The sequence below is a fragment of the Sminthopsis crassicaudata genome, chromosome 4, assembly GCF_048593235.1.
Source record: "Sminthopsis crassicaudata isolate SCR6 chromosome 4, ASM4859323v1, whole genome shotgun sequence".
Classification (NCBI taxonomy): Eukaryota; Metazoa; Chordata; class Mammalia; order Dasyuromorphia; family Dasyuridae; genus Sminthopsis; species Sminthopsis crassicaudata.
In genome coordinates this window covers 199,014,907-199,159,085 of record NC_133620.1, presented here as the reverse complement: position 1 = coordinate 199,159,085, position 144,179 = coordinate 199,014,907, and the positions used below count along the sequence as shown (strand labels likewise).

Here is a 144,179-nt window from a genome sequence, read left to right as displayed (position 1 = left end):
ATGAAAGCATCTGGCTTAAATATTGGCATAACAGAAGACAAATATTTTGTTTCTTTTTGACTGCGGATTGCTTTAAACTTTGATAACCATGGTGAGTGAACCTCAGTGTTTTTGCAAAAAGATGATCATATCTGGCATACCACATGACAAGTGAAAGCCAATGTTTTAAAATTTCTTTCTGGCTTAGCCAAATACTGTCATTCATTCCAGTGAGATTAAACTAGTAGCTAGAGCTCTGAATCAGGAATCTGGAAGACCAGAGTTCAGATTTGGCTTTTCACACTTTGTATCTATATGATTCTAGACAAATCACTTAACTTCTTTTTTCCTCAGTTATTTAGTCTATAAAATGGGGGTTGTTATTTTACATAGTATTTATCTTCCAAGAAATTTCGTGAGGATAAAATGAGACTATTTATAGAGCATTTTGCCAATATTAAAATACCATTTAAATATTAGCTATTATTATTGAAGAATGTAAAATTTTATTAGGTTCTATTTGTATTCACAATAGAAAATATACTCAAAGTGGGAGGGAGTAGAATTATGAAGTTGGTTTTAAGCATTTTCATTACAAATCTAATTTTCCCGTGGTTGTGGTTTTGCAACAAGTTTTTTCTAAAGTAGACTTAACATTGCTACCACTTGCAGCATTTCCCACTTTCTATCTTTTTATAGTAAATTTAATTAAGCATTGTAGACAAGTAGTTAAATGACTGTGAATTTTCTCCTCAAGCTAACTATTATTGACCCAGTTATGGGCAAGAAAAAGTGGGAAAAGTGGGAATAGTGCAAAGATCACTCTTTGGTCTTGGCCATCAGAAAAGCTTCACTATGGCTCAAGCAAAGTCCTGGTTCTGTTATTAGAAGGATCTACAGTCTAATGACACTTAAACTCATGTGACTTTGGACATCATTTCCCTTCTTCATCTGTTAAAAAAAAAAAAAATTAAATGGGATTGAATTGGATCAATTCCAAATCTTCTTTCAATTCCGAGCCTATGTCTAACATATATTTTATGTTTCTAGCGTGTAATGCTTTATTTTTTCCTCTTTGATTTGTACTGGAATTTAAAATGTGCCAAAAAGATTTCTCCTTAGAGATTTTAGAAAATACTCTCTAAAGTGCTATTTTATAGCACCGAGGAATAAATTTGTAGTTACATAAAGAACAATTATTTTGCTTCCTTGAGATTTATAGAACTGCATAAGCTTGCATGCAAAAAGTGTCTGATAGTGATGTGGAATTTAAAGCTTCAGAGATTGAGAGATTACATTGTTATCTTCTTAGTCCATCTTTCTCCATTCAATACTCTTAGTCATGTTTCTTCCATCCCAAAGTGGAATTATCTTCTGGTGATCTAGACATCATTTCTACCTGTGAAAATCCTAACTATCCTTTAAGGTTCAATTTATCCCTTAGCTATTCCATGAAATCCTTCTCCCTGATAACCTCAGCCTTCTAGAAGTGATTTTGCACTTTGAGAAATATTTCCCACTCTTAAGGGATTTTACTCTTACCATTCAAACGGAGTGCAGAATGTGATATGAATGAACAAATATCATCTACATAAATTGCAAGAAGCAGCTGGTGGTGCAGTGGATAGAACACTGATCCTGAAGTCAGCCATATCTGCATTTAAATCCATCCTCAGTTACTTCCTAGCTATGTGATCCTGGGCAAGTCACTGATAACCATAGTGAGGGAGCTTCAGTCTGTATCACTCCTTTGTTTGCCTCAGTGTCCTCATCTGTAAAATCAGCTGGAGAAGGAGATGGGGTCAAGAAGGGTCCATGCAGCTGAACAACAGCAATCAGCTGCCTTGCTAAATTGTAACCTTCTAGGAGGTAGGGACTCATCATTTTATCCTTCTTGGTGATTCACTAATTCTAATACTTTGAATTTGTTGAAAAATTAATGATTCAATACTTTATCTACAACTAAGATGCTATTTCCATATGTATAACTGAGATTTTCATAGATCCAAAGAAAATTCTTTTTCAAATAACAAACTTTTGGTGGATTTTTTTGCTTTCATATATTAAAATTTGACTGGATTGAAGAAATGCATAATAAGAAATTAAACAATGCTTGTGGTGGGTGGAGTGGGGGGAAAGGAACAAAATTACTAGTGAACTCAATGAAAGGCTTAGTAGTTTGTGGATAATGGAGACCCCTGGTTTGCATATGACCTCAGGCTAGTATTTTAGCTTGGTCTTTCTGCCCAGTTTTGGTGGATGAGATAGTCTTTAAGGTCCATTCCATTTTCAAAAGTTCCATGATTTATTTGAAGAAAAAAGGATTAATAAAAATTTCTTGAAGTCAAAAACCACTAAGTTATTTAAAATCCAGTATTGGTAGACATGTTATCTTTGATTCAGTTTGATCTTAAAGGGCACATTATTTGACTTTCATTCACTTTTCTACTAATTTACTTTTTCTATTTTGAGAAAAAAATAGAAAATAGTTTTTTGTATGAATTAAATTGGCTTGCCATTTTATTCAAGTTAACTGTACATGTGGATCCAAAATACATTCAGCAGATGGCTTTTATTTTTATTTTTTCTGTAAGTTTATTGTAGTAATCCAAACTTTTGATTAGCTCTGTATCAATTCAAATCTTTAGATTTTCCTTTCCCAGAACTGGAGGATTGCTCTGCAAAGTTAACTGAAAAAAAGGATTGGGGCAGCAAATTAGATAGGTAGAGACTTTAAAAAAAAAAAAAAAAGTAGCATTTGAATTAAGTTATGGAGGTAAAGCCAGGTAATCGCTTTCCTTTCTCTCTTTGTCTTTGAGAGAGACTGTAACAATAGGGCTATTTGGTCTTCTGATTTGCCCTTCTAACCTTTGCTGCTCTTAAAATGCCTCAGGGTCTTCAGGATGTTCTTAGTGCCTTTTTTCCCTTCATATTTCTTACATTTAACTGTTAACTACAGGAAGATGGGAGGAGTTTGGCACTTAACCTTCTGGGGAACTGGTTAGAAACTAGGGACTCTAGGAAACCCATTCTGAGAGCTTCTTTTCCTAGATTAGTGGGTTTATTATTATTATTTTTAATGGTACTTTTTAAAAAATAAACCTCAAAAGCCTATCTTGTAAAGAGGAAATTTTATTATTTGCAGCGTTAAGGAATCTGGAATACTTGGCAAAAGTAGGAGTGATTCAAAAAACTCAGACTTGAGAAGGGTTTTTTGCCTTTTTAATTTTTTTTCCACTCCAGGACCTTTTTTTTTTTGGGGGGGGGGTCATGAGAACCCTGACTAAACATTGATTTAGACTATGAAGACATGATGAAATTTGAGTTTCAATTCTTTCTTTCTTTCTTTGGGGGGGTGGTATTTGTGGAAAAGAGGGAGATGCAATCAAATAATTCATTTAACCCTTTGGATATTTTGATAGAAAAAAAAAAAAGTTGTGATACCACACATTCTCCTCTCCATTTTTTTCCGCCTTTCTTGAGTGTCCCAGTCCCTTTGCAATTTTGGGCCTAAGATAAGAAAAATTAGTGGCTAGGTTTCCACTGCAGCCTGCAGAAAAGAATTGTTTTTTAAAATGACTTACATATTTAGATTATAATATTTTGGAATGATTTTAGGCCATTTCTTTTTTTTTAAATCATCTTAAATTTTTATTTTTGTTATTTGTTTTTACCATCACCTCCACTTCTGTGTATATTACTCTCTCTCATACCCAGAAGTGTTTTAACATAGGACAAAATAGGAAAGGGAAAGATACTTCACCAAATGAAACCAAAACAACACCAAATATGACTATACAATGAAATTAAACAGTGCTTGAGGTGGGTGAGATGGGGGAAAGGGAGCAAAATTAGTGAATCCATTGCAAATCCTAGTAGTTAGTGGATGATAGGGACATATTTACATATACACAGGTATATGTGAATATATATGCATATTGCATATATATGTATATATATATATGCATATATATATATGTATACACACACATACAGGATAGAAAGATAAGGAAGGAAGTGGCACCTTGCTTGATTTCTTCAGGCTTTTTTTGTACAAAAATTTGGGATGAAACACTAGCAAACATAAATGTACTGCTGAACCCACTCCATCCTATAAACACTTATTAAACATCTACTGGGTGCAGAGAATTGTTCCATGCTGGGGGAATCACAAAGTTTAGATAAAATACCATCAAACTTTGCCTTCCTAGAGCTTAATGTCTAGTAGAGTTATAAGACTCAAATAGATACACTATAGCACAAGAGATTACTTGATAAATGTATTAGAGAGGTGTAAAACCCATGCACTGTGAGGGTTGAGCAGGTCTCATTGTAGTGCTAGGTTCCTTTAATTGCCATGATAATCGAGCTATGTTTCTACTATAGCTTTAGATTCCTTTTACTTCTTTATTGCCTACTGGACAGTGATCATTTTCTCCAGAAGCTATTCTTTTCTTTTGAGTTGAGCCCAGATTGATTATCCCAGAGATCTTTTAGGCTTTTTCTTATTTTGTGATACAGACTAAACAGTTCTTCCCATCTCAGTTCTTGCATCTCAAGTCACCCAGAAGTGAAATTGTTTGGCAAAATTTTTTTAAGCCCAAGCCCATTTTCTTTTGATCACTTGAAAATGAAGCCTTTCTCACCACTTTTCCAAACATCTTGCTTTTTGCCACATTCCAAATATCATTTTGGAAGGCCTGAAAGACTTGATTGACACATGATTGCCATGCAATTTCAGTACTAAATAATCAAGTCTTCTCTAACCACTAATACTTATCTAAGTTATCATTAAATTAAACTAAGTTGGAGGAAATGTGATAAACTCAAATAAGTTTTTACTTTTTACATCAAAGCCCCCTCCCTTCCCATTTTTTAACTGAAGCTTCACATCTTAGGGAAAAGTACTGTGCTGTTGTAGATTTGTTGTTGGTTGTTTTGGTTTTTTCCTACAACACACAATCGAGTGAAATGTAAGAAAGGTTTGTTTGGTTTGAGGTTTTTTTGAAGGGGGAAGGGAAGAGTTTAGGTTTGGTATAGGCTGTTTTCTCTTTTTCTTTTTTTTTTTCTTTTTTATGTCTTTGGAATGTGCACCTGTGAATACAAAATAGAGGTGTCTGTGTTTAGATTATACCCATTGCTGATGATCAAGTGTTTCTCAGTTGCTTCCTTTCCTTGAAAAGGGAAAGGGGCCATGCTGATTTTCTGTCTGAGGACCATTCTGTCAATTTTGTCATCAATGCAAGTTTTCACCAACAAACTTGTTGGTAGAACTTTCTCCCAAGTACCTTTTGAGGGGGAAGCAAGTGCTTAAGTGTATTGATGAGGATAGGTTAAATTAAGATAAAGTTAAGTCATAGGGGAGAGAAAAATGTAGCAACAAACAAACACTAACACAAATATTTCAACAAGCAGTTGATCTTTCATCAAAACCCCCATTGGATTATCTTTAGGCTTTAGAATCCTTTTGTTCAGTAGTGATGAATGTTGCCAAAAGGCTAAAGTTATTTAAAAGGATGAAATTGGTAGCAGCAAAGGTGAGGGTAACCCATACTAGATATTTACAAGTTGGAACAGAAATGTTTAGCAAAAAGAGTAACTCTGGAATTGCTAATAGTTGACTTCCTAGTTTTCTTGAGGTAACCTATCCAAAAAAATAAAAGGGGAAATTTTAGCATTATGGTATATTAATAATAATAACAATCACAAATTTCTTATTTTAACATATTTTGTAGAGAAAGGAAGGGATTAAGCATATGGGAAGATCATGTCCAATCAGTACTTTTTGTGTGTATGTACTTGTTATACCTTGAATACAAGGATTAGAAAAATTTTATTAAATGCTCGATTCATGTAAATTTAGAACTATTTATATCACCTTGAATTAGAAAATGACAGTGAATATGTCACATATAGATACATACAACACATAGATAATTAAAGTAAATAAAAATAAATCATCCTCAGAAAGTTTGAATAGATGTTGGAAATTTTTAATATACTTTTTAAAACTATACTTATAGTGTATTTTATACTATACTTTTATTATAGTAAAAAAGAGACCTCATGTTAAAAGGGGACATTTGGATTACTGTAAAGAATTGTTAATTAGACTTACATCTACTGTATTTCTTTTTAAATAGCTGGCAAACAGTATAATAGTGATTGTTTTGAGCACCTGTAATGTTGCCATCTTCCTACTTGCCAGTAAGAGATAAGAGGAATTCTTTGCTTAAATCTATAAGAAATGGCTTAGGAGAATACTTGGGCTTCTTATCAAAACTTAATTTCCATGAATGATGGATTTTGACACTTGAGGGGAGACTGTGGAGTGATCTATTACCCCTGTTTCTTATGCTAATGAAGTTGAAAGTGACTTCAGGAATTTCTTTTCACTGAAGGTGCCCATTTGATTTTGTTCCTCCTCATGCAATGTTTGTACTAAATAGTTGTTTTATGAAGTAATTGTATCTAATCTTTCTGCTGGACTACAGACCTTGGCCTTCCTTTTCTGGACTGGTCTGTAATTAATAAAACTGTCAAAACAGGTGTTCTATACTAAGAGATTTTTTTTTAACAAATCTTTTTGGTAAACCGGAAAATCAATAGTTTATATTTGTTAGTTTAGTTACTCATTAGCTATATTGAAGGATTCGATTTTGGAGAAAATCAATTTGCTGTACTATTTGAATAACTAAAAACAATTTTAAAGGTAATCAAATTTAACTTAATTTAAAATGTTTTAAAATTTTGAATGGTACTATTAGAAGGGGGAGGAGGAAGCATTTAGCTGGCACAATGGGTAGAGTGCCAGGACCTGAAGTCAAGAAGACTCATATTCATGAATTCAAATATGACTTCAGACTCTTAATAATTGTATAACCTGGGCAAAACTCCGTTTGCCTTATCTCATCTGTAAACTGAACTAGAGAAGGAAATGACAAACTACTCTGGTACCAAGAAAACCCCAAATAGACTCACTAAAAATCAGACACCACTGAAATGACTGAGCAACTGTCAGAAAGCATTATATTTCAATTCAAAATCAATTAATAAGTATTTATTAGCCATTTGCTGGACATTGTGCTAGCCTGTGGGGATACAAAGACAACAATAAATTAGTTTCTGCCCTCAAGAAGTTTATAGTGTAGCAATAAATTGCTTTCTATAAGCATGGTTGAACCATTTCACAGCTCCCCAAAGGTAGAATATTAGTGTGCCACCTCTCATAATCCTTCCAACAATTGCTATTTTCCTTTTTTATCATTGTGATGACAAATTGTGATGAGGTAGAGCTTGAGTTGTTTTAATTTACATTTCTCATTGATGTGTAAGTTTTTGCATATTGATATTGATAGCTTTGGTTTCTTTCCTCAGAGAACTGCACATATTTTGACCATATATCTATAAAAGAATAGCTTTTATCCTTACATATTTAAATTAGAATCCTTGAATATTCCTTGTATTTCAGACCCTTATCAGAGAAATTTACTACAAAGATTTTTCCCAATTAACTTTTTTCTTTTAATTTTACCTCTTCTCCCCCCCCCCCCCCCAGGCTGGGGTTAAGTGACTTGCCAGTGACTTGCCCAGGGTCACACAGCTAGGAAGTGTTTAGTGTGGGAGATCTGATTTGAACTCAGGTCCTCCTGACTTCAGGGTTGGTGCTCTATCTACTGCGCCACCTAGCTGCCCCAATTTTACCTTTTTTTAATTTTGCCTATACAAAAGCTTTTCAGTTCTATGTAATAAAAATTGTCTATTTTATCTTTTGTAATTCTTTCTCTCCCTTGTTTGTAGGTATCTTCTTTCTCTTCTAGTTTGCGATGTGACCATAGATGATAAATCTAAATTGTGTGCATTTGGAGTTTACTGTGATATATATATTAGAGTTTATTGTGGTTTATATTGTCAAATGTTGGACTAAACTAAATTTCTGCCAGGCTATCAATAACTATTTTAAGCAGGTCATATTATACTTGTTTGAAATGCACATCCTCTTTAGCTTTATTAGTCTTTGCTGTAACAAGTCAATGGATTGATTATACACAGCCATACATCAACAATTTCTTGTTTTCTATCTTTTAAAGTATGATCAATTTCATTTTTCTGAATGAAATGTTTTTTTTCTATCAAGTATTAAGCAATTAACATGTTTTATGTAAATAATTTTCCATTTGGTATTGATAGGTCTTTTTCTATTAATCCCATTCCCATTTCCCTAATTCTTTAACTAAGTCACTTGCTATATACTTATGGTTACTGTGAAATAAGAGCAGAAGAAATATCAAAAGAAGAAAGTGCAGAGTGAGGGAATATTGTGCAAGTTATTTAGGGTAGAATTATACACAGGTTGCAGAAGACACCAGGAAGAGACCCTAAGTGAGAGAAAGCAGATAAGAATCTTAAGGCATAATATGAAAAGCAACCAATTCTTAATTTTAATTCTTTAATTTTTAAGTGTCTACTCTGAGTCAGGCACTATGCTGCAGAGAAAGAATAAAAGAGTCCCAGATTTTAAATGATTTACATCCTATTGATGGAGATAACACAGAGTTATGTAAGGATAAATAAAATAAATATAAAATATATTGGAAAGAAGGTACTAGCAGCTTGTGGGGCAAGATAACATATATATATATTTTTTTTTTACAAGATAATATATTAAGAAAGGCCCCCTCATCTACATAATGTTTGAGCTGACCTTCAAAAGAAAGATAGTCTGTTTTAGTGTTGTGATTCCAAAATTCTTTAGCAATCTAAGATATTCCAAAAACTATGTGACCATTAAAAGTACTTCTCTGAACCTTTTATTCTTTGTTTTCTGATTATCTGGTTTTCTTTGTTCATATTTTAAAACCCTAATGTTTATTGTATAACAAAACTCATCTGAGACTTTGGCTAACCTTCATTCTTAAGGGGGTTTACTTTTTCCCCCCCTAATTCATATGCACCTCATAACAATCTATTGAAAATTTTAATGAAAATCCTCTTTGCAAGGTAAGAGACACTTCCAAGGTCACAAGGATAACATGTAGCAGATCTGGGACTCAACAAATCTGACACAAATATTTTTCTATGTTGTTGTAGTTACTTTTAAAGTTGCTTAAGTTCCCTGTGAAGTCTCTAAATCCAAGAAATTGGCTTAATTTTTAGTCTAGTATGATGGGAAGGATTCAAATCTGTACTTTATTTAAGGAGAGCCACTAAAGTTACAATTACTATTCATTTGACAGACTTATATTATGTACATTGTATTAAGTACTGAAGCATGTAAAAAGTTTAGATTAGATTTTACTCCTTCTTCTTCACACCAATAAACTAGTAGGGGATAAGCTGAACACAGATGCAAAATGCAAAACATTATATGGCAAATTATTGAAGAAGGGCACAATAAAATGTTATATGAGAAAACAATCATGGCCAACTGGAAGGATCACTTCATTCAGAAGGTAGCATTTGAATGAAATTTTAACTGATGGGAAAGCATTTAGCCAGTGAATGGGGAGGGGGTGTTAGGGGAGAAGGCTGAAGGGGGGGTGGAGGGCTTTGGAGAGACTAGGAGAGAGATTCCATACTTGAAGATGAATGAAAAATGAGCAAAGGCACTGGAGGGAAAGTGAGGACATGTTTGAAGGGCAAAAAGTAGTCCAGTTTGACTCTATCATAGAGAAGAACAATATAAAATAAACTAGAATGTTAGTAAACATTTATTAAGCACTTACAATGTTCCAAGTATGGCAGTAAGTAGCAAAGTGCTGGGGCTGGAGTTTAGAAAACTCATTTTCCTTTTTTTTATTGTTATAATTTTTTATTAATTTTATAATTATACATTTTTGACAGTATATATGCATGAGTAAGTTTTTTTTCATAACATCCCTTGTATTCATTTTTCCAGATTTTCCCCTCCCTCTCTCCACTCCCTCCCCTAGATGACAGGCAATCTCATAATTTTTACATGTGTTACAGTATAATCTAGATATAATATATGTGTGTAAATCCAATTTTCTTGTTGTACATTAAATATTGGATTCCAAAGGTATAAGTAACCTGGGTAGATAGACAGCAGTGCTAACAATTTACATTCGCTTCCCAGTGTTCCTTCTCTGGGTATAGTTATTTCTGTCCATCATTAATCAGCTGGAAGTGAGTTGGATCTTCTCTATGTTGAAGATATCCACTTCCATCAGCATACATCCTCGTACAGTATCATTGTTGAAATGTACAATGATCTTCTGGTTCTATTCATTTCACTCAGCATCAGTTGATGTAAGTCTCTCCAAGCCTCTCTGTATTCCTCCTGCTAGTCATTTCTTACAGAGCAATAATATTCCATAACCTTCATATACCATAATTTGCCCAACCATTCTCCAACTGATGGACATTCATTCATCTTCCAGCTTCTAGCCACTATGAAAAAAGCTGCCACAAACATTTTGGCACATACAGGTCCCTTTCTGCTCTTTAGTATTTCTTTGGGATATAAGCCCAATAACAGCAATGCTGGGTCAAAGGGTATGCACAGTTTGATAACTTTTTGGGCATAGTTCCAAATTGCTCTCCAGAATGGCCAGATTCTTTCACAGCTCCACCAACAATGTATCAGTGTCCCAGTTTTCCCACATCCCCTCCAACATTCATCGTTATTTGTTCCTGTCATCTTAGCCAATCTGACAGGTGTGTAGTGGTATCTCAGAGTTGTCTTAATTTGCATTTCTCTGATCAGTAGTGATTTGGAACACTCATATGAGTGGATATAATTTCAATTTCATCATCTGAGAATTGTCTGTTCATATCCTTTGATCATTTATCAATTGGAGAATGGTTTGATTTCTTATAAATTAGGATCAATTCTCTGTATATTTTGGAAATGAGACCTTTATCAGAACTTTTAACTGTAAAAATATTTTCCCAATTTGTTACTTCCCTTCTAATCTTGGAAAACTCACTTTCCTGAATTCAAATCTAGCTTCAGACACTAACTATATGACCCTGAACAAGTCACTTAATCCTATTTGCCTCAATTTCCTTATCTGTAAAATGAGCTGAGGAAGGAAATAATGAACTACTACAGTATCTTTGCAAAGAAAACTCCAAATGGGATAAAAAATGAATTGGACATGATTGAAACAACTGAAAAACAAAGTGCCAGATATAGGCCTAAGTGTTGGACATACAAATAAGAAAGAGAGACAACCCTCACCTTCAAGGAGTCTATGATCTAATAGGAGTAGACATCCACAAAAGGAAGCTGAAATAAGGGAGGGAAAGAAATGAGGGAGAAACCCAAAGGAGGGTAGTCAGTAGGAAATGAAAAGATGGCTGACCTTATATGGATATTTCCGGAGGAGTTCTCCATTTCCTTCTCAAATCATATGGTTGCCCTTCCAGGGTAGAGGGTGTGAGTTTCAGGACTGATGATCTTGCAGGATGAAAAGATTCTAGGACCATGATGAAAAAGTCCAGAGGAGGGGCAGCTAGGTGGCACAGTGGGTAGGGTACCAGCCCTGAAGTCAGGAGGACCTGAGATTAAATCTGGTCTCAGACATGTAACACTTCCTAGCTGTGTGACCCTGGGCAAGTCACTTAACCCTAATTGCTTCAGCAAAAAAAAGTCCAGAGGAGTGCATCAAGCTGGAAAATTAAGAATGTTGTCACACTGATGAATTTTGACTACCAGAAAAAAAAAGTTTGCCTTTGACTCTAGAGTCAAGATGATTGAGCACAGAAATGACATAACTAGATGTATGTCTATGGAAGATTAGTCTGCCAGGGTTATGTAAGAAAGATCTGGGAGGGCAGTATGGAGTGAAGGCCAGAAGAACTCTTACAGAAACAAATGCAAAAATCCAGGTAGATGGCAAATGTGTATTAATATTCTAGTCTATTTCACATTGTTTTTCACTATGATGGAATCAAACTGGACTACTCTCTGTCCTTCAAACATGTGCCTCTAGTGCCTTTCTCATCTTTTGCTCATCCTCAAGTATGGAACCTCTCTCTCTCTCTCTCTCTCTTTCCTTGTCTCTCCAAAGCCCCTCCTTCCTCAGCTTCCCTCCTTGATCACCCCCCACACCTCATTCACCTGCTAAATTTTAGCTTTTCCATCTGCTAAGTTTTCTTTTTTTTTTTTTTTTTTTAGAAAAATGGCTGTTGTTGTTTGTCCTTCATTGAAGATGACCGTGACATCAGAAAGGTGATGTCATGACTTGTAAGTCAGGTGGATTTAAGTGAGGGAGAGCTTTGCAAGGTCACCAGTCTCATTTTCTTTTCCAGAGTTGTCTGGACCCAGTGGTACAATATAGAATGGGATGACTAGAGATAGTCTTTGTTGCAGTGGGAGACCTTGGCCTTTTTAAGTTAAGCTCTTTCACAAGTCTCAATTTGATTGAAGGGGGAAATGTCAGTAGAAGAAGAAAGGATTTATTTGAAGGGAGAGATGCTGCAAAGTTTTGATCAATAAGAATTGGTGACAATTTGGATGTGATGGAGAGGTAAGAGTGAAAATAAGCCTAAGATTTCCAAAATGGGAGACTGAGTAGATGATGGTGCAACTGACAGAGATAGTAAAGTCAAAAGGAGAAGCAGGTTTAAGTGGAATAAAAATAAATTTGAATTTTAGACATTGAATTTACACATTCAGACGATAGATCATTTCATATTGCTAAGTTACAACAAGGTAGGAGACTAGAATTTAGAAAAGTGGTTAGATTGAGAGTTGGGAGTCATTGTAAAAAGATAAGAATTAAAGCCATAGGAAGGATACATCACCATATATTCCAGATTTTGTGAGATGGTCATGATTTTTAAAAATATTTTGATGTATTTTCCTTTCTTTTTTTAATCATAATTTCATCAGAGAGTATTCTTATCCTTCTCTTTCTCAGGGAATTATCCCATGCACAAATTGTGTAAAAAAAAAAAAAAAAAAAGTGGAGGGGAAATCATCATAACTGACCAACACATCAAATAAATATAAATGCACAAAATAGAATACTAGTAGACCTCCTATTTCTGCAGTGGGGTAGATTAAAGGTATTTTCTTATAATCTTTTTTCAAGACATACTTGTTTTCTTTTTAATTTTGCAACAGTCAACTTTTTTTGATCATTCTCATTTACAATGTTGTCATTGCATATTGCTTTCTTGATTCTTCTTCATTCTGTTATCAGTTCATATAGATCTTTCCATGCGTTTGTCTACTGTCTACTTGTAATATTTATTGTTTCTTATGGCATAGTAATATTTCTTTATGTTCATATGTAATGCTGGAGAAACTGAGGCAAAATAGAGATTAGAGATTTAAATATTTTATTTGAAAGGGAGAGATTTACTGGGACCAAATGGATCCATGGTTTGGTCCCAAGGCTGAATGAGACTATTGGCTCCAAGAATCCAGCAAACAATGTGAATTCTCAAAGATATATATATGTGTGTGTGTGTGTGTGTGTGTATACATACACAGGTGGTGGCTCAACTACAGGGGTAAACCGAGGCAGGGGCAGAGTCAAAGGGCTGAGAGCAGGAATGGGGACTATCAATATGGTTCTGACAGGGTCAGGGGAGGCATGGGGGACATCTAATAATTAGGATTACAGAATGGGAAGAGGCAACCAACATTCTGACGATGGCTGTAATAGAAGGTCTTTCTCCTTATCTCCTTATCTCCTATCATGATTAGGAGGGAGGGGTAGTATTGCAGGATTGAACCGAACAATTAGGAATTGAGGCAGAACTGAGGCTGGACAATTTAGGGAAACTGAGTCAGGACAATTAGGGAAACTGAGTTGGGACAATAAAAGAAAACTGTGGCACAACTTTTGCACCATAATTTGCATGACTATTTCTCAATGACGGGCATACAATTTGGTTTTGATTTTTTTTTAATCACAAAAAGTACCATATAAATATTTTAATATATTTGGAGATTTGTTTTTATTCATGGTCTCTTTGAGGCAACCTTGTAATGGAATCTTTGGGTCAAAGGATATGGACGTTTTCATCAATAATTCCAAGTTACATTCCAGAATGGTGGTACTGATTCTAAGCTCTGCAAATAATGTTCCAGTGTGCCTCTTCCCACAATCCCTCCAACATTTAATTTTACCATCTTTTGTTATCTTTGCCAATTTGCAGGGTATGAGATTAAACCTTGCAGTTGTTCTAATTTACATTTCTCTTACTATTTGTGTTCTGGCACATTCTTTCATATGATCAATTAGTTAATCAGTTAATAAACTTGTACTATGTTCCAGATACTATTCTGACTGCTGGGGATCCAAGGATCTGACTGCTTTCAAGGATTTCACAGTATACTGGGGGAGGGGAGAGGAGGGGTGAGGTGAAACATAGAAACAATTATATGAAAAAAAGCATATATACAAAATAAATGAAAGATAAATAGGACACTAGCATTAAAGGGAATAGGAATCTTCTTGGGTTGTTTTTTTTCCTTAAATAGCTTTTCATTCTTTGGAGAATTGTTATTCTTGGTCACTTATCTATTGAGAAATGTCTGACAATCGTGATTTTTAAATTTTTAAATCTTGTCTCCATGTATCATTGAAATGTTCTAGAAAGTATGACATTTATTCAAATAATGATTGTATTAATCAAGTCAGCATTAAAAAAATACATCCCAATAATTTAGGAGTCACAAAAATAATAAAAAATTACAGACTTAAGAAATACCATATCTATGTAAAAAAAAAATCTAGCTGCTAGCCTACATCATGTAGGTATATATATATATATACACTGTGTATAGCATGTATATGTGTACATGCGTATGGGTACATAGGACTTGTTAGTGACCAAGATACATTTCTAATTGTGAACCTTGTATATACACTGGGGAGGGGGCAGTAGAGAATTAAGGGTCCCTGATCAGTTGAATCCCATACACTTTTGGTGAAATGATAGGATATGACATTTTCAGATACACATTAAATATACAATTTGCATATTTGTTACTAGGGCTTAGTTGTTTGTTTGTTGTTTTTGTTTTTGTTTTTTTTTTTTCCCATTGAAGGATTAGAAAAGGCCTGAAGGAAAGGAAGAAGGGAGGGAAGGAGAGAGGGGGGAAAAGAGAAAATAGAGAAGGAAGGAGTTTATCGAGAGATCTTTGAAAAAAAAAATTGAGAGAAGGGAAAATAAGGAAGTCCAGAAAGAAGCACAGACAAGCAGGGCATCTTTACAAGTTCCAGGTTTAATTTATTATGTACCTAAAAGAAAAGCAAACTATACAAAATAAAGAGCTACAATTTCTTTTACAATCTTGTTCAGTTCTACTATGATATGGAAATGTCCATTATATTTGGTGTTTGATAACTTCAGTATAAAATGAATTTTTAAAAATTATTGGAAGGGGCTGATCACAGAAACAATGAGATATAAAGATGCTCTCAATTTATCATTTGGATGGCCTATGTAATATAAGTGTAAAGATTTTTTTGAAAATATAAAGGAGCCCATTTGCATCTCTCAAAGTATGTATCACTTCCAGACTTTGATTAGATTGTGCCAAGAAGGTATTTTTTAAAAAAGTATTGATGGGATTTTAGTCTGGCTGGAAAAATGACAACTGCATCCTCTATTTTGGAGTGTCTGTCATTCCTGTCAATCAAGAAAAGAGTCAAATAAAAAGGAAAGACTTAGCTCTTGAGAAATAGTTGCTTATCCCCATTTTCTTTCCATGTTTACCAAAGTATAGGATGATGGGAAGGGATTTTTCTCTCCTCTTCCCACACCACTCTATTGGCAATAGCTTCTTGAAGCAAAAACACCTTCCCGCAATGAGCAAGTCTATAAAGATGAGCTATAGAGAGGAACAATCCAGGGAACCCAGCAGAGTGACCTACCCAGAAGAGATTTAGATAAACACATCTGAAGAAAAGACATTAGGAACCTTCACTGTCAGAGTTGTAGTTGCCTTGGCCATGTTGGACTAGTGTTTTCAATATGTGTTCCCATTCTTCTCACTGATCTTCTGGTAATTACAAAAGTGCAAAGTGCACTTCAGGTTCATGCTCTTTCATTTCAATAAATGTCATTAATCTAAATCAATTCTGTCAACTAGCTGACTGTTAAAAGTAAACAGAATGGTATGAAACGTATGAGTTATAGTTTTAGAAGTGTGGAACAACAGAATACATTGAATCTGGGTAGTTGTTCCAGAAACCCAGTCTATAAATGGAAATTGGGTGTTAGAAGTTGGGAGGAGTGGATCCTAAGAGAGATTATGACATTAGTAATGCCATCCTGCCTGGAATAAAGTTCATTGAAATGGTGACAATAAAGCCAAGTATTGACCTCACAGATCTTTCTGAGACCATCCTGTGAGAACTGCTACTGTATAGTAATTCAATCTCTGCTTACTAATATTATCTCCTGAAGCAACCCTTTCTATTTGAGAATATTTCCAATTATTTTTTCAAAAATTTTCTTCTAGAGAGGGTCCATCTCTCAACACTTTCTACCCCATTACTACCAATTCTGTTTTCTAGGGCTAAACAGAGCAAATATAATCTCTCTTCGATCTCATTAAGCCTCTATAAATTCTCCTTATTCTTCTCTCATCTTTACATCTTCATTTTTTTCAACCACTTCTTTTATTTATAACATGTTGCTTTCTAATAATACTAATAAAATCTAATAGTTACATTGTGCTTTTAAGCTTACACAGCATTTTATTATATATGTCAGCTCATTTGATACTTTAACAACTCTTTAGACAGGTAATGTTATTATCCCCACTTTAAAGAAGATAAACTGAGGCTGAAAGAAGTTAAGTAATGTGCCTAGGGTCACACAGATAATAAGTATTTTACAGTAGAATTTGAATTTAGGTCTTTGGCTCCAATTTTAGTTTTCTATTCGTTGTTCTCTCTAGTTGTCCTTTCTAGTTGTCCTTTGATGTGCTCTAGTTTATCAAGAAAAATCTTCCTAAAATGTGCCTAGAACTGAACAGCATACTTTAGAGGTCTGAGTAAAATTGGATGTAAATAGCAGGACTAAATCTAGCTCTCCATTTTGGTCAAAGTTGCATTAAATCTTAGGTTTTTATATTTTTTCTTGCCTTATCACACTGTTGATACATTTGAGTTTTCAGGATCTTAAGCTTGCAGTCACCTTTAACCCATACTTCTCTTTCACTTTATGTATCAAACCTACTGCCAAATTCTGGGTTTTTACTTCTTCAATATCTTGTGCCTCTTATGTATAACCTTGGGCAAATCATTTAAATTTTCTGGACCGTAGTTTAATCTTTTATAAAAGTGAGGTGGAACTAGATGTTTCTAGAGTATGGTCAGCCCAATCTTTTCTAGATATTGTGAATATTTAATTTTCATGGTAATTTTCATTGTGTCTTGTCTTCCCAATTATATTAAAAGCTCCCTGAAGGGAGGAGCTGTCTCTTATACTATTTTCTTTCAGTCGCCCAAATTAGTATCCTGCACATAGTAGGCACATAATAAATATTTCATGCTTAGCGGAGTAATGGTTTCCCATTTGATTCATTGCTGTCCTAGATCAAGCAGGTAGCTCCTTAGAGCTCATTGGGTTTAACAGCTGAACAACTAGTGTCTTCCTACTTTTTGATACTCACAAGATTATAATCTCTTAAGGGGGAAGAACAGATCTAATAAGGTCAGTAGAAACAATAAGCCATATAAAATCATAGTTGGCAGATAAGGTAGCCAGGAACAAACCCTCCTCCTTTCTCTCCCAACAGACTTGCCCAGCTTTTCCTTCATTTGGCTCCAAGGAAGAGAGAGTTATTTACCTAGCAGGAGCCTCTTACAAGCACACCCAGTTCTGGCTGTACATGCTGTTTCCCTCTACGCAGACACTTAGCACAACTTTTCTCTCACTTGCCACCAAGGAAGAGAAAGTTATTTGCTTATCAGGAAGAGCCTCTTACAAGCACACTCAGTTCTGGTTTAGCCTACAATTAAAACTTTATTTTTTTTTTTTTTTTTTTTTTTTTGCCAGAGATATATCTTGGAGTGCTCTGTATGAGGAGAGTCTCTCCATCTCCCATTTTCACCTATTTCTAGAAGCAAATATACCAAGATTCCACAAAGGCTGATACTAGGCAAAGCATTTTGAGTATGCTTTAAGAACAAGTGGTCAGTTCATTGACCAGGTTTCTGTACCCTCCTCCTCAAACCATTCCTTCTAATAATATGCAAAGCCCTCCACAATCTGACTCTAATATGATGGAGAAAGTGATGGATGAATTTCATGTTAACAAAACTGGAGTTCATTTACAGATCTCAACAATTACTATAATTACTATATCACTTTGAGCAAATCACTTCCTGCATCTGTTTCTTCATCCCCAAAATGGAAACAATAGTACTTTTCCTACCTCACATGATGATTGTAAGAACAGTGCTATATAAATGTGATCTATTGTTATCATTATTAGGAATACTTAGCCAGATTTATCTCATACGATCTCATTTGTTTAATCTATGTTCTCCTCAAAATAGACCACATTTGGTTCTGGTGTTCTTGCCATACTTTGTCCCCTATTGATGTGTTGAGGGAACCTTCCTTGCACTCTCCTTCTGGCTAGGGAACTATAGAAGGCATGGAGAAGCATAAGTTCATCTGTTTTTCTCCTACCATCAGTTTTCAGTAAAATTAGATCCTTTTTTTAAAAAATCAAGTTGCACAGATACACATACTCTCTTACTTGTGGAACTATCTAGTTCTCCTTTTCTACTTTAGTAAAAGAGTGAAGAATATAGATCCCAACTCCCCTCCACCCTCACTCTCACCCTCACCCTTACCCGCAGGCTATTGCTTGTTGGCTGGGACTGAAATCTGTTCAAGCATGCCCACTCCCGGAGGTCTGTGGCGTAGATTAAGGAAAAAACAATTGGGAACCTTTTTTTACTTAACCCTGGGAAGACCTCTTTTGCCCCTAATTTTCAAATTGAAATAAAGGTCTCGAAGGTTGTTTCTTTTTTGTTTGTTTTTAATTGTTGACTGTACAGTGCCTTCAAATGAACAAATATGCAATTAGAAATATGCATTTCTGAAAGCCATGGGTAGTTGGAGACCTGCAACCTTAGAGGGAATGTATTCACATTAAGATCCCAAGTGTAAAAGGGGGTCAAAGTATAGAACTTCCTGGATATGGCTAACAAGAAAGAGTTGCATATTTCATACTGCTTATTATTCCGTCAAGTTTTTGCTAATTTGTAAATTAATGTGAAAGTCTCATTTTATTTGGTTTAAAAAAAAGGAAAGAAAGATGGTAATTTCTTTGAACAAGTTTAAAATGCTGGATACTTTGATTTTTGTCTTAGACATCACACAGATATGCTGACAAATTATGTTTTATACTTCAAAGGAAAAAGAAACATGCACATCAGCCATGAATTTTGGTTTTACTATGGTTTAAACAAATATTTAAGTGTTTAGTTGGATTTTTTTTTAAATTGGTGAATACATAATCTTTTGAAAAGGAATGGTTGCTCTTAGCTAGCTCCGAAATTTAAATTTGATTACAAATGCCCCAACAATGTTTTGCTATTTTGCATGGGAGTAGAGTGTAATTATGAAGGTTGCAGTTGGTATTCTGGTGACAGGTGTGCTCCACTTTTGATAGCCGATGTTGTAAATTATGGTCACTAAAATAGTGTGTGAGATGGTGGGTTTTTTGCTGGAGTTTTTTTTCCATTTTGGCGTGGAGAGAGTTGAGGGGAGAGAACAGACACCACCCATGGGGATCTAGGAGTCCCTTAGAGAGTTCAGCAAAGAAAACCTCTTTGATGGTGTTGCAGACTCCTAACCTGCCAGGAACATCCCGTTGCCCTCTGGTCCTGCCCTCAGGACTGAGTGGTCTGCAGGAAAGCTGCTGTTTTCCCAAGCCTTCCCTTTTACTGAATAGATAACTGGAAGGTGGGGAGGCTGCTTTTCTCGGCCTTTGCTTTACAAGGTGGTAATCACTTAGCTGCCTATGGAAATGAGGCTGCTTTGAAAGAAGAGATTTACACATTGTAAACTTTTCCCCTTGGGGCGAACTCAGGCATCCCTTAATGTGGCTTGAAGTTGTGTGTTTTTTTTCATTTGTTTATGAAGTAGAAAGTGATCTACTCTTTCCCCACCCCCTGTTTAAGTGCTCTTCTGTTTTAAAAAAAACAAAAACAAAAAAAAAACACCCGATAAATACCATCTTGAGTTCCTATTCTTCCTGATTTGAACTAGTTTGTAAATAGAAATGTCAAATGTCTTCTTTTTTCCTGCCTCATTTCCTTTATTCTCTGACAAGTGAAAATGGACTGAAAACTGAGCAGTGCTTTTTTTTTTTTTTCCCTTTTTTTTAATCTAATAAAGGATAGGAAACTGCATGGATCTTCAGAAAAGTGTTGGAAAAGTCAGTGGACCTGAATTCCATTCCAATTCTGCTGCTCCTGACTTGTAGTACATTGGATAAGCCACATCCCTAAGCTAGCTTTCAGTTTCCATCTAGGGAGTTTGGAAGAGATGACTTCTAAAGAGCCTTGGAGCTCCACATTTCTGATACTAGACAAATGAGAACCTGGGAGCTCATTTACTCAGCTTTGAATCAATCAATGCCTGTGTTTATTTCAAATTAGCTTAAGGATGAAGTAGACATTAATTTGTAATATGTGTGTATTCAGAGGAACGGAAATAGCCTAGAAGCTCTAGTCTTTCAAAACAAAACTGGGGAACTGGCAGGTCATATTGATGGAAGGAGACTAATGGAAAACATTCTTGAGAGAAGGTGATGAGGAGGGTATCAGAAGCAGGGTCTGAGGCCTCATTGTGCTGGGTCTAAAGTGCCTGCCTGCCTGCCAAGATTTCCCCTTCTATCCTCTCCATCTTCCTCTCCTCCCATCCCCAGTCTAAGATTAAAACTTAAGTTTAGAAGCAAAGTGACCCAAAGGGGCACAAGGGTTTATGGAAGTTCAGGGCAGTAGCTTGGTCGTTCTGACCTTGTGTAAACATCCCCTCATTTCTCCATGATGGATGATGCAACAGCTTTGACCAAGACTGAGCTCTTTGGCTCTGAACACCAGCTGCTTAGCCAGATTCTTTCTCCCTTTTGAAAAAGGACCCTGAAGGGATGTTGATTTAGTGACATCTCCTAAGGATTGACCCTGTCAGTCAGCTAGCTACCATGATTGAATTGTAGCTAGAGCTACACATATCTAACTGAGATAACATTTGGAGAAGAGAAATAAATGGGGTACAAAAAATGGCTCCTGTTGTGGATTGTGGATTGGGTGGGTGAATGGGCAGAGAACTTTTTCATATATATATATATATATATATATATATATATATATATATATATTTGGAATAAGTGACTTTGATTCATTTCTGAAGCAACTGCAACCTTTCTAATATCATGGAGGCAGGCAATGGTTTATGGTAGTAAATAGATAGATATGACTCCGGACCTAAGGTGTGGTCACTTATTAGCTGTGTGACCATGCACAAAGTCATTTAATGTTTCTGAGTTTTCTTTTCCTCTGCTACCTAATAGCACCACCCTATACCCAGAATGATACCAGAATTGTTAAGATGATCAATTGAAATGATATATATATATATATATAATTTTATAATACATATTATATGTATTATTTATTATCATTGCATTATATATAAAGGATATTCTTATTTCATTTTTATTTTTATATTTTCACTATTTTATGTTATTTGATTTAAAAACATATCTTTTGAGATAGTTCTAAGAGAAATGGTTCTGGAACAAGTCACAATTTTGTTATTATTCTATTCTCTATAATATATATAGAATTATTCTAAGAAATTAGCATCTTTCCTTTTATTTTAACCAAATAAAATGAGACCAAGTTAATTTAAAAATTAGCAAAACTCAGAGGGAATAATAATGCTATTTATATTATATATTGTTTATGTATATCATATATAATTTCATTATTAATATAATTAATATTTATTCAAATTGTTGTATAGGTTGATAAAAATAACTGTTTTTGATAACTGAATAAAAATGTTAGGGTGTATGTTCAGTTCCTGTAGGCTCATTAAAGGATCTTTGTAATCATTCCAACATAGATGGGATGATAGGGATTTTATGTACTTTATCTTCCTGATTCCAGACTTGGCACTCTGTCCACTGTGCCACTGAATTGTGCTTCTGCTGACTGTAATAATAGCAGTAATAACCAATTTATCATCTAGGCTTAACTACTCCTAGTTAAGGGAGTAAGAGTGTACGCTTAAAGTAGGGAAACACCTGCCAGGATGGTGAACAGTGAGAGCTTTAGGTGCCCTCAGACTGGCATGATAGCTAAGAAGTGTGTCAGATAAATTAAGCCCTGATAATAGCAGTGATCACTGATAAGAGTCAAAGAAATAAACAAAGCAACAGATGAGATAGCATAAGGTCTCAAGTGGTCATACTCAAAATTGTCAAGATGATCAGTTTTAAACATGAAAGTGGTGCATCTTTGTCTATTAGTACCATTAAAATGTAACTTAGTGCAAAGGATAGATCACTGATTGGGAAGAACTGAGTTCAAACCTGGTCTTAGACATTAAGTAGCTGTGTGCTCTCTGGACAAGTCACTTAATTGCTCAGCCTCAGTTTACTCAACTGTAATAGTAGTACTTACCTCACAAGGTTGTTGTGAGGATCAGGTGAGATAATTATATGTTCAAGTCTTTGTAAATCTTAAAGCTCACTATAAATGCTAACTAGTGTTATTATTGTTGTTGTTGGAACAAATCAGAATCCACAATAATCATATAATAATAGCAATTATATCAAATAAGGTAATATTTGTGAAGTGCTTAGCACAATGCTTGGCACATAGTAGGTGCTTAATAAATGTTTGTTCCTTATTGATGACAAAAAATGATATTCACTCCAGAGAAAGAATTGATTGAAGGAGATTTTGTTCATTTTCTTTTTTTTCCTTTTTGCAGCATGACTGCATATGCTTTACATGATTTTACCAATATAATTGATATCACATTGTTGCCTTCTCAATGGGCAGGGAAGAGGTGGGAGGAAGCGGAGAATTCAGAACTCAAAGTATTTTTAAACAATTATTCCCTTCACTTATATAACTTGAAGATTTCCAAGAGCTTTACAAATGTTATTTCATCTGTTCCTGACACCAACCTATGAGATAAATATTTTTATCCCCATTTTACAGAAGAGGAAACTGAGGCACAGTACAATAATATCCCACTTGCTGGAAATGCTTCAGTGCAGGTGACACTTACCATAAAAGCAGGCAAATCATGTGGGCATGTGCATGAAATAGTCTGGAGAGACATGCTTTTATTATATGCCAACACAATATCATGACCAAATTGGAAACAGATCTCACTAGTTTGGGGCAAGAACTTCATATTGCTTTTTCTCAATGGTACCCTCAGCTGTGAAGTCACACAACAATGAATTGCAGACCAGGGTATGGCAATGGTAGGAAATAATTGCATTCCTAAAGGCAGATTAGAAGAGCTAAAATTTTAGAAGGCAAAAGTTAAAGTATCCAAAGGTGTTAAAAAGTCTTCATTTATCCTACATGATTCTGATGGTGCAGAAGAGAACCTGAATTCAAATCCATCCTCAGATTGTGTGACCATGACCAAGTCACCTAATTTCTGTCTGCCTCAGTTTCCTCAAATATGAAAGGAAATAAATAATGACAGCAACAATCACATCTATCTCTCAAGATTGTTGTGAGGATCAAATAAATTAAAACTTATTTTTTAAAAATAGCACAGCACAGTGCTTGCTACATAGGAGGTACTATATATAGGTTTACTCTCTCTCTTTCTCCTCCCCCCACCCCACTCAGGTTATAGATAACTAAAAACAAATCTGATGTATAAAGTAATTTGGAGAGAAAATAGGCAACTTAAATTGAGATTTTGAAAGTCCTTTTTGAGTGATAGAACAAATCAATCTAGCAGTAATTCCCCAAACCAGGCATTTGCTATAAACATCATGAATATGTGACTGAAAGCATGGAAAGCATTTCAGAACTTGCATATTGCAATATGTGGGGCAGCTCATGTTTTCTATCTCAGATGGTGAGTGTTAGAGTGGAGCAAATAGTGAGTGTTAATAGTGGGTTTGGAGTCAGAGAGCTGAGTTTGTTTTGACCCTATTACTGATGTGATACTGGCCAAGTGACTTAACTTCTCTGGGACTCAGTTTCCTTATCTGTAATTAGAGAGAATGGTCTTTCTAGCTCAGAATCTAGGATTCTAATATTCTTCTTCTTTCCTCTCTCAATAACATGATTGCCCTAATTCAATCCCTTAACCCTTCTCACCTGGACTATTGTAAGAGTTTCTTAATTGGTCTCCTACTTCTAGTTTCTCCTCCTATCTATCCTCCACACAGTCACCAAAATGATCTTTCTAAGGCAATGCCTTTGTGATCTGGTTACAACTTACCTTACCAGATTGATTTCATCTCATATTACTCCCATTCACCCACTCTATCTTTTAGCCAAACTAGCCACTAGCTATTCTAAGAACCCAATATTCATTCTCCTATCTCTACATGTTAAAACAGGCAGTCTGTACCCCAGGCTGGAGTATACACCTACTCTCTTGCCCTAATCTCCAGTTTAAAATCTTGATCTTCCTTCAACACTCAGTTCTAATGCCACCTCCTAAATTTTTCAGGATCCTTCCAGATACTTGTGCTCTCTTCCCCAAATTACCTTGTATTTCGTTGTCTGCATATAGGTTCTATCTTCCCCTTAAATCTCCACTCATTCCCTTTGAGGATAGTTTTGTATTCTCATAGCCTAACATAGAGGTTTACAAGTAGTGGAACTTAAGAAATGTTTCTTGAAATTAATTAAATCGAGAATAAAGATTGCTTGTCTTCTCTTTGAAAATGACTCATAGATTCTAACTAAAACCACTTCCCTCCCCCAATGTCATGACATTTCATATAACTATTTTGATGTAATTTTCTAAATTTCTAAATGATGTAATTACTAAAATAATGTCAGTCAAAGGTTCTGTTGATTTAGACTTGAGGTGCCATGGAAAGTGAATACTACAACAATCAGTGGCTACTTAATAAGCACGTGTCTTATTCAAGATAGTTGTATTTGGTTTCTGATAATAGAAGAAAAACACAAGTGTACACACTAAATCATGTTGGCAAATGTATGTAATCTGATGCCAAGTGTAAGGTGAATGGCCAACAAGTTGGCTGATACCAGATACTTTATGACATTTTTTTCTTTTTTAGGTACTTTTAGGTTTCTATGTTTGGATCCTGCCCTGCCTCATCTCTCTGCTGTTCTTTTTTCCCCTCCCTCTTAATCTGTGTAACTCTCATTGTCATTGAGAGTAGTAAAAAAATAAAAGAGAAAGGTGTATAAAAAAATAACACATCCTCTATACTAGTGACAGGGAAGAAATTGGAGTAATCCTGTCTCAGTTGAGTTTCCTATATTTTGCTTAAGTGATTTTTGTTTTTTAAGCTTCAAGGCAAACCTTAAATTATTCGATTAATAAGTATTTAAGCATCTACATAGTCCTAGTACACTATGTTTAAGTGCCTACAAAAAGAGGCAAAAGATAATTTTTGCCTTCAAGGAGCTTATATTCTGATGAGGGAGGGAGGGAGGAGAGAGAGAAAGGACAACCTGCAAACAAATATATACAAAGAAAACTATAGGCAAGATCAATAAGAAATAATTAGCAGGAGAGAATGATCTGCAATTAAGAGGGAATAGGAAGGTGGGATTTTACTTGGGACTTAATGGAGATCTGTAGGCAAAACAGAGGAGAAAGAGCATTCCAGGCATGGAGGACAGTCAGACAAAATACCAATGTTTTCTCCATGGAATAGCCATAAGGCTAGTGTCACTGGATGAAGAGTAAATGCTGGGGAGAAGGACTGGAAGACTGGAAAAGTAGGAAGGAGTTAGCTTATGAAAGGTTTGATCATGGAGGCAATAGAAAGCCCCTAGAGTTTATTAAGATGGGGGAAAGGAGATGTGTGTGACATTATCAGGCCTTCACTTTAGAAAAAAATCACTTTAATTGAATAGGATCAAGGAGAGACTAGAATTAGGCAGACCCACCAGCTGGCTATTGCAATAATGATGAGCCAATAGAATAAAAATAAATAACAGAGTGGGGATGATAGAAGAGATAATTTTTTGAAGGAGATGAGATGGATTTGGGATTGCATGAACAAGTTAGCCTTGGTAAAGAATAAAGCCACTTCTTCATGTAAGACAGAAGTGAAGGAGAAAGTGGCAGAAGACATCTGAGGAAAGTAAAGAAGGAGTTCATAATGAATAATCTCAATTTTTATGTAAAATATGAGGCAAGATTCTTAGCTGAGAAAGTAAAGGGAAAGGAAAGCCATGGATGTTTTTAACAGGGATGAAAAAGTTTTGAAGAGCCACTATAGAGAGTAGGATAGTGGGTTGATAAAGAAGGTCTAATAGAATTGCCTAATAGAAAGGAGGGCTTGTTTGAGTTTATATATCATAAATTTGTGGGGAACCCAATCTAAAAAATTCTATGATTTTCTCTACCTATATTTAGCTTCCCCTATACAGGAGCTAAGATGATAAATTGTGGGAGTAATCCAAGGCTGAATCTTGGCTGGGCATAATTGAAGATACAATAAGGAGCTCAATATTCAAGAAAGAAGGTCAGTGTAAAGCTGAATTGGCTCACCAAGGGTTAAGATAGGGAGAAGAGAGAGTGCTTAGTGCAAGGGAGATAGATGGTCTGGAAAAGCTCTGAGGGATCAAGAAATTAGAGGTCATGATATAGACATGAACAAGGTTTCATAAGGGCAGACAGAGGGAGAGATGAAAAACCAATAAATTATGGTCAAATAAGGAGATTTCAAAATTATTAAACATAAAGATGGTTCATATGTGTATGACGATGAGATCAAGGGTATCTTTGTACATGGCTGAACTTAAGTAGAGAAACAGCTCCTGGGAAGTGAATAGTTTGGAACTCGGTGTTTAGAGAATTTGAGGGAGAATGAATATGTATATTGAAGTCCCCTAGAATGAGGTCAGGAGTTAAGAAGAAGAGAAAAAATGTGAGCCAGATATTGAACTCATTAAGGAAGGAAGGGGAGTTATCTGGAGATCTGTAGCTTTCATGACATCAATTACCAGGATTGTGATTGGGGGGAATATATGAATATCATGAACCTCAAAGGAAGAGAAGTTGCTAACTGATAAAGGAGAGATGAAGTAAGTAGTATTCCAAGTTCTCCACCTCAACCACTGAGTCAAAGAGAATGAGTGCAGGTGTAGCCAGTATTGCTAAAGGTAGCCAAAGAAGCTGTGTCATCAGGTGGAACCCACATTTCAGTAAGAAGTAATAGAAGGGAAGAGGATGAGAGGAAAAGATTTAAAATTAAGGGAAGTTTGCTACCTATGGAACAGGTATTCCAGAAGGCACAGTGGAAGAGCCGGTTGGAATTAAATTGAGACTTTGAAGTGGGAGGGCTGAGGGGGATGAGCATGAGTAATAGTGTGATGGGAGTGTGGAATGGGGTTTGGATGATGATCTACAAGAATTCAGTGTCACTGAGATAGGGTATGACCAAGTATGAGAATGTTCATTGCTGGGTGGAAATTGCCACCCTCTAGCCCCAAAGAATAAGCATAAGAAAAGATGGGAAGCCTGAAGTAAGGGGGGAAATTACTCTTCTTTTCATCAAAGGTTATCTACATCCTATTTTGGAAATTGGGCTGGCAGCAGGAGATAGAAGTTTCATTGTACTGGCACAGATGGAAGTAGTTGCTTTTAGGCAGATGGAAGATGCACAGCTCAGTCCTTAGCCATTCTTTAGGGATACACAACACTCATCAGGGGATGGAAGGTTCAAGGCACTAGTACCAGCATAAGATAGAGGGAAAATATGTTGTTGGGGTGATGTTAATATTAAAGTGAATTAATGTGACCAAGAAATATTCTGCCTTAAACAAGAGATTTTAACTCTAAAAGACATCAAATGGCAAACCAGAAGCCCTGTCTTGTCCCCGCTAGTAACTGCTTAAACTAAATAATTCATCATTTCTCCTTTGCCTCAGTTTCCTTGTCCTTGAAATGTCCTTAAAAATCCTCTATCTAGGATGTTTACATGAAGATAAAATTAGATATAATGTGTGAAAATACTTTAAAAGATAAATGCTATGGAAATAGAACAGAATCTTCATTTATCTGAAATTTGTTAATAATGAGATGTTCAAAGAATCAACAATCCAATTAGATGCAACAAATATTAAGTGGATACATGTTTTAAGATATGGTGCTTAAGCTCTGGATATGAACTAGAAGATGCCAATGAAACCTGCTTTCCAAGTAGTGTAAGAGGGATAGCATATGGAGGCAGATCAAGTTCAAGGCAAGCCAGAGTTCGAGGGGGGCAAAGGAACAAGGAACAAGCCAAAACAAATTTTGAGGTATATTAATTTGAGAGAGAATTTTATTGGAGAGGGAAGCATTTCACAGAGGAATTGACACCTGGGCTAAGCCTTGAAGAAAAAAAGAATTCTGATTATGCATATTTTTCTTATGAGTAAAAAGGGGTAAACGAGGAGAAAAAAAATAAAGATTTTGTCATTTAAATTTTTTGAAAGCCACATATGAGGACACAGTCATGGCCTTTGGTTTAAGTAAAAGGAGGCAGGAAAATAGAATGAGGAGCTTGGCAAACAATATTTACTTGGATTGGGTAGATTGAGAAAGAAAAGTAATATGAAATAAAACTACAAAGGTAGGTTGCTAGGAATAGATAGGTGGAGCAATGGATAGAAAGTGGGGCCTAGAGTATAGGGAAGATCTGAGTTCAAGGCACCCACCTCAATCTAACTCCAATAGTGTCGGAATCTTGTACTCATATAGTACTTGCTTTTTGCTAGGTACTACTATGTTAAGTGTTTTACAATTATCACTATCCCCTTTGAATCCACAACAACCCTGAGAAAGTAGGTGCTATTATTATCCCCATTTTACAGGAGAAGAAACTAAACTCTAGTGACTTGACCAAGTTTATACAGTTAGTATCTGAGGCCTATTTTGAACATCAGGCTAAATCATTGAAACTTTTTGGAGGACAAAGGGCTTTTGAATAATGGATTGATGTGTTGTATTTTAGGTAGATAAGATTTTGGGGAGGATAGAATGGAATTAGATGAAACTAGAAAATGGAGATCAATTAGGAGACTAGCATAATTTACTCTAGGGTAGATTTAAGGTGAGTGTATTTAAAGAGATGACCAAGAAAAGGTGGTAGATTTTGAGCTAGCAGGGACTCTAAAATATTCAACTTCTGCCCTTTCATTTTATGGACGATTGTACTGGGACTCTGAGGGTAGCTAGGTGGTTCAGTGAATAGAGCCCTGGGCTTGGAGTAGGGAAAACTCATCTTCATGAATTCAAATTTCACCCTCAGGCCCTTACTTGCTGTGTGATGCTGGGCAAGTCAGTTTCCCATTTGTCTCAGTTTCCTCATCTATAAAATGAGTTGGACAAGAAAATGGCAAACCACTTCCATATCTTTGCCAAGAAAATTCCTCAAAAAGGGGTCATGAAGAATCAAATATTACTTAACAAAATACTAGAAACTAGGGAAGTGTGTCACATCTAATAAGAGTCACAGTTGAGATTCAAATTCAGGTGTCCAGCAAAACTAGAGATTGCACCACACTTGTAATCGAATCAGGAGAACTTGGCAAGAAGAATGTTGAAACTTATATTTGGAAATGTTGGTTTTAAAGCACTTTTAGCTGAAATCTACAGTATTTTCCCATACATTCTTGTCTTTACGAACAAAGTATGCTGAATTTAATTTTATCATTTTCTTAAGAACTCAGGATTATCATTATTACCATCAATATCTACTGATACTGTGTAATAGTAGAATTATTGAGGTATATAGTGGATATTTGCCCCTACAACTGATGTCCCTTTTTTGAGGGTTATTGTGTGTACTTTTTATAGACTTTCTCCTCATTGTCAGGCTTCTTCTGTCAAGGGGCTCAGCTTCAAAACAGTATTCCCTGCCCTTTTTTTTTTTTTTTTTTTTTTTTTTTTCCCTTTTCTAACTCTAAATTGTTTGTTACTTCTCCCTGTTACTTCCTGTGCCTGGAAACTAGATAATCAAATCTACTAGAAACATATCTAAATTAAGTGTCAATAAGTATTGAGGGAATAACCTGAGTAGCTTTTCTGTGGCTAACGCCTTTGCTATTGTTCTCTTCGTGATTATGACCTATACAAAGCAGCACAAGTATTCTGGAAACAAACTTCTTTTTTCTGATATTCATTTAAATTGTGTTGATTTTAGATAAACTCTGATCAGACTTCATTTCCCTTAGGAATTTTTCAATTTCCTTGATTGGGAAATGGAGGGGTTGAACTTTTCCCATTATCTTGCACTAGGTTTATTCTTGATGTCTATTCATTTATCTCCTATAGATTTGACTGGAAGCTTTTTAAGGACAAGTACTATATACCTTATCTAGAAGATATCCTAATCTAGAACATGACCAAGCATCTAAAAAAAATTCTGAACTTAAATTCAAAATAAATTAATTTATCCATATAAGTCATTTAACAGCAAAGAATTACACATGAAACTATGTAGAATGTCCTTTTCTTTTTAAGTATATAATATACTCAATATATAACTTTGATAGAGAAGTTAATTGTTTAGTATTTGCTTTGGATTTCCTCCTGTTTTCTTTTCATTTGGGGGACAGCTCTAGCACCTTTTATTTTTCCCCTTCCATTTGGGGAAAAAAAAAGGAAAACAAAATCCTTGTCATTACTATGCATAATCAAAGAAAACAAATTCATACACACACTACATCCAGAAATGTCTCATTCTGCACCTTGAGACCATCACCTCTATCAAAAGGTAGACAGAATGATTCATCATCAGCCCCTTAGAATAATAATTGGTCTTTTCATTGATCAGAGTTTTTAAATCTTGAAAAGTTCCTTGTTTTTCCATGGATGTTGTTATTGTATAAATTGTTCTTACCAGAATCCTTTGGATGTTTAAAATAGGAAATAAGAGAATCATAGAGTTGGTTGTGAAAGGAGCCTTAGAAACAGGTTATGAAGTCCAATCTCCCTTATTTTACAATGAGAAGACTCAGTCTCCGAGAAAGAGAAATGACCATTCCCCAAGATTATACAGCTAGTGAATGGTAAAGGTCACATTCAAACCCAGAACCTCCAATTTTAAAAACAGCAGACTTTCCAGTGTAATTCATGATATAGCATTGGTAAGTAATGAGTATTGTAGTTGTTTTTAAAGTTGCAGGCCCAGCTTACCTAACTCTCACCATGGTGCCCACATCTGTTGTTAGAAACCTACTTTTCAGAGGCTAATCCATCTCAACAGATCATGATGATCTGTTTTATAAAATAAGTACCATCTTCTTTAAGCTCCCAAATATTCTTTCTTCCTCATCTCAAACCTTTTTTGTCTTCATTCATTCTCTCTTTCTCCACTTTCATAGGGCCTTGTAAGTTCTCTTTCTATCTCCATGATTATCCTTTCCCCTTTTGCCCTTTCCTATCTTCTGAGTCTTGTTGATTATTCCCCAACCCTTTTATCTGCAGTCTCTCTCATTATCTCCTTGTATTGGTTACTTTCCTTTACAAATATGCTCAGATGTCCCCATCCAAAAAAGAAAGAATAGAAATCTTCCCGAGACCAGCTTGCTACGCCCTCAAACTATCTCCTATTTTTCTTCTCTTGTCCCCTCCCCAACTGAATTTTTAGAAACAAATAATCCTCTTCCTTCACTTCCTTTCCTGCCTTGCCACCCACTCATTCCTCAAGGATCTACAGTCCCAGAAATATTATTTCACGTTACTCCCTTTTACATACTCTGCATTCTGGCCAAACTGGACTATTAGCCGGACTGCTTACTCAACATGAAGTCTCTGACTGCTCCACCTTTTCACAGACCTTCCCCATGTCTGAAATTTTTACTTTCTTCATCCCTAGGAGGCCAAATCCTTTTCTTTAAGGCTCAGCTCCTATGGGAAGCCTTCCCTGATCCACCCAGCTAAAAGCATCCTCTTCTTCCTTAAATTTCCCTAGAGTTCTTTGTATCGCCCCTTTGTCCCAAAGATTCTAACTTATACCTTATTTATTTGTAGTCTTATTTGCCTCCTACCCCCTCCCCATCCCAGCAGACTGGGACAAGATAATTTATTTGAATAAACTAATTTATTTAGAATTAAGTTCAGAGTTTTTTAAAGATTCTAGGTCATGTTCTAGGTATATCTTATTAAAGAAATGAATTTTTAAAGGGAGATAATATTGAATAAAATGTAAAAGAAAGAACTTAATAAATAAATGTTTATTGATTGATTCATTCATTAAAGCCTTCCATATTCTGACTAATTTATTAATCCAGCCTTAATTCACAGGGTAATCTATTACACCCTCCTGTTCCTAGTCTCTTCCTGCCCGGCTTACACAAATACTGATACACATGCATCTCCCTGTTAGACAGTAAAATTCTTGGGGGCTGCCCAGATTCCCCAACTTCCGTCTTCCTATGTTACCTGGCTCTGAATACAATATAGTTTAACAGTTGTTTGTTGACTTGGAGTTAAATTAAATACCTTTGAGTTCTGCACCCTCCCAGCAGGGAGAGAATGGTTCTTCCTCCTCCCCCCCCATCCCAACCAAGGGATAAAAGCATTGATATGACTTACCTAAACTTTTGCTTATTGAGAATGATAAAGAAAATATTTAATCTTTTATATTTTAATGTGTTATCTATCGGCTTTTATAAGATAGGAGGAAAAGGGGTTTTATTCTTCATGTTTGGAATATTTAGGCTGCCCTGAAGTTGATATTTCAAGTTATTTTGCCATTTGGCAGCTTCTACAACTGCATGGATTTGTGTGATTGAATGTGTTGACTTTTATGCCATATGTTTTACATGTTTTACTGAACAAAATCATAGAAAAGTGAAAGTAATGATTACCTTCACATTAGGTGGGTTGGGAGGGCACACACTGCATCCTCAAGGGAGGGTGTATAGGGGATATTGGACTTAGCCATCATCATTATAGTTATATGTGGTCCTCAGGACCACACTGGGAAGTAGATGCAGTTATGGTCCCTATTTTATAGGTAGGGAAACGAGAACACATAGAGGGGGGAAGAGCCTTGGCCAGGAACCCATAGATGACAAGTGTCTGAGATCCAGTGCCCTAGCCACTGTGCTTCCCCACTCCAATGAGAAGGAGGGAGCTATCTTCCTGCCATTGGAAAGCCACCAGAAGATGATTTTTTTTCCAATAGCAGCTTTAAAAATGGGCTGTCAGAATATGGAGAGATTAGGATTCTCATTGATGGAAACTATAGTGCTCTAAATTCTCTTTTTTCATTGTGCTATGAGCTGCATTGTATTAAAGTGGGAGGGGGAGGGTGGGGGAAGGATATAAATAAAATAAATGCAATCATTCTTGCCCACAACATTCTCATAGACCCAGTGCGTAGGTTGCATGGGGCAAGGGAGGTAAGGAGAGATATTATATTTGGACTTTTATATTTTAATCTAAGATGAAGAAGATACCCATCTGCATTAGTAAATAAAGAAATGGAGGCAGTTAAATGATACAGTGAAATAGGACATTGAGCCTGTAATCAGGAAGAACTAAATTCAAATGTGATGCCAGACATGTACTAGCTATGTGAGTCATTTCATCTCTGCCTACTTTGGTTTCCTCAACTATCAAATGAGGATAATAATAATGCCTGTCTTCCAGGTTTGTTGTAAATACTTATTTCCTTTCTTCCCTTCCCACTTTTCCTAAAAAGGAAGTTCCTCACTAGAAGCTCCTTTGTTTTTATTTATCCTTTATTATCAAAGAGGACCCTGACTTCAGGGAGGTGATACTATGACATGCAAGTGAATTACATTTAAGTGAGGGAGGGCTGAAGCCCCATACATTTTAGAAGTCACAAGTCTGGACCTTCTCAAAATGTTTTCATTTTCTGAAACTCAAGTAGTATTGATTTAAAAAAAAAAAGCCTAGTGTGAATCCAGGACAATAAATCTCTTTAACAGTTTCTCTTAAGAGATTAAAGACTTTAGAATCAAAGATACCTTAGAGCTCATGTGGTCAAATGCTTTCCTTTTACAAAGGAAATTGAGGGAGAGGTAAAATTACTTACTCAAGGTCACTCAGCTAGGTAGTAAGGATGGCATTCCAAGCCAGATCCTTGGCTCCAAAGTCAGTGCTCTGTCGACTGAATCACACTGCCAATTAAAGACTTGTTTTCCAAGTAAAATGGCATTTTTATAAAGACTCACTCGAATGGCAGCTACACAAAGAAAAACTTCCTGGATGATGTCTGACAAAGCTGTTGCTTTAAGATGCACGGCATAACTGAGATGACGGTGACAGATCTGAGTAATCTCTCCTTGGCACATGATGTATTTTACTTTCCTAAGAAACCTATATAAAAATCTGTGCCTACAATGTTTAATTATACAAGTTATAGTTGTAAAAATTATAAAACCAAGATGTGGGCTAGATGATGGCATATTTGGGGAGTTTCAGAACTGGCTTAATAGCTAGGTTAAAACATTAATGATTAATGTTTTTGAGGAAAGACAAGGTATTGTAATGGACAGAGTACACCTGGAATCAAAAAACAACAAAAAAAAAGACATATTAAAATCCCACCTCAGACATTTACTACCTATTTGACTCTGGGCAATAATTTCATTTCTCTGGGTCTCACTTTCTTTTATTCCCTCCTCTCACACGTCTTGCTTCTATCCCCATGAAAAGCAAAATCCTTATAACCAATATGCAGAGTCAAGCAAAACAAAATTCAGCTTTGGCCATGTCCAAAAGGTGTCGCAAACCCATTCCATTATCTTTCTGTCAGGAGGTGGCTAGCATGTGTCATCTTGAGTCCTGGAATTATTATTGATCATTATGGTGATCAGAGTTCTTAAGTCTTTCAAAGTTGTTTATTTACAATGCTATTATTGTATAAATTGTTTTCCTGGTTCTACTCTCTGCTCTGCACCACTTCATACTAATCTTTCCAAGTTTTCTGAAACTGTCTCCTTCATCATAATTTATCCCATTATATTCATAGAAAAGAAATTGTTCAGTTTTTCTACAATTTATGGGCAAATTTTTAATTTAGTTCTTTATCATCACAAAAAGAAAGACTGAATATTTTTGTACTTATGGGCCCTTTTCCTCTTTCTTTGATCTCTTTGGGGCATAGATTACTTAATAAAGGTATTACTAGATTAAAATCATTGCAAAATATAATAAATCTGGGGACATAGTTTCAAATTGCTTTCATGAATGGTTGTACCATAGTGCTCTAGTATTTCTGTTTTCCCACTATCTCTACAGAATTTGTCCCTCCATTTCTTCAACTATAAAATAAGGGGGTTGAATGCAACTATCTCTAGGATCTTTTCCATTTCTGACTCTATGAGGAAGGTGGTTGCTATTGGAGTCCCCCAGGGATCTGATCTTGAAGCTATGCTGTTCAAACTATCAAATAATTTCAGTAAAGGCATGGATAACAAAAAACTGACCAAATACTAGATCAGATCTGAAAAGATGAACTTTAATGGGGATAAATATCAAGTCTTATTGCTTGAGTTTTCAGAAAGCAATTTCACATGTACAAGTTGGGAAGAGACCTGACTAGATTTGTATGTCAGAAAAAGATCTCAGTAGTTTAGTGAACTGAAAGTTCAGTACAGATCCAGTGATATGATCAGACCACCAACAAAGCTAAAGTCTTCTTCCCATGCTTCAAATGGGACGTAGTCTCCAGGACTAAAGAGATGTAGGTCTGCCCTGATAAAACCACATTTGGCATTTTGTGCTCAACTGTGTATACCATAATGAAGAATAATTATAAGCTGGAGAATGTTCAGAAGTGAGTGAATAGGATGGGGAAGGACCTTGAGATGCCACACGAAGAACAACTGGATGAACTAGAATGCTTAACCCCTACAGAAGAGAAAACAGAGGGAAAATATGATGGTCTTCAGTAGGAGATATTCATTATTAGTAGAGAGTACATATTAGAGATAGTAGACTTAAATTCTGCCTTGCCTTAGAAGGCAGAGATAGCAGCAGTTGGATAAAAATTTCAGAGAAACAAATTTGGAAGACACACACACACACACACACACACACACACACACACACACACACACACAAAAAAAAACTTCCTAAGATGGCTATTTAAAAGTAGAATTAATTTCTTAAGGAATTATTCCTTCTGTAGGTATCTTCGAGCCAAGTCTGGATGATCATTTTTAAATAAGCAGTAGAAGATACTCTTCTTCAGGCATATAATAGAAGTTAGTTCAGGGACATGGGTTGAAGTAAGAAAGCACTGAAGTCCCTTCCAACTGTGATATTCTGTGACCCTCTGATCTTCATTTTGTCAAAAGCATGCTTTTCTGGATATTTACAATTGGCACTTCTTTTCCCTCTGCTTCTATCAATAAAATATTTAAATGTAGTCAGGAAGTCCTAAGTTCAAATCCCACCTAGAGATACTCACTAGCTGTGTGACCCAGGATAAGACACTTAATTCCTGTTTGCCTTTATTCACTGGAGAAGCAAATGGTAAATCACTCCAATATCCTGGCCAAGAAAACCTCATGGATAGTTTGAGACTCAGGGCCACAAAGAATCAGACAGAGCTGTAAACAACTCAGAGATGACCAGAGTGGTACAGTGGAAATATCAATGATTTAGATTAGAAGATTTATATTCAAATCCTTGCTCTTCTACTTATTAACAGTGGGGCTTTGGGCAAACCAACCTCTCTGGGATTCAGTTTCTTCATCTATATGATGAGAGGTTGGACTCAATTAACTCAATGGATCTTTCTATCTTTGAACCTATGACCTGTGATCCCTCTTGATTTATTTTATATATTATTGATATGTTTTACATCATCTTATTTCTCCAATATGTTCCTCCATCTCCCCCACTCAGAAAGCAGCAATGCAGCAAAACTTAGCAACACATCAAGTAAGAGCAACAGTTTTTTCAGTTTTACACAGATATTGTCTCTTGTCTCTGCAAAGACAGGAGGGAGGTTTTCATATTTTCCTTTAGGAGCCAAGATTTAACCCTTGACTCTTATATATGTTCAATTAGCCTTTTTTGACTAACAAACTAATATCTTTTTTGGTGTGAAGTTATATAGATTAGTGTGAATATTAAGTTTAAATAAATAATATACTTACCTTCTCATTTAGGAGACAGTAAAACAAAAATCATAAATTAATCAGGATAATGGAGGAAAAGCAGGATGAGGACCCTCATTTTATACACCTTGTGTAGATTTCCCTCAAATGGCACTATACTCCAGTAATAAATTAATGGATATTCTGATAATGGCATAATTCTTTTTGTCAGATAATATCAAGGATATGCATTATCAAACAAGTAATTTCTCTCTGAAAGAAGTTATCTTCTTTGGGAATAATTTTTTTGTTGGATGTGATGGGTACATCTGTATCCTTGCTACTGGGTTATAGAATGGTAGATACTACCTTGAGTTTGGGAATTCTGAGCTTTAGTGGTAGACCTAAGTCCAGTATGTCCCAAATGCATATAGTGAAAAGGGAAAAACCACCCAGCTGCCCAAGAAGGGTCCAAACCCAGCAAAATGGGACAGGTCAATACTTTAGCCCTGTGAGTGACTTGATGCCCTTCTAGCCAAGCTAAGAAAGGGAGACCTCATCTAAGAAAAGCAAAGTAAATAAAAGAAAATATATAGCATTTTAAATATAAACAAAAGTCAGATTTGTATGTTTGATTTTCAAGAGTGAGAAAGTAAATATTTCTGGTTTTGTTTTTATCTGATTTGGTAGAAGAAAAAGGAGGAGTATAAATTTCCTGCCTTGTTGATGATAAATGTAATCTAGTAATGTCTGTTGGTTGGTATTTTGGTTTTCTAGCACCAGATGGGGATGCTAAAATAACCATTGGCCCTTGAAAATAATGCTATTTACTTTTTCTACCATTTAAAAAACTTTTGTCCATTTGAAGCTATGATGGTGGTGGAGGGGAAGGAACAGAGCAAGAATGAATGGAGATCAAGAAAATCACAGATGAAAAGAAATAAACAGAAAAACTACTCCCCCCTCCCCATTTGTGGGAAAACTAGGAACAGGGAAACCACAAACAGGAAATAGTACTGAGCCTAAAGGAATCGCAGCCGTGAATTACAAGCTATGAGACTAAGGATGTACAGAGAAGTCTTGTTTTCACAGAAGACCGACCTGCTAGTGCTTAAACATCATCCACCACAGCTCTCATCTTTTTCTCCCCCTCCTACTCAGCTCCTGCTTACACCCCCTCCACACCCCTCTATGGAATCAACTTCCACCACCCACCTTTTTTAAAACAACAACAACAACAACAATGGACTCTGTAGGAGTTATTCCTTCTCATTAAACTGATTTACTGGGGCAGCTGGTTCTGTTCAGCCTCAGTTTATTCCTACTTTGTTTTAAATTCGAAGTGCTGGGGGAGGGGACGGGGCATTAATCGCTGCACTTGCGCGAAACGGAGTGCCAACTGATTTATTGCAAAGGTTATAAAGGAAAAGGATTGCGTGTGTTTCATTCTCTTGGCAAGTCCATCCTGCACAATGTCCTCAGAAACCCCTAGAGTCCTGTTTTGTCAAAAGAAAGGGGGAAAAGCTCCACCAAAGATGTGCTCTTCTTCTTTTGAGCATTAATTAAGATTGTAAATCACTGGCCACATGAAACAACTGTATATGACAGACAGACTTCGGGTAGTCCCGGAGCTCTGCTCGGGAGATCAGCCTGAGTACGGAGACCAAAGCTCTTATAGGAGGGCAAACTTCAAAGGGAAATTTTGGCTCAAAGGAGAGGGCTGCTGGAGCACTTCTATGCGGATACAGTTGTAAAATGCCCTGTCTTCTATGTAAATTAGAGGGAGAAGGGAGGATGAAAGTTGGAAGGGCGTATGTATGGGAAATCTGGTTTTTTTCTTTCATTTTAAAGGTACCATATAAACATTATGCAGCAATATCTATTCTTTTATCCTAAAGTACTGGTGATTTGGTTTCATTTTGTTGATACTTTCTAAGTATTAGAAACATCCTATCTTTCTGAGAAATTATCTCATCAATTTTCATTGAGGGTCAGTATGGAAGTCATTGATAAAATTGGCCTCAAGCTTTGGAAAACCTGGATTCAAGTTAGGTCTCCACTGGGATCCGGAGCAAGTCATTTAACTTCAATGCCCCATGAAATTCTCTAAGACCATAATACATTATAGATCTGCATTGGTAGAGGAAATACTCCCCCCCCAATTGTTGTTGTTTGGTCCTGACTCTTCAAGATACTACTTGGAAAGGGAAGGGGACCCACACTGCAAAAATGTTTGTAGTAGACCTTTTTGTAGTGGCAGTGAATTGGAGATTAAGTAGATGGCTCTCAGTTGGGGAACGGCTAAATAGATTACAGTATATATGACTATAGTGGAATATTATTGTTCTATGGAAAGTGACAAGTAGACTGATTTCAGAAAAGCCTGGAAAGATGTATATGAACTGATACTAAAGGAAGTGAGCAAAACCAAGAGAACATTGTACACAACCACAAGAAGATTACGTGATCATCAATTGTCATGGACTTGGTTCTTTTCAACAAAGAAATGTTTCAAGGCAATTCCAATGAACTTGTGAGGGAGAGAGCTGTGGAGACTGAATGTGAATCAAAGCATAGTATTTTCACCTTTTATTCTTATTTGTTTGCTGGCTTATCTTTCTCTTGGTTTTTTCCCTTTTAATCTGATTTTTCTTGCATAGCATAACAAATATGGAAATACATTTAGAAGAATTACACATGTTTAGCCTATATTGGTTTGCTTGCTTTCTAGGGCTGTGATGAGGAAGAAAGGGAAGGGGGAAAAATGGAACACAAGGTTTTAAAAACAAGAGTGAATGGTGAAGATTTTCTTTGCATGTTATTTGAAAAAATAAAAAGCTATTTAAAAAAAAGACATTATTTAGAGTTTTCTTGGCCAAGATACTAGAGTGGTCTGCCATTTCCTTCTCTACTTCCTTTTACAGATGAGAAAACTGAGGTGAACAGGATCAAGTGACTTGCCCAGGGTCACACAGCTCCTAAGTGTCTGAGGACAGATTTGAACTCAGGTTTTCTTGACTCCAGGTCCCAATACTCTATTTACTATACCTAGAATTAACACTCTCCTCAAAAAATATTATATGTTTAAAACTCAGATTTAAATTGTGTTGGAAAGTTTGTGTATGATTTCTCAAGACGGGCAAATGGACGGATGAATAAATAGACAAATGTATATAAATAAAATTTCCCAAGAGCATGATTTTGTTTGTTATTGTCATTAAACTCAATAAATTGCCTTGTAGATGATCTATGAACATTTATCAACTTTTATTATTATGTATCCAGAATAGAATTTCATCAAAATACTACTCTATTGTCTTATTGTTTCACAGAAGCAAAATTCTCTATTTTAATTTTAATTTTTAAAATTAATTTAATTTAATTTTTTTAGAAGCAAAATTCTCAACGGTTAATCAGATCTTGCTTTAAAAGCAGATTTTGGGTCAACCTGCCTAAGAAGCTGACTTTTTTTTGAGTGAATGAGCGTCCATATTGATAGAACCAAGGATGTTTAAAATCTTGATACTTCAAAGAACGTACATATTTTAGTTAGTAATTACCCTTAGAAGTACCCATTAACAACAAGATTATACTATGATCAATTCTGATGGACTTGGCTCTTTCCAACAAAGAGATGATTCAGATCAGTTCCAATAATCTTGTGATGAAGAGAGCCATTTATACCCAGAGAAAGGACTGTGGGAACTGAATGTGGACCACAACATAACATTTTCACGCTTTCTGTTTTTATTTGCTTGCATTTTGTTTTTTTCCTCATTTTTTTCCTTCTTGATCTGATTTTTTCTTGTGCAGCAAGACAACTGCATAAATATGTAAACATGTATTGGATTTAACATTTATTTAAACATATTTAACATGTATTGGATTATCTGATATCTAGGGGAGGAGGGAGAAGGAAGAAGAGGAAAATTTGGAACAGAAGGTTTTGCAAGGGTCAATGTTGAAAAATTATCCGTGCATATGTTTCATAAATAAAAAGCTTTAATTAAAAAAAGAATTAGAAAAAAAAGAAATTTAAAAAGTAGCCATTAAATAGGCCCTTGATAAGAATTCACAAATAATATATTTACCAACAAAATTTATTTTTATTACTACAAAATCCTACACTTAGACCCAAGATACATCTCCAACAAATACATGGTAATTTTCATCATCTTGATAAACATAAAGGTATAAAATTTCCCTTGGAAGGCAGCATGATAAAGTGGAGAGTAAATTGTATTTGAAGTCTGAGGACTTGCATTTGAATCTCAGAACTGTCACTTAACTGACCTATCTGACCACAGACAAATCACAACTGTCACAGTGCTTGGATCCTCAGATTCCTTCTCTGTAAAGTGGAGTAGGACTAAATGATCTCTAAGGTTGTTTTTAGTAATACTACCATGTCCATTTTGCCACATGAAGAAACTGAAGCTCAGGAGTATTAAAGGACTTACAAAGCTATAAATTGGACATATTAAATCATAATCCAGTTGCTTTGGCAATACAATATCTTCATGCCAATAATTTATTATTAAGGACAGTCAGGTAATATAGTGGAGTCAGGAGGACCTGAGTTCATAATTCTGCCTCAGAGGCTAGCTGTATGACTCTGGGAAAAGTCACTTAACCTTATTGACCTTAGTTTCCTCATCTGTTAAATGACCTAGAGAAGAAAATGGCCAACCACTCCAATGTCTCTGCCAAGATAATCCCAAATGAGAACAGGAAGAATTGACTGAAATGAATAAAAAAAAAAACCCTCAATTTATTGTTAAACATTTATTTAACAACCAGTTTGGGTGGGGAAAGAAGGGAATATATGGCTATATTTTTCCTTTTACTTTACATTATTGACTTTTTCTTCATTATTTTCTTAAGTCTGACTATCCATAAAACAATAAATCAAGCCCTGATTTGTAGAGTTTACTTATTTCTAAAATGTAAATGTTCACAGTGAAAATTTAATTATGAGTTTAGCCACTCCAGCAAACCAGTGCCTCTTATTAGATTTGAATGAGACTTAGAAATTTATAGTTCTTTTCTAAAAATTGTGTCCAGCGCTATTTGAATGGAGTGACTTGTTTTGTTTCAAAACCTCTCATTACTAAAGCATTTACCTGGTTTTAGGAAATTCTTTTAACAGTTTCCAAGGAAATCATAATAACAGCTCAAAAATTTTATCGTGCTTTAAAAGTTTGCAAAGTATTTTACATCTGTTAACTCATTTGATTATTATAATAGCCTTGTTAGGGAAGGGGGGGTTGTTATCTGTATTTTGCAGAAGAAAAAACTCACAGGTTAAATGACCTGTTCAGGGTCATGTAGGTAGGAAGTATCAGACAGTATTTTTGCCTGTCCTCTTTACTCCATTTCTGGCATTCTCTACCATACCATATCATCTCTCTCATGAGACATGTATTTTGTCATGTTCTCTTGGTTGTCTCCTTCATAAGAGTTCCTCAAGGCAAAAACTGTTTTTGCCTTTCTTTGTATCTCTTGACCATACTTTATTGCCTGGTACTTAATAATAATAGCTAGTAGTTACTATGTGCCAGGCACTGTTCTACATGGAGCTTTTTTTGCATTTATTTATTTTATTTTAAATTTATTGAATAAAAACTAGCATTTCCATAACATAGTATAATGAAAAATATGATTGCATATGGAACTGCAAATGTATTATGTACAACTTGCTCTTTTAAATATATATATATATATAATAAAGTTATCATGTAAAGTTCTTTTTTCTTTCCTCCCCCCCACCAAGATTGCTACCCAGTAGGCCCAAATGTGTATATTTATGTAAAATTATTCTATATAGATTTTTATTTATCAATTCTTTCTATATATATAGATAGATAGATAGCATCTTTCTTCATATGTTCTTTATAGTTATTTTGTGTACAATGACTTATTCACTCAATGTTGTTCTTAAAACAATATTGCTATTACTATATACCTGTAATAAGAAATGGCTGGCGGGCCATATAAGGCCTGGAAAATAATTTATTAAGGCAACTGCAGACAATGATGAGCTGAAAGCTAGGTACAACAACCTCTCACTACTTGAATTCTATAAGTTGATAATTTTGTATGGTCCACAAATGATGTTATAAATATCCAAATTGCCCTTGAAAGAAAAAATATTTCCCACCTCTTCTTTGTACAATGTTTTCTTGGTTTTGTTCTGTTCACTCTTCATTATTTTGACCAATATCTTTTACAATTACTATCCCATTTGATCCCCATAACAACCCTAGGAGATAGGAGCTATGTTACAGTAAAAAGGGTGCTTATCTCCATTTTGCAGTTGAGGAAACTAAATCAGAAACTAAGTGATTTGGCTAGTAAGCATCTGAGATCAGATTTTAATTCACATTTTCCTTATTCTAGGTCTAACACTCTATTCACGATACCACCTCATAAGTGCTGAATAAGTATTGATTGATCACCATTAATAATAATAATAATAATAATAATAACAATAACACAAGCTAGAATTTATATAGTTCTTTGAAGTTTTCAAAGCACTTCATAAATATCTTATTTTCCCCCCACAACAACCCTGAAAGGTAGATACTATTATTTTCTCTATTTGACATATGTCAGACAATGGCATGGAGTGATAAAAGTGACTTAGTCAGGGTTATAGCCAGTAAAGTATCTATCATCTTGGAATCAAATGAAATTATGTTTATGAATATTTTAGGAACTATAAAGCAATGTTTCAATATACTCTTTCAATATTTGTGAATTAAAGTTCCTTGAGATTAGACATTTTTTCCTCATTTATATTCATATCCCCAATGCCTGGCATTTAGTAGGCACTTAATAAATGCTTGTTTAATTGACTGAAACAGGCCCCAAAATTAGAAGCTTAAGCATATGGCATAGCATCCACCCAAGCAATCCCTAATGTACCAGCCAAACCATTTTGATCAAGCCAGATGGCTCCTTGTTAGCTATAGGGACATAAGCCTATGGAGATCATTTTTAGAACCTGGAGTCAAAGTTTAAATTCATGATATAAGACAATTTTTATAAGTGCGCATTTATAAATTTATGTCTGGTAAAATCATAGATTATTTAAATAAGTACTTTGACCATACAATGAGATGAGATTCATTGGCTTACTGATGTTGGGAAAAATTGAAGACAAAAGGAAAAAATGAGATGGATACATAGCATCATGTAAGCAATATGTAAGCTTAGACAGACTTAAATAGTGGAGGATAGAAGGGCCTGGTGTGTTATGATCTATAGGGTCATGAAGAGTTGGGTATACCTCCATGACTGAACAACCACACACACACACACACACACACAAAATAGAATTTCAGAAGTTACAAAGGATTTCACAGAAAATCTCTTGTTATGAATGTTGGAGGGGATATGGGAAAACTGGGACGCTGATACATTGTTGCTGGAACTGTGAATGGATCCAACCCTTCTGGAAAGCAATTTGGAACTATGATCAAAAAGTTATCAAACTGTATATACCCTTTGACTCAGCAGTGCTACTACTGGGCTTATATCCCAAATAGATCTTAAAGGAGGAAAAGGATCCACATGTGCAAGAATGTTTGCGACAGCCCTTTTTGTAGTGGCTTGAAACTGGAAACTGAATGGATGCTCATCAATTGGAGAATGGCTGAATAAATTATGGTATATGAATGTTATGGAATATTATTGTTCTGTACGAAATGACCAACAGCATGATTTCAGAAAGGCCTGGAGAGATTTACATGAACTGATGCTAAGTGAAATGAGCAGAACCAGGAGATCATTGTACATGGCAACAAGAAGACTATATGATGATCAACTCTGATGGATGTGGCTCTCTTCAGCAATGAAATGATTCAAACCAGTTCCAATTGTTCAATAATGAAGAGAGCCATCTACACCCAGAGAGAGGACTATGGGAACTGAGTGTGGACCACAGCATAAAATTTTTACTCTTTCTGTTATTGTTTGCTTTTTTTGTTTTCCTTCTCAGTTTTTTCTTTCTAGATCCGATTCTTCTTATGCAGCAAAATAACTGTATAAATATGTATACATATATTGCATTTGGCATATATTTCAACATATTTAACATGTATTGGACTACTTGCTATCTAGGGGAGAGGGTGAGGGGAAGGAGGGAAAAATTTGGAACAGAAGGTTTTGCAAGGGTCAATGTTGAAAAAATTACCCATGTACATGTTAATAAAAAAATTTTAAAAAGAAAAATTAGTCTTATATCTGACCAAGAATCCCATCTACACTAAATGGCCATCAAAGCTTTGCTAGAGAGTTCTTATAAGGCAGAGAACCTACAATTGATTGTTGCAGTGTACAATGATCTCCTGGTTCTGCTCATTTCACTTAGCATCAGTTCATGTAAGTCTCTCCAAGCCTCTCTGAAATCATCCTGTTGGTTATTTCTTACAGAACAATAACATTCCATAACATTCATATACTATAACTTATTCAGCTATTATCCAACTGATGGGCATCCATTCAATTTCCAATTTCTAGCCACTATGAAAAGAGCTGCCACAAACATTTTTGCACATATGGGTTCCGTTCCCTTCTTTAAGAATTCTTTGGAATGCATTGCTCATCATTTTTTATAGAATAATAGTATTCTACTACGTTCATATACTGCCACTTCTTCAGCCTTTCCTCAAATAATGGCTATCCATTCAATTTCCAATTCCTTTCCCCCACAAAAATTACTTCTACAAACATATTAAGCTAAATACATCTAATCCATCTTCTTCATGATGGAAAAGATGTATCTTTCAAATGCTAGAACAGAACTAACATGACCTTCCTAAGTCTTTTCCATGCTAAAGATCCATAATTCCTTTAATATTCATATATCATATCCTAAGATTTTTTACCATCCTGGTCATTCCTCACAAGCTGGACAGAAGGTATTCTCTATCTCTTTAGTGAATCATTGCTTTTCCTCAAATTGGGCACTCAGAATTTGAAGACAATATTCCAGTGATGCTGGCCAGGTTTGTCTCACCTAATGTCTTTCTAATAAATTTTAAAGGAACAACAAAAATATATTCCTTATGTATTTGAAAAGACAATTTGGAACCAGTAAGATGGGGACCTGTTTGGGGCCAGTTTCAATCAAGGCCCCTACTTTGACACTGACTGGCTCATTTAATCCTCTCAGTGCTCTAGGCACCTAAGACTATAAATTGCTGAAAAGATCCTGTTTTGCTTTGATGGAAGGAGTTTGTTTATCTGTTAGTGAAGAGTGAAAAGAACAGAATCAAGAAAACATTGTACAAAGGCAATCTTTTTTTCTGCCAAGGGTCATTTGCATATTTATAACACCATTTATGGACCATACAAAATTATCAACTTACAGAACTCAAATAGTGAGAGGTTGTTGTACCTAGCTTTCAGATCATCATTGCCTGCAGTTGCCTTAATAAATGATTTTTGCAGGCCTTATACTTACTAAGGAAAACTATCATCTTCAAGAGTGGGAGGATGGTTATTTATGGATTTTACAAAGGGCAACTGATAAGAGTTCTAAACCTGAACTAAGTTCAAATCTGGTCTTAGACATGTAGTAGCTGTGTGATCCTGGACACTTAACCTGTTTGCCTCTGTTTCCTCATCTGTAAAATGGGAACAATAATATTACCTCACTTGCAAACTTATTTTGAGGATTAAATGACATAAAAATTGTAAAATTCTTAAGCATAGCGCCTAGTTCATAGCAAATACTATATGAATGTGAGTTATTATTATTATAATAATCCAACCTAGCTGTGTGGCTCTAGACAAGTCACTTAACCTGTCAGCCTCCATTTCCTTAGCTGAAAAATAGGGAAAATAACACCACTCATTTCCCAGGATTATTGCAAGGATCAAATAAAATAATAATTTTAAAACACTTGGCACATTGTCTGGCACATAGTGGATACTCTTAGTAAAGAGTCTTCATTAGTCGCTGCACCAAAAGTCAGGATCTGTACATAAGTAACTGTAACTGTATAGGGGAGTGTGAGAGTACTTGGTGATACAAAGTACTCTGATAGTTGGCAAGAGGTAAAAATGAATTCCAGATGCATTTGTTTCTGTTCAGTTACCAGTTGGAACACTTGGCTGCACCTTTTGGAGAACAATAGGAAGTGAAGGTTGTCCTTTATGAACATTGCTTGGATTACTCCTAATGGTTTTTGACACATTGCACCAACAGATGAGACAATCCAGTATTTATTTCTAGATCCAGCCTTCCCAAGACGCCACCCACTGCTTTTCTCCCCCCTGCCACCCTTGTCTAAGAGTTGGAATATAGGCCACCTGGAATTAGCTTCCTTCTGTCACCCAATGTCATTAAATTCAAGCTCATAATTTCACCCCTGGTGTGTTCAATGAAACATGACTAAAATGTTGAAGTAAGCTAGTTTGGAAAGAGGATAGGACCAAAAGGGGGGGAAGGGGGAGAGAACAATCCTGGTTTGCCAAACAATAGAAATAAGTATGTTTATACTGACATCCCTGTCCTAATCTGTTAGCCAGTCCATAGCGGCTTAGCAAGCCTGTATTTAACCTATTTCCCTAATGGCAATTAAGACATGTCTTCATTTCCCAGGAAAAGGATTGCCAATGAAATCCCCTTGGTCTGCTCTCTCCCTGACACCCACTCTCTCCCCTGCCCTCCCTCTCTTCCTCCTCACTCCCCTTCTATAATCATCCCCTTCCCCCACCCAGAGGGTCTAGGCATTTAAAGCATTCCCAGTGTGTTGGGGCTACATGCAGTGAGGAAGAAATGATTAAGCAGCTGAATGTTTGAAATCCAGCTAAATGCACCGATTATTATCTGCTTAAGCCTTTCTTATCTTGAACTGTGTGGTGCTTGATGGCAGGCCCATTGTTCTTAGCTCTAAGGTATTAATGAAGGAATCAGGACGACTGGCCAGTGACAAGGGGAGGTGGCAGGAAGGTGACCCTACTAGATTGATTTCTTTCCCCTTGTTCCTCTGTGAGACCTTTCCAACTGGTGTAGTGAAGGGGATAGTAATATGTTTAGTAGTCTCAAAATAAAACAAAACACATTAACACACTTCCAAATCAGGTTGTAAGCCTTTTCTTAAAGGGATTGAAGAGGCTTGCAAATATTCTGCTCAAAAAGACATTTTTTAAGCTTTTCTACTTTTCAGAAAAGCTCACAGGGACACTTCCCATATTCAAAGAGCCACCTTTGTTCACACCTTCATCACCTGTTCCAAAAGATGGGCATTTCATGGAAGGGAAAGTTTGTTCACATTTAGAGGAAGAAAAACATGATAAAGTCCAAGCCTGGGAATTCTAAGGTATAGGAACTGGGGCCTGCTACTTCAATGGTGCAGGGAACTTCTTCCATCAATACAAATCAATGTCTTCTCTCCAATTTAAAGTCTTAAGAGTTGTCTAGAGTAGGGATTCCTAAACTTTTTCCACTTGTGAACACTTTTCATCAGAGAAATTTTTTTATGTGACCCCAGGTATAGAGGTACATAAAATAGATATGCAAACCAAACATTTACTGATAGTAAAATAATTTCTTGACCCCCCCCCACATTCAGTTACAAGACCCCATATGGGGTTATGAACCACAGTTTAAGAAGCTAGGATCTGGATCATGAAAAGTTAAGTGACTTTTCTCTTTATCAGAGGCAATACTTAGGTGCTAGTCCTCCAGGCTTTAAGGGTGGCCTTCAGCCACTTTCCCATACTGCCCTTCTGGAGAAAGGGGGGGGGGTCTAAGAAATAAAGAGAATAAAAAGACCTCAACTGCCCCAAAGCAGAGATATATTAAATTGCAAATTTCTTAAGAGGAAAGGATGAGATCTTTTTCTAATCTCTGTTGGACTCTGAGTATTGCTACATAGAATAGTTACCTTTTTTCCCCTCCAAATTGAGCCAGAGATATTGTGATTAGTTGAACATTTTAGTTGCTGTGGATTTTGCCATCAGGCATTATAATGTTGCTGAGATTATACACCAGCAATTAGCTTTCCATTGTAGGTTATTAAAAGAATTAAACAATACTATAAATGTGATTTGCCATAGAACATAATTACTATGCCTTTACTGGAATGGTCGTACTAGCCAACTTGGAAATCTTGGCAAACACATCCAATATTCTGTAATGTATCAAAACTACCTTGGAATGGTTCTGGATGGTGATCCAATTAAGATGACAAAATAAATAAACCTTCCCTGCCTACTTGATACCTCCTTACTCTGCATTTCTACACAACTTTTATTTTTAGCTTTTTATTTTCAAAATATGTGCTCATAGATAGTTTTCACCATTCACTCTTGCAAAGCCTACCAAATTTTTTTCTCCCTCCCTTTCTCCCACCCCTCCCCTAGATAGCAATAATCTAATATATGTTAAACATGTACAGCACTTTTCTGTGTAGTGCAATTTGAACAAGAGTGTAGTACCCATGACTGCTTCTCTAGTTTAATTTTTGCCTAGATATTTAAGATTCTTTTTTTTTACTCTGAATTCCTGATAACACCTGATATAGTTCTGCCCAAATAAATTAAATCTAATTTGAAGACACATATCATGCAACCTTGTATTATATTTCCACACCAAGCTAATATAAGGCACTTGATAGGTACTCATTGAATGAATGAATGAATTCAAAGAGTAGACCCCCAATATTTGGGGAGTAGTGTTCAGATATGGAAATTTTTTTTATTTTATTGGTACCATGATATCTGTTTCACCTGTACTTCCCAACACAGCCACCCCTTCCTCCAGCCATCTATTACAACAAATAATAAAAAGGAGAGGGTTTCAGCAAAATTAACAACAAAAATCTGATATTATGCAGTATCCCATACTCTGCAAAGCAGAAAGTGTGATATATTTTCATATCTTTTCTTTTGGATGAATCTTACCCATTGTAATCTGATAGCATTCAATTTTGCTTGTTTTTCTCCTCTTTTTACATTGATGTAGTATATAAACATATAAATATGTTTGTGTATATATATGTATATGTATATATATACACATATATGTATTGGTTTAAAGTTTGCTAAGTGGCACAGTGTTAGAGAGTGTTGGGCTTGAAGTTAGGAAGACTTCCACTCTTGAGTTCAAATCTAGCCTCAGACCTTTAATAGCTATGTGACCCTGGGCACTTTATCTTGTTTGCCTCAGTTTCCTCATCTGTAAAATGAACTAGATAAGGAAATGGAAAGCCACTCCAGTATCTTTGCCAAGGAAACCCCACAATGGAGTCGTGAAGAGGCAGATACAATTGAAAATCAATTAAATAACAAGAACTTTACGCATGTATTATTTTCCTGGTTCTGCTTATTTCAAATGGTATCAATTCCTAGAAGTCTTCCCATTTTTTTTGTATTTTTCATTTCTCACTATGCACAGTACTATTCCATTATACTTGTATATTACCATATTTTCAGCTATTCCCCAATCTGCTTTGTTTAAATTCTTTACAACTTTAAAGATAGTACTATAAATATTTTGCTATTTATGGGATCTTTTCACCATCAGCTTTCTTTAGGGATGTATATAAATATAAAGATATATATATATATATATATACACCTACCAGTGAGATATTTAGGATAAAGGGTATGGATATTTTAGTTACTTTCTTAACATAATTATAATTTGCTTTTGAGAATAGCTGTGCCAATTCACAGCTCCACCAATAGTGTATTCGTGTTCCCATATTTCTACAACTCTTCTAATATTGACTAATTCTCTTTTTTGTCATCTTTGCTAATTTACTGGATATGAGGTAAAGCTTCAAAATTGCTTTGGTTTGCATCCGACTGATTATTAGTGATTTACAGCAATCTTTCATGTGGCTGGTTGTTAATAGCTTACAATCCTTCTTTTGAAAATTGTTTATATCCTTGATTACTTAGCTATTAGGGAATGGCTTTTGGTCATGTACATATTTATGTTAACCTATGTGTGTGTGTGTGTGTGTGTGTGTGTGTGTGTGTGTGTGTGTGTGTGTGTGTGTATAGGATATCAGGTAAAGAGGAAGAGATAGGAGAAGGGAAAGAGGGAGTGAAAGAAATAAGAAGAAAAATAAAGAACAGAATGTACCTGGAACTTTTAAGTTCTATAGGGTTACTCTGTGCCAGTTAGGCATCTGGGTAGTTATATAGTTTTATTAATCTATAACTAGTCTATTCCATTATCTGACCAGGTATTGAGGTGGATAATTATTTCATGCAGTGAAATCATTCCCATGATTCCCTGGATGACTTGTTTCATACCTCATTATCTTTACTGCTAGAGTTTCCAACATGAGAGACTTCCCTATTTTTGTTCATGGACTTTGAGTGTAAAACAACTGGGCATTCTTTTTTGTTACAATACTCCATTGGATCTGTATTCTCGTTGCCAGTTAGCCATAAAGACCTGAGTTCAAATCTCACCCCTGGCAAATCTTGCTGGACAAATCACTTAACTTTTCAAAGACAGAATATTCAATTTGTAGGAGGTAGACCTGAGTTTGAATACTATCCTGAAGATACTTATTTGACCCTGGGCAAGATACTAACCTATCTCAGTCTCAGTTTTCTCATCTGTGTAAGTAATAATAAGATATTGTGAAGCTCAAAATGAGATCATATACATAAAGTACTTTGCAATCCTTACATCTCTTTGTAAAATGATTTCTGTTATCATTCATCCTTTAGGGCTCTGGGCAACTTTTGTAAGACTGGGATTCTTAAACCTGGGGTATTAGCAGAATAGGGTTACATTCTAAGGGTTCATAAATCTTTTATTTCTTTTGTAATGTTATGTATTGACTTTAGGCATTTAAAACATTATTCTGAGTAGGGGTCCATTGGCTTCACTAGCCTCCCAAAAAGCTCCATTACAAAAAAGTTAAGAACCCCTATTCTAAGACTAAATTTCAAAGAAGGTACCAATCTTCTTTAGTAATGGAGTGACCTCACTGGGGAGTTCCTTCTATCACTTAAATCATAAATTATGTCCCTATCCTTGACATTTCAGGGATGCCAGTGGAGTATGTGTTCTATTTTTTAATAGCTCCTGCTTGTCACATGATCCATCCACCTAATTTTTCATCCAGACATTTCTTCTCATTTCCTTTAATGTGAGAATGTCACTGGATATGGAAGCCCAAGTCTGTCTCAATTCCTGCAGCTGGGGAAGATGAGGCAGACGGATTGCTTGAACTTTGAAGTTCTAAGCCTCAGGAGGGTTAATGCAGAATAATTGAATGTTTACACCAAGTCTGGCACCAATATGGTGAACTTACAGGATTTTCCTCCAGGAAAATATTTGCACTCAGGACTAGATAATCAGTAATACTAGGTAATGTGAAGAGAGATATCATTAGTAATTGAGGGAACCTGGGAAAGCTTCCTGGGGGAGGAGACATCTGAACTGAGTTTTGAAGGAAGATAAGATTATGAAAGCAATGACAATAGAGAAACAGCAGGAGAGAAAGTAGAGAAAACTCCAACACCAGATTCTTAATAGTTGAACCAATATATAACTTCCATTGAATAATGGTTTTCAAAAACTATGAAAACCAGATTTTACATTCTTGCCTCCTTACCCTCTTGGGATTTGTACAGGTTGTTTCTCTACCCATTCTCCCTCCCTCCCATTGGAATTAAAACTGCTTAAGCTCCAAGATTGTTCATTCTTATATTCCCAATGCTAGTACATAGTAAGTACTTAAATACTTATTGACTGACTTTTAGGAAATTTCACTTACAAGAGCAGTGGGTAATAAATGTTTCTTAAATTGCATGATAGGCAGCTAGATAGCATGGTGCACAGTGGTCTAGACTTAGAGTCTGGCAGTTTTGAATTCAAATGTCGATTCTAGCACTTACTGGCACTGTAAACTCACTATATTGGTGCCAAATTTAGTGTAAATATCCAGTCATTCTGTCATAACCTTTCTGAGGCTCAGAACTCCAGAGCTCAAGCAATCCAGCTGATTCATCTTTCCCAGGTGTTAAGGAGTAGAGACAGACCTGGGCATTCATGCCCAGCATAAATGGATTAAGCACTTCAACTCTCTCCACCTTAGTTTTTTCATCTATAAAATGGAGATAATAATAGAACCCACTTTACAAAGTTATTGTGAAGATCAAAAATGCAAAATATTTTGCAGGCCTTAAAGTACTATATAAATATACTATATAAATGTTTGTGATCATTTAAATTTTGTTTAACCTTCTCAACATTACATAGCATTTCCTTTTTTTCCTTTTTTTAATTAAAGGTTTTTAAATTTTTAAACATATGCATGGATAATTTTTCAACATTAACCCCTGCAAAACTCTGTGTTCCAGTTCCTCCCCCCTTCCTCCCCCCCAGATAGCAAACAATCCAATATATGTTAAACATGGCAAAAATATATGTTAAATCCAATATATGCATACATATTTATACAATTATCTTGCATAGCATTTTCTTAGCAAGCTATAGATTATAAATATTCATATTAGAAGACAAGAAAAACCATTACATTATTTAATGACAAAATAATGGCATATTTTACAGACACAGATGTTATTACAAATGTTAAGGCTGATAAGAGGGCACACGCTTTCTCTTCTATTACAAGTTTAGACTAATAGTCTATTGAAAATCAATGAGCAATCATTGGGAAATGACTGGTGACTTGGTGGCATCCAAGAGCACCAAACTAGCTGGTGCAATCAGCGTGTACTATTCCAAGGGCAATGTTAGCATTGTTTTACAAGCATATATGACACAGGCAAAGGGAGGCTTGTTGAGTCTTTCACTTCCAACGTAATGTCTTGAAAATGAATTTCCTGTTTTAAAAGAAGATCCTGAGCAGAAGTCCCTGGCATCATGTTTAAGAATAATAGAGGAAATCAATTCTCTTTGTTAAAATCAGCTAGAAACTGGTTCTTCCTTTTTAATTTAGATCAACAAGTATTTATTGAGCACCAGTACTATGCTGAGGAATGTTCCACAGTACTCCTTGGGAGAGGCCAGCGAAGTAGAAAATGGAGGCCCCGCCCCAGGAAGGAGTTTACTGTCTAGACAGGGAGATAACTAGAGTCTTACCTTTGCCCAGCCTTGGGGTGTTTTCATGGGTTTAATAGTTTAAGTGCTAAGTATGGTGAATTTTTTTTTCTCCATTCAAGTTGTATAAGAAATAAAAGGGAAAGAAGTTCATTAAATTGACTTATTCATAATATTTTCTAATGCCAGCCTTTAATAATATTTTTGTGTCTTAAAAATAATTTGTTTCTATATTTATTTCCAACAAGTATCTCTTTGGCATCCAGGTACCTTTTTGTTAATACCTTTGTAGTTTTGCACTCAATTATTCTTTCAGTCATCTTTCCAGAGCTTATGTATATTATTTCTGTTGACTTTTATAGCTGAGCATGTTTCATTGTTCCTGTTCTTGCTCAGTTGTGTCCAACTCTTTTGACCATATGAGGTTTTCTTGGCTAAGATACTGGAGTGGTTTGCCATTTTCTTCTCCAATGGATTAAGGCAAACAATAAATGACTATTCCAGTGTTACATAGCTAGTGAGTGGCTGAGACCAGATTTGACCTCAGATTTTCCTGACTCTAAGCTGAGTACCCTATCTATTAAGCCATCTCACTTTCTCCATGTTTTTAGGCACATATCAAATATTTTTCTTTTGTCTCCTTTAATAGGAAGCCCAACCTCATCAAACGCAGGGAACATGAAAACTTCCTACAGTATCTAACATAAATGTAAAATGCAGAGTTGGATGTGTCACGCCCTCTCCAAGGTGCTGGGGACACAATTACAAAGAGTAGAAGAGGCATTTCCTTTCTTGGCTAATCATTTGTCATCATCCCTCACTCTCACTATTTTGTTAATCTATCTCCTTTTCTGGTCATTTATTTCCTTAGGGATGATGTTGTCTATGACATTATTCTTATACAAGTCGTTTGGGGCATGGCGCTACAAATAATCTGTATATAGCACGTGTCTTTACGTTTGGGTCAATATCATAGGATCATAGATTAGAATTGGAAGAGAATTCATTAGTCATCAAATCCAACTTATTCTATTCATGAGGAAACTGAGATCCAAAGAGGTGGTGTTTGAACCTAACTCTTCCTGACTCGAAATCCAGGATTCTGTCTACTGTATTGTACTATCATTTTGATTCTTCTAAGATTGTGATGTTCCATGATTTACTGATACATCATAATCTGGTCCCCAGTGTTAAAAATAAAAAGAGCATTTGCACTAGTGGTCAATGGCAGTGATACTTTCAGTTTGATCAGATGTCCTATTCAATTCTGTTCCCAGCCAATTGTCCATCTTGTCCATCTGCTTAGCACACACTGTCTAAGATAGGTAAAGAAAGACTAAGCTTTGAATCTCCCTCCTGTGCTTAGAATGTGCTCTGCCTATCGTCCATTTTCAATAAATGGATTGATGGATGGATGGACAAATAGAATGACTTTATAGTTTAGCTGTATAGTCATGAGCAAGTCATTTAGCCCTGATTGCCTTAGTTATTCATTTATAAAATATGTTAGAGAAAGAAATGGCAAACCATTCCAATATCTTTGCCAAGATAACAACAATAATAACAAAAAAAAAAAAAAAAAAAACCACAAACCAACAAATAAAGACACAGAAAAATCAAACATTCCTGGAAAAAATGAATAGCAACAAATCCACAATATAGGCAGATGGAATTTCTATTTTATGTATTTTTATCACAATACAATAATAAGTATCATATGCAAACACCTATGTATTTCTCAAAGCAATGTATACTTTGAAGTTACATCTTCAGAAATAATCAGTCATTTTTTTATTTGGAGCATTTTTTTTACTTAATAATGAAAACTCTTCAGATTTGATCATTTTTCTTCCTTCAAATTGAAGTATTGATTGTTGAAGGTATCACTTTCTTTTCCCCTCACAAGTCTGGAAAGCACTTGTAAGGGAGGTGTCTGTTACAAATACACTTAAAAGTTAGATTCCTTTTTCATTGACCCATGATTCAGTTTAATTCAAGGAACCCTGATGCTGAGTTAAATTTAGGAGTGGTGCCACCAAAATTACTTTCAGGTCTGGAAAATTTAATCAGAAAAGTCCTTGGTGCCTATAAATAGGTGGTAGCCATATCTAATTCATCTTATGATTCTATGACAGGCTTAGAATTGCCCATATTTGTCTAGGCATCATCTGGAAGGATGTTTGATCAAAGATGGGAAGAGACCTGAAGGACAACTCTGTTTATTTCTGCATCTTGCCACATCTTGATTTTTTTAAATATTATTTGCTACTTATCTAAACTGTGTTTATTTCATTATAATTGGATTTTTTTGTAATAGAATCTTAAAGTGTATAACATCCTGTTTTTTTAAAGACAGTTTTTCTCTTGCATTTGGACTATAAGATGAATGCTTCTGGTCAGAATGAGATCATGAAATTCAAAAATGTTTTAAATTTAAAATGCCCATTATTCATCTACATGATCCTTTTAAAAGTTATTGTTTTAGGGGGAACTTCTATTTTTCCTTTGTCTATTTCATTTCTTTAGGACAACAAATATAAGAAGACTGAAGAATTAATTATTTTTTATATTTATTTTATTTTATTTTTTATTATAGCTATTTATTTGCAAGATATATCTATCGGTAATTTTTCAGCATTGACTCTTGCAAAACCTTCTGTTCCAACTTTTCCCCTCTTTCCCTCCACCCCCTCCCCTAGATGCCAGGTAGTCCAATACATGTTAAATATGTTAAAGTATATGTTAAATACAATATACGTATACATATCTATACAGTTATCTTGTTGCACAAGATTTAGAAATAAGGTAAAAATAACCTGAGAAGGAAAATAAAAATGCAAGGGGACAATAATAGAAGGAGTAGAAATGTTATGTTGTGGTTCATACTCATTTCCCAGAGTTCTTTTGCTTGATGTAATTGATTTTCTTCATTACTGAACAATTAGAACTGATTTGGATCATCTCATTGTTGAAGAGAGCCATGTCCATAAGGATTGGTCATCATATAGTATTGTTGTTGAAATGTATAATGATCTCCTGGTTCTGCTCAGAGAATTCATCCTTAAAAGTCTTTTACCAACTTGTTGCCAACTTCTTTCTTCCCTGTTTCTTCCTGTAGGAAAAATATTAATAGGTTTTTATATGTGGTCAGATACATACAGTAGAAAAATGCAGCAATGTAGAATCATAGCCTTTGACTGTAGAAGAATATCAGAGTATATGGAACTTCAAAGGCCATTTAGTTTAACCTCATTTTACAAATGAGGAAACTAAGGCTGAGTGGGTAGAAGTGAGTTGCCCAGGATCACACAGTTAATGAGTGCCAGGAGTAAGATTTGAATCCAGGTCCTTCTGTAATTGAACATTCCATATGTAGATTTGTGAATGCCTGCATATCTACTTTTTTCACGAAATTCACTCTTCTGCTGCAGCAAAGGCCAAAATCCACAATATTTTTTTAATGTCTTCTACTTCTTTGCACTGGCTGAGAACAGAGAATGTTGCAGTATATTATCACTAGTTTCAAGTGAATATTGGGAGGTAAAACTCCTATTTCTAATTTCCCCTTTTGTTCCTCAGGATTTCTTTTGCTGTTTCATTCCTTCTGGCTTTGGAACTGGAGGAACTGGGTTCACATTCTATTTATCTATGTGATGTTGCTTCCTCCCCACCTTCCCACTCCCCAGACTTTAGTTTCATCATCAGTGAAATGAATTGGTTGGACTAAATGGTCTTTAAAGTATCTCTCTGTCTTGTCTCTAAATCAATGGTCATTTCTATGACAAAATGCCAGCCAAGACCATTCCAATAGTGACCAGTTAGCAACATTAGCTGCAGATGAGTGTATTATTGCAATTATATTAGGTGCTGAAATAAACTTGGTATTAATGCCCCAAACAAAATTTTCTGAGTTTCTGTGATTGTGGGTGTGGAAGAATTGTGGGGAGGCTTGCTTACAATAGATAAGGAAAGAGAAAGGATGGTTATATATTTACATGAGAACTAGGTGATAACAGGGAAATGGAGCCAATAAGCACCATTTTCTACTGGTAGAATTTTCTAGCTTTAGAGAAATACTGTATTATTGCTTCCCAAACAAAAATAATTTTAAAAAGGGATAGGCAGGAAAAAAAAGTAAGTTTACTTTCAAAAATAAATTAAAAGAAAGAAATGTTTAAATCCAAGTTAACCTCCATATAGATGATACTGGGATAGGGTTTAAATGGAAAATGTGGCCTTAGAATATATCTTAAGTCCTCTTTCTTTCCTTGTGTTTATCCACATGTTCTGTCCTCGATTTCTTAGTTAGAATTCATACTAACATCTTAACCAAGACAAGAAATATCTCAATAAAACATGATTGCCAAGATTGCTCATTGCTCAAGTGAATGGTAATAACAACCTTAATCCTTAGAGAATTTCCTATTGCACAAGAAGAGAGATAGGAGTCTTAAGCAGGATGCAAAACCTGGATATAGGGGTCGTAAGTCCGAGCTTTTATTGCTTTGCTAGGGTGTGTAGGATATTTGAATCTTAAGGGGAAAACATAACTTTATTTTTCTTAGTAGTTTTTCCTGTCTAATTCCTTGAGTTTTTTTTCTGAGTCAACCACAGATATTTATGAGAAATAAAGTAATTTGATAAAGAACAAGTTATAGCAGAATAAAGGAATATGCTTAAAAGGGGAGCCATTCACTAACGACCAGCCAAAGCAGATGGGAAGAACAATACAGATTGGTTATTGAAGTTCATAGTAGTAGCAAATATAGGCACTTAGTACACTTGTGAGTATCATGATAAGACTTCCTTATTGTGTTACATGGGTACTAGAATGTGGTGTGTATGATATTTTGAGAGAAAATTAGTACCTCTGGTGAAAGGGCTTGTCAAGCCCTTTTCAATGGTGCCCACTCACCTTTAGTATCTACCTGTCATCCTACTTTCACTTGTGTCTCCAAACTGTGCAGTGGCCACATTCTAGCTACCTCAGCAGATGGACTAAACCAAGTTAAAGGTGGTCAACAAGCTTAAAACCCTTTGGCAAGTTAGGGGGATGTCTGCTCAAGCATGTAAAGACTTCTCCCAGTAGAATGGGGAGACAAGAACAAAGGCCATGAAGACTGCTGAAGTAAGCAACTTAGAACTTGGTCAGATACTAAAGATGTCACCATCACCAGGTTGTCATTATTTTTGTCCTGCCACTGAACTTTTATGACTTGACTCTGGAAGAGAGAGTAAGGCTGAAAATATGCTCAACTCCACAAGTTAAGACACCTCTCATTCATGATGTCATTCTTCTTCAAAAAACAACAACAAATAAAAAGTCTAGAAAAGCCTGAGAAATCATGTCAGTGGAAATCTTGCTGATTCAACTTAGAGCATATAAAAACCAGAGAGTAACAAAAACAGGATTGTTCTCCAACTGTCCACTGTAAAGTCTTCCTTAGTTCTCTAAAATGTATAGAATTCGATAAAATAAATTGCAGGCATTCCACTTCTCGACTACTTAGTGTTTTTTTTTTTGAAAGAATAACTAAGATGTGATATAGAAAGAGTTAGGACAGAGGGAGGATTTGGAAAGTGCAATGGCTTATGCTTATGGCTTTTAAATGTAAGATATTTGGTATGATAAAATTTATATGGAACAAGGATGTTATAGAAACTCCTATAAATAATGATTCAACCTTCTCCGTTATAGAGGATTTAATGTAACATAAATCATGTAATAGATACTGAAGTTACCAATCAAATCCCAACCTCTGTAAGTTTGTTTTTTAAAGAGAGAGAAAGAAAACAAGGGAAAAAACCCAAGCTACTAGCCCTCCCCCATTACTAATTCTACCCAAATAAAAACTTCATTATTAGAGGAAAGGAAAGTATTAGTGCTGATCCTGGCAAAACTGCTTTATAGAAAGAAACCCTCTGTAGGATGCTAATCAGACCCATTCAGAAAAGCCTTAATTAATTTAATTAAAATCTGTCAGATCAAACTGATTAGCTTGATATCCAAGCCTAAATTGAGAAAGCTGGGCTGGTTGGGCAGCTGCTACCGAGGTGGGCTTAGCTTTCAGCAAGAAGAAATGGATGGTCTCCCAGGTGATCCAAGCAACCTGTCTTGCATTTCTGTTGGAATAAAGTCAATGGTCTTCAAGCTCTAGATCTACTTTGCTTTTCTTTCCCCTTAGTTTATCCCATGTCTTCACCAAACTGTCCAGGTAAAGAAGTAGGTAATTTGCTCTACTCTGCGGGGAGAAGAGTGGAAAGGTGACTTGCTCACTCTTTTGAAAGCTGGATTCCTGAATGAGCATTTTCCATCCCTGGCCATCCCCTGTCTCAATTATTGGCCATGGCCACTAACACACCAGCAAAAAGGAGACAAAGGCCAGGTCATGTGATCTCCCCGATAGCACTATTGACACAGACAGCTTTCACAGATCCACAGTTTAAGCTCTGGTAGAACAGCCAGTGTTCTTTGTGCTGTGAAGAGGGAAAGCTGTATTCAAGGGCAGGACTCGAGGAATGTCCTGTGGGGAATCACTTTTCATTAGAAGATTCTGGAGGGGAAAAGTGAGTATTTCATCCACAGTGGGAGATATTCTTTTTCCTGCAGTTTGGAAGTAAAAGGAAAGGAGTAAGTGACTTGGGTGTTAGGAAACCTATCCAGCTAATCCACCTTCTTTCCCCCCCCCCCATTATAGGTCCTGATTATAGCTCTTTATGATAGTAAGAAAGGAATGTGCCATAGGGAATAGAAAATCAGCAAGACTTGGCCCAGGTTCAAATCTTGCATCTGACACACATTGGCTTTGTGACCCTTGCCAAGTCAGTGCCAAGCTAAGACTTGAAATTACTGAAGATAGGATCCATGTTGGTAGAGAGAATTTTCTTATCATTTTTCATACCAATGAAATCACAAGTTCTCTCTCTCTCCCTTTCTCCCCTTCCTTTCTCTATATGTATATATACATGATTATTATGTAGGTATATATGAAAGAATATATCAGAGTATATACATTTACCTAGAATATATCAAAATATACAGAATAGTTAGATAAATAAATTCTTTCTTATAGTTTTAGAATCCAAAGGGGATTACTCCAAGGAACTGGCAATTCTTTGCTGATTAGCACATTAATGGGTAGGAAAATCAAACATTACTTACTAAAGATACTATTTACTAGGTACCATATAAAATGATCCTCTCCCCTTCCATAGGGACTATTTCTGAAGGAAATAATAAGTCCTCACCTAAGTGTCCTGAGATCTTGATGGTTCCACATATACCCGGTATCAGTTCTGATTTTCATTTGTAAGACTCAATATAAATGAAATAAAGTTGTCTAATCTTGAATGGAGGATTTCATATTTTCCTTTTTTTAACCTTGAACAAGATTTATCATAGAGCACATCAATCTTGAATGACTGAGTATTCTCCGTTATAACTCAAGAATCCTCAATTCATTCTGAATAATTACTTCAGTTTTCAAATCCATAGTAGAAATAGTCACAAATAACTAACCAGTATGAGGCAAAGGCTTGTAAAAAACATTTTACTTTGAAAATGAGAAGTGCCTTTGGTGCGTATGATGACAAATACAATAACCAGTCGAGAATTACCTGCTTTCCCAAACACTGGGAGTATCTGTGGCTAATCAAATTCATACCCATTGGCCTATTCAAAGGGATTTGTTAAGTAAAGAAAGGGGTAAGTCTTTTTTTTTTCCAAGTGGTAGCTTCATAGGATGCCTTCTAATGCTTAGTTGAATTTACTCCAGAATACACTTAGTAAGTTTGCAACCATAGTATATTTTCTCCTGGTACTTCATTCTTTGAAACTTATAGTTCCTGTGCTTACAATCATGTATGGTAGTGTCAACTGTAGAACCTGCATTACACAGTTATTAAAAGTAAACAGTAATAAACATCCATAATATGTAGGGTAGAGAAGAAATTGTGGACTGGGATATAGAAGAGTAAGGAACTAGGCCCTAAGTCTTCTACTAACTAGGTGACCTTGAACAAATCAATTCCACATCTGGTCCTATTTCCTCACCTGCAAAATGAGACTTGAGCTAAACAATCTTAAGCATCCTTTCTGTTTTTAAAAACATAAATGATTGTGTTAATTATTTTTAAATGGAAGCATAGTGTCATTGATAGCTAACAATTTTTAAATAGTTATATTACACTGGCATTTCTTAATTATCTTGAATCCTTACAGATATTGAAATATGGCAATGGTCAGTATCTCAAAAAGCTTCTCTTTGTCCTTAAGTTCATGAGAATAAAAGGAAATTGCCTATCTCTCTCCCTACTCTCCATATTCTTTTGGTATCAGAACTTGCTGTCTCTACAAAAAAAAAGTTTTAAAAAAAAAGATGCATATAATACTGTTAATGTGCAGGGTGTGGGCACTCAATCCTGCCCAAACTGCAGTGCCATGACTCCAGCAACATTTTTTTGCTCAAATCAACAAAAAATATTCTACTAAACAAAGCCTACATTTGACTTAGCCAGCTTTTCTCTTAATTTCACAATTTTATGGCTCTTGGTTGCATTGATATAGGTATCCTTGAAAAAAGACAGCTTTAGTTCAATCAGTGAACCCTGCAGTAAAATGTAGTTGTTTGGTCAGCAAAGGGTCTTATCACTAAAGAAACTTGTTTTATGGAATACAGAGGGTCAGAAAGGTAGGGGAGGATTTTTTTCTCTATTGTTATTGCTTTTTTTTCCTTCTTTAGGTTTAACTCTTTCCATGTCTTAGTATTCAAAGATTTTTTTCCCCTTTTAGTTAGAAGAAAAGGGAATAGAATGTGTTTTTTTTTTACTTTCTCTTTTGATATTATGAGACAATATTGTATAGTCTAGGTATTTTAATTGGATCCAAACTGTGCAAAGTTCCTTTGCCATTCCCTAAGGAGACAACTAATAGCAGATTTCTTTTTCTCCCAGACTTTCATTGTACATCTTACTTAATTATCACAGAAACAATTTCTGTATTTAATGTTGTTTATTCCTTATATTACATTAAGTTAAATTTACTTCTTCACTTTTTGTTGGTTTCAAAACATCAATCAATGGGCTAGAATGTATCAAGAAGAGGGGAAAAAAAGATGATGAAGGGCCTTGGGTCTATTATATATGAGGATCTGTTAAAAGAATTGGGCGTGTTTAGCCTGAAAAAGAGAATATTCGTGGGGAACATGACATCTGTGTTCAACTCTTTGAAGGGCTATCATTAGGAAGAATTAAATTTGTTCTCTTTGCCCCAAAGGGCAGAACCAGGAGCAAGAGGTGGAATTAGTAAAGGGACAATTAGACTCCAAGTTAGGGAAACTTCTTAATAATTAGAGCTGTCCAAAAGTGACAGGAATGCCTTGAATATCAATAGATTCCCCCCTCCTTGGAGGTCTTCCATTAGAGATTGGACAATCATTGATCAGTTTTATTACTATGGGGATTTCTTTCCTATGTGGGTTGGTCTAGATTGCCATTGAGGTCCATTTTAACTCTTAGATTGTGGGATTCTATCATTGGAATCATTTAGCACAGATTTATTAATTATCTATTATATGTTGGCCACTGTGCCAGGCACATGAGTTACAAAGATAAAACAATAATTTGTTCTTACCCTCTTAAAGGAGTTTACATTTTGGGTGTGGAGCTGGTGGGCTGAAAATGTACACATATGCACAGATAAGTATTTAACTAAAGGGTAAGTTAAGTTAAAGGATGGCAGCATTTGAGAGATTCAGACAATAGTATTCTAGGAAAATGGGAATGGAAAACTTACTTCAACTTAAGGAGGGGATCAGGAAAGGCTTTGAAGAAGTGACAATTAAATTGAACCTTGAAAGATTCTGAAGGGGGAGAAGGAAAGGAGAGTGTGTGTTCCAGGTATAGGGGATGGTTTTTGTTGTCAAATTCCACAATTGGGAGATTTTATCTTTGCTATATTCCTATATCTCCTTTCTCCCTCTTCTTCCCTTCTTCTCATTAGTTTGATATGAAAAAGATGCTAGCTTTTCCAATACAGGCTAGCCTAAATCTCTCCTACAGTCCTTCTTTTTGTTTCTTCTCAACCTGATGCTACAGCCAAATGGAACATCACTAAGTCATACCACTCTGTCTTCTGGCCTTTCCTGGTGTTTGGAATGCCTCTTCTCTGGCCATTCTTGTCTTTCATTTTCCTACCTGGCTTTGAAGGACCAGCTCCAATGAAATATTCTCCATATTGTCTTACCTGATCACACCAGTGAGAAAAACTTCCCCGTTTTCTCTGTATTCCCGGGACACTTATCATATGCAATCTGCCTCATGCTATAGCAAATTGTGTAATCTTTTATTATATTTCTTATCTCTCCTGCTAAATTTGAAGTTTCTTAAGTGCTGGAACTCTATTTTAGAAAATATTGTATGCCACGTAGTACCTGGCACCATGATTTTGTAATGTAGCAAGTTCTAAATAAATTCATTAATTATGAAATAAATACATATTTGTCGCTGCATACTGTGATGAATATGTGTTGACTAGATAAACTAATTAATATCTGCACTGCAGCCTGGGTTTTTTGGGGGGCAGTTCTATTTTCCTAGTGCCCCATTTTTTCTTGTTCCCTAAGCACTTGTTTGAGTCTGAGGATCCTTAAGTGAATCATAGGGTATTGGAATTAGAAGGGATTTTTGAATTCAGTTCTTCCACCTGAGTCTCACTACTGGTATTTATATTAGTAGTATAATACTGGCAAAACTCTTTACTACCTTATTCCCATTTTATAAAAGAGAAAACAATCAAAGAGGTTGTATCTTTTGATTATAATAAAGGGCAAACCTGAAATTTGAAAATAAGTATTACTGACTTCAAATGTGACCTATTCACAATACCAAGTGCTTCTGACCATTTCTTTGTTTTTTTCCCCTAAAAGTAAAAATAAAGTATATTATTGAATTTGAATTTCTAAATTACTGAGCTTCCGTCTAGCTAGAAAGAAAAAAGGGACAAATAATGAGAAGAACCTAACTGAAATCTTGACCTTAAAAAGAAATCACTACACGCAGGATTAAAATTAATTTCAGGACAATATCTGGAAGTTGCGAGTATTGAGGTGAGAAGTAACCTCTTCCTTAAAAAGAAAAAAAATCAGAATGTGGTAGAGTAGTAAATTTGGAGTTCTGGTACCTATATAAAAATCCTGACTCTGCTAATAACTAGCTCAGTGTCCTTGGCTAAGACATTTAAATTACCTCAGCAACATGAAATAAATGAGGGAACTGGAATAAATAACCTCTAAAGTCCCATTTTCCTCCTAAATCTATGTTCCCATGATTTAGATCCTTACAATGCTAAGCTTCTTGGCTTATCATCATGTCCCTGTTCACTCATGCCATCAAAATACCCAAAAAAATGGAATTGTTAATTTAATAGGATATATTTAGGAAATTATTCTAGTGGCTCCGTTATGCATTTTCCTCTTCTTTTCCTTTGACATTGTAAGCAAAATAAACAAAAATATCTCATACAGATAGTACTCTAGAGAAATACACTTTACAAGTTCCAAATAATAAGAAAAAAAAGAGAAATAATTATTCATCGTCATTTTTCAAAAAATTAAGCTTTTTCTATAGGACAATGCTTTTTAAACATTTTCTACTTCTGACCCCTTTTGACCCAAGAAATTTTTATGTGACTCCAGGCATATAAAATAAATGCACAAATCAAACATTTACTGGTGATAAATTGCAATTTCACGACCCCCCTCCATATTTAGTTATGCAACTCCACATGAAGTTGCCATCCACAATTTAAGAAGCTTTGCTACAGGAAACTGATAGTCAAGACCCAGGGACTTTGTGTTTGGATGCTCAATCATGATTCAGGGTACTTTGCAGAAATATGGAAGCAAAACCAGCTCCACATTTGGGTGTCTGATAATTTAGTTCTGTTACTCCAGAAGAGCTAGGAGCATATTCTGTGTTCTACTGCTCCCTCGTGAAACAATTAGTATAGAAAGGTCAGTTTTGGCTGGCACCACTCTAGATAGTATGGACCTGATTTCTCCAGATAAAGCCTGATTCTTTTCACTCTTTGACCAGTGGTGCCCATAGGCAAAGATAGTTAAGGAAGATTAGAAAGATGAAGAATTGATTTAAAGAGCTGAACACAGGAAAATCACTTTATGAAGAATATGGGCCAAGTAATTTGAGCCACGTTAATGGTTAACTCCCAGTTGGATGGGTGCTACTTAAACAAACATGACCACAGTGGGCTAGGACTTCTTTCCTCTGTAGACCCAGGCTCCTGTGGAAAACCTAAGGATTGGGGTTTTCAATCATTGCCCAGACTAGGAGAGTCTGGTAGAAGTACAGCAGGAGGGCTTTCACTGTCTCTTCAAACAGGAAAGAAAGGAATCATGTTACTTTACACTGCTATTTTCAAATGAAGAAGGACTAGAAGGGGAGATGTTTCTGTAAATGGCTAAGTTCATAGGTTAGCTACCCTGATTTTCTCAGCTGTTTCTTTGCTTGTTTAACTGACCATTGTCCGAACAGGTGCATGATGACATTAAGGATTGCTTAGGATAGCTGACATAACTTAATTCTCCTACTTATAAAGAAAAAGTGGGGAAGAAGAAGACAGCAAGATGACATTTCCAGGAAGATTCTGAAGACTGAGACCCAAGAGACTCAAAGTAGATGGGGAGGGATTAAGACATGGTCCAGAAACCTGAAGTTTTCTTAATAGGAGGCAAAAACTACTTTTAGAAAAGGTGAGTTGAAGGGTCTGGGGTGAATGCATTCTACTCTGAAAAAGCCTGGCATCAGCTTTGCATGTTGCTAGGTGTAGGTTTTGCTTTTCTAAGCTTTTTCTTTTTCTTTTTCTTTTTTTTTTTTTTTTGCATTTTGACAGATTTCCTTTGCTCTATCTAGAGGTTTTTTTGTTGTAGCTGTTAAAATTCATCACTTTATTGTTCAAGCTTGCTCTGATATAGATGTCATAAAGTTGTTTCTATTAATATCTCAGAAATCCACTTAAAATTGTCTTCTTTCTTCAAATTCTAGTGCTTGTAACCTTGTCTTTGACAAAAGAATAAAAAGTAGGCCCATTTTATGAGTGTACAACAACCAACATATTAAATGAAGAAAGCAATTTCAAACTTTTTGTTCAAGAGATTTCAGATTTTGGCATTTAACATTTAAAAGTATACTTAGCATTATACTACTCCTCCTGGCTTGCTCCGTCCCCTCAATGTCTTAATTCTTTTAGAGGGTTTTTTTTTCCCCTGAACAAGGAGAACATGTACATTTTTTTTTTTTTTTGGAAATAGCAGTTTTAAAAAAATCATTCTTAAACAGTAATCATTTTTTGCAGGTTGTTAGAACCAAAATGATTAAAAGTTGATGTTTCATCAACTTTGAACTAGTTGAAACAAGTCTAGTCCAGTTTCACTTCCTGCTTTTCTCCTGATAGTGCTAATGAGTTTTACATTGGCAAGTCCAAAAAAGTGAAAGCTTTAGTTCAAATTAGGGCAGATTCCCTGAGATTTGGAGGAATTTTTTTTTAAATCCATTCCTTTTAATTTGGCTATTGCAAAACTTTCAAAGTAAGAACTTATTTAAAAATTTTAAGTTATATTGAATAATATAGCAGAAATTAAGATAATCTGGAATTTCACAAATAGTACAGCTATTTTGAAAATCTTTTAGTTTGACCTTAGTCTCCCAAGATTTAGTTTGCTATTAAAAGAGGAAAGCATATATTTAAATTAGCTATTGAGCAAAATGTATGTGTGCTTTTAAGATATTGGAGTTGGGGGGATGACATTTGGCTGTTAATGAGAATTAAAAGGTCTCTGCTAATATCCTTTTATGGTTGGTTTTAGCTGTAGCATCAGCCGAATCCTCCAACTGATTTGTGACCTCATTGATGGGGGTGGGGTGGGGTAGAATTCCTCCAACACCAGCCCACCAATGATACAGATTCCAACCCATCAATGCCTGTCTAACTTAAGGGACTCAGTTTCAAAATAGCCATGTATATTTTTTAAGTGTTTATAGTATTCAGTTAGACTGGAAAGTTAATACAGAATAAACTCTGGAGCCTAAACAATAATAGTTATGTAGAATGAATGAGTTCTTGTTGAGATTTTAAGGATCATTAAGAAGTAGCAGAACATGAGAGGTGTGTTTGGTTACTCCTTTTTGAAGAGATTAAAGTTTTGGAGTGGAGGTCTAGTTGCAGTAGGGGGTAGCTCAGTGGATAGAGTGATGGGCATGGAGTCAAAAAGACTCAAGTTCAAATCCAGCCTCAGACATTCACTAACTATGTGACTTTGGTCACATACCCTCTATTTGCCTAATTCATTGGAGAAGGAAATGAGAAAACATTCGAGTATCTTTGCCAACAAAATCTCATAAACAGAATGGTTCACAGGGTCACTAAGAGTCATTCACGACTGAAAACAACAATAAGTTGCAGAATGGGTCCAACTACTTTCTGATGTAGTAATAATATGTAAGATCGATATATTTTCAAGATAAGGACTGGATGATTTCATTATTAGGGGGGAAAAACTCCTAGGTGAGGAACGCCACTAATATAAGTCATAATACTTTCTCTGTAATTTATAGCCTTAGGAAAATATCTGGGGCATTGAGAGACTTGCCCAGGTTCATACCATCAGTATGTATATGTTAGAGATAGGGCTTGAATGTAGGTCTTCCTGGCTTTGAGGTCATAACTATCTACTATACTATGGCTGCCTCTTGCTTTCAGGATAACTTTTTATTTAATTGTAGTACTGTCTTGAAGATTAAGCTATTCCAAATACCCTTTGCATAAACAAGATTGCCTGAGGATTTGTGTTTAGGTACTTTCCAGAAGTCTTTATTAAACATGCTATTCTTCTACGTACTCATACACACCCCTTTTTTTTTCACTCAAAAGGAATGATTTGCCTTCTTACTTAATCTTTCTTGAAAGTTGGCATTTCCTACTTAGATTGTGGTCACAGACTGGCCAAAATTCCCAGCCACATCGCTACTTTCCTGCCTTTCTCTCCTTGGGGGTTTTTAGATGTACAGGGTAAATCCTACTCTTACGCCTCATGGGGGTATGGTGGTGACCCTGGGTTCTCCCGAATTATGCCAATGGAGAACAAGCTCTGGCAGGTTTTACTAAGCTGGGAAAACTGAGTACAAGCCAGAAATGAACTATCATCAGAGAACTAAGATAGCTGAGCTCAGTGAAGCTCATTGCTAGGGTATCCACCAGTCTATTATTATTATTGTTGTTATTGTCATCATAATTATTGGTGCCATTGTTGGCAGCAGCAGCGATTGTGGTTGTGATCTTACCAATAACGTTGGATCTCTTATTAATTCAATGTTTTTTTTTACTCTCAATTTTATTAATCTTAACCTATAATTTTTAGAATTTCCAATTTTGTGTTTAATTATGAATTTTTAGTTTGTTCTTTTTCTAGTTTTTAAAAATTGCATACCTAATTCATTTCGCTCTTTCCCTATTTTGTTGATACAAGTATTTAGAGATATGAATTTTTCTCTAATCACTGCTTTTGCTATACCCCCTAGATCTTGATATTGTTTCCTTACTGGACACTTTAATGAACTTATTGGTTTCTAAGATTTGGGAATCAGGCTTCTCTTTGTTTTTAAGATTAGGTAGTTTAATCTATGTTTCCGTGGTCCCTTGTTAAATAAACTTTTTTATTTCCTTGTTATGTGATAAGATTATTTTTAATATTTATGCATTTAGCTATAAAATACTTATGTACTAATATATGGTCAATCTTTGTAGCATTAGCCAAAAAAGGGAGAAAGAGAGAGAGAGAGAAACAGACAGATAAAGATAGGAAGAAACTCAAGGACCTAATGGGATTATGGATATAATGGATTTTCTTTTTTCCTCCCTCTCAGCCAATGTCTCTCATGTATTTTGCTATATTTGTTTTTCAGTCATTTCTCAGACATATTCAACTCTGTGTGGAGGGGTGTTCTTGCAAAGATATTAGTTTGTCCTTTCCTTCTCCAACCCTTTTACAGAGGAGGAAATGGAGGTAAACAAAGTAAAGTGACTTGCTCAGGATACTTGTCTAGTAAGTATCTGAAGCTAAATTTGAACTCAGGAAGAGTAAGAAGTCTTTCTGATTCCAAGTCTGCCCCAACTGACTGCCTGTTCCTTTACATAAAGAATAATTTTAATTACTGATTTATTGACCTCACCTTTCTTTATTTTTCTTGCCTTTATATGACAAGCTTATCCTTTTATAAATCAATTCTATATTGCTGTCATTAGCTTTGATTTATTGTGTATGTTTCTGGTAGCAAACACCATAATCTACGCCCAAGGATAGGTATGAGGTACTTAAAACTCCTTTACTATTTTTATTAACATTTTTCTACACCAAAGAAAAAAATTAAAATGTATTTTACATTTATGATGGAAATGTATATTCCTTTATTTGCAAAATCAGATCCAGATATAGTAGTATATAGATTTTTGAATTGTTTCACCGGGAATGATGATGGATTAGGACTGCAGTAGGTCTGTAACCAAGGGACAAAGTGAAACTAAATGGTCCATATGGGGATTGAACCAGTGACCTTGGCCTCATTAGCACCACAGTTTGGCTAACCATTTCTTGTCAACTCTGATTAACCAACCCAAAGAGGGATTCATTGTTAAATATAGGGCCTTCTAGCAAAATGGCTTGACCGGGATGGTATACATAAGCCCCATTCTTCCTCATCACCTTAAAGCAGCTAGACATGCACCAAATAAACTAAACAACAATTAAAAGAATGGCAAGGAAAGAAATCCCCACAAAGGAAATCCCTAGAGAATTGGGGTGGGGGGGGGGAGAAACAGTAGAGGAAATGAGCAGCAAGAAACAGTTCTTCATATCATGAAAAACCTTAAGGTAAGAAAATAACAGGATTGTACTAACTATAAATAGAACCCCAGAAAAAAAGAATAGAATGACCACAAGGACAATGAAAGTGTCTAGAAAGCTTTAAAGGAAGAAATTGCATTTTAAAAATAAAAATAATTAAATTTTGAAAGGAAAATCTATGGTTGAGAACAGAAAACTAAAAAACCTTAGCAAAGCAGTGAATGCTCTGAAGGGGGAAACAAATAGAAAAGGCAGAAATCAGAAAATTCAATGGTCTATTGATACATAAGGATCATAGATTTGAAACTGGAAGAGATCTTAAAAATAATTTAGTCCTGTATGTGTGTGTATGTGTGTGTGTGTGTGTGTGTGTGTGATATAGCACTTTGAAAGTCTGGTAAAGCCTAGGACTCTTTTCAGAATCATGTTTTTAAAATGCATAAAATGTACAGGATTATAAATATTAACACTTTGTTGTTTACATTTTATTCATTATGGGTATAACTATTTCTAAAAATATAATTATCAAAAATTATTTTTTTAAAAACACACCCAAATTCTTGTTAATAATCTCAGATTTAATTCAATTTCCTTTATTCTATAAATAAGGAAATTTAGGCCCAGAAATGGTAATGTGACACGGTCACACATGGCCACAGGGATAACATAGTAGAAGATCTGGGATTGGAACTGTGGGAGCTCCTGAACCAGAAGAATTTATAGTATCTCACAAAGTTTGCATAATAAGTGACTAATTGAAACTGCCTTGCTACCTTGGACTAATGTCCCATTCACCAGGGCTGGGAAACAAGGTATAGAATGAAGACAGGGTTTGTACCTTGTTGAATGATGAAGAATTTTGCTTTGAAGAATATTTCTGGATGCTCAGCACCACCCAGCATTTGTCAGCCTCAGTGTCTTAGGACTGTGCCCTTTCTCATAGTGACAAAGATGATCCCAATTCACCAAGATGGTGGAACTCCTTCAGCAGGGAGCAAAGGACTCTTATTCCCCTATAAACTTCTCACCTCTATTCCCTCAATCTTTCTCCTATTTCCAGGCTTGATTGGCTGATTCTCAATTCACAATGGAAGGGTTTTTGGTTTTTAGTGTTATTTTTTTTTAATCAAAATGAGTCATTAGTGTCACTTTCTTAATGACTTCTTTGTCTTTGAATAACTCCACGATTTTAAAATGTCAGAATTCATTCTGGTTTTCCCAATAGTGAAACATAAAGCAGATTTGGTTGGTTGGAGAATTCTTAGTTTTCTCCTTTAATTTGGATGTATTTCTTGTGTACAAATGCTATCATTGCACCAAAGGAGATTGATGAGCTTCCTGCCTTATCGTACCCTTTTCTTCCTGGGATATAATATTGATCTAGAGCAGAATTTCTTTACCTTATTTGTGCCTTGGACCCCTTTGACAGTCTGATGAGGCATATGGACTTCTTATCAGAATAATGTTTTTAGTTTTTAAATTTATAGAATTATAAAGGAAACCAATTATGTCGAAATACAGTTTCAAAATATTTAAAGGAAAAAAGTTCATAGATCCCTGGATAAGAATCCTTTATATAGATTTCACCAAAAGATTATCTCATTTGCTTTAAGGCTCTTTGGTTGTAAACTACTTGGAGTATTTATTTCTTTGGTCCAGTATTTACAAAATGGAAAAAAAAAAAGTGTATCATTTGAATTTCTGAAACTAAAAAAAGAGAAAAATGGACATAATATGTACTCCTGTAAAAAGACCAGCAGACTGGAATATCAGCATAGCTAATTCTTAAGAGACCTTGTCTTCCCCTGCTTGCAAATGTCTGTTTGTCGAGTGATGCAATAGTTTGCTAATTAAACAATTCACAAGGTGTTTGGAGCAGGCCTGTGGACACTTTACCAATTGAACAATTTATTGCTATAATTGAAAAGGGTAGTTGCTGTTTATTAACCAACTTGACGGCCATGTTTACTGACCCAATCAGAGGTGTAACCCTTGGCCCCTGACTTTGGTTTTTTAAAGTTTCCATAGGAATTGTTGACACTTCAGTTGCTAGTTAGTATTCTTGTTGTTGTTTTAAGACAAGACCCTTAGCTTTGCTGAATTGCAAAAGTGGATTAAGTAATTAGATTTCTTCAGCTGCAGGTTTAAATAAGACTGGAAAATATATGGGAAAACAGCCTGTTAGTGGGCTTTTTGTATATCTTTATTGTAATTATAAGAACAACAAAATACTTTCTGATGGGGGACAGGGTTTTAGATAAGAATTGTATAATAATGAAAATAGGAGTCATTCAGAATTATTGCATGATCATTCATTATGTACTAAACTACACAAAGTATTTTTCATGTTCTGATAACTTCCAATTACCATGTTTTGTTTTGTTTTGTTTTGTTGGGGGGGGGGGGGGGGAGAGAGGCAGGGAAATTGAGACCGAATGCATAGTTAGGGGATTGGCCAAGGCATTCAAAAAGCCTACATTCTGGGAACCAATAGAATGCATCAAGATTGGAAATCTAAAAGCTCTACTGATCCCAAAGGGTGATTCCTGGCTAGCAACTTCTGGCGTCCCTGTCTCTTTTTTCTCTTCTTCCTCCCCTGTTCCATCCCTTATACCTCCCCTGTCAAAAGCGGTTTAACTAGAACTAATTGACCATTCTGAAAGTGCAATTTGTAGGGATATTAATCCAGATCTGACAAGTCTGGAAAAAACAAATCCTAGCCTATCCACTAGATACCCCTATCTAATCACTTCTGGAAGAAACAAAAACAAGTGTATAAACTTGCTAGAGTTTTAATATTCCCGCTTCTAATGGGATTCCATTTTATCAGTCACATATGATTCACCCAAATGAAAGACGTAAAGAAGGACTGAAGCAAAGGAAGTGGTTTGGAGACTGCTTGGCCTTTACTGTGGTCAGTTGAGGAACTTGGTATACGTTTTAATTAGAAGTCTGGGTCAGGATTATTTTTAATTGTAATTTAGGTTATAATGCAAAGCAGTTGAAAGAAGAGTTGCTTTAAAAAATAGAAAGAAAAAAAAAGAAATTTACTAATACACCATTCACCCTTCGTCCATAGACCTTTTTCTCTTTAGAATAAATTATTTCATCTCTTCTTGGCCCTATTTCCTCTGGTGCTCAAAAATCTGAGCAACCTCAGAATCATTTTGAAATCAGGCCTTTCTTCCCTTTCTTCCTGGGTTCTGTTATTTAATGCTAATGCCAAGGACCTAGGTATCTCTTAGATGATCTGAAACTGGGATTCCAAAGGTGTTTCAGAAATGGAAGTTCAGAAGTAAGTTATGAATAGTGTAGTGAGGATCTGTAAGAAACTACTGACAGCTGCTTGAACTAAGTGGGCTTTATCCTTAGAACTAGACAAGGAAATTTGTATTTCCTGTTTTAATTAGAAGGGACTTTCACAATATGAGAATAAAAGACGTGGCTTACCCCCAAAGACATGCATCTGTTTTACATAAAAATAAATGCATTGTAAGTGTGAGAAATTGCTTAAAGATGCCCATAATATTGAGAATATGCTGTGTGTTTACTTTATAGTCAACCAAGGTTGGGTTTTTCCCCCCCTCAGGAAGGTTAGGAACCTTAAGAATTTTTATGGGTTGCTTAGAGAAGAGTTAGCTAGCACTATTGTTAGTGTTCTAGTTAGAAAGGTGAAAAGGAGATGTTTTCTTCTTTCTATCCCTTCCAGATACTGAAACGAGGCTCCTTCCTATAAACCCTCCAGAGGTGACAGATCTAATATGTATCATAAGAAATCCAGTTTTCTCTTGCTAATTACTGATTTGCAAGATAACTTCTATCTTCTTGGCATGATCTTGATTTTTTAGAAATCTGTTGTATTTCAGAACCTGTCCGTGAACCTAGTACATTGCCTTGCCCATATAAGGTACTTGCTTAATGTTAGAATGCCAAAAACATGGTGTCATTTGGAACAGCAGAGGATATTATAGCAAAATCACATAACATATGAAATTCTATTGTCTTGGGATTTAATTCAATTCAGGGCTAGGACCAGGAGTTGGTGGAATAATAATTTTCTTTCAATAAATCAACATTTATTAAGGTCCTATTATATGCCAGGCATAAAACAGTTCCCAATATCGATGAACTTATAATCTATTTAGGAAGATAACCTGTAGATAGATAGATATATAGATTTGTATATGAGTATACACACACACACACACACACACACACACACACACACACACACACACATGCTGGCAGCTGTGGGGTGGGACAAAACCAGGTTTCATATAGAAGGCATTTTTGGACCTGGATGTTGAAAGAAACTCAGGAAGGAGTATATTCTAGTGAGTACAGGGGTTGTGAGATAGGAGACAGAGTGTTATGTGTTAGGAACAGCAAGAAGCTAGTCTAAGGTATGGTAAAAAGAACAATATTTAACAAGGCTGGAATGTAGGTTGAGTCCAGCTTGTTAAGTACTTATAAAAGCCAAACAAAGGAGTTATGTGTGATCTTATAGGAATAGGGAGCCATTGGAGTTTATTGAGTAGAAGAATAACATGGTTAAACCTGGGCTTTGGGGAAATCACTTTGGTTGCTTGGGTATGAAGGATGGATTAGAGGGGACTTAAAAGTGAGGAAACCAATTAGGATATTGTAGTAGTCTAGGGGAGAGGTGATAAGGGAATGAAGAAGTCCTTGGAAGCAGGGAGATGGGATCAAAAGTAGAGATATGTTGAAGATTTGGCAACTGATTCAATATGGGGGTTGAAAGAAAATGAATAAAAGGCAACTAGATAGTGCAGTGAATGGAGCACCCACCCTGGAGTAAGGAGTTCAAATGTGGATTCAGACACTTAACACTTCCTAATTGTATGACCCAGAACAAGTCACACAACTGTTTTTATAATATTTATTTTTATAATTATATTTATTTAGTTTAATTTTATATAAATATTTATTTGTAATAAATAATATTATATATTACATTATATATAACATATTATATATATTAAAAGATAATAAAAAGCTGATCCATCTTACTCGCCTGTCCCTAATAACAGATCATATTTATATAGTACTTTAAGGTTAACCAAGTGCTTTAAACATACATTATTTCTTTTGTTCCTCTTAACTGTGTGAGATGATAGAACTATTAGTATTTCCATTTTATAGAAGAGGAAATGAGATTCAAAGAAGTTAATTAATTTTACCCAAGTAATGCATGGATCTCCATCTGAGGTGGGGTTCAAGCATAAGACCCATGGTTCTAAGCCTACTCAGGGCCCTTTCTATTACTCTAACAAATAATAACTTATATTCCTTATGAGCCTTTCAGGGGCAAACCACCTTCACAAGAATTATCATCTTTGATCCTCACAATGACCTGTGAATTAGAGAAAACAGCTGTTATGGTAATGACAAGGAAACTGAGGTACAAGAGATCTAAATGAAAAGCTAAAGATCACATCTCTAGTTAAGGGTAGAGGTGGAAGTCAAATCTAGGGAGGAAATAGTGTCACCAAATTTCAATTCAGTTACTTTTTCTTTGTTATTTAGATCATTCTTCAAATCTAAACATAACATTCAAAGTTCAGCTTCCTTCTCTTTCCCTTCCCTGATTTTAACACCAAATAAAATGAACTTTTCCATATATATTGTAAAAGTGAAAAATATTGTTCCTGAAACTGTATCTATTATGTGAGGCTTGATTTGTTTACAGAATATAGAATTCAGCACCCAACTTTCAAATTGACCGATTTGTCCTATCTACTTTCTAGCCTTTTCTTCTGTTTTCTTCTAAAAAACTTTTTTTTTTAACTCTCTATTTAACCAATCCCCTTCCCCACAATTTGAAAAGGAAAGAAAAGTAAAATCTTTTCAACAATTATGCAAAGCAGATCCTCACATTGTTTAATTCAAAAAACAAAAACAACAACAACAAAAACTGTGTCTTATTCTGCAACTTGAGTCTATCACTACTTCTGTGTTGGGAAGTAGAAAAGCACGCATTATCCTCAAACTCATGAATGGTCATTACATTGATCTGGGTTTTTAAGTCTTTCTAATTTGTTTTTCTTTACATTGTTGTTGTACATTGTTGTTTACATTGTTGTTCTCCTGATTCTGCTCACTGTATCCTATCATTCAAAAAAGGTTTCCCCGATATTATCTCCTGTTACTTCTTTTGGAGCAATATTGCATTTAGTTAGTAAATTTCATTTTCAACTTCTTTTCAAGTTCAATGCATGAAGAAACTGAGGCATCTTCTTAAAAAAAAAAAAAAAGTTGTACCTTAATTTTTGATGTCAGAAATGGTTAAAGCATAAAGTGATTTTGTTAAAATAGTTTGCCTTTCCCTGATAATACCTCTCCCCTTCTTTTCTACTTTCTCTCTTAGCATCATATTGCCTCCCAGTAATCTAGATTCACATCCTTTAATTTATCTAAACTGAACATGGATTTATTGACAGCCATGCCAAGAACAGCCTTAAGTTCTGGGGTTACAGAGATAAATTATGAAGTATTCCTTGTCCTCAATAAGTTTATATTCTAAGAGGGTGGGGTTCTCTTTGATGTTTTCCCTATTCATAATCCCTGAGAGCAAAACAGTCACTAATAAAACATCCTTAAAAGCTTCACTCAATCCTTCTTATATGTTTGATTGGTGCTTTTTTTTCTACATTACTATCAATTCCCCATGATTCTTCCGGCCCCAACAGAGCTATCCCTTGGGACCCTTGTTCAGAAAAAGTATTGCATATATCACAACAACTACGCTTTCTGAAATGTTCTCCCCAAGGTACCTATTCATACATACTTTCACTATCCCAAACATTTCTGTTGTAGCACCTAGAATAATGTTTTCTTAACACTGTTTTTATGTCACTGCCCTGGTAAAGAATCTGCAATGACCTCCTTTTAATCTATGGGAACAAAACCTGATTCTTTAGCCTAATATCCAAGGTTCTCAGTCAAATGTATGTCTGACCTGCCCCAAACATTTATCCAACCTCATCCCTTTCTACTCATCCCTCTACTTCTGCCAGAGAAGTGTCCTTATTCAGATGTCTTTCTGCTTCCCTGCCTGCCCACTTACACATCAGCTGAAATGCCTTCCTCTCTCTCCAACATCTCAACTCCTTTCAGTACTTCAGAAACTTGTTCAACTAACTACCTCATGAAGATCTCTCCTTTGCTCTCTCTTTCCTTCTGAGTTGGCAATGTGATACATGAAGTGTTGGAGCTGAAATCAAGAATACCTAAGTCTGATTCCTCTATCAGACACTGTGTGACATGAACGAGTCATTTAATCCTGGTTTGTCAAAGGAGATCTTAATAATACCTCCCTCACTGGATTGTTTTGAGGATCAAAAGAGATAACTTTTGTAAAGTGCCTTGCAGACTTAAAAGAGGTATATAAATGTAGCTGTTGTCATTGCTATTATTGTACTGATGCAGACCTAGAAACAATTATGGGTCATCTAATAACCGTCTAGATGTTGCTTTAAGATTTGCAGATTGCTTTACCCATATTATCTCATTTTAATCTTCTAAAAAGTATTAATCTGAAAACTGGAATTTGGGATGCAGGGAGGAGAAGCCATACCAGCTCCCTTTTTTTCCACTAATGTCACTGACTGATGAACAGTTCATCAAATTAGTGACAGTTTTTAATTAGTTGTTTATAACTTTAGCTGACCTGCTGCTGATAACCATTCAGTAACTGAGGATGCTGAAGGTGACTTCTTCCTCCTCTCTCCACTGATTGGACACAAAGGAGTCCCAGGCAATAGTCTAAAGACATAAACTCTCCCTTCTATTGGTCCAGAGATACAAGCACAATTATGAAGATCACAGAATACTCTCGGCTAGAAGGAGCCAGGCTATCATCATGAAAGCCAGTAGTTCCAAATGACCCAGTGGAATTCTGAAGGCATCCTATAAGCACTTGTTCATTTTTTTTCTTTCTAAAAAAATGATAGATTTTGTTTTTACGCTACCTTCATTTCCAAATATATATATCACCTTCTTTTCCTTCTAGAGAGCCATTTCTTGAAACAAAGAATAAAAAAGAAATCAGCTGGTCCTGAAAGTATGTTCTGCAATGTCTTATACCCATAGTTTTTCACCTCTCCAATAGAGGGAGATACATTTTTCATCTCTTCATCAAGGCCAAACTTATTCATTTTAATGATACAGTGCTTAGTTTCTTTTTTTTTTTTCAATTGTCCTTTCCATTTATGTTATTTTGGTCATTAAATATATCATTTGTTTGGTTCTGCTTGCTTCATTTTGTCTTAGTTGCTATAACATTTCCCATGTTTTTTGGCCATCTTCAAATTTGTTGATTTTTTTATGGCCCATTGATATTCACAGAACCCTTTGCCTCCTTTCTAAACATTTCCTAAATAATATATCTACTTTGTTTTCAAGTCTTTGGTACTAAAAAATTGCTGCTATAAACATTTGGCATATATGGGACCTTTCTTTCTATCTTAACCATCTTTGGTGTAGATGCCTCACAATGGCATATCTGGTTCATAGCGATTTATTTATACATGAATTATTCAGTCTCATAGCTAGACAGTAGTAGAATTGGAACCAAAACCAGGCTTTTCTAAAAAACAAAAACTAGCCCAGTGGAATCTGTCAAATAATAACATATAAACTTAAGGTTTTATTCATATTTTAAAATGGAAGAATATTGATTAAATCCAATTGATAATTTTAGGTACTTGTGTAACTTTTTTATTTATTATTAATACTATGCAGGCAAAAAGAAAGAAAGATTTTAAGACAAGATTTAGTTGCTACATTTGAAAATCTCTTCTAATTTAGAAACAGCTATCTTTTTTTCACAGGTAGCATTATTATACAGTATAAAAATAACCATCTCTTTTTCTAGGTAACATTATTTATATAGTACAATATAACCATATCTTTTCCCAGGTGTCATTGTATATATAATCTAATACTATTAGCTATTTCTAAATCAAGAGATATATCTACATATCTACATTTATATATTTATATGGCATCTCTTGGGATTTAATAAAATTTCATTGGTCAGATTTAACTTGGGGTCCTAGAATCAGTGTGCAGAATTTATTGTGAATTACTTTGATCTGTGATATGTGTCTGTAACACATCTATGACATGTAATATAAATCCATACTTGCTGAAGATCTTAAGAATGTAGTGACTTCTCTATCATTATGCTCAATAGGTAATTTAAAGTATTACTCATCCTATATTTTTCTCCCTCTCTGAGTATAAAAGGTACATAGTCATTGATGTACAGAAGAGATGCTTTCCTGAAAAGTTATTCATAAATAGAAATTTCATACATCAATTTTTATTTCAGGGGTTCTTAACTTGAAGTCCATGGTCTACAAGGGATTCTCGAACAGATTTCAGGAATTTGGTTTATTTGGATGGAAAAAAGAATTACATCTTTATTTTTATTAACCGTTAATTGAAATTTGGCATTTCTTCCATATCAGAAAACATTATTCTGTGGAGGGATCCTCATAAGGCTTCCCCCAGACTTCCAGAAAGTATCCCTGAACAAAAAAAATAACTCAGAGCTTATTGAATTACACTAAACAATGATTAACATGCATGTTTTATATAAGGCTAATATGGAAGGGGGAAATGGAAAAGTCAGCAAAATTTCATAAATATAAGTTAAATATGATAAACAGAATTTATTCCTGTTTTATAATTTTTCAAAATTTGAACTTAACAAATATCAAATAAAATGCCCGTTTCCATATTTAAAATAGAGCAAAAAAAAGAGAAAACAATAAATATATTTTACTAATACCTTGCTTTCCCTTTTATGTGCATAGGAAAAAATTCAGCATGTAACTTTCAAAACTACCTTACTTATCTTCATTTTCCTTTAGGTTTTTTTCTCCTGTGCATTTAAAAAAAAATTAAAAATAACTTTTTTTTTAACCTTTTCCCTAGAGCCCCCTCCTCCTTTCAGCTCTCACCAAAAAGAAAAAATAAACTAAGCCCTTATAACAAAAATTAATAATCAAGCAAAATAAATTCAGCTACTGACCATGTCTGAAAATGTATGTCTCATTTAGTGCCTTGAGCCTTTCTTTCACTTCTCTTATCAGGAGATGGGTTACAAGCTTCATCATTAGTTCTCAGGAATCATGGTTGATCATTGAATTGATCACATTTCTTAAGTTTTTCAAAGTTATTTTTCTTTAAAATGATTTTTTTCCTGGTTCAACCTATGTTGTATGTGTTCATATAAGTCTTCCCAGGTTTCTTTGAAAAGGTTTATAAATGTTGTAATAGTGAAACTCTTAAGTAATGAACTTCTTTATACTGAGCTTTACCATTCTTTAAAAACGTATACATGGTTTCTAAAAGGCTTCTTTATTCAACTCCATTTCTGTTCTCACCACTTTTAAAAATTATGCTCACCTTCAATATTTGTTACAAATTATTTCATTCAAAAATAATTGATTAAGATAAGGGCTACTGAAAGTATATATTAACAGAGTATTGAATGCAAATTTTAGTTTTAATGTTTTCTTCACTCTTCCCTCCCCCAAATAGCAGCTAACAGGGGTTGGTGAAGGGGTAATGGAGACACAAATGAATAATCACCACTGCCTTCAGTTTTAAGAGCCAAAGGAAATGGCAGCAAAAAGAAGCCCAAATGAAGATGGATGGATTCCCATTCCCAAAAGGGCGAAGGGGATGCCCTCCATCTAGGACAAGAATGGACGAGTGACTCCTGGGTCCCCTCAAACTGTTGCCTTTTCCTTGTGGTGTTTTCCTAGGGCAACGATTCTGAGGAGTGCTTCCTGGCTATGACCGGGGCTCTCAAAAAAAAAAAAAAAAAAAGAAAGAAAGAAAAAAGAAAAAACTTCTTCCCTAGGTCAGACGGAGGTCAATGTAAACTAAACTGAGTACCTCTTTTCTAGCTAATTCTACTCAAATGGGAAGAAGCATCAGGAGAAGTGACTTACATGGGGTTTTCAAGGTGAGAGAGTAGTACTCAGGGTCTGAACTACTCAGGTCTTGGGGTAGAATGAACATAAAAGTTTCCTTGGAGAGTTTGTTCTAAAGCCAGCTCCTCAAATTGGGTTCCCCTGTCCTTTTCCTATGTGCTGATTTTAAAATCGTTTTTTCTGGAGAAAAATGTGCCCCTCAAGGAGAAAATATGTTGTAAACTGTCACGCCATAAAGTTGTCAACTTTGAGGGGACAAACTTCATATTTTTGGACACAGTTTAGATTAGAATATCATATGATTGTTAATTCTTGTCCATAAGCATACTTTCTCTGATACCTCTTTTTGGGGAAAATAAGGATTATGAGTTACTTTTTTTTTGTAATTTCAGGAACCCTAAAAATTAGAAGCAAATGAGAAATTTTGAAAAAATGAGAAATTTCGAGCACATTCCCAAAAATACATTTATGTCAAGGAAGGATAGTTACCTTATGTTTCCAATTGGCTAAATCAAACTATTATCACATCCCTCATTGACCCCTTTATTGTTGATGTAGGTATCATTGGGATGGATTTGATAAACATTGTGAAGCTCCTGCCATGGGGTTGGAAGAGGAGAAAGTCTGTTGGATACCTTGAATAGCACCCCAAAACACATTCCCTGCCTTTAAGGCATGTATAATGTGAATAACTAACTATAATAGAAATTTATGAAGTGTATGAAACTCATTCAGCTGCGTAGTGGCTGTGATTCGAAAAGAACATTTAAAGGCAGAAATTTTTTTAACTTAAAGACATTTTAACCTGTTTAGGTTAAATTTCAGCCTCTGTTTCCTTATCTGTAAAATGAGATTGTCCTCAATGATGTCAGAGCTCTGTTGTAGCGCTTGATCTATAATCCTATGAACTCTCTCAGATTGGTTCTGTGCAAGGTGATGGAGAAGAAGCTTAGGAGGAGGATGGAGTAAGTAGGAAGAGGAAAGGAGGAAAGAAGGTCATTTTGTATTCAGTTTGGAAATGGTTCTTCCTGTTATTTAAAGAAAAGTGTAGTTTTTCATTAAGTTGGAATGTGGAATACTTCATGTCTACATTGGACCCAAAAAAATACACAATTCAGAGAGCATCTTTAAATTTTTTTAAGTTGTTTTGAGTACATTTACTGGAGTTCAAAGCCCTTTGCAGATGGGTACAATGCCCACATTTCTAATTTTACCTAATATCCAGCATCTGGTATGTTCTGGTTTGTAGTGCTGAGAGCAAGAGGAAACACATTAGTCATAGATGAAAGGGGGGAAAATCACTGTCCTGTCTAAAAATAGCTTTGTGTTTTTCGCCAGTTAATATCAGCTGGAGGTATGATTAAACAGTAGTTGTCTAGAAAGAGACAATAATTAAGTGTGACTGTTTCCTCTCTAAGGCCAGACCCAGGTGGTGAAAGTTAAGTATTGTCATTCAGATAAGGCCCTGAAAGCAGTTTTCCTGGACGTCCATTCGGCCCTTCTGTAAAATGTCCTTTCTGGGTGCTGAGCTGTGGACAGACAAAGTCCAGACCCGTTTGCAGGGCAGCCACAGCAGCAGCCCTCAGATATTAGAGGGTGGGGTTATGGCTGTCTAAGATACAGACCCTACACCTATCTGGTTATGAATCCAAGCTGAGAGTCTCAAACACCATTACTCAAAAGACTTAGAAGTGTCAGTCCCATAATATTATTCCTGGGAGTCCTATGGCAGAAAAGCAATGTAAGCCAGCTTGGAGAGAGGAGCAACAGACTTAGGATGACAGATTGTTTTCTCAGTTAGTTCAAGCAGTTTCAATTTGTCCTTGGTTCATCTCTGAAGAGTTACCCCTTTTTCTTGATGGTCTTGGCACATTTGGTACAAAAGTTAATAGCATGTATGTTTATAGTTGTATTTGTGGTTAATGAGGACACAAAAAAAACTGATTTAAAGGACTTGGAAATAATGAAATCTAGTATTCATCAGGCAAATATCAGACTTAAATGACTTATTTGGATAGCTAAACTAAAACTACTTGTGTCTTTTTGCATTAACAGAAATTAAAAAGGAATGAGAGGCTTCCTACTAAATAAATAAACATGACCTGCAATGTGTTCAGAAGTTGAATACAAACCCATTATTTTACTAGAAAATTTTATTAGAAAATTTACATATAAGTTTATATATACATATACATATACATATACATATACATTTATATGAGAGATTGGCTCGCTCTCTCTTGCCCAAGCTGGAAGTACAATGATCACTCATGGACCTACAGCATGGAAGCTTAACCTCCTCTATTTTTCTGATCTGAATGTGTTTCTCCCTCCTTAGGCAACCTCATAGCTCCTATGATTCTTAGATCTCATCATATTGGATTTAAGTATGGACACCTGATAGACTAACCCAATCGCAGCTCCCAAACTCAATCAATCCAACAGCCTCAAGTGCTCAAGGAACAGTGATTTTTAGGGGCGTTCCACCAAGTTCAAAGGTTTCTGATTTTTTTGTGCTTAGTAAATAAAAAACTGGCCTTACCTCTGCTCTGTATTTAAGTGTATGACCCTGGATAACTCATTTAACTTCCCAGTGTTCTATGAGACTATAAATTACAGTGAAGTTGTTAGATAGGGAGTTTTCTCACTTGGGAATTCCCTATAAAATCACAGGTTCAGGACCTATAAAGCTCACCAAACTATGTGAAATCTATGACTATATTAGGGATGCCTGTTTTTATTTGTTTCATGAACCCTTTTGGCAGCCTTTAGAAACTTTCTAAGAATAATATTTTGAATGCATAAATTAAGATTCATAGCATTATAAAAGAAACCAGTTGTATTGAACTTAAGATATAATTTTTATTCCCCATGAAAGTTAATAGATCACTTGAAATCTCTGGTCTATGAACCTCAATTTAAAAAACCCTGTTCAATATGAAAATTAAATCTAAAGTTTCAAAGATATAAAATTTCTTAAGAAAGGCAAATAGTATATTTATCAACAAAAATTGGAGGAGAGTTAAATATAGATATATATGCAGGATGCCATTTTGATTTCCAAAAAAAATTTAAGTATGGTTTCAGAAATAGTGGAAAGCCAAATATTTTAATGGGCTGCCTGCCCAATAATCTCATGCAAATAATTATTGAAAATGATTATAACTTCATCTACTATTATCAGTTTATTTAAATAAAAACTGGGTCAATAAGCCTTCAGATAAGAAGGCCAGATAAAGGAAGATTGAGGCTTCATGCCTTCCATATTTTTGAGCCTATGACTTCCAAAATCAAGAGGCCATTCTACTAATCCTAATGGATTGAACTTCTAAAATTCCTTGGATTTGTCCTTAAGGACTTCTCTCTTTGTGGAGCTTAGTTTGTATTTGGATAGATTTTCAGGTTTATATGTAATATTATTCCATTTAGTCTAACCATAAATTTGAGGCTGTTGAATTAGTATAACATTAAGGGAAAGTCCTGTTGGTACCTATAGAGGCCCTAGTGTATTACTCAGACATGCTTAGCAGAAAAATAAAGACTTTTCAATTAGTTAGTAGAGAGGCCCTATGGAAAAACAGCAGGGATGGCTAACAAAGCATTGTCTGTGGTATCAGCTTGCCCCTTACCAAGAAGACAAATAAAGAGGGATTCAGTGCTTGGTCATTAATGGGCTAGCCATTGGTGGGTTTTTTCTTAAATGGGGGCTTTGTCTTATCCCTGCTGTTTAAGCCCCCTCCAAGCACTCCTCACCTGTCATATCTGTCATACATTTAATTCATCACGCTCAGTGGTCAAAAGCTAGCTGATAATATCAAAAGAGGGGGGGGAGGAAGCCTAAACGGGGAGGGGAGAAGCAATCTTATAACTTTAGCATCAAAGGAGATTACTAGGCAAATAAGATCTTAATGAAGAAGGCAGCAGGATTGTGAAGGAGAATTTTCTAAGCTTCAAGACATGTCTGATTTAGGATCCAGGCAGTTTCAAATATATGATTTTAATTCAATTTTTTAAAAATACATTTAAATTGTTAAATTAGAAACGGGGCTGAAGATGCACACAAAAGCATTCTTTTCTAATTTGCAATTATGAGTATCTTTTTCCAGTATACTTAAAAAAAAATTAAATCCTGAAAGGTTTTTTTTTTTCCCCTTTCCCCTTTCATGCAAATGAAAGCCCTAGCTTACCAAAAGGTATTAGGGGTTCCAGCAGCCCTTGTTCTGCCAACAGATGTGCCTGCCCAGCCCAAGGCACTTTGGGCTTTTCAAACCCTTTCATCAGGATACCAGCCTCAGATGCCAGTCCCAAAATCACTTCCTCCAGGGGTAGTTGACCCACTTCTCAACTTGGAATGAAAAGCCCTTCACAGCTTAGTCCCAAACTACTTTCTCAGGTTTATTTTACACTATTCCCTTTAAAACATTTAAAACATCTACTTTCCAGCCAATCTGCTCCCCCTTGTTGTTCACTGAATTTAGAATTCTCTCTCTCATCTTGATACTGTTGCATCGGCTGTCTACACTATCTAGCAATATTCCCCAGGATGACTTTAGAAATCTCTAGCTTCCTTCAAGCTTTACCTCTTCCTGAAGACCTTTCTTCACCTTTCCAGTTATCAGTGCTATCCCCACAAATTACTCTGTGCTTAATTTTTATATATTTTAAAATTTAATTATCTGGGTTCAAATTGTCCCCTCTCTAGTCAAAGGTAAGCTTTTTGAGAATGAGGCTGAACTTCTTAGCCTGAAGTATATGCAGATGTGTGTGTATGTGTATATGTACACACACAAATACATATATATGATATATATTTTTATGATTGTATTTCAATATAATTGGTAACTTTTATAATCCTGTTTCATTTATGTATCTGTGTATATGGTCTATGAGCTTGACTTATATGTACATATGTGAGTGTGTATCAATGATAGTATTTCAATATAATTGCATACCTTTTTGATCCTATGTATTTCATAGTCTATGGACTTGATTTATATATGTGTGTATATATACATATATATGTGTGAGTATATATATATGTGTGTGTGTATATACATATATATGTGTGTATATATACATATATGTGTGTGAGTATATATATATGTGTGTGAGTATATATATGTATATATATATATTATGATAGTATTTCAACATAATTGAATACCTTTATGATCCTATGTATTTCATTTTCTGCCTTAAAAATGATATCCTGAAAATGAGTTCATAATATCACGAGACTGCCAAAAAAAATCCATGATCAAAAGAAAAGAAGGTTAAGAATCTCCAGAGTATGGGGGCAGCTAGGTGGCACAGTGATAGAGCACCAGCCCTGAAGTTGGAAGGATCTGAGTTCAAATCTGATCTCAGACATTTAACACTTTCTGGCTATGTGACCCTGTTCAAGTCACTTAACCCCAATTGCCTCAGCAATAATAATAATAATAATAATAATAATAATAATAATAATAATAATAATAAAATAAAATCATCCTCCTGATTAAAAAAAAAAAAAGAATCTCCAGGATAAGACTTTTTTCAAAGTCTTTATATCCCCAGTACTTAGCACAGTGCCTAATACAGTCAGTGTTTAATAAATGCTGGTTGAATTGAATGAGATAGAATTGGAGCTAAAAAGATACTGGATAGAGAGAACAAGAGAGACCTAGCTCTTGGACTCTTGCTAATAGCAAATCTTTAATCTTTCTGAGTGGGAGTTTCATCTTTTGCAAAATAGGATAATAATATTACTAGAAATAATTACCCTACCCTACCTTTTGGAAGGTCAAATGAGATAATCTGAGATACTTTAAAAGCTTTAAAGCTCCACCTAAATGTCTGATGGCATGCTATTATTTTTTAGGGTAGGAACTATATTTTGTCTGAAATTCACATTCCCTCAAAACCTAATACAGTATCCTGAACATAATATATACTTAATATATTTGAAATATAGGGTGATGCCTCAGTTTCCTTACTTGTAAAAAGCGAGAGGATTAACAGAAATGATTTCCACTATCCTTTCTAACTCTAACATTGTGTGAGGACTTATCGAAAACATGGGTCACTAGAATTGGTAGCTATTTTCTCTGAAACAAAAAGTAATCACTGTTACTTATATCAGTTTTGCTTATTATAATTAGTCTTATTTAAATGACACTTTAGAGTTTTAAGTGTTCTCTATATAGTATCTCATTCTATCCTCACAATCTGGTGAGTTAGATATTATTATATATCTATTCATCATAAAGCTATTAATATTAATTCTCATTAATATGGGAATATATTATATTCTATTTTACAAATGAGGAACAGTTAGCACACATCAGAGGTGAAATTTGAATCTATACTTTCCCAATGTCATCTAAAAATAACAAAATATTGAAATGTTTAAAAAAAAAAGTTTGATGTACTTATATATATGTCAAACTTTAGTTCTTCCCATTTCTCTTATATACTTATCATATATTTGTATTATAGTTATATCTACATGGGTTGGACTATAAATTCCTTGATGGTGAGGAATATATTTTGTGGCGCTAAGAGCAGGAGTTTAACAATGTTTATTGACGCCTTTCCAGTGATATCTATATGTAGAATGAAGTCGAATTAGTCAAATAGAATGGGAAGAATTCATATAAAGTTCTCTTCAGCATGAACTACCTATCTTGTCATTTTATTCTTTCTACCACCACCCCAAGATGTGAAATAAATCCTTTACATGATTGAAGAAGAGAAATAGTAACGTAGGGATGATCTAGAAAGCTGGTTTCTTTCTCCAATTCAGATACCTAGATTACTCTGTTAAAGTTGTCTCAGTCATAAATGGAAATTTCATGTGATAACACATGTAATTCATTATTTCAGATTATATTATATTTTCTTGCATTTGTTTTTGGTATTTACTGTCTTAAGACTTGGGCAGCCCTCTTGGTTGTGATGGAGAGAGCAAGAGACAAGCTTCTCAGAGCTCTAAATGACGCGTGCCAAACACGTGGAAGGTAAATCCCCTAATTCAGTCTATTCTTCTAGCATTCCCTGGCAGCCAGCCAAGCTAAATATTTCTGCTGGATAAAAATGCACTCTTGTATGCTACACTCTTAACTGAAGGTCTGACTTCAGCAGGAGGGAATAGAGGAGGGGGTTCCCCCTGAGTGTAGAATAAGAAGACAACCAAAAATATTCCAAAGATTTTCATTTTTATTTATTTATTTATTCTATTAAATAGCAGCTTCTCAGGTTATTATTGGATTAGCTTTTTAATGTTTGAAGAAAGGAGAGAAACAAATTGGAAAAATAGATTTAATGATGCTTCATTACTCAACTTTTTTTTTTTTTTAAGTTATCATCTTTTCGAATTTTCTGGCTGACTGCCAGTCACTTTAAGTCTGTTGCATGTTCTTTAGATTAATCAGTTTTAAAAGGTTTTAATATGGGGTTGATTGAAGTACCCAGCATATGGATAGGAGGGGCTTGTCAGTGGTGCTTATGATTAATTGAAATTATCACTTGAAGTGTTTGTTTTTGGAACACTAATTGAAGGAAAATTTTTAATTAGAGGAGGAGAATTGGAAATCAACAGTTAGGCACTCTTGTAATTATTGTCATACATTTCAGTTAATACACCCTTTAAAATATTAATAATAGCTGACATTTATGTCGCACTTTCAAGTTTATAAAAAGTGCTTTATGTGTACAATCTTCAGCCTCACAACTTGTTAGGTGGGTACCATAGGTATTATTAGTCCTATTTGAAGATAGGGAAATTGAGACTCCAAAAGTGAAGAAAACTCAGGGTCACTTGACTCCAGCCCCTCTCACTACTACTCTTTCACAAAGAGTCACTGTTTTAGAAAAATATATTTTAAATATCTTTCTTTTATTTTTTCCTTTATTTATATCTATTCTTCTGCCCAGCCTTTTCAGTCTATGAGCATTTATTCAATGCTTACTATATACTACTCACTGTCCTAATCTCCAGAGAAACAAATAAAGACAAAAGCAATTCCTGTCTCATAGGAACTAACTTTCTAATAGGGAAGATGGCATGTAAACAACCCTATACTTCTGATACATACAGAGAAGACATAAGGCAATCTCAGGGGAATCTAGGAGAAAAGGCCTTCTGCAGAAGGTGGGGTTTGTACTGATTTATAAAGAAGTCAGAGAATAAAGTGCACAGGATTTCTAGGTGAGGACAATAGCCACTGACTATGTATAATGAGAAGCTAGATTGTAGGATTTGTGGAAAGCAGTAAAGTATAAAAAGACTGGAAGGGTAGAAAGAGGACAGATCATTAAGATCTTAGACTTATATGCTTATCCTTTTACTCTTAGAGAAAAACTGTCCAACTTTATGCTATCACTGTGAGTCCAAGCACTGAAGCAGGCTGGGAAGGAGTGAGGCAGGGAATTTTAAGACCTTTAGGTGATAATTCCTAAATAAATTAGGAATTCTACCATAATTCCTTGCATTTGTGTTCCATATTGACTTAAGTAACCATATTTCATTGTGTTTAGTCACATGAGTTAATAACTTGTTTTTGCTCTATTATCAAATTATCAAAACTCCGATATGATTAGGATTAGTATAATGATAATGACAAGGACAACAGTAGCAGGCTGTCCTTTTATGGTCAAAGATGATAATACTGGCTGGGTTCAGTAGGGCACAGACTGAATTCTTTTCTAGAAGCAATGACCCATTTATACACTTGCCTGTAAGGATGGACGCTTGAAAGATAGGCAGCTGGAGTTAGGTCCATCAAAAAAAAGGAAAAAAAGATAATTGACTTCCATGAGGTTGGATCCCCCATAATATAAAGACTTTAGCCTCATTATGGCTAAGCAGACACATAGACAGATTCTGAGGGTAATTAACCAAAGTCAGATATTCAGATACTATTACTTATTGGGACTTATTGTAACAACAAGTAATTTGTTGACCAATGGTGAACACCAAACTTAGTGATCAGAGTTGAATATATACACTGTAATTATATAAAGAAAGAATAGAAGCAGTGAATTGAAAACAAAACAACTGAACAGATTTTAAAGAGTGATATTATAATTCAAAGATTTTTCTGATGTCTTAGATTAGGTATTCTCACAGTAGAATGTAAACTTCATGAGGGCAGAGACTTTTTTTTTCTGTTTTGTCTTTATATTTCCCAGTGCCCATTCTAGTTCCTTTCACATATTTAGGTAGGGGCAGATTCATTTGCATTTTTCCTACATAAAAACATAAAAAGTTTCTCATCTTTATTCCCCCATTATTATCAGGGGAAAAAAGATCATGGTTCCTTTTTAGATTTTTCAAATATCAGTTAGTTAAAAGAAGCTGATAATAATATTGAACCTAAAAATCATACTGTATGTATTTTGGGAGATGAGACTTAATCATAAATTCTAAATTGTGTTTGAATTTATTTAGGGGGAAATTCTGACCTTTTTTGCTTTCCGACATTTTATTAAAGTAGAGACCCGTAGAATCAAGAATTTTCTTTTTCCAACAAAATAATAATCTATGATGTTCATATTAGACACTGAAGTCCAAATTAAGTAACAAAAATGCATCACTTTTAATTTATTCCTTAAGGGAAAAACTCATGATAAAGTTGAGGTTAAAAATTGATTCCCAGAATTGATAATACTAATTAAGGAGATTTTTGATTGAGTTCAAGACATCCCATATCCCCAAACTGGGACATGTGATAGGGGTCTAAGGAAAAAGAAAACACAATTCACATAATGAGGCTTTCCATAAAGAACCTCAGGACAAAACATCTTTTTTTTTAAAAATGCATAGATCTGGACTTTCATTCTCTCAGGACTTGGTCTTCCCAATGTTAATAAAATGCTAAACTAGATTTGAGAATGTCACTGAGTAGGGCAGATACGCCTGAATCTGTGAGTTATTCCACATATGAACTACATGACAACCTTCTAAAAAGTTTTATACTGTCAGTCCTGAACAAATGAGAACAGAAAAGTGGTGGGGTGAATTTAGCTCTTCCCCAGAGAAGGGATGGTTTCAATAGCTGTCTTCCCACACAGACTTCTACTAGTTCTTTGAAGGGAACTTTATGCCACCAGAGTCTTTGAGCCTCCCCGGAAGATGTGGCCTGTTTTGTATATACATCTGACATGGAAGGGGAAATGGCCACATCAGAAGGGGGAAGAGAAGGGATAAGAACTGATTGTTAGTTTTCTTCTTTTTCCCCATCAGGCAAATAGCAGATATCAGTTTGGGTGTTGGTATATGTGCCTATCATTCTTTACCCTATCATTTATCCCTTAGCCTGAATTGAAAATCTCCTTTCTTTGGTCAATGATAACAGTCTTTGGCTAAAATAAGTTCTTTAGTTCCTATTTTTAAATTTGCTAACAAAAAAGGGCCACTTTGTCTTTAATCAAATGACACAAAATAATGTAAAGTGCTTGGAAACTCTTACAGGGCTATGTAAATGCAAGGTCTTATTTCATGGCAACTGCTATAAATTACCTTCCTGTTATAGACATATGTGCCTATTGTTTCTAGGATAAAATACAAACTTTTCTATTTGACATTGAAAGGCTTTCCACACATTCACTTCACGTACTTTGCAGATTTGATAGACATTATTAGACATTACTCTCCTTAAACTTTATTTCTAGTAATCCTGGTCTACTTGCTTCTTCTGCCACATGAAAGTAACATCATCTCTCACCTCTAGGTCTTTATGTTTTGCATGTCTGTAATGTACTACTTTCTTCAACTCTGCCTCTTAAAATCTTTATCATATTTCAAAGCACAATTGAAGAGTCCTCTTTTATAGAAGCCTGTCCTGATTTCCACTCTATCCCACTTCTACCTCAGTTATTCAACCTTTCATTAAATATATTTTGTATTTACTAGGGAGGAAAGAAGTGGCTCTATACAAGAAGTGTTGCTAAAGTAGAATTGACAGGACTTAGTAACAGATTGGATATGATGGAGTGATGGGAAGAGGAAGGGTTGAGGGAGAGAAAGGAGTTAAGGATGACACATACATCATGATCTTGAGTGACTGAAAGAATAGTGGTGCCTTTAGAAAAATAGGGAAATTGTGAAGTGAGCAGTGTTTGGGGAAAAAATATTGGTCAAAAAATTCATCTGATCTGCTAAAGTTCACAAAAAGCTGGTCAAGGAGGAAAGTAGGACATTGAATCTGTATTTCAAGAGATAGAATGATGTCCGTTCCTCCTCTCTATTCCCTCTCCCAAGCAATTGAATCTTCCATTTCAAACTAGTTTCCGGATTTTATAGAAGCTCCACACAACCAATCTAAATGTACTCCCAGTTCATTCATTGGTTTTTAAGGACTTTTAAATTCAACAAGGACTTTTTCTATTTTGTCTAAAGTTTATGATTGGTTGGTTGACTTAAAAGAGAGAGTTAAGTTTGGCTCAGGCATCCTTCACACTTTTGATGGATTAATTCAATTAGGAGGTAGCAGAGATCTATATTTAAGTAAGGGTAAGGAAATAGTCCTTTTATATTTTGACTCAACAAACATTTATTAAGAGCCTATTATTTGCCAACTACGCATTGTCCCAGGAATGGAAATATAGAGTCAAAAATAAACCAGTCTCTGACTTTATGGGTCTATTCTATTCTATTGGGTACCCATATTCTACTAGGAAAAAAATTATTTATACACAGATAAGTAAATACAAAATATATTTAATTAATAGGAATCTAGAGTAGAAAAATTTTAAGAAACCTTGATTTATATCACTTCATAAAAGCTAATTAAATCTGGTTTACTAATTGAGAGCAGTGATAATAGGGAAAACACACTGGTAGGGGCTTATGAACTATAATGCTAAAAAGACTCACCCAACCCCTAAAAGCTGCCCTTAAAACTCTTAAGGGAACATGTGGTATCTCGATATCTGCCACATAGAAATGTGCCTAAGTGGTAATAAATCTGGGGAGTATTTTAAAAGGTAATTAACAATACTTTTCAGGTCCTACTCATTCCTGGACAGTCATCTATCCATTGTACTACCTAACTACCCTTCAAATATTTTTTAAAGAGAAATACCATCAGAAATGAGAGAGGTAGTAGTTCTTTCCCATTCTACCACAGACCATATTTGAAGTTCACTTCTGAGTTTCACATTTTAAGAAGTACATTAATAAATTATAGACTATCCAAAGAAGGATGCCAACACAGTCAAGGACCCAAAGAACATGCTATGTAAGGAATTACTGAAGAAAATGAATGTTTAATCTAAAGAAGAGAAGCCTCTAGATAGGACTCAAATAGCTTTCTTGGTCCTAGAGGATAGAACAAGGAAGAGTGGAATAGTGGTTACAAATTGGGGAAAGGTAGATTTGGAAAACTCCCTAATTAGAGTTAGTCCAGAGTAGAACAGGCTGCCTTGAAAGATGGTGGATTCTTCCTTACTAGAGGTCTTCAGCAAAGTCAGGATGTCCACCAATGTAGTAAAATGTGAAGGAAGTCTGGATCCAGTATCTAGATAGATCTAACTAGAAGATGGTCTCTGAAGTCCATTCCAACAATCAAAGATTCTGTTACTCTGTGAGTATGAGAATAGTATTAAATCAGTAGGCCAACTAGTGGAGTTGAACGAGTTTCAGAAACAGAATAAAAAAGAATTGGGTTCAAATGCACATTTAGCTACTTACCAATTGTATCTATCTATTCTGAATAAGTTGCTTTAACTTCCCAGCTGATTTTTCCTCATCTGTAAAATGAAGATAATATTAGCACTTACTGCATAAAGTTGTTGGGAGGATCAACTGAGATAATATATAGAAACTAATTTGCATACCTTAAAACACTAACCATTATTATTAGCCAATAGGCTTACTAGTCATGTTGCACAATTGAATGATGCTGACTGGGTCCACTGCAAATTTCTTATCTAACATCAATTTGGCCCTTACTGTTCCTAAGCTATCTGATTTCCCCAATGGTAAATTCTTCCAGACCTAGTCACTTGTTTTACTGAAAAAAATAGAGGCTATTGATCATGAGCTCCCTATTCTTCCCTCTTCTATGCTTTAAAACATCCTTTACATTATCCCCCATTCTGTCCTCCAGTCTTTGAGAAGTGACTTCTCTTCTTGTCAGAGCCAATCCCTCAACCTCTTAGCTCTGGATCATGTCTCCTCCTATGTGCTTCCAGGAGTTTGGCCTTTGATCAACCCCTTTCTCCAATTTTAATCTGTCATCCCCAGACACCTTGTAGACATATCTGGGTTTTCCCCATTCTACAGAGACAAAAGCAAAACTTTCATCTGACCCTGTCAGCCCCTCAAACTATCATCCTACATCTTTTCTCCCTTTTATAAACAAAGAAGAAACTAACTATACTATTCATCTTTTTCTCACTTCTTAGCTCTTTGTAATTTGGCTTCAGACCCCTCCACTTGAAACTATTCTCTTCACTATTACAAGTGATCTAACTGCTAAACCTGATGGCCTTTTATCAGCCTTAGTTCATTCCTTTTGACCTTATTGTAGCTTATAACTATTGACTACTTCCTGATTCTGGTCCCCTTTTTTACCTTCTCCATCTTCTTTTGCTTTAGTGATCTCCAGGATCTGTTCAGGGCTCTTTTTTTTTCTTTTTAAATTAAAAAAAAAAATTTTAGTGTTTTAATGGGCTCTTTTTCATTGTTACCTCACAAAGGCCCATAGGTTCAATTATCACTTATGTAGACTCCTAATCTCTCACTAAACTTATTGTCCAGCATCATAACCAAATGTTTTTGTGTCTCCTTTTTGGAGTTTTGTCACATCACCTTGAGCCTAACCAAAAATACTCGTTAAATAGAATTGTGTTAGATCATAGAATGTGAACTCCTTTTAAAAATAGTTTCATTTTATATATTTATATCCCCTAAGGCTTAGGAAACTGACTAGCAAACAACAGGCATTTTTAGTAGATCCTTATTTTTTGATTGACCAGTTGATTGATTGGATATTTCCTCTCTTAAACTTTAAAAAAAAAAAAAAATACAGGGTCCTGAAGTAGGAATCAGAGGCTACTCACTTAAGGCCTGTGTGGTGGTATTGGAGCAAAGATTCTTAACTTTGTGTCATAGAGCCCTTTGGCAACCTGATGAAGGTTATTAGAATAATGATTTTTAAGTGCATACAATAAAATTAATAGGATTGTAAAGGAAATCAATTATATTGAAACGTGGTTGTAAAAGTATTGTTTAAAAACAAGTTCATGGTCTGCAAGTTAAGAACTTTGGGTTGGGGTGGGAAGGTAAATGGACTCCCCACAATATTTAGTAAGAGTCAGAATTAGGATGAAAATGTGGAAAAATACAGGCACTGACGGTCTATTTCCTTATCCTTCATGAGATTTACTCATGACTTATTTCCACAAACATTTAAGATAGTAGGGACATCCAAAGAGGAAAAAAGACTGGGACCTCCCTCTTAAAGAGCTTGCAATCAAAAAATAACCAATGATAATTTTTTTTTAATTAGAGAGACTATATGGTACTATGAAAAGAATTCAGAATTTGAAGTCAGAGGAACTGAATTCAAATCCAGAGTTTGACATGTAACTATAGCCATATGTTGATCAATGTTTAATAATGATTAAAGGACACAATTTTAAATTTAATCTGTATTTTTAACAGTTTTCCCATCAATTTCTTAAAAGTCAGGTCCTGACTTGCCAATTTCTGAGGTGTAAATGCTCACATTTGTGCTGGCTGCAGCAGATCTCCGATTAAATAACTGTACTTCAAGTCACTTAACACCTTTGGACCTCAGTTTCCTCATGTTTTTAAGTTATGAATTTGGGCTAGATGATCCTTTAAGGTAAAGTTTCCTTCTAAAATTTATTGATTCTGTGATTTTTTGGAATCTTTACTCTAGTTCAATTAAAGAAAGAAGATCCTCTGGGGTATTGATTCCTAGGACCTACTGGGGCTGTTAATCCACCACCTAGTAATGACATCTTTAAGGATAATCATTTGCATAAACCAGAAGCAAAAGCTTTATTTATTCTTTAGGCTTTTGCCTCTGGTTTATACAATAGAAGCCAAAAAGATTTTCATAGCCCAGACAAGCCTTACCCGTTGCCCCCAGAGGCTATTTTGTTAGCCTCCAGTGGGATTTCCCCAGATTTATACCTTGGGAAGCTGATTACTGCCATCCAAAATGGGAAATGCTATCAGGATTTTCATTTTGTGTAGAAATTCTCTTATAAAAGATAGTTATCAGAAAATCCCTTCTTTCCTCATCTCTACCTACTTCACCACCACCCACCTTCACCTTGCTGATAGAAGTCTTTGAAAAAAACATTACATGTAAAAAGTCTATTACAGAGAACTCTAAGAGACACCAAATTCCTTTGTTACTGACTTAGTATTTATTTTATCTAATAATAGTTTTACTATTTACTAAAGTCTTTTCTCTCAACTGTCACAAGGGATAGATAATTTAAGTCATATCATCACCATCTTTTGCATGTGAAAGTATAAGAGATTCTTAGGGGTTAAGTGACTCAATGTATGTATATTTTTACTTACATTTATTTTAATGGGTCTTTAGAGCTCTTAGAAATCTATTTGGTTACCTGAAGCAAGAATACTAGGGACTTTGGGGGGCGCTGACATTAAAGTTGCTTCAAAAAAAACATTTGACTTGTCTAATAACTTTGTTTCTTAGTTGGAACTGGTTGCCTGAGTATACAGCACATATTGCAGATTTAAGCATCTCATGTATTGTATTAGTATTATTCATGTCTATTCCATATCAATGTCACATGACTCCTGAAAAATCAAAGGCAACGTAACAAAATCGTTTTAAATTCAAAAGTCCTTTATATTCATTAGCTAAACAGTGAACATATATGAGCCATGTCTATTTCATAAGTGTATAGGTGCGAATATATCAACTTATCTATTTTGTGTTTTTTATTTATATTTGTGTTTACATGTGTGTATATATGCATATTTATACATATAAATAGAGTTTCAAGACTTTTGTAACACCCTATAAAGTAGTAACAATTCTATCATCATTATCCATTAACATTAGATGTATATTGAAAAAAAGCATATATTAAAAGAATGAATTACATACAAATGATTGAATAATTTTTATTAATCTTTTGTTTAACTGTTTTTTTAATAGCCTAAAACAATTTTGCAGTCTGAATAATCAGATCACCTGACTATATATAGTTTGTTTTCATAATTGCTCTTGTTAAACTATTGGATGGAATGGATAGAGAGGAGGAAAATATTGGAAAGAAAAAAATTTCTAGTCACAGGAAGAGATACATGAACTTTAAAGTACTTTAAAAATTCACATTTAAATACTACTTCCGTAATGCCGGTGAAACTGAGGCAAGATAGAGATTAGAGAGTATTTAATAATTTATTTAAAAGGGAGAGATTTACTGGGACCAAATGGATCCATGGTTTGGTCCCAGGGCTGAATGAGACTATTGTCAACAAGAATCCAGCAAACAATGTGAGTTCTCAGTGACATATTTGCACATGGATCAGACTCAGGGGGTAGACTGAAGGGTGGGGGTGGGGGGGAATCAGAGTGCTGAGAGTTGGAATGGGATTCTGACAGGATGGGGAGAAGGCACTGGAGATGGCATAAAGGAGGAGGCACCCTGGAGATGGGGGGAGGCATCTTGATAAGAAAGTATCAGATATTTTGATAGCTTGGGATGGGGAGAGGCATTCTGATATTCTAAAACGTATATAAGATCTTTTATACTTATCAAATATTCTGATTAAAAGGGAGGGGTGGTTTTTCAGGACTGAGCAGACAATTATAAACTGAGGCAGAACAATTAGGGAAATTGAGGCAGGACAATTTAGGGAAACTGAATCAGGATAATTAGGGAAACTGAGTCAGGACAATAAAAGAGAACTATGGCGTAACACTTCTAGGAGTCTTCATATCTTAAGAGTTCTTAACTTTTTGTAGATCTCAATAGATTCCTTAGACAGTCTGTTGATACCTACAGATCTCATCTTAGAAGAATTTTTTTTAAACCAACTAAGTAGTATAATGGATAGAGTAGTAGCCTTATCATCAGGAAGATTTGAGCTCAAATATGACTTCCTACATTTAATAGCTAACTTGCATGATCCTGGACAAATCATTTAATTTTTGCTTCAGCTTTTTTCATTTGTAAAATGGGATACTTCCTAGAGTTGTGAAAATAAAATTAGATATTTCTAAAGCTTTTTGCAAACCTTAAAGCACTATATAAAATGTAAGTTATTATTGTTGGTGTTAAATGCATAAAATACATTGGATTAAAAGGAAACAAATTCTATTGAAATACAGTTGTTTAAAAAAAAAAAAAACTTTTTTTTTTAAGTCACAGAGCCTCCAGGTTAAAGACTTACTTCCCTTATAGACTATATGAAAGGATAAATTTATATGGAAATGAAAACTGAGTATAGGGAATATGCTACATTTGGAACCCAAGGACAGGAACCATGGGTTTTTTGTTTATGTATATATAGGTCTGTGTGTCTGTGTGTGTGTTTGTGTGCGTATAAAAATCACATCTAATTGGTTGAGATTATGGTTTATAGAGATGATGGTATGGCATTAAAATTATAACGTTGTGAATGCCAGGTTAATTTTTAAACTTAACTGTTAACTTTTCTAAAGCAGAGAATGTCAGTTTATTCCGTTAACTGCTCATTTCTCTGAAAGTAGTTGTACATTCCATTCCTTTGATATGAATGAAAGGCAAGCAAGACATGGCTTTTTTTTATCCCTTAATATATGTTCCTTTTCTTCAAAATTAGATTGGAAGGCCCTTGAGGAAAAAGACTGAGTCTTAAATCCTTTTGTATCCCAAAAGTCTAGCAAAAAATCCCAGGAAAATACTAAATAAATGTTTAGCAGTTATTGGAAAGTCCCTAAACTACATGTTTTAACAATATTTTCCTTCTTTTTTTACATTTGATCTTTAGCTTTTCCAAAGAAAGAAAAAAATTAGAATTACCTCTAAATTAAAAAAAAAAAATCTTTGTGTTGAGGTTGCAAGGACCATTTGTGAATCATCCATTCACTGAACAAGCATTTATTAAATACTTGTCATGTGCCAGGCACTGTTGTGGGTGTTAGATATAAAAAGACAAAAAAAGGAACCAATTCCTGCCTCAGCTTTAATGGGGGTGGGCAGGAGTGACATCACCTAATCAGATAAATTATTACAAAATAGTATAGCGGGGGTGGGAGTACTAGCAACTAGAAAAATTAAGGAGGTGGCATTTGAGCACAGCCTTGAAGGAAGATAGGGACTCTGAAGCTAAGGTGAAGAGGAAGTGTATTCCAGACATGGGAGACTGTCTGATACAAAGGCAGGAGGAGGTAGGAGATGCAGTGTCCCTTACAGAAAGCATCAAATAAGCCAATTTGACTAAAATGTAAAGTGGGTGATGGGGAATAGTATTATGTCCAATTCCTTAATTTTACAAATAAGCAAACTGAGGCCCAGAGAGAGGACTTGACTTGTCCAGGGTCACACAGATAATTAGTAGAAGGGCCCTGTCCAGACATCAGATTTCTTGACTCCTGTTTCAATGTTATTTGCACCGGGATCCTACTAAACAGGCATTTCACAACATATTACTACGTATTGGAGCCTTCGCATCTGGGGTTCTTATGAACATGTGTCTCAACAGTTACCTAAGATTGATGATTAAATGTGATGTTTTGAATAAAATAATCCCCATCATCTATGAACCACCATTCTGTATTCATAACAAAAGTTTCAAAAGGGTTTCCCTTTGAGTCTGACAGAAACTTTTTGGTATTAACATGTATTCTTCTATTAAAGCAAAGCGTTATACCTGAGAGTAGGCAATCTTTCACTTTGGTGAGGTAAATTCATCCCCTAGTTAAACATTCAGTCTTCAAGGTCTGAGGGAGCTAAAAGCATCTGAAAAGTCAAGGAGGGTGTGCTTCTGAGGTAAAAGTGACTTAGCCCTTCTTCCTAGATGGAGATACTGCTGGGTAAATGTGTTTACCTTTTTGTTCCTAGTATTTATACTACTTAATGTGTTGCACCAGATAAATTGACTTCCTGAGTCTGTCTTTCAACTTGTTCTCTTCCCTCCTTGCTTGACAAATGGTCTGAATTTGACAGTTTATCAGTTGAGCCCCTGCTGGGGTGCTGCCTGCCTGCTTGCTCAGGCTATATCTTTTTAAAAAAATTTTTTTTCAATAATCAAGCATTCTTTTTTTTTCTCCTACCTCTTCTATCCATGGGATAGAGGGATGAAAAAAAGAAATACAGAGCCTTTCAATCACAAAAGTGATATAGCTATGTCAAATGGCACTCAACTATTTAGTAACTTTGTAACTTATTCTAAATTGCCTTCCAGAATGATTGGATCCATTCATAACTCCATCAATGTGCTTATCTTCCTAAAGATCTTCTGCTATTTGTCTTTTCTTTTTTTTTTTTTTTGGTCATTTTTGACAGTCTGCTGGGTATGAGGGGGAGCCTTAGAATTGCTTTAATGTGCATTTCTCTAATTAGCATTGCTTTTTTTTTTTTAATACTGCAATTGATAGCCTGGTTCATAGAGGTTTATAACTGCCTGTTCATATCCTCAGACCATTTGTAAATTAAAGAATGACTTTCTTATATATTTGAATGAGTTATATATATATCTTGAAAATGAGACTTTTTCTTTTTTTTTTCTTTTTGCTGAGGCCATTAGGGTTAAGTGACTTATCCAGGGTCACACAGCTAAGAAGTGTTAAGTGTTAAGTGTCTGAGACCAGGTGTGAACTCAGGCCCACCTGACTTCAAGGCTGGTGCTCAATCTAGTTGCACCACCTAGCTACCCCAAAAATTTGTTCCCCAGTTAACTGTTTCCTTTCCTAACTGTATTGAACATGTTTGTACAAAAACTTTTTGATTTTTTGTAATCAGAATTCTTCATGATTTTATCTGTTGAGATCCTCTTTATCCCTAGTTTGTTCCTGAACTTTTCCCCAACCATAAATCTGAAAGATAATTTCTCCTTTTCCCAATTTATTTATATGACCTAATCTAGTTTTTTAATCCACTTGGAGCAGATCTTGGATAAAGTTTGTGTTAGTCTAAACCTAATTCTTGCCTTACTTCTGTCCAGTTTTCTCAGCAGTTTTTATCAAATAGTGAGTCCATTTCCCAGTAGCTGGGGTCTTTATGTTTATCAAATAAAAGTTTAGAAGTCTTCTGAACATATACATTCTGCTCCACAGATTATGTTCTCTCTTTTGTAACCAAGACCAAATTGTTGAGAATTGCTGCTTTGAAATAAAATTTGAGATACTGGGTCCCATTCAGTCCCAGGTTTATCTTTTTTTTTAAGTAATTATTTATTTCCCAGTTTTTAAGATCACATTATAGCTCTTAAGATTTTTTTTAATGTTTTCTGCCTTTATAAGAATTTTGTTATTTTTTCTAGTTATATAAACTAATCTTTTGGTAATTTGTTATGGTATAGAACAGATAGGTTAGTTTATTAATTTGGATAATACTGTAATTTTTATTATATTGGCTTGGCCAACTCTTGAGCAGTTAATATTTATCAAACTGTTTAGATATCTTTATTTCTAATAAATCTTTCTCTCCCTTTTCCTCTTTTTCCCTCTCTTCCTTTCTCTCCTTTTAGCTCTCTCTTTCTCTCTTTTTCCCCTCTCATAAATACACATCTTGAGAGGTAGAATTTCAAGTATTTTATATGATCTCTCTTTTCTTTCTAACTGCTAGCTTTTATCGGTATTCTATAGAAATGCTGGTGTTTTATTTGGATTTACTTTATATCCTACAAGTTTGTCAAAGTTACTATTTCAATTAATTTTTAATTGACTCTAAAATTCTCTTAAGTATCCATGAGTTGTAAAAATGATAACTGTTTCTTCTTTGTGTATGTTTGTAATTTTCCATTGTTTTTCATCTTTTATTGATAAGGTAACATTTCTAGTATTTTGTCAAGTAGTACTGGTGAATATAGACATTGTTCTACCCTAGTAGAAAGGATTCTAGTTTGACCTCAAAACATATAATGTTGGCTCTTAGTTTTTGGTGAATGCTACCTATGTTTAGGAAAGATCTAGTTATTCCTGTGTTTTCTAGGGTTCTTAATAGAAATGGATGTTGGATTTTGTCAAAAGTCTTCTTTGTATCTATTAATTTAACCATGATTTTTGTTGCTATTCAATTAATATGGTTCACTAAACTTTTGACTTTCTTAATATTAAACTAAATTTATTTTTCTGGTATAAATGCCACCTGTTCATAATGTATAACCTTTGGCATTATTTTTAGACTCTTTGCTAGTTTTTTTAATTTAAAATTACTCTCCTTTATTTCTTTCTTTCTCCTCTTTCTTTTCTTTCCTACATATCTTTGCTGAGCTGGACAAACTCTTTGGGTATGTATGTTTGTGTGTAAGCTTGGCACGTAGAGATTTTTAACAAATAGCTTATTGACTGTGACTGACTACTCCTTCCATGTTTGTATAAACTTATACTTGTATACCTTGATTATTCAAGATAAGTTCCCACATCTTCCTTCCATTTTCCCCCTAATGTATCCTATCCTCATTTTTCTTTGTTCTTACAATATTGTCAAAACCTAATAAAACCACTTTTAAATCTTCCATCTCATTTAAGAACTTCTGTGATACTTGAAGTCATTAAAATTCTAAAGAACCCTTTTATCATCCTTTCCTCCCCCCCCTAGAATGTAAATAATTCATCCTTATAAGTTCCTTCTGATTATTCACCTATACTCAACTTTTTATTTTTCTCTCGATTCTCATATTTATATTTCAAAGTTCCTACTCAACTTCAAGTTTTTTTCATTAGGAATATTGAAAATTCTCTGTTTTTATTGAAGATTTATTTTTTTTTCTTTGGAGTATTATACTCCATTTTGCTAGATGATTTATTCCGGTTTTGTTGGCCTATCTCTATTTTTTTGTTTTTTGTAATGTCTCCTTTTGTGTTCTAAATTCCATAATATTGTAGCTACTAAGTCTTAGATGATATTGACTATGGTTCATTGGTATTTTAATTCTTTCTTTCTGACTGCTTATGTTGTTTTTTCTCTGAAAAGCTCTAGATTCTGGTAAGGCTTTTTTCCTGGATTTTTCATGTTGGGGTTTCTTTTGGGAGTTAATTAGTGGTTTCTTTCTTTTCCCCCATTGCTCGTTATTCTAATGTTTGGACAAGTGTCTAGTGATTTATTTGAAGGATGGATATCCAAGTTCTTGTTTTGATCATAGATTCTAAGTAGCCCAATGATTCTTAAGTTACTTCTACCTGATCTGTTTGCTAGTCATTTGTTTCTGATATGAGATATCTTGTATTTTCTTTCTAGTTTTTTTATCTCTTCATTTTATTTTAATATTTCTTATTTTTTAATAATCATTACCTTTCTTTAGTCCATTCTAATTTTTATGTCATCTATCTCTAGAGTAAGGCTTTTATATACCTTGTGTTAAGCTGATAACTTCTTTGCCAAGCCTCTTCTCTATACTTTTTAGTTCTTTTCAGATTCTGTCCTCTCATTCCAATTCATTTTAGAATGTTATTTTAAACTTTTAAAATGTATATAATTTTCTTCTAGGAATTCTTATTTGTCTCATTGGTAAGCTCTTCAAGGGTTTAATTATTCACTTTTTAAAAATGTATTTTCTCTAGTATTCTCCAGTATTTCTGGTATTGAAAAAAATCCTTTTTATTTTCTTTTTTGTTTGTTTCTTTACTCATTTTGGTGCTTGCACCTTAGAACTAAGTTCTAGGCCATCACTTTTCAGGAAATCAAAACAGTTTGAAGTTCTTTTCTTCACCCTAGATGTGTATGTTGGGGGAGGGGGGGCATCTTTCATCCAATTCCCCCTTTTCCTTAGAGTCAAAATTAAGTTTTTTACTTACAATTGTAAGTACCCTTTCTTTCAATCCTGATACCAAGGTTCCCCTCTTCTTCAAGGCTCAACCTGAATTGGAGCCCTTTTCCTTGAAAACAAGAAAGGGGAAGGAGAGGGCTTTTCTTTAATAAATAGGCCATCCTTCTCTGATGGAATGGACAATTCCTCAGGAGGCTGCAAGGGAAGTAGGAAGTAGGTGGAAGGATGTAGGAAGTAGGGACTTTTGATTTAGTTCACTTTTCTTTTACCATCAGCTAAGCCACCTCCACTTTTTTTCCCCCTCTAACAGCAACCAGTAGCCTGAACTGAAGCTTTTCATTTTTATTCCCTTGGGGTATTTTTTGGCCAGAGGTTTCACTTTTGTCCCTTGTGGGATCTCTTTTTGCTGAAACTTTCGATTTCACTTTTGTCCCTTTGGGGATCTAGTTCCAATATCTAACACTTGTCCAAAGGAGTAAATGTTATGGTAAGTGAACTGTTGTGTGTCATGTAGGAAGGGAGAGGATAGAGCTGTATCTTTTATCCATTTTGGTTATTCCCACTATATCACAAAAAAGTGAATCATCTGCAATATTTTGTTTATGAAAGGGGAAGGAGTAGAGGGGCTGGTCCCTCTCAGAAGGGACAGGCTTATGTGATAAGAAGGGTCTTTCCTACATTCCTTTACAAATTCCACATGTTATAGCACAGAAGCTAAAGAGCTTTTATCTTTTACCACACTCCCTTATGCTGAGGAGAAAATAGCTTCAGTATTCAAAATAGGATCAAACTATAGCACCATTTTTTCAGTTTTGTTCCAAAGACAAAAGTTAAATTTGCATTATGGTAATTTTGGTGTCTCTAATGGTGACACAAGTTACTGAAAGAGAAGAGAAAATGAATAACAGAAGCTTGGTCACAGGTGATTGTTGGCAAAGTGTATTGAAAAATCTATCTTTAGGTTCTATAAAGCTCCTGTAATCCTGGGGTTTGGGGGAGAGAATGACGTTGACTTAGTGGAGCATGATAGTCCCTCAGGGTTAAGAGGCTAAAGAGGCTGGGATAAAAAGAAGAGAAAGAGAAGAGAAAGGAGTCCATTCTGCCTGGGATCCTATCTGAAAGCCCTTGGTGGAAAAATGAGGCCATAAACCCAATCTTCAGTTTTTATTCCAGTTTTCCCGTCATTTTACCATTTGTTCCCATTTATTCAAGGATAAGAAGGTTAAGTTAAGCAGAGAGGCCACTGAGTGAACGGTACAGATCTCTAAAACTATTAAAATGTTGCTAGTGCTTTCTGTTTTTACATCCCAATTGTTTCTGGATATAATCCAACCAATCAACCAACAAAAGAGCCCAACAAAACTTAGCAAATTCAGGAACAGTCTGATGGAATATACAACATTCTGTACTGACATGAACCCTTTTCATGTTTTTTAATTATTGATAACTTTTATTTTATCCCAGAATCCTTATTATGAAGTACAGTTTATGTGATCATAGATCTAGAGAAAACATCCAAAGCCATCTAGTCCAACCACTTCATTTTATAAATAAGGAAACTGAGGCCCCAGGGAAATTATGTCAATAGTTGGAAGATTATAAATAAATCTCAAAGGTAGGATTTGAAATCAGAGCTTCTCTGATCCCAGAACAAGGGCTCTTTCTATTGTTCTACAATTCTTCCAAATTGTCAACTCTTTAGGGCTAGCCAAAATGATGATTGGAGAGACATTGATGCAGAAGTTATCAGCCTAATCATTTAATCAGGAAAAAAAGGATTTACCTGCAGCCAAAGCCAGGTTTTTTTGATTGTTTGAGGGTTTTTGGTGTGTGTGGGGGGTTGGTATGCAGACTTTAGTTGGGGAATCATGCAGACAGAAGGAAGTCACTAAACTGACATTCAAAGAGCAATCTGTTAGGTAAGAATTCTATCCTTTTAGCAGCGGCTGTGTGAACATGAATACTGTGCTCTTGTTCCAAGTAGCTGGTTGTGACAACATAATTAGGGGGACAGTGCCAGCTGCAAATGGAACTACTGGGGCATCTCTTCCTTGCACATATGAATACATGGGAAGTTGGCAGCTCAGAGAGATCTAGCGATTGAAACGTCAACGTGGCTTGCTCCCACTGGTGGAGCCGAACATCGAGGGACGTTTGAATCTGGGATTGCTGTGCCAAACTGCTTGATTAGCTGTTAACTGCAGATTAAGGCCAGCCTTGTCTGCAGTTCCAGAATTCCAGATTGGGCTGGTGCCTTCCTCTCCCTCTCCCTCCCCTCCCCCAAGGAGAAGGGAAGTTCGGCAGGAAAGAGGGCCAGATGGGGAAGAAAACTGTCCTCTAAAGGCCATCTCTAGGAAGTAGGTCAGGTACTTCAGAGATTAAAGGAGCACGCTTCATCCCTGCGTGCAAGAGGCCTGGACAAGGAGCGGGACAATTAGGAGGAATTAGAAGGCCAACAAGTAGCCTAGATTTATCTGCTTTAATTGTCTATTGTCAGTAAAGAGCTCGTCTTAGAGATCACGGCTGCTGCTCGAATCCTAATACCTTTAATGCACTCTCCTTTGGGGAATGGTAGTCTCAAGGGCTGCTCTCCTAAAGGTGGGTTTGAGGTGAATGCCTGGAAGAAAGTACCTGAGGCCCAGGATATCTTCTCCTCGATAACTAAAGATTCTCTTTCTCTTTCTTTACCTGTACCTGAAGTGGCGGATTGGGGGGTGGGGAAAGAGGGAAGATCAGGAAGGACCTAGTGAACATTAACCCTTTACGGTCTCTTCTTCGATGTGTTCCCGAAGGAAACAATAGACTGCAGATAAAGACTAGATAAGCTCGGATTCTGAGTCTCAGAGAGACTCCACTCTGTCTTCCTTTAAAAAAAGTTTTTTTCTGGGTCCTGTGAAATAGACACTAGATGAAAGAAAGAAAAAAATGTCATCTTTTAAAAGAGAATTTTTTTTCAATAAATTATTCATTGAGTTACTTTTCCTTACTTTCTTACTCAATCAGCAAACATTTATTAAATACCTTACTATGTGTCAAGTTCTGTTCTAGACAAGACAAATATAATGAATGAAAAAAACAAAAATCCTACTTGAAAGTCTTACATTCTGACTGTGGAGACAAGACTGTGTATACACATGAAAACTTTTGTAAATTTGTCTGGTTTCCTTGACATATACATGCACACAGAATAAATATGAAGAGTAATTACTAGGTGGTTTGAAAAGGAGGACACCTGCAGTTGAGGGCTTCAGGAGAGGTTTTAGGTAGAATCTGGTGGTGCTCAAGGTGCATCTTCGAGGAAGAGGAAATTTGTGAAGAGGAGTTAATAAAGGAGTGAGTGCTTTTCAGGCTGATAAGAGCTACCATTTCAAAGGCAGGGAAAAAGGTAGTGGTGCTCCTTGGGGAGGAACAAAATGGCCAGTTTGGCTGAAGAGCATAATTTAGGAATAAGGGAAATAAATAAAGCTGAAAATCTCGGTGGGATGAAGTTGTGAGCTTTTAAAAGCTAACTCAAGGTGTTTCTGTTTGATTCTAGAAGCAGTAGGAAGTGGAGTCTGAGTAGGCCAGTGACTTGATCTGATCTGTGCTTTTAAAATCACTTTGGCGGCAAAGTAATAGACAGACTGACTGAAGAGCGTACTTGTAAGAGACTCATCACAGAGATTAACTGATACGATTCACTTCTCCCCACCAACTTCATCACCACTTCCCTCCCTCCCCAAACTCACCTCTTTCCCGCCTCCTTATTCTTTTTTCTTTAAATGTCCACAGTTTTGCATACAAACGGTACTATAAAAACCTTAGATAGAGTGTACCCTCCTTGAGCTCAGAAAATGGGGTGGGGGTTGCATTTCTTTGTGTCCCCAGAATTTAGCTTGGTGCCTAGCACTTTTGAAAAACTTAATGAGCCTTTCTGGTAGCTGGCTCTAGGGTAAGATCTTTTGTTTTTGTCATTATATTCAGTCTGTCTGACTTTTTGTCACCTGCTATATGCTAGTATATGCCTGTTAACCCAGTGTTTGGCACTAGGAAAGGTTAAATGAATACTGTCTTCTATTTATTCAAAATATCATACTTTAAAAAAAAAACCAAATTTTTATTTGGTAAGCATTATGAAGTTCTAATTATGTACTAGAGTTAGAGCAAAAAATGAAAGATAACAATCCCCTCTCTGAAAATAGCTTATAATCAGACAGTAAATTTGGACTGGAGAAAGTATAGAATAACCACCCCTAAAATCATATAAATCTTCTCCAAGTTCATCTAAGGAATAAAGAAAAGCTATAATTGGGCTCCAAGAAATCTACATATAAAGGCCTGTGGTTTTGAGTAAGACATTTCACAAAATATGAGAAATTTGCATTAGATGATTATTTCTAAAGTCTCTTTCAGTATTAAGTCTGATTTTCTCCATTGAATTTATATCCATTGAAGTTCAGTCACTTGCCCAAATCTTCCTCTAATGTGGAAATTTGCTAAGAAAACATTGCTCCTCACATCTTGAGGCCAAAAACCTTGGGATACTTTTGATAGTCACTTAGAGTAAGCTGTTCTGCTTTCTTGGGATTCTCTGCTTACCTGTATAAAAATCCTCTGCAGTGTCCCTTGGAGCTTCTGTCATTCTTTTTAAAACCTAATACTTTCCCCTCAATTACACCAACATAGAATAAACGTCCTTGTACACAGACTTCCTTTTCTCCTTCCTGTGGGCCAGCTCTTCCTCCAAAAGTCGTTCTCACATTCCAGTGAAAAGACTAATAATAATCATGAGATTATAATATTTATATATACTTTAAAGACTGCAAAAAAGGCTTTATATACATTATTTCATTTGATTCTCTCAACCCTGTGGGGCACTACCGCTATTAGAATAAGGACTAGACCTGTGACTTCATGGGATATAAGAAGATCTCATATGTGGAAACTCCTGTCAGTACAATTATAATTTATAATGTTTGAGAATTGCATAGAGCACTGAAAAGTTAAGTGACTTGCCAGAATCCCAAAGCCATTATATATCAGAGATGGTTCTAGAATCCATTTCTTCTTGAAGGTCACTACTATATATTATCTCTCACAGATGACATTATCCCCATTTTTTGGGCAAGTAAATTGAGGCCTGAGAGCTTAAAGAATTTAAGGAAAGTATCCTGGTACAGTAGAAAGAAAAAAAAATACTGATTCTGGAATCAGAGGACTTGGGTTTAAGTCTCTGTAATCTCTGTCACACTACTATGTAATCTAGGAGAAGGAGAAAATAGTTACTTTAGATGGTCTTTTGAGGTTCTTTACAGCTCTGAATGTATGATTCTATACTTTGTCACTAAAAAGTGACACAAGTCCTATTTGAACCTAATTCCAATCCATTCGTTAGTCACAGATGCAGAATTTCTAAAACCCAGAGAGATGAAATAGTTTGCTCAAATCTATGTATAGTTAATTAATGACAGGACCAGGACTAGTATCCAGATCTCCAGAGTCCTAATTCCAAAGTTCTAATTTCTATTATACCAAAGATGGGAGCTGGAGTGAAGGGGAAGGGGGCATGGAACGAAGCACAGGGGAAAAGCTTTCTAGATGGGGAATGTAGAATTTATGTAGAGGGAAAAATCACTCACCTAAAGTCTCTGGGATGGTTAAATGCCAGAGAAAAGGATTCAAACTCAAATCCTCCATAAAGGTAAAGTGGTTATGCCATTTTACAGATGTCTTCCTCTAGTTTGAACCTACTACTAGGTTATAAATTCCTTGAGGGTAACACTGTTATCTCCCTTCTTTTTCTCTCCAAATACTTTGCATATTCTTGGTGCTGAATAAATGTTGCATTGAATTGATCTAAAAGATTGCTAAAAAGCTTCTTAAGAAAACTTTTGGCACCTCATCTTGAAGTACTCTTTGTATACAAAACTGTAGACATTTCAAAGAAAAAATATCCCTTACCCAAAAATTGGGTGAGTGAAGGTGGGGAGGGTGGAGTTACTGAGGGTTCTGGGAACCTTTGTCCCAAACAATTCCTCTTTCCTTCCTGTGTAACTTTGAAGCTGGGGAGCCAGGGGAGAAATGAGAGAAAGTAACTCTTGCTATTCACTGAAGAAGAAAAATAATTTTTGAAAGTTGATAGATTATCCTTTTACCTATTGAGGGCTGTGTGACTATCTGCCTGTTCGTATAGCTCATTGGTGTTCACTTCTTAAACTCAGGAAATCTTTTAATAATGAAATAATGTTTGTGACTCAAGATCTTAACCTAATGTCAGACTTAAATTTAGAGCAACTCCTAAAAATAACTCTGGGACACATAAAAAAAAAAAAAAAATCTAAGTGGTTCTTTCACTGGTCACCGATTACCTGTGTGACTATGGGCAGATAACTTCTCTGGGTCTGTTTCTTCATTTGTGAAATGAGTATATTAGATTAGTTGAACTATTATGATTCTTGTCAGGGGAAGAGGGATAGGAAGGCCTGGAGACTTCTAGTTAGAGCCTCATTTGGGCATCTGGAAATTGGGCAATGCCCCATTATCATTACAAGACCTGAAAATTCCATATTCTTTCATTCCCAGTGTTCAGATTTATTTTGGCTTCTTTTCTTTTTCTAAATAAAGAGAAAGCTGGTTTCTCAGCTTTGGCTCCTTTCTCTTTAGCTTCCTCTTATTTAGCCTCAGTAGCCTTAAACCTTAAGTGATTTCTATGATTCACTTTTTCACTTCTTTCTTCCTCCTTGGTTCAAGCAAAAGATCTTAGAATTAGAGGTCATTCAGTCCAAACACCTTATTTTCTAGATGAGGAGTCTAGAATTTACCTAGAGGGTAAAATGACTCATCTAAAGTCACTGGGATGCTTAAATGTCAGAGAAGGGATACAAATCCAGGATGAGGATCCTTCCTAATCCATTCCCTTTTTCATTTTAGCACCATCCTGACTCTCAAAGTAATACAATTAAAAGATTCTGTAGCCATTAACCACCCAAGGTATAATCCCCCCCCCCTTCATTCACTTTTTAACAAAATGTAAGTGACTATTGGTTACCCATATTTATCTAAAAGAAAAGGGGAAAAATCTAGACTTTTCTATAGGAGATATTATTTACACCTGTTAATTTGTGGGTTCTAACACATTTAACAGATAATATCAAATTAGAGGTAAATGTTGAGTTATAATTTATGTTTATTCTGCATAACCAATTTACTTGTGTGCCAAGACAAAAGTAAAAAACACAAATAAACTCTTAAAAAAAAAAAGACGATGGAACAATGCCTATGATGCTTAAAAAATAAATATAAAAATAAATACATTCTTCTAACCAGCATATATGGGGTATCCCAAAAGTCTTAATGCAGTTTGAAGCTTTAATGATTTCTGAAATCTAAATGTTAAAAATTAACCCAAAAAAATCACTTCAGATTTTAGTTGTTCACATTTCTTTGTGCATTTTGAATAGTTAATTTTAATTTTAATATACTAGGTTATATTATTTTGTGTCATATATGCCGTTTGTGGATTATACTTTTGGAGATGGTGGATCAAAAGAGGAGGTTCTCTTAGTCACCTAATCTATCTTCATCAAACTCTTTTCTTTTCGATCACAACTTTGCAGTCATTATTGTCATTCTCTGGATGATCCTATTGATGGAGGTCCCCAGCCCTTATCCCCAGAATTTTCAGTATTAAAAAACTCTCCCAAACTTCCTCTAAAGAATAGATTCTCTTAGAGACTAGTTTTTCAGCTATAATATTAATAAAGTCTTTTGTGACTATAAGAGAATCTCTCTGAATTCTTTCAAACTATGAACCATAACTCTTGAACACTTCACCATACTATTACAAGTTCAATCCTTTTCGTCCCTTAACCACAGCTGATGAAAGTTTTTACATATTTTGAAAATTGACTAAAGTGATGTATAGCACAAGACAGTAGTAGATATGTTGAATTTTAATTAAAATTCATATTTTAATATCATATAATTAACATTTCAAATGATGTTTTTATACATTTGTAATACTTCTATTTTTGGTATTATTTACAGCTTAAAACTGTACTAAGACTTTGAAGGATGCCCCACATTATAAGGCTCTTATTGGCAGCACATCTCATCCCATCTATATTTCTAGGGAAGGTAACATCCAATTTGAAAGTCAGGTCACTTTTGTTTTTGGAGGCTTGCAGGTAGGATTCATTTCTATCCCTTTATCCAAAAAAACTGGCTCAAAGATCTTAGTCTTAGGATCAAAATTTCAGTCCTTACTTTTAATTTGTTTATTGTTATTTTTGGTGGTGATAATGGTGGTAGTAGTAATCCTAGTAGTAGAGGTGGTGGCAGTGGTAGTGACGGTGTTTTAAATCAAAATATCTGGCTAGGTTGGAAAGGAAACATGATTCTATTTTTAAACTTTGTTTCACTCATCACCAAACTGGTTCATGCACGTAAATCATACCAATGATACATATGCCAAATTGTACTCTAGAGTATGTCATACATTCTCTCCTTCATCCACATAGTTGCTTCCCTTGTCAGCTTGGGAGGGGGGGGAAGGGAAGAAATGGGGAACATGAGAATGTAGGGAAGCAGAAAGTCGAGTTTAGTTGATTCACTTTAGAAAGGCTGTTTGAGTTTAAAAATCAAGAGTCCCACTAGGAACCAGGGCCTTTAGTTCTCAGCCCGGCTTTTAAGACATGTGGGAGGGCTTCAAAGGCCCCTGTGCCCTTCTTTTCCGAGGAAAGACTGCAGTTGGTCCCCAAATGTTTACCAGCATAAAGATGCCCTAACCTACAGGAAGTGGGAAATGAGGAGGGGGAGGGGAAGGGTCCAAGCCCAGGGTGGGAGGGGGTTTACTCTTGATGTGGTTAGTCTGTCATTGACCTTGTTTTGGTAAAGGAGGGTTGAATTCGAAAATGAGACCACATTTCATCTTGGGCACATTTCATCCTTCTTCTGACTTGCTTTGGAAAGTTTTTTTTTTTTTCCTTGTTGGAGCCAGCTCTGCAGATTTGGTTCTCAATTCCACTTAACTCAACAATCCCCTCATCCCGTACCCTCATTCACTGATCATAGGCTCTTCTGAGCAAGCATATGCTCGCCTGTCCCCACCAGAAGACTGAAATATTGTTGCAGTAGCTGGAGCTGAGTAACATCAGCTGTGGTGATAGCATCAAAGAAAATGGATGGGGATTTCTGAGATCAGAAATGTTTAGACCATTCATGACTTGCTGCCAACCTGAGAGCAACAAAGAAAGCTCTGCCTGAAAAATGCTGATTAATAAAATAATTGAGGTTTTTAGTGCACTTTTGTGTGTGTGTGTGTGTGTGTGTGTGTGTGTGAACCAGGAGAGGAGGGAGGGAAATGCCATGACTAAAAATGCACCAAATTATGACTTTGAAATGAACATTTTGAGACATAAAAGTCCAGACAAAAACAACTTTTGATATAGCTGTGCAGTAATAGGCCAGCCAGCAACTTCTCCCAATTTTAGTCAACAATATGGTACACTATTTTTAATGCCTTTCTAAAAGGACAAGGGGTCAAGAGGTCACTACCCATTGCCTTTTATTTTCTTCTCTTAAAAAACCTCTGTGTTTTTTTTTTAATGGACTATTTGGAGGTATTAGAGAAATCTGATTCTGATTTTGTCAGTCTTCCTTAAAGATCATAAAAAATTTGGAGTCAAAAGTTTTGAGTTCATAATCCCATTTCTGCTGCTTACTAGTCATGTGACCTTAGGCAAGTCACTTCTACCCTATCCCAGCCTCTATAAAATAAGTAGTTGGATTCTTTTCTAAAAAAAGCCAGTGATAAATCAATACTCTTTTCATCCTATATTAGGTAAAGAAGGATGGTTAAATTGGGTTGCTATAACCCTAGAGGGAGTCCCCTTGTGCCTGTACTCTCATGCTCTATCATTTCTGCCCCTTAAGGGCTACAGTTCTACTTGTGGCCCTATCCAGCTTAGCCAAAACAGCTGGAATTAATTTCAGGGTTGCCTGACTAAGCCCTACAAAGGTATTTGAAGTGTGCGTCCTCCCTAGACTCAAGCCCTTTTCACCGCCTCTGAAGGTGAGTGCAGGCTGATATTAATTAACAGTGAGTTGAATCACTGGCATCCTCCAGTCATTGAAGTAAATATTTGCCTTAAAACAGCCAAGCCCTCCCACCACCCTCCAAATGTTTTAAAACACACACACACACACACACACACACACACACACACACACACACACACACACATTTTCCTGTTCTCTTACTGTATCAGATGGGCTCTCAAATGCCATGTGTGACCTAAGAACAGATTTGATCCTAAGAGGGAAGTGAAAAAGTTCTCCTAACATCTGCATCTCAAAGTGAGACTGTATTTTAATAGAAGGCCTGCCTCCACTATGACTACATTGTTTTTCTGTCCAATGTGGCTCTGACTCAGCATCAGTTAATTAACCCTCCCAAAGAGGCTGGATTTCTCTGGTCTAATTATCATCTTCAGAGCTTTCTGAGATCTCTTTTAGGAAGTGCTCATTCAGTTTGACACCCCTACCACATCTCCCAAAGGAGAGCCCTGATTCTTCTAAGGAGCCAGCGTCCCCTGTGGTATTTCATGCTATAGCAGATAAACCAGGGTGCTGAGGACAGCTTTCAGCTCTGCTAATATCCCCTGGTGGGTGTTGATTATAGCCTGTCCAAGACCTTTAGACACAGATGCCATTCTCAGATGAAGTAAGCCTTCTTCACTTTTTAGCTAACAGAACCACAGAAAAGTTTTATCTTTCTTTTTTAAAGAAGGAAATATATATAGGCACAATTGTGATTGTAGGCTGTTTTTTTTTTTTTCCTTTAATTTGTTTTGATCTTCCTGTAAACAAATACTCAAATGTCCACTTCATTGTATGACTAAGCTGGTATCAGTAGGTTGGGACTGGGTGTGTGTGTACGTGTGGGTGGGTGTGTACGCACATGTGTGTTTAAAATGTTAGAAAAGACACTGCATCCTGAGGCAGAGGGAAGGGATGATAAATAAATCTGAGTATCTGAAGCCAGCAGGAAAAATCGGAGACTTGCCTTTCGTGCATCTAAAAAGTGTTTGCAACAGAGTGGCTGTCTATTAATGGATCTTATGCATCATTGTTTCTCTGAATTGGAGGATTCCTTGCTGGGGGAATAGGTCCATTGAAGGAAGTAAAGCATCTGGTTTGTTTTGTAATGAGGAGCAGGAATGCTAGGTCCTTGCTCTTAATAATAAACAAACAGGACATTGTATGCCATCATCACAGGATGTCCTTCCTTCAGCCAGACTGACTTGAACAGGAGGAAAAGACTGACAAGAACTCAGAACCCACTAATTACTATCCCAATACTTCTGTCATTTGTAATACTCTAAGAAGGATCAATCCATTACACTCTCTAATGGTGAAATTATGAATGTTTTATATTTTGTTTGGATAGTAAACTTCAGGCTGGTAGTGTGGACCTGTGAAAAGAGGGGAAAGCAAAGAGATTTATTTGTAGAAGGACTCTGATTTTTTCCCATTTCAATATTCCCCAAAGATTTTTAAAGAGGGAAAGTTATGCCGAATATAAAATCATTTAATTACCTACTTCTTTGGAAGCTTATACAGATAAATACAAGCCTTAAAATGCTTCACAGGAAATACACACTTCACAGGAAATTACTCGAAACCTAGGTCTCTGAATTGTATGGCATTATATACTACAATATTAGACACCCATTTCCCTCCCCCCAGGGACTCCCGCCCACCCCTACCTCGGCGAGCCCGAAGTAAAGTTCGCATTCCCTAACCAGAACTTTTCTTATCAGAACAACAGAAGTTTTAACTAAGACTTTTTTTTTTTAATGAGAAATGTGTTTATGATACTTTAAGCCTCAGCTGTAAGAAGGGAATAGTTAATGAATTTGTTGCACAAAGCAGATAATGTCAACTCTTTCACTTTGAGGTTAAATGTGTTTCAAGGGGAAGTAAGAAAGTTCCAAGTGAATGGTGAACTTCACATGTAATAAGAGGAAAACCTATAAAGCCTGAACTATTTGGAAAGGGGAGGGGGGGAAATCCCTCTTTTCGGGCTCGTTCGGATTGGCTTTTGGCTGAATTTATACAGGTAGCTCCACCCCCTTAGCTTATTGAGTAAATGCTCAGTCTGTTTGGTTAAGCAGACAAAGTGCTGTAACACTCAGCCCTCCAGTGTTTCGGCGAGGCAAAAGCACTAAGTGCCGCAGCACCTGTCTGACAGACACGGAGAGAAAGACGGAGAGAAAGAGAAGAGAGAAAGAGGCTTGCGGGGGGTGGTGGCGTCGGAGAGACCGTAGAAAAAGGAGTTAACTCTGGAGGTGTGAGTCAGTTTTGCTCTAAGCCGGCAATTGGAAGGACGAAGAAATGTTTACTGTGTAGAAATGAGTGTGACTTACCTTAGATGTTGGATTTTTATTTGGAAAAACTTGTGGATACGACTTTGGTAAGAAATTTTTGATTCTGTTTCTTTGCTCTTGTTGTTTAAACTTTTTTTTTTTCTCCCTGCTTAATCAACGTAGTAACTGTTGCAAGCAAGTAATACTTTTGCCTTGGTGCACTCAGGACTTCAAACATGTTTATTATAAGACCTTTTCTCTGCTCCTTATGAATCATTAACCCTTTCAGTTCTGAGCGCAATTGTCAATTCATTGAAGTTTCAATAGCAGTTCTTCTCTTCCCCCCCCCCCCCCAAGATCAAAGAAGAGCAAATATTCGGTGGTGGCTTAATTTTAAAACCTTTATTATTAGTTAATATTTATTTAGCATCATGACTGTACATGCTGGAGCCACCCATAGACAGGTCTGTTTAAATTTTTAACAGTAAAAGACATATGTCCCAGGTTCTTCAATTGGATGCTCCAGCTCCCCCCTCCCCCCCATCAGTTATGGCTAAATGAAAAAAGATAAAGTCTGCTTTTAACATCTTCCTTGGGACATTATCTTATTTTGAAAATCAAGTGAGTATTCTCCTTTCTTGTATAGAGATTCTTTGTTAAAATTACGAGGTATGGTTTTTACAGAAGAGTGTTTGAGACACTTTTTCTTTTTTGTCACCTAGTTTTTGTATAATAGTATGAGAGTAACTTTTAGAGGGGAGAGGAAATAGAGAAACTACTTATCTCTTATTTGGAAGGCAAATGTTATTACTAATCTAGAGGATAAGGCAGGTTTGGGGAAAGTAGCCCATCACTAGTTGAGGAAGGGCTTACTTACTCTCTCACTTTTCTATATTTACTATAACTTTTATTATAATAAATTGAAACACTTGTGATTTCTGAAAATAGAATGAATGGTCAAAATTTTCAACAGAAAGTACTACTTGTAACCCAGGTGCGTGAAAGGAATTTTCTCCAGGGATAGGTTACTATTGGACAGTTTTGCATTTTTTGTTGTGCCTTTTCATGATGGCGTGAGATGCCAACAAATCACAGAAACCCCATTTTTTTCTTCTGCTTTGGTCCAAATGAGTGCACTCCAATGATTTGTGACCAGCTCTACCAGGATGCTGGCCAAGATGCAGCCTTTTGCTCTCTTCCTTGCCTAGAGGATGAAAGAAAGCAAAGCAGAAGGGGGAGGATAATGGGGGGGGGCAGGTTGTTTTGAAAGTTGTTTGTGCTTTGGAAGCTGGTGGGAAAGTTCAGTCTTCCCCATTTGGAAAAGGCAGGCTGGGTTCCGCTCCTGCAACACACGCGCTTTCCATTTTTAGCTTCATTCAGACGCAGACAGCAGCTCCTTCCTCTTCCTCTCCTTGTTTATGACACTTTTTTTTTTTCTCTCTGAGGCAGCTTTTCCACAGGCACTGAGTGGTCTGGTGGCCATGACCCCAGGTTTTCTTGGATGTCCGAGATTGGGAACCCAGAAAGTGGGTTCCGTGCTTTTGAGAGGTAAAGCCAGAAATAGATCTCTGAGCTTTGTTTTGATTTTTTTTTTTTTCCCCTCAGCGAGTCTGCCTCACTTTTTTTTTTTTTTTTTTTTTTTTTTTAAACTAAGTTTAGCATTTGAAAACCTTGCTCCATTCAGCCCGGGCAATCTCGTTTATACTGCTCTTTTTGGCTATTACTCAACTGTACCAGCTCTTCTGCATAGGCTTTTCAAGTGCCACAGACTACTGTATTAGTCACAGTGTCTCAGAGGAAACCACAGAAACTGCAGGACAATGGGGATTAAAGGCTTTTTCCTTCTTTTCCAGGCTGCCACCCAGTGTAGCTCCGACACCGTAAATTTTCCGACCTTGGTAGAGGGGGCAGAGGGAACCATGAAAATGGACATGGAAGATGCTGACATGACTCTGTGGACAGAGGCAGATTTTGAAGAAAAGTGCACATACATTGTGAATGACCATCCTTGGGACTCTGGTGCTGATGGAGGAGCTGCCATTCAGGCGGAGGCATCTTTGCCAAGGAATCTGGTTTTCAAATTTGCAACGAACTGCAAAGAGGTAAGCCTCTGCTTTTTTGCTGAAGAAGATTGTCACCTGACAGCCAAATCTCCCATACACTTCTATTGAGGTCCCATAATCTTGGGAGACTTCTTTGTAAGTACCTGTAAATAATCTATCCATTTCATTGCATTCTCATTTTCCTTGAAACAATTTCTGCTTCTCTTCCCTCCCCATCCCCCATCATACCAATTAGCAAGCAGTTAAAATCTTCTGGCAGGCTATAATGTGCCTAGAAGAGGTATATGCCCAGCATGGGGGGGGGGGGAGAGAACGGGGAAGGTAGACCCCTGAGCCAGGTTTTAAAGTGCTTCTCAGCAGCCTATGTATCCATTGCCTCTGGCCACTGGATTAAATTGCCTTGGTTGTATAATAGCTCTGGGGAGGGGAAGAAAAGTCAAGTTTCCTTGGAAAACACTCTTAATCTTTTCTTTTGTCTCTCTTCAGTTATTAAAGTGCTTTATTCTTTTTAATGAGCTAGGTTTATTAGCTGTGTTTCTAAAATTATTCCTGAAACATTGACGTGTTTATGAACAGGAGGGATGGTATATAAACTGAGAAAAGTGTCCTTTGTCAGAATGACTTAAGAGTTAACCACTGTTTATCTGCTGGAGTTCCTTTGCTCCCTGCTAAACTTGCAAAACCCCCCCAATGTCTGAAGTGGGGCTGCCCTTTGTTTTTATTTCCAAAGGGACAACCTCTGGACCCTGAAAGGACAGTTTGATTTGTGTTCACCCATTTGTGTAACTGTTATAGCTAGGTGTGATATTCAGCTAGGTAATCTGAAAAGCAACTTAACTTCTTTATTTATGGAATTTAGGGCTGTGCCTCCCCCCCCTCTTTTTTTAACCTGTGTTGCTACTGTTCCCAAATAGCTCCTTTACCTTATCCCACTCTAACCCCCCTCCATGTGTAAATTATATTATTGTGTCTTAAGAGAGCAGTGAGAAAGGACTTGTTTGCTTTATGAAAACAGTGTTTGTTCCTGGGAATATTTATTATAACCATGTAAAATCACTTTCTCTTATTCTTAAAAGTAGCATTTAAAGAACCTGGCAATCTTTTGGGGAAAGCTTTCTCTCCTGATTTCATGTTCTATAATTTTTTTTAATTTTTTTTTTTTTTTTGTGAATTGAGAGACAAAGTTGTCTAAAAGAAAGAAAACATATTTACTGTATTCCTAAATTCATAGATTCAGAGATAGAAACGGGAGCTTAGAGTAAGAGTCTAAACCCCTCGTTTTATAGATGAGGAAATAGAAGTTAAATGACTCGCCCAGAGTTACCTAGCTAGTAAATACTTAACATAGGATTTGAATTCATGTCTTTAGTACTGGACTCTAGGTTCAGCACTAGCCATTTACTGCCTCTGATTTATTAAAACTGGAGGCAGAGGTGTTAGGGAATGGAAGAGGGGTGTGCGGATTTTACATCCACATTTTATTAAATACTTGAAGTGATAGGATGCCTTTTTATATAATAAACCCTGTCTCATACTAAATTGCAGGAGATGCCCTGAATCCACCATATCCTATGCATCTCATTAAAGAGAAACATTTTTCTAAGTAAAACATCTTATTTGTCATAATTCTTTGACAAAGGCTAACTTGACCTGTTTTGTGAATTGTTTAATGTTAGTTGTTGCTGTGGTTTTAAGAGTTGCATTTCCCTTGGCCCCCACCCCCAGAATACAATTTGAAATTTCCAGGAGGAGATTGGGGGATAAGCTTTCTCTTCTTTTGTTCTCCAGGGTTACCCATTTTATTCAAAAAGCTGCTAAAAGAAACTTTGATCTTGATCCCTTACTCTAGTATTCGAGAGAGGTACTTCTCCCTCTCCTTTTAAGCAGGCTGTATATTGGTGTGTGCCCTATGTTCCACTGTCAGAATTTATAACATTCTGCCTCATTCTTAGAATCATAGCTTTTTAGAACTGGAAGTACCTTCCAGTGGAAACCATCCAGCTCTTTACCTTCTTTTTACAAAAGATGAAACTGAGGTTTGGAGTTAAGTGGTTTGCCCAAGGCTACATACTGCTAATAATTGGCCCAGCCTAGACTAAAACTCAGATCTACTAACACTGACCAATATTCTTTGCATTAGAGCATGGTTACCACTTTTTAAGTCTCAACATGACTTTATTTATTTACATGACTATTTGACCCTTCTGTACAATCCAGAATGTTATTGATTTAGGAGAAATTTTAATTCCTCACAAAGGTGGTCACATAACAAGTGAGCCCACCTAAGCATCTATTGTTTACCTTTTCCTCTTCTAAATCAAACTTAACAGAAACAAACCATCTTGGGGGTCCTGGTTGAATCTATCAGGATACCAATTTCATATGCACATCTATTTAGACTCCAGCTCTGGAATTTGTACTAGAATGATATTCTTTGTTAAAAGAACAATAAGTTTCAAAGAATAGAGGGGATTCAACAGGTTTAAGAACAAACATTCATAATTAACAAAATATGCAGGCTGGCATGAATCAGTTTGTTCTTAGTCATATATCCCATGGGAATTTTTAGAAATTTTTTTGCATGTAGTGTTAATCTGATTTATAAAGTTCTTTAAATGTTTTTGTTTAAATGGTAGTTGTTAAAATTACTTTATTCTGCTGACTGCCTAGAATTTTTTTCTCTTTTCCATGACTTTTTTTCATTATAAATTTACATATGTATCAAGTCCTTTTTTACTTAAAAAAGTTTCTGCACTTGTCTCTTGGTGCTTCTAAAATTTATTTAGGCCAATAATGCATTTTAAAGATTCTATTATTGTTTATTATTTCTATAGCTAAGTGTTATTTATTTAAGTTTCATTTAAAAATATGTTAATCTATGCTACTAAAATCTTTACTTATGTCCTTCCTTTTTTGTGGAAACTTGACGGTTGTCCCCCTTAAACACTATTTTTTTGAGCATTTTTAAAAAATATTAACTTTGGCATTTTATGTATTTGAAAAACTTAAATTCTGAATGTGCTTCTCACTCAACTGGGAAAGGTCTTGTTCTGGAAAGTCCTAAAGCAATACCGTGATAAAAATCAGTCTGCTATATGTCTATTTTAGTTGAAGTCCATTATTAACTTAAGCCATCTGAAAAAAGTATCTCATCACAACATGCAATCCTATGTTCTTGGGGATGGTCTTTTATTTTGGAGATGATACAGGGAGGCTGCTACTGTGTTTCCTTTAATACCAAGATAATTAAGGAGGAAAGCATCTGAAAACATTTCCTTTCACTCCACCCCTTTAAAAAAAAATCAGATGAATTACAGACTTTAGGTCTTGATCCATCTGTAGAATCCCAATCATCACCGTGCAAATGGTCTTAGGTCCAAAACAAAATTTTAATAGACTGAATCAGTTTTATGGGGAGGAGGGGGTGAAGAGGGAACTAGTAATTTGTGATCTTAATGATTTAGGGTGAGTTTGACCACATCATGAATATATCTATATAATACTCCTCTGCTTAAAAAAATATCATTGTTGTGGAGGTTTGTGTGGGGGGATAAATATATGTAAAGTACCTTAGAAACCATAGTTCTAAATAAAATTGTGCTTTTAAAAAAATCTACCTAATCTACTTAAGGGAGAAATCTGCTTTTTGGGGAACTCCTTTTCTCTCTCTAATGGGAATAGTTATGCAGTAAATACCTCCTCTAGTTCAATCTCTCCAAAGTTTTTTAATCACTTTTATTTTTGTAAAATAAGAGGCTAAGGAGTCCTGTTTTTCGTCTAGAAGCCTTGGGTGTCAGGATATGCTCTGTGACCCAGTCCATTGACAGAGATGGATCTTCCAAAATGATAGGAAGGTCGGTGCTACTCATAAAGCATCCTGTGGACGGGCTTCTGTAGGGACAGATGAAGCATGAAAGTGTTGAAGCTTTTTGTCTTCTCACTGATATGTTTATAGAAGGCATGCAGCAGCCTTGTCCCAGCAGTAATTCATTAGGACCCTGGTCAGTTCCAATCATGTTTCTTTCCTGGGTTAGGTGAGCACCAGTCTAAAGTGGCCTTTTTAGCACATGGGAATTCATCAGAGAGACAACATCCTTGTAGGATCATTACTAGTTCTGGGATAGTGAAGGCAATGTTGAACCGTGCTCATTTTCAAATCAATCGGAAATCTCATCATTATAGATACAGAGAATTGTCTCATATTTCATTGTCTCCAGTTTTCTATTTAGAAATCCAATGTTTATTTCATAAAGAACAAAATTAATAACATCAGATTTTGTAAACAATGAGTGCCATTACCTAAGAGGTGATACCTCCGAGATTGTGATTTGACTGGATTGTTTCATTTTTATGTGTCCCTAATTTTTAGACTAAAACAAAGTAGCTGCTTAATGAATATTTGTTGATTGATTGATCTGCTAGCATCAGGAAAATATCCTGAACATACTTTTTTTTTTAAAGTTGTTGCTTTCATGTTAGATGAAGGATCCATCTGACATTATATCATAATGTTAATTCTAAATGTAATCATTACTTCCTGCCTGTTTGAAAAAAAAAAACTGGTTTAGCTTTGTAACTGATAATAAAAATTAATTAGCTTTATATTATTATGTAAGTACATCTATATAGATAGATAAGTCCCAACACTGTATCATAAACAGGCTTTTGTAAAACTATAAGTGAGGTGCAATGTGCTCTTAATATGCCATTTAATATGTTGTATAATACCATAATTTAAATTCTCTCTTTAACTCCACTGTATGGAACACTTACACCACAGGAATATATAAATTTCAAAAAGAAAAAAAAAAAAGACAATGGATCTAACCACATGGCCATTATAATAAAAATATATTTTCCTAGTAATTTTGAGATCTTTTATGTAGATTTCATAGGCTTTCAAGCCAAATTATTTTTTTATATATCTGTGCTCTATCTCCACTAACTATATTGTCAACTCCTAGAGGGTGGGAATTAGATTTTATACTTCTTTTTGTCCCCTATTTATGTGCTATTTACATTTACATATGTGCTATTAAGTAAAATTTTTTAATTGACATCTTCCCAATTAAAGAAAGGCAATAATGCTTATGGAAACTAGGTTCTAGCCTTTGATCTGGTATTTGATCACTGAAAAACTATCTGGTATTTTCATGATACAGCATGAATTCAACTGATAGAAGATGAGTTTTAATGCTGAAAAGCAAGCACCTCAATCTGGTAGACAGAGAATGGCCACTAGGTGGAAAAGCACTGACCTCAATGTAATGTTGCTTGTTGGTAATCATGCACTGTCTCAAGACTGTTTAAAATTATAGTCTCCAGCAGACACAAAAGTTGGTGAACCAGTTGAGTGCCTCTCTTAAAATTACTACTTTAACATGGACATGTTGAAAAATCAGCTGTTAATTATTGGCTGACCAGCAAATGGCATTATTTGCTGTTCCTGTTTGGGCTTTTTAATGCTGTGTTATAATCAGTCAAATATAAGTGTCAGAAAATTTGCTACATCCTAAGAAGCCAACGTGAATGTTTCAAGTTGACTGTTTCAAGAATGCTTTAGATAGTGAGAATTTCACTAGCTATACAGAGACAAAAATCATAGAATGACAGGGCCCTTGAGGTACTTGAGATCACCAGTCCAGCTTTCTTATTTCACAGTTGAGGAAACTTGAGGCTACAGTGCCCAAGACTTTACTAATATCTTCTTAGCAGTTAGGCTGTTCTGATTACCAATAATAATGAGTCTTTATTGAAAGGTCAGATAGATGTAAATGAGAGCAGAGGAGGATGAAATGAACATCTGTCTTTTTCAGCTCAGCCAGAAATGCAGAAAAGTACCCAAAATAAAACTGGCCCAAACAACCTTGTTTCAGCTTGTGTTAAGTATAGGAACTTTTCTGCCTCTACCTTCCCCCCCCCCCCAACTCTAGGTATGCCAGATGCTTTTAAATGCTTCACTGGCTTTTATGTCAACTATTGTGTTCTTGATCACTTGCTGATATGAACTCAGCATCTGCCAAAAGTTTGTCGATCTGCTTTTTGGCTTAACTGTATGATTCCATAGAAGTTTTGGGTCCCTTTTCATTTGAAGGGGAGCTTAATGTATTGCTAGAAATTGCATGGAATGATTGATAAATTTTCCTATCTTCACAAACTACCTTGTAAGAACTTTAGACAAATCGTCTAGTTTTGTTTTTTTCAGTGTCATTTGACCTAGTAAAAGACATGAAATATCTAGTTCATAGGCCCAAACAGAAGCATTTACTTAAGTCACCAAAGAAGCAATATAAAAAAAGAAAACTACAAACAATTCTTACATTTTTTTCTCTATGTTAATCAATTCGAGTTAAGAATTTAGTCAATTCTAAAAATCAAAATTGGGAGTGAGGGGGGTGGAGTAATTGGGAGAGGGGGGTGCCTGAAAAATACCGGTAACTCAGCAGAATGTTGTAAGTGACTACTCACAGATGAGTTCTTTTGAATAATGATGAATTGCTTCCTGATTTGTGGTTGGTGATTCTACCCTACTCAAAAGAAATTTACCATCAAGGAGGAACTGGCGTAATGTGTTTCTTTACCAAAGCCTTTTAAAAATATGGGCTATAGTAGATTTTCAGTCATTTCCTTATCACTGGATCTTGGGTGGAGGAGGGGCAGAGGGCACACATAAAATGATGTCTCCTTGCCAGATCCATAAGAGAATTGCTAATGAGGACTCCTGCCACTTCTATAGAGAGAAAAGACTGGCTGTCCTATTGCACATTTTGAGAAAAACAATTATTTGAAAGTTGTTTCTTTTGTCAGGGAACAGGAAACAATGATGTACTCCATCAGGAATTAGTAGCCTATAATACAATGAATTTATAGTTTTTCAGCCCTTTGAGGAACAAGATTTTGTTTTCCCAAAGCTAAATATGTCATTCCTCAAAAATGACATTGATGTTAATGCTTTAATGGGTAAGGAGAGTAAAGGGAAACAACAGGCTGGAATGGTCAATCTGTTTCTTTATAATCTTGACTGTAACAGGGGATCTAAATCTGGGGTCTTTGAACACATTTTTATATAACTGAATTTTAAATAATTAGTTTCCTTTTGCCATTTTACATATTTTATTTTGTGCATTTAAAAACAATGTTCTTACGATGATAAGGACTCACCAGATAGTCAAAAAAAGTCTACGACAAAAAAAGTTAAGAACGTCTATTATAAATTATATGGTTCTTACTCTTAAGAAAGAACTAGTTTCTTTTCTGTGTGAATTTGACTCTTCCCACTCTCAAACTGAACAAAGGTTCCTAATTCAACAAGTATAAATTATTTTTAAATGGAGTCTCATCCCTGGAGTTTTGGGAAATACAATTTTATTCAAATGATTAGAGAGTTTGGTATTGCTCTCTACTTGTTTATTTCTGCCCTAACATTAGGAGGTTGTTGGTTATTTTTGGTTTTGTTTTCCCTTTTTGTGCTTTCTTTTTATGAAAAACCAATTTAGTTGAAAAAGGATTTTATTTCGAAATGTTAGGTCATAAATTGTCTTGTATTCTTTCTCTTTCAGGTTATTGGAGTAATAAGCAAAGAATACATACCAAAAGGAACACGGTTTGGACCCTTGATAGGTGAAATCTATACCAATGATACAGTTCCCAAAAATGCCAACAGACAGTATTTTTGGCGGGTAAGAAAAAAATTTAAATTTTATGTTAATTTAATAATCTAAAGCAAAACTAAAAATGTTAGCTCCTGTGTCTGTGTATCTGTCTTTTCTGCCTGATGTTTCTGTGCACTTGCTCATCTACAAATGAAAATTTATTCTTCTATGGGTGCACAGAATAAGAATTCTAAGGGGATGTTAAAATAGCTTGAGAAAATGTCTCTGTCTTCTGGGGGGAGGAAGGGTGGGAAAGCCTGTAGGTGGAAGAAAAAGAGATAACATGGACTATACTTGACTTTAATTTTTGCAACTCATAAGAGCTTCCTGATAGAATGAAACAGTTTTGCTACTTGCTTCCAGAATAAATTCATTTGCATTTCTCTGCAAGGAAGGAGTAATGAGTCATTAAGTCTTTCATCTTCAAATATGCTTGAATTCTTACTGAAACTTTAATATATTGGATAAACTGAAATCAATGAATTATATAATCTTGAAAACAAAACTTTTTCATTTGGAAAGGCTGACAAAGGTAGAGAAGGGGAAGGAAAAGGAATAGTTCTTTAAATGAATATATTGTAATTCAGAATCTGGGTTTCAATTCATAGTTTATTGGAATGTATACATTCTTACAATCACATACATTCCTTAGAATATTTCCATAAAGCCTCTGAAGACTTTGAAGCCTGACCTAGAATAGTTAGATAAAAGATGCGACTGGGCATACCCTGAATGGTTGGGGGAAAAAATTCACTGGGTTCCTTTCCTCAGTCTATCACCATTTGTTTTGTGATTTCAGTTTCTCACACTTAGAAAAACTTACAAGTTTTTCTTGAAAGGAATGCTGTGATGATTCAGATGGAAATCTTTTTTTAAAAATTCTTGTAAGGAAAAAGTCGTATTAATTACTGATCTATAGGATAATTATTAGGTTCCTCTTCTTTAAAAAATGTATTTAATTTTTTTAGTCTTATCTTTAATGTAAACCACAATGTATATAGTGTTAAGGAAGCCTATGAATTAGAAAATCTTCTTTCCGGTTGTTCTATTTTCTCACCTAAGAATTTTTTTTCCCTTTTTCTTGATATTTTCTCATTGTCTTTCTCATTAACTTGTTGTTTCCTATTTTAAAAAATGTTATTTCCACTGTGAACAAAAATGGTATTTATATTGTTTTTCCAAAATATAAGCGATGTGTTTATATTTTTAATATAAAAATCATTTCATTGCTCAAAGTATACTTACACATATATACACATTGTGTGTGTACATATGTATGTGCTAGTGTGCACATACGCAGTACCAGCTTTTCCTAGAAAAAAAGTGGGTGGGTTCATTTCAGTTTATTGCCAGTAAGTCCCTCTTCAGTTAAAAGCAAGCCATGGAGGTGTATAATTTCCTGGAGAGTGACTAAGTCTTCAATTAAGACCATCCAATGTATAAGCTCTTTTTTTTTTTTTTGGGGGGGGGGGTACAAAGCTGTGTTGAAAAAGGCAACAACAGCATCTTAGTTCTTGCATCTCTCTGAAAATTCCCTTAGTCAATAAGCTTCAATTCTCCCCTGAAGATGTTCTGTCTAACTAAGAATTTGGATCAGTCTCGCCTATGAAAAGGAAATTATCGGAGATAACTTCCCACATATTATAAAAACTGTCCTGCATTTGCTGGCAGGGATAGGAACATCTGCTCTATGAAGAAAAAAAAAATGTTCCATGCAAATTACATAGTCAAAGAGGAGAAGGGATGTTCGAGTTGAGTAAACCACAGAGTGACATTATTTCTTGTAACCGTACTGTGAGTCAGCACATTTTTAATCTTCGTGATAATATATGGAAACACGAGATAGGGAAAGGCATTCATTTTAGCGTTTGCTTTTATTTTATATTTTTGTGGGTGTGAGCCTGTGACTTCATGGCATCATCATCTCCCTTTTTAAACAAGGGTACAGTAAATTGGGGAAAGCTGACTGGAAGGTGCATCGCCCTTAGCTTTAGAAAGCAGCTTCCGCCCAAAGCAAAAGAGTGCAGAGCAATGGAACCCCATGTTCCTGGAAGTTTGCACATCAGAGTAAACAAACTTGAAGACTCCTCTTGATAGCAGAATTCAACCAGCCCTGTTCCATTTTCTCATAACAAAACACACCGCAAAATCTCTCACAAGCTTCTTTGATGAAGCCACATGTATTTCCCCCTTCACAATTTACAGGAAGTTACTCTTAAAAGAAAGTGATTCTGGTGTTTACTGCCTGTGTTAAAGGGACAGAGTTCCCTTTTTATTTTTTGATAGCATTGGAGAGACATTAAAAAAGGATTTTTAGCTAGTCAGAGTGTGTGAGTAAGAATCAAGCCAATAGTTTGCTTTCCCCATGGATACTCTTGGACTATGAACAGGATGAGGCTTCCTGGAGACCACACACTACAGATCATCAGGTATTAGTTGCCAAAGAAAATCAGGTGAGATGAGGGAGAAGGATGGGGCATCTTTAATAGGAATTTTCTATGGAAAGATGAGAGCTTTAAGTAGAAGGTTTGAGTTTCTTATTATTCATTACATTCTATTTTTTTATTTCATTACAATACATTTATTAACTACCCTGCCTGACTCTGGAAAAAAAGCTTTTTATTTTTTAATCCTATTTTTCCATTAATAAACCGCATTTTTTTTCCTTCTCCAGCTGATGGGCAGAAGTATATAGTGATTTTATACTACCCCTTATAAAAGTAATACGGTTTCCTTTTTTCTTTCCTCTCCCTTCCCCCCCCCTTTTTTTGTTTTAAAGAAAAGTACAGGTCCTAGCATGTCCATTGAGAGGAAAAGTGACTTCTCAGTAGTAGACTGTCAAATTTTGGCCTCTGTCCAGGTCTTCACTTTGTTATGGCAGGTGAAGTTCACCTTTGCCCCACCCAGTGTTTCCACAAAAAGGCAAGGTTCCAAGTATTCATATGAGCAAGTGTTACTTTAGGACTTGTGGGGGGGTGGAGGATGTTTGCATAGTTTAAACCTCTGGGCGGGGGTGGTTGGAAACTGCAAGTAAAAAGAGGCCCATAGAAAAAGCAAGAACAGAACCTGGAGAATGTTGTATACAGTAACAACGATATTGTTCTGTGAAGAACTGTGAATGACTTAGCTATTCTCAACAGTACAATAATCCAAGACTATCCCAAAGGGCTAATAGTGAAACATACTATCTGCTTCCAGAGAAAGAACTGTCTTGAATTCATGCTACTTCTATTTTTTTTTCTTTTTTTCTTCTTTTTTTTTTTTTTTTCTTTTTTCAAATCTTGTACAAAAATGACTAGTACGGAAATGTTTTACATAATTGTGCATGTAGAGCCTATATCTGACTGGGAGCCAGGAGAAAGGGATAGAATTTACAACTCAAAACTTTAAATAAAAATGTGAAAAATTGAAGAAAAAAGGAAGAAAGAAAAAGCTGAGACTCGCATTTGACATAGCCTGCTTTTATACCTAGGTGACTCAAAAGTCAGCACACAATCAGAACTGGAGTTAGTCTATTACTCATTTGCCATTCTAACACTTTTAAGAGCGCTCTGAAGTCTTTTCAGAGTCAGAAGCAGCCCAGCCTTTTCCTTACATGAAACTGTTTTTCAGTCTTTTTTTTTCCCTTCAGCATTACAAACTGAACAAAATGAAAAAGGTAAACAGAGAAATGCCACTTCTCACTAGTTAACTCCCTTATTTCTGTTAAATCTAGAATGCTCTGATTTTATTTAACTTTGTAACTAGAGAGAGAAGGGAAAGCATACATTCTCTTTACCTCCGACTTCATTCTTGTGTTGTGCTGAAAGAAAGGAGAATAAAAATAAGCCTCTGTCATTTCAGGAATTTTTTTTTCAATGGTCTTGTCTTCTGTTTTCCTCCAGATCTATTCTAATGGGGAGCTTCACCACTTCATCGACGGCTTTAATGAGGAAAAAAGCAACTGGATGCGTTATGTGAACCCTGCTCACTCCGTTCAGGAACAGAATTTGGCTGCGTGTCAGAATGGAATGAACATCTATTTCTACACTATTAAGCCGATCCCTGCCAACCAGGAACTTCTTGTGTGGTATTGTCGGGACTTTGCAGAAAGACTCCACTACCCTTCCTCCGGAGAGCTGATGAAGATGAATCTCAGTAAGTGGATTACAATTATAAATTTAAAAAAAAAAAAAAAAAAAAGAATGCTAGTAATGTCTATTCTGTCTGTACAATCTGATAATACAGTGGTTAATTATATGGCTGTATCAACTGCTGTGCCAGGGTAGGGAGTTTGGACCAGAAAAAGAGGAATTGCTTTCTTTTTCTTGCCTTCTCTTCTTTTCAAGTTCCATTTGCCTATTAAGGTAGAGCTTTTTTAAAATTAAGCATTACTTTTTGAGATCTGAATTTATAAAACTGTAGGGAGAAAAATGACTTAGAATTGGCAGCATTTAAAAATGTATGGCTAGTAAAACAGACTTGAAGCCATTGAACAAATCAGATACTGTTGCCTAATTGTGCTGCTTAGAAATGGATCTCATTATACCATTGATATATATATAAAAAATATTGATATATATATCATTGATATATATATATATAAAATATATATATATTGATATATATATATATATATATATAAAACTGCTTACTATGAAACCAGCATCTGCCAAGAAATTGCATAAGAATAAATACTCTAAGATATTCCAGGCTTTTTCTAGAAACAATAAGCAATTAATTATCTCCTGAAAGACCATTCTAAGTAGATGTTCTGAAGATTTCGTATCTAACTTCCTTCCTTATGGTAAAATCTAATTATCTGGACTCTTAATCTGTTTGACAGTAACTGCATAACACTTTATCTAACAAATTCTCAGTTCCTCTGTCAGGTGTGTAGGCTTTCACTTTTTTATTTGGGTAAAATTATCTGGCCTGGACCCGGTGACCCCCTCCTGCCGGTACTAGCTACAAAAAGTCTTATTTATATGTGTGATTAGGACCATTCTTAGTTATTGTAACAATAAGCCAGAAAATTCTAATCTTTTGTTGTTGATAAAACCCACAGAAACCTATCATTTTTAAATAGCAAAATATTTGTCATTTTGCTCCCTAAACCAGACAACCTGTTAATTTTAAGGGTAGATCATATCTTTGAGTCATTTGGATTTAAGTGTTAATTTTATTTTTTTAAATAAGAAATAATGACAACTTAACACAGTATAGTTTTCTTTCATAGGGAGGAATAGGTGCATCTAGATGAAAATCCTGGCTTTGACCCTCCTAGCTGTGTGACCTTTCTGGGCCTCAGTTTCCTCATCATTTAATATAGGAAGTTAACATATATTCCACCTCTCACTAAATAATCCAATGAAATCTTATTCTTGGCCTTGGGAAATGTGCACCAACTAGCTAATTCTGATTCTCATTAGAAATGAATTAAACTAACTTATTTACTGCTTTAGAAATATAATTTCTGACCAGTATGAGTATGTCAACCTAAGTCTTGAGAATGTATAAAACTAGGCTGATTTTTGGAATACAAAAGTTTAAAGCATCTCCATGTTACTTGTAAGAATACGCCCACTCATTTAGATAGGTTTTGTGTGAGATTCAGTTTGTCATGGTCCTATTTTTTTTTTCAGGTAGGCTAGGCTAGAACGTTCAGAAATAATTCTGTTCTCAACATTAAACCCCCTGAGGAGTAATTTAGCTCTGTTTGTTCTTCTACCAATTACCCAGAATTAATTTCTTACTCTTTGCCATTGTGTAATCATTTAACCTTTGTAAGCACTTCACATACAATATAGCATCTTTTTATTTCAATGGGCAAGAGTGAGTAAATTTCAGACAGTTTGGATGGAAATACCAGTGGGATTCCTGGAGCTTTGTAATCATTGCTTAAGTCAGAGAAATTCTAATGACTTAAAAAATAGCCCACTAGGCCTCTTTGTGAGTCATTGGTTCTTTTGCTTGCTTTTCTTTTCTCTTTGCCAAGTGAGAAAGTCTTCCTCTAAACTAAAATTATTTTCTCTTGCATCCTAAAATTGTCAAGACATACATAGCATTTCCATATTCCTGTATCAAAATCTATCATTTTGATAAAAAACGCCATGATTGCCTCTCAGATAAGACCTTTTATTTAAGTAGATCCCTTTTCTCTCAGTCCTTCCATACAATGGGAAAATAACATTTCCAGATATAACTAACTTTCCATTAAGTTTCAGGGCAAATTCTGTTGAGCAGTTTTTGAACTATAACAACTAGTCACCCTCAGCAGAGGGTTCTTATTGCCTCTTGTGAAATCAGTTGTCTTAGGTGTGGTGGTTGATGATTGAGACTGTTGATCAGGAAAATTTCCACTATTTCATCAGTCCTAATAAGTAGATTATGCCTCAGACTAGTGAGCTGTGTTCATTTTCCACACTTAAAGCACAATACAGATCTATGCCAAATTCCCACTGGGGGGCTTGCATGATATTAGTGAATGATTATGATGGTTTAATTAATAGAGGTAACAAAAAAAAAAAGAGCTTTGATAAGTAACAGCTAAATTTTAAGTTACTGGATACTTTTTTTTCCTTTTTAGAAAAGAGAATATGATTTTAAATGTGAATCAGAATGTAAATTTATTTATGCCTCTCCTCCTTTCTCTGCTGGAGGGAAGTTATTTGGCATACACACAAAAGAAGAGACATAGACCCATCTAGAAAACAGATGACCAAATTATAGACTTCTAAATGTTAGTTTGCTTTCTCAGTTTCAGTTGAAGACATGCTTTATTTTACCTTCTGTAGAACTTCTAGGTTCTCTTGCTTCTAACCTTAGAAGCTCTTATTATAGACTGAAAATGTGAATCGGCATAATTAAGCCATTGAAGGCCTTCAGGAGCATTTTACTCTTGAAATGACTCTGTCCGCCTACAGCCATTTAAGATTTAAGAACAAAACATCTTTTTTTTTTTTTAATTCTTTTTTTAATGTTAAGTTGTTACTGAGTGGAAGAATTAGAAATAACAGAACTACTGATTACTCAGCAGGTGCTGAAGAATAATTTACTATGTATAAATAACCAACTTTTTTTTTTAATTCTCCTTTTAAAAAATACTCTCTTAGAACATTCTAATTAAGCTCTTGTCTTAAATTGAAGCAACCTTTTCTAGGTCTGCTTTTCTAAAGTTCTAATAGTGATAAATATTAGTAACTTTGGGGTTTGGAAACCAAAGGTAGTAAAAAAAAATTTAATCCAGTCATACATATTATTTCTGAACTATCAAAATTCTTTGTGAGGGTTCATTTTTTTTTCCTTCTTTTTTTGCTAAAGAGAGAAAAGTGTTGTAATTAGTAGGCATCCTTAGTGTGCTCCATGGAACAGCAATAGCAGAAGATGATTCTTTACAAAGGAATACATTTCATTTATGTCTTTCATGGGATTTTTATTGTTTGAAATTGACTCACTATAGAATCTCATTTTCTTTCAAGGGTTATGGATAAAGCATAATTCTTTCACCTGCTTGATGGTCATGAAACTAGTTTTGTTTCAATTTATTAGTAATGATAAGTATTCAGTATTAATTAAAGAAATAAAAGGAAAGTGAATGCTATGAAAACTAGGAAGTACTATGGACTTTTTCATCTGACACCTTGATATAGTTATCTCCATGTTGAAATCAGTGAAAAAAATTATTGTGATTAAATTTGATCTCTCAAGTGAAGATGTTAGATTATTATATCTGTATCTAACTTTTGTTAATGGGGGTTGAGGAGAGCTCTACTAAATGGGGGAGAGAGGGAAGTGAAGTAGCCTTCTCTAAAGACTTTTCCCACCTAGCATTCCACTTCATCTTAGTTAAATTCCTTTCCCTAGCTGTAAGGAGGCTCCCCTATCAGTTTTCCAGGTTAGCTGTCTCTCCCTTCCTCTACCATTTTAGCTTTAAAAAACAAAAGTGACAATTTGAACTTCCTGCCTCCCGGGCCCCACTGAAGGACTGATATTGGTCTGATAAGATGATATTTATTTTGGTCTAGTGGCTTCAGAAACCCTTGTCCTTCCACAGGCTTTCTATCAATCCCCACTGATCAGCACCTTTCCTGATAAGTGTCCTTCTCCCTGTTTATTCTGGGCTGCCTGCTCAGTAAGAAGCAACTGATAATAACTGGCTGAGATAACATTCTCTGAGGGATTCTTAAGATGGAAGAGAATTTTTCTTAAGCATGGTGACCTGTAGTGTACTGATTTAGAAACTAAAGTTTCTAGTCTTCCATATCATTAATTTCTGGACCCACCAGATTTTCATGGATAACATTTGACTTTTTTCCTCAGATAAATTTTTAAGTTTTTTTCCCAAATGTTTCTTTACTTTTTTTGAAAGCTTATACTTTCGAAACATTGTTTGAAAAATGATACCCAATCAGTTGTCATCAAATTCTACTTTTAAACTCTGGAAAATTAGACTGAAGCACATCTATATCTCCCTGTTGCTCTCAAAGATCATTTTCTTTTCTTTGTTTTATACATTCTAGTTTATTTCTTTCCACATCATACCTGCTATGTGGATGATAGTACAATATTGGCAGTGGATTGCCAGGTATCCAACGTTCAAATGAGAGGTTTCTAGATGTAGATTTTCTAGTATTTTGGGTCTGATACATGTTGGGACTGAGTCCCCCATGAGTTTGGTTTTCTTTGTCTTGACCTATATTTAGTCTATGTTGTCCTTCGCAGGAGTTTTGTATTTTCTAACTGTTCTTCCTTGTTATTCATGTTCTTAAATAGTGTATTTACTGAGTAATGTTATGCTTACTGGTATAGAATACTCTCTCTCTCTTAGGAAAAAAAAAAAAAAGGCTTTCATTCGAGCTGCTTATGTTTTCTTTGGGACTATAAGTAATTGAACTGGCTGGTGGAGCACATGTTGTGGTTTGGCAAAGGTTAATCTGTCACGCCTTATGATTCTAGGGGACAACATTTTTGGGAGCCAAATTTTACTGGGTAAAATCTGGCTAAATTTTTGCATTGTGAACAAGTGATTTGAGGAGGACATTGACTGGATTTTTTCCTTTAGCTTACTATTTACCTACACATAGGCATTTATACTTAAGTTTAATCAAATTAATATTAAAAATTCAAAATTTTTTTTTAATTGGGGGTAAAAATTAATGACTGATACCATTCAAAACAGTTTTAATCTGACCAATCTAACTCATGGTACATGCTGGTTTCCTTTATGTGAACTGTGAACATCAGTATGACTATTTTATTAGCTTCTGACACCTCATGGTATTTTTCCACCCCATTTTAATAGAAGCTATCTGTTCTGGCAAGTTTGATCTTTTGCTTGAATAGCACTTTTCATGTTCTATGTTCTTTACCAATGGAAACAAAATAAACCAAACAATAACCCTCTTATGTAGGTAAGTATTCTTTCTTTCCCCATTTTGAAGGGGAAAGAAATGAGATTATAGTTAAGTTTTTGATAATTTGCCTGGAACCATTTACAGAGGGGATAATAACCAAAACTCCTGAATGAGGATCATGATCATTTATCCTTGGTTTATGGGTCATTCCTCTCTCCTTTGATTCAATAGTCTCAAGCATGCTGTAGAACACACACACAAGAGATCTCAAAACAGGGAAGTTCTCTACTGTTTGGCAGTGGTGTGCCATTTTCTCACATCAAGTAACTGTATTCTTCTTTATTTCAGCTCAAACACACATCAGTCCAAAGCAACAAAGCACTGAGAAAAATGAACTTTGTCCCAAGAGTATCCCAAAGAGAGAGCATAGTGTGAAAGAAATTCTGAAAAATGATTCCAGCCATTCAAAAGGAAAGAGCTTCTTCCATCCTAACATTTCACCCATCACTCCAGAAAAGGACATGGATGACTTCAGGAAAAACTGCAGCCCTGAAAGGCCTATATGCCCTCGGGTTATCTACCCAATCCGAGTTCCCAATGCAGAAGACTTGTTGAAAGCTTCTCTGACTTATCGGATGGAGAGACCTACTTACATCACTCACTCCCCCATCCCATCATCTACCACTCCTAGCCCTTCAGCAATAAGCAGCCCAGACCAAAGCTTGAAAAGCTCCAGCCCTCATGGTAGCTTGGGAGACACAGTTTCACCTTTGGCTCCCATTTCTCAAGAACATCGAGAATCTTACCCTTACTTGAATACACATTATGGCACAGAAGGACTGGGGTCTTACCCTGGCTATATACCACCCAGTCATCTTCCTCCAGCTTTCTTCCCTTCTTATAATACTCATTATCCCAAGTTACTTTTACCTCCATATGGTATGAGCTGTAATAGCCTGAGTACTGTGAACAACATAAATGGCATCAATAACTTCAATCTCTTCCCAAGGTTATATCCAGTCTATGGTAATATACTCAGTGGAGGAGGCAACTTGCCTCATCCCATGTTCAACTCGGCTACTCTTCCAAATTCATTGCCCTCCGAAGGATCCCGGAGATTGTTGCAACCAGAGCACCCCAGAGATGTTCTTGTACCTGCACCCCATAGTGCCTTTTCTATCACCAGCGCAGCCACTAGCATGAAAGACAAGCCATGTAGTCCAACGAGTGGGTCCCCAACTGCTGGGGACACATCTGAACACATGATACAACCTAAAGCTACCTCAACAATATTGGCTGCCAACAGCAGTGAAGAAGCCATAAATCTCATTAAAAGTAAAAGAAATATGACTGGTTACAAAACACTTCCGTATCCACTGAAGAAACAGAATGGAAAGATTAAGTACGAGTGTAATGTTTGTTCCAAGACTTTTGGGCAACTCTCAAACCTGAAGGTAGGTATTGAAAATCAAACTATTGACTTATATGTGGGCACTCATATGTGCATATATGATTTTATGTCCCTATTTTTTTAATATATAAAAGGTCATGTTTTTACAACTGTGTGAAAAAAAAGTTATGTGTCCAGAAGTGTCTTATCTTTGGGGCTGCCATCTACTCTATATACCTGGGTAACCTTGGGTCAAGTCCATTTCACCTTTGTATGCCTTGGTTCTTAAATTTTCAAAATGGGGATAGTAATAGTACTATTGCCTACAATCTTATGATTGTTATGAAGATTGGAATTTATAAATTATGTAGCATTGTGTACATATGAGCTACTGTTATCATTATTGATTCAATAATACTGATGTTGCTTTTAAGAATAGTAAGAATAATCCATTACATTTGTTTTCTTGAGAAATTTGTATCTTAGATGTTTCTAACCAACAGACTCAAAGACATTGTGGTCCTAAATGTTGTTAAACTGTGCATACCCTCTGACTCAGCCATACCACCACTAGTCCTAGGCGCCAAAGACATCAAAGAAAAGATGAAAAGGATTCATATTGTACAAAAATATTTGTAGCAGTTCTTTTTGTTCTTTGCACAAACTGAAAACTAAAGGGAATGCACAAATATCAGGGAATGCCTAAACAAAGTACAGTGCATGGAAGGAGTGGAATATTATTGTACCATACAAAATGAGAAAATGAGCACTTTCAGAGATGACCAAAAAGGCCTGGGTAAATTGATGCAAAATTAAATGAACAGAACCAACAGGACAATTGATAAAATAACAGCAATATTGCAAAGAAACAACATGATCTTGATTTTAGTTTGAAAGTGAAGCTATAGTTTTTTCTTTGTTCTTAGGTCCACCTCAGAGTACACAGTGGAGAGCGGCCATTCAAATGTCAAACTTGCAATAAGGGTTTTACTCAGCTCGCCCACCTACAGAAACACTACCTGGTCCACACTGGAGAAAAGCCTCATGAATGTCAGGTGGGTAGACTCCTCCTGGAGAAAAGTTTTGAACTGGTTGGAAATCTGTCCACCTAGCTCCTAACACACTCAATAAATGGAGTCTGTAGTTTAAAGCCAGAATATGTAGCTCCTCTTCAACACTGATTGCTGCTATGTGCCACGACTGTGTCCTGTGATCTCACAAGCAAACAGGCAGACTTGGTGTCCAGTGGGTGGAAGAGGGACAAGGAAATAAGCCACCACCTCCTGTGGGTTATGCCCACCCAGCCCTATTTGTTTAATAGCCCTCATGTTGCTTCTCACCTCCCTCATTGTTGCAGGCTGCCTTTGAGCTTAACCCCTCCCATTTGCAGCTTTTAATTTTCTGATTTTCCCTTCTCCTGTCCCGTCTGCCCTCCTGGTGTAGGTTTGTCACAAGCGATTCAGCAGCACCAGCAATCTTAAGACTCACCTGAGACTTCACTCTGGAGAGAAACCATACCAGTGTAAACTGTGCCCAGCCAAGTTCACCCAGTTTGTGCACCTGAAACTCCACAAGCGCCTACACACCCGGGAGAGGCCACATAAGTGTACTCAGTGCCACAAGAGCTACATCCACCTCTGTAGTCTTAAGGTTCACCTAAATGGCTATTGCCCCCTAGATCCTACTTCTGGTCTATCCATGGAGGACCTAACCCGAATCAATGAAGAAATAGAAAAGTTTGACATCAGTGACAATGCAGACAGGCTAGAAGACACGGAGGATGGTACTGATATGACCTCTGTGGTGGAGAAAGAGATCCTGGCATTGCTCAGAAGAGAGATGGACGGAGCCAACCTGAAAATGTCTTTGCAAAGGAACATGGGAAATGGACTAATCTCAGGATGTAACTTTTACGAGTCATCAGACCCGTCCCTTATGAAGTTGCCTCACAGTCACCCACTACCTCTGTTACCTGTAAAGGTCAAACAAGAAACAGTTGAACCAATGGATCCTTAAGACTTTCAGGAAATGAAAGAAGTGATTTTATATATGTATATGTACATATATATAAATAATTTTAATTTATGACTTGGCAAGTCAGGATGCCTGTAGCAAATTGTTTATACATTTGATTCCAGTGCTGCAAAGCTTTCCTGATGTTGCAGATGAGTTCCCTCACACTTTTCTTCCAATTCAAAGAAGGAACTTTGAAGTTATTGTAATCTCAGGGCATAAAGACAAAAAGACTATTATATGTATACGTATTATATATATACATACATTATATATATATATATTTGACTGTGTGTTTTGAATATGTTTGTAAGTATGTTTGCGTAGCCTTTCCCATTACTAAGACAATCTCCTTTCTATAATTATTTTTCAATGATAGTACTTTATAATTTATTATGCAACTTATTCTAAAAGCAATAATTAGAAAATGTTTACAATGACTGGAAAAATCATTGTAATTTGAGTATAAATGTTTATTTCTTTTGTCTTATGGCCATTCTTTGTAGATAATTTCTGCACATCTGTCTAAATTAAGGTGAAGTGAAGATTGGAAAAACAAATACATTACTTCAGTCAATATGCCTACATACTCTAAAGTTTTGAAAATGAGGTTTTGTATTGCCAAAGGTGGATATGTTGAATCATACTTAAGATCATCTAGTTTGAACAACATTGTGTTGTAACTTGGGGGTAGATGTGCAGAATTACCCAATAATAATTGGATAGTGGCAATATGGAAAGGAATCCTGTACCTGCCTTTCTGTAGGTAGTCCAAACATTTTTCCCCCTACCTACAGTTCTACCCAGAAAGATGACATGACAGGAAGAGAGTGCCAACCTGACTTTTATACCAAGAGTGGTGGTTGTCAGTTGGATGAATTTAGTTTGTTTTCATTTTTTTTGCTTTTTTCCCCCTAAAAGCAATATAAAACCCCAAAGTAACCCTGAAGATCTATCACATACTGCCATTTATTTAACTTAGCCATCCTGGTATAGCAATCTAAAATGTGAAGATGACAAAATATGCCATGTTTGAAACCACTATTAAAAGCACAAGTGGTTTTTGTGTTTTTTTCTGGTTGTAATTTGGGTGTTTTGTACATATGATATATGTTTTAATTTCTAGATGTCAGAATTGCACAAAAATGGTGCTTTCCCAGAAAGGAGTTTTGGGGTAGAAAGGCTCAATCCACATTTTGAGAAACTAAGCAAACAAACAAACAAAAAAAAAAACCAAAACGGGTTATTTTCTTGTTTGCTCTGGGTGGAAGTGGATGATGAACATTCCTGTTCCAGCACATCAATTTTGTTTTGTTTTCTGTAGGATTCAGATTTTCCTCAGTATTTGCGTTTGTACATTTTGTGGTTAATTTAATTGAAGATGAAAAGGGCATTGCAAAGTTATTCAACAACAATTACCTCATTTGAGTGTGTCCAGTAGTGCAGGAAATGCTGTTTTATCTAATGCTTTGCTACTTTACAGAAAAAACTCAAGTACACAGATAGCTTAGAATGTGTTGTTACTTTTTTTTTTTTTTTTTTTTTTTTGGGTAAAGTTTCCTCTAACCTTAAAATTTTTAAATCATTCTGAAGGTCTGGGGCCAGAAAGGGAATGGTGAGAGCAGGGTGGAAGAGTAGGGAGAGAGTCATGAATATTGGGTCAATTTAAGTACATATTGCATTCTATGTGCAAGGTGTGCAAGGTTCACTGATGAACATATAGATAATGGGAAAAAATGTATCTTCAAGGAACTTAAAATCTAATTAAGGAGACAACATAACATATAACAGCATAAATAGCATTGGGACCATATCCTGGGAATATCATATTAATGGGGTTCCAAAATTTAAGGAAGGGAGAGAACATTGCCACTTCTTCCATTCTGCACCAGTGCCACTGACCATCGGAGTGGTGGGACAGATGAAGACAATCACAAAAATTACTTTTTTCTCTTCTCCAGGCGCATGAGAGTGTAATTTTTTTTCCAATTTGCTAAGCCCAAAGATCTCATGTTGGCATTCAATGTGTAGCAAAGGATGGTGTATATTTATAAAGTTTATTTATGCCACTATATATATATCTATTTATGTCACATTGTGAGCCAAACCATGTAATAGAACCTAATTTCATAAAAGATGAAAATCAAATCTTTTCAGAGGACTTTGTATCACACCTGATGACCTCAAACCTAGGATGATGATGTATTGGGCATTTGAAAGAATCTTAATGTGTAAATGTATATGTTCTCCTTCTGTAGGTTATGTAGGCCAAAAGTGAAGACCCCAAAATCTTGACAAAAGGGATAAAAGACTCACTCCTACATATGGTAATATTCCAAAGACTAATGGATATGAGTAGAATAAATCATCTGTTGAGTGTCAGGGACAACCTAATTGAGCTTTTATTTCATTTTTGCCACATCTGAGTTATGTGGTCACACCCAGTGTCAAAAACAAATCCCATTATCACACCTATTTACCACTTGGTGTATACGTCTCTTCATAGTCTTAGTACTTAACAGGTTTCTAATCAAACCATTTTATAGAAAGTAAAAGAGTATATGATGGAATTAGCTAATACATACACCTTGAAAACCCAGTTTAAGAGAACCCAGGAAAGTATGTAAATGAAGCATTTGCTGAACAAATTACACACACAATGTGTGTATATATATAAAACTTTAGGAATAGCAAAACTGACAAATTGTATACGTAGCAATTGGTTAACAAAACAGTACTTAAATGTAAATTAAACCAAAGTATCACTACTTGGACACTGGACACACTTTTCTTTCCTCAACCCCTTTTCCCTTCCCAACGTTTTTGGCCTTTAGTGCTTCTGTGTTCAAAGTTTTTCAAAGATCTATATTGCAGCTTTAAAAATTTTGAATTCTCTTTCTTGTCCATAGTTTCCCTGTTCCTCCCTTGTTTAGGTCTCTTACATGTGAATGTAGCAAACAATCAGAAATGGTTTTGCTTTTCTCAAAGGAAAAACTGACCAAAGTTAATCGGCTTTTTACTTTGCTAGAATAACAAACTATCTTATGTTTACTACAAACTGGTTTACATTGTTATTTATGTACAATTGTCAAAATGTAAATTAAATATAAATGTTCATGCTTTACTGGTTGCTGTCATGTCTTTAGCTGTCTCAGTGCTCTTGCATATATACACAGAGAGGGCTGCCCTTGGACTAACTTAGTTTTATTTTTTTTAATGTCATTTCCCAGTCCTCTATTCCCAACATTATAGAACTCTTGTCTTACCACAACCAAGAAGCAAAACACATTTGCCATGTCTGATTACATATAATAAGGGATATATGTCTTACCACCTTTTCACCTTTAGCCAAAAAACTTAGGATTAGTTTCTGAATTGAGCAGCTCTCAGAACCTTACTTTCAGTACTGTTCCTTCATATTATTTGTATTGCCATAGTGTAAGTTGTCCTCATACCTGAAGATCTTCCCAAGTTTTTCTGAATTCTTCAAAGACTTTCTTATATAATCTATTACATTCATAGACTACTATGCTTAATCCAGTGGGCATCCACTTTATTTCCATTTTTTTCTGACACAAAAAAGTAGTACTATAACTATTTTTAAATATGTGGAACTTTTACCTCTATATTTGACTTTGGGTTATGCAGTAGACAGACTTTGAAAATAAAGTGTTGTCCCTAAACCTGACCTTTCATCCTTATAATCAGGGCTTTTCCCTTCTATCAAAATCTGATTCCAGTGAAAGAACTTTGATTGTGAAGTTATTTACATTCAATAATTTCTAAACCCCCTTCTAATTCTCAAAGTCTTTGTTGTCATCAGTCATTTAGTGAATGGCAGTCAACTTTTTTATTCTCCCCATTTTAGGTCATTTCTAATTTTAGAATGGAAGATGTGTTCTGTTAAAGGAATTTCAAATATCAACAAGCAGATGGGAGAAAACCATAGTGGATAGAGGACCTTAGGGGGTGTGGACATAGAGGGTAGCCTTTGACCTCTAGAAATGACACTATACAAGTACATCTCAGCTTTGTTTAGGATTAGGTCATTCATACACACACACACATCACATATATATAGGTGTTCATAAACATTCCATTGGGAGTAAAGGGAATGTGGGCATCTGAAAAGGAATTAAAGGGAATTATGTCCTTGGGATTATGAATTTAATTTTTTTTTAATTTCAAACCTGTATGTAAATATCTAGATTTTTTGTCCTCTTCTATGCTAGTTTGTTCTATGCTAGCTATTGAAACTAGCTTCCATGGTTTAAATCATCTCTGCTGGTGATTCCTATTTATCCAGCTCCAACCTCTTTC

General features: G+C 35.5%; 1 protein-coding gene across 5 annotated transcripts; it reads left to right on the top strand.

The window, feature by feature from the left end:
• The first annotated feature begins 60,728 nt into the window (after positions 1-60,728).
• Positions 60,729-142,983, top strand: PRDM1 (PR/SET domain 1). 5 transcript variants are annotated; one of them, XM_074310186.1, is made up of 7 exons: positions 60,729-60,828; positions 119,260-119,508; positions 127,029-127,148; positions 131,006-131,258; positions 136,805-137,910; positions 138,773-138,901; positions 139,290-142,983. In XM_074310186.1, exons 1-7 carry the CDS (start codon positions 60,781-60,783, stop codon positions 139,860-139,862), a joined length of 2,478 nt encoding a protein of 825 aa, XP_074166287.1. In that variant the 5' UTR covers positions 60,729-60,780; the 3' UTR covers positions 139,863-142,983. The 5 variants fall into 5 exon arrangements, with proteins under 5 accessions (XP_074166287.1, XP_074166289.1, XP_074166288.1 ...); XM_074310188.1 differs by lacking the exon at positions 60,729-60,828 and adding an exon at positions 66,528-67,028; XM_074310187.1 differs by lacking the exon at positions 60,729-60,828 and adding an exon at positions 117,192-117,513.
• The last annotated feature ends 1,196 nt before the right edge of the window (positions 142,984-144,179 follow it).

Excerpts from the sequence above, each read along its gene's own strand:
- PRDM1 (XM_074310186.1), top strand. The coding sequence starts at position 60,781 with ATGTCCTGTGGGGAATCACTTTTCATTAGAAGATTCTGGAGGGGAAAA. Across the intron at positions 131,259-136,804 it reads GCTGATGAAGATGAATCTCA|CTCAAACACACATCAGTCCA; the intron begins GTAAGTGGATTA and ends TCTTTATTTCAG. Across the intron at positions 138,902-139,289 it reads AAAAGCCTCATGAATGTCAG|GTTTGTCACAAGCGATTCAG; the intron begins GTGGGTAGACTC and ends CTCCTGGTGTAG.